Source organism: Mesoplodon densirostris, chromosome 11, assembly GCF_025265405.1.
Source record: "Mesoplodon densirostris isolate mMesDen1 chromosome 11, mMesDen1 primary haplotype, whole genome shotgun sequence".
NCBI lineage: Eukaryota > Metazoa > Chordata > Mammalia > Artiodactyla > Ziphiidae > Mesoplodon > Mesoplodon densirostris.
This window is the reverse complement of record NC_082671.1, coordinates 67,851,698-67,995,876: the sequence shown is the minus strand read 5'-3', so window position 1 is coordinate 67,995,876 and position 144,179 is coordinate 67,851,698. Positions and strand designations below refer to the sequence as shown.

Here is a 144,179-nt window from a genome sequence, read left to right as displayed (position 1 = left end):
CTCCTTGCCTCTTCCAGCTTCTAGAAGCTGCTCATGGCTATTTCCTCCATCTTCACAGCCAGCTGGGTAGTAGCTTCTTTTTTAGACTCTGCTTCCTTCTTCACATGGCATTCTAACCCTGACTTTTCCATCATCCCTCTTAGAAGGACCTTTGTTACTACATCAGGTCCACTCAGATAATCTGGGATGATCTCCCCATCTCAAGATTCTTAATCACATCTGTAAAATCCCTTTGTCATATAAATTAACATTCATAGATTCTTTAAATTGTGACAGACATGGGTATTTTGGGGAAGACATTATTCAACCTACCATAATTAGTATTAATTCTTCTTTGAATGTTTCATAGAATTCACCAGTGAAGCTATCTGGGACCAGACTTTTTTTGTGGGAAGTTTTTCATTATTAATTTGATGTCTTGTAATTCATGTTTTCAATTTCTTCTTGAGTCAGTTTTGATATTTGTGCTTTTCTAGAATTTTCCCATTTTATCTAAATTATCTAGTTTGTTGGAGTACAGTTGTTCATAGTATTCTTTGTTTTTTTCCTTTTTTCTTTGGCTTTGTGGAGGTATAATTGACAAATGAAATTGTATACATTAAAAATATACAACATGGGACTTCCCTGGTGGTCCAGTGGTTAAGACTCCGTGTTTCCAACACAGGGGGCATGGGTTCGATCCCTGGCTGGGGAACTAACCTCCCACATGCCTTGTGGTGAGGCAAAAAAATGGGGAAAAAAAAAGTATACAACATGATGATTTGACCTATGTACACTTTGTGAAATGATTACCACAATCAGGTTAATTAACACATCCATTACCTCAGTTACCTTTTTTGTATGTGTGTGTGGTGAGGATGCTTAAGATCTATTCTCTTAGCAAACTTCAAGTACACAGAACAGTATCATTAGGCAGTTACCGTTCTGTACATTAGATCCCCAGGGCTTATTCATCTTATAATTGAGGGCCTGTACCCTTTGATCAGCAGCTCCCCGTATGGTATCCTCTTATCATCTTTCCTCTTTCTGTAAGTTTAGTATTAATGTCCTCTCTTTTATTTCTGATTTTAGTCATTTTAATCTTCTCTCCTTTTTTCTTGGTCAGTCTAACTAAAAGTTTATCACTTTTGTTGATCTTTTCAAAGAACCAACTTTGGGTTCTGTTGATGTTCGCTATTGTTTTTCTGCTCTTTAGTTCATTTGTTTCTACTCTAGTCTTTATTATTTCCTTCCTTCTCCTAGCTTTGAGTTTTATTTGCTCTTTTTTTTCTAGTTCCTTAAGGCGGAAGTTTAAGTAATTGATTTGAGATCTTTCTTCTTTTTAAATATAGGAATTTACAGTTATAAATTTTGCCCTGAGCCCTGCTTTAGCTACATTATGTACATTTTGTTTCTTGACATTTAAGAGGCACTGTTGTGTAGGGGTTAAGGTCATAAGATCGGGACCCACTCCCGGGGTTGAAATTCAGCTTTGCAACTTATTAGCTGCTTGGCCTTAGGCAAATGCCTCATCTGTAAAATGATATGATAATAATAGTAAATACCTCATAGAATTGTTGTAAGGATTCTATATATATTAATATACTTAAAGGATGTAGGACAATGCCCAGAAAATAGAAAGCCCTTAATAAGTATAGCTAATATTATTTATTCAACAAATATTTATTGAATCCCCACTATGCAGCAGGCTCAGTTTTCGTCGGAATGGTAAACAAGACTAGGGCGCTACTTTCCTGGCATATATGTTCCAGTTGGGAGAGGCAAACAGTTAATTAATTAATTAATTAATTAATTAAGGAAAAGTGCTACATTGAGAAATAAAACAGGGTGATGTGCTAGAGATAGGCTGAGGGACTCCTTCAGATTGAAAGAGGTGGTTTAGGGAAAACCATGTCCAAATGAAATCTGTCAAGGACCTGCCAAGCTGAAGAACAGGCTTACGTAGAAGTCTCACAATAGGAACAAGAGTGGAAAGTTTGAAGGCTGGAGAGGGGATAGAGGAAGAGTGGTGTCAGAGGAAGTCAGTCTGGGACTTTTTTTGGCTTGCAGGATCTTAGTTCCCCTACCAGGGATCGAACCCCTGCCCTCTGCAGTGGAAGCGCGGAGTCTTAACCACTGGACCGTCAGGGAAGTCCCCTGACTTCATGAGATTCCAGAGTTCTGGCTGTTCCATAATTTTAAAAAATTTTTATTGAAGTATAGTTGATTTACAATGTTGTGTTTAATTTCTACTGTACAGCAAAGTGACTCAGTTATACATATATATATATATATATATATATTCTTTTCCATTATGGTTTATCACAGGATATTGAATATGGTTCCTGGTGCTATACAGTAGGATCTAAATGTTTGTCCATCCTATATATAATAGTTTGCATCTACTAATCCCAAACTCCCAGTCCTTCCCTCTGCCCACCTCCTTGGCAACCACAAGTCTGTTCTCTATGTCTGTAAGACTGTTTCTGTTTCATAGATATGCTCCTTCATGTCGTATTTTAGATTCCACATGTAAGTGATATCATATGGTATTTGTTTTTCTCTTTCTGACTTTGTTTAGTATGATAGTCTCTAGGTCCATCCATGTTGCTGCAACCATAACTTTAAAAATATTCTCTTATTGGGCCTCCCTGGTGGCGCAGTGGTTGAGAGTCCGCCTGCCGATGCAGGGGATACGGGTTCGTGCCCCGGTCTGGGAGGATCCCATATGCCGCGGAGCGGCTGGGCCCGTGAGCCATGGCCGCTGGGCCTGCGCATCCGGAGCCTGTGCTCCGCAACGGGGGAGGCCACAACAGTGAGAGGCCCGCATACCACAAAAAAAAAAAAAAAAAAAAAAAAAAAAAAAAAAAATTCTCTTATTGATGGTTGCTTCCCAGTTTGTTGCTATTACAACAATGGCGGCAGATCAGGTACATCTCTGTGCAGTCATGTGAGTCTCTCTTTAAGATAGATTCCTAGAGGTGAGGTTGCTGGGTTGCATTACTTTTTAATTGGAAACAATGTTATTAAAAAATAAATAAATGAGAGACCATACAATGAGGAATGGGACCCACTAGGGGCACCACAGACACATTCTAGAAGACTCTCATGTGCTGAGTAGTTAAGCCTTCAGGCAGCAAGGAGCTATTGAATAATAAATTAGAATTATCATTTATTGGGACTTCCCTGGTGGAGCAGTGGTTAAGAATCTGCTTGCCAATGCAGGGGACACAGGTTCGATCCCTGGTCCAGGAAGATCCCCCATGCCGCGGAGCAACTAAGCCCGTGCACCACAACTACTGAGCTTGCACTCTAGAGCCCGCGAGCCACAACTACTGAAGCTCACACACCTAGAACCCGTGCTCGGCAACAAGAGAAGCCACTGCAATGAGAAGCCCGCGCACTGCAACGAAGAGTAGCCTCCGCTGGCTGCAACTAGAGAAAGCCTGCATGCAGGAACAAAGACCCAAAACAGCCAAAAAAAAAAAAAGAATTATCATTTATTAAGAGCTTATCATGTGCCTGTCACTCTACTTCCTTACATGCAAATTCATATTTCATCCTTGTAAAAATACTCTGCTATAATACTATTGGTATCCATCATTTTACAGCCAAGTTAACTAAGACTAAGTTAAAGTAACTTGCCAAAGAAAGTTGCACAGCGCATAAGTGGGGTAGCCTGGATTTGAACCTAGGAATCTTGACTCTACTTCTAAGTTTAAGCACTATATCCAGTGGTCGAAGAGGTGGAAATGGATCAAATGCAGACCGAGAACAAGGTGTCTTCTTCTAGCCATGTGAGAATAGCTCTGAGAGTTTTGAAATCGCTGGTTAAAAAAAAAAAAGAATTGGTTATCCCTCATGATGCCTTGAATCTACACACGAATCCTATTAGTTGCCTTATAGCGAACATCCTCTCTCCTTTTTTCCTATTGGAATATCACTAAATGGGCACACAGTCACCCAGAATGAAAATAACATCTCTTACCCTCCTTGCACGAGATGTGATCATGTTTCTAAACTCTTGCTGATGGGATACAAGTAGAAGTGTTATATGGCAGCTTCTAGGAACAGAAAATAAAAGACTGTTGGTGTACCCTTTGCCTACTTCTCCATCTTTTGACAAACTTCTGCCTGGTCTGCAGATATAAACTTGGTGCCTGAGGCTGAAGGCCACGCAGCAGCAATGGAGGGTGACCCAGGGAGCTGGAAGCAGCTTAGCAGGTAATTTCGTGGAGTAGAGCTTCTATTCCTGCCCTGGGCTGCAGGCATCTGATATTTTCTATTCTATTCTACCTCATTAAAAAAAAGTTGGGGGCTTCCCAGGTGGCGCAGTGGTTGAGAGTCCGCCTGCCGATGCAGGGGACACAGGTTCGTGCCCCGGTCCGGGAAGATCCCACATGCCGCGGAGCGGCTAGGCCCGTGAGCCATGGCCGCTGAGCCTGCGCGTCCGGAGCCTGTGCTCCGCAATGGGAGAGGCCACAACGGTGAGAGGCCCGTGTACCGCCAAAAAAAAAAAAAAAAGTTGGCTGTGACCCACTTGATTTCACAACACACTAATGGGTCACAAGTGCCGGCCGCCCTTGAAAGGCAAGTTCCAAATGGGGCAGGAATACTGGAGAACTGGTAGGGAATATTTAGTCACCGTGTACATTGGGTGCTGTTTTCTGCTTTCAAGAGGCCTCAGAGAGCAGGGCACACACAAACAGAAGCACTCCAGTCTTCAGCAGAGATAGAAATGAATGTACTCTGCTGGCAGCCTCCAATCCAAATTGTCCAAGGGTTCCCTAACATGGAGACAATCGGGGCTGAAAGAAGCCCTCTGCTTTGGTATTTCAAACCTAGGCAATTATGAGGAGTGGCTTAGGAGCAGTAGTGAGAGATAAGGCTAACTTTCCCCCAGAGACCAGGAGCCTGAAGGCAAAAAATGGGATTAAGGAATTTGCCTTCCCACCCTGTTTTAGAAGCATTGAAAGCGGCTGCCATTAAGCTCAGCACAGAGGCTCATTTGTAGACCAAAGTCTCCCGGCCTAAAATTTTTATCTAGGTGAGGTCTTTGACTGCGGTCATTTGCACATGAAGCAAATAGTCTGGAAGGCTGCTAAGTGAAAGAATTAAACAGTAGTCCCCCCTTATCCGTGGGGGATAAGTTCCAAGACCCACAGTGGATGCCTGAAACCATGGAGAGTACTGAATACTATACATACTGTTTTTTCCAGCATCACTACTCTTGCTCTTTGGGGCCATTATTAAGTGAAATAAGAGTTACCTGAACACAAGCTCTGTGACACCACAGTAGTCGATCTGATCACCGAGAAGGCTACTAAACATCTAAGGTGCAGGAAGTATATGCAGTGCGGATGCACTGGACAAACGGGTGATTCATGTCCCTGCGGGACAAAGGTACACTGGGCAAGGTTTCATCACACTACTCAGAACGGTGTGCAATTTAAAACTTATGAATTGTTTGTTTCTGGAATTTTCCATTTAATATTTTCAGATGGCATTTGACCTTGGCTAACAGAAACCAGGGAAAGTGTAAGTGAAACTGAAACCGTGGATAAGGGGGGGCTACTGTATTACCCAAGTAACCACCAGTTTGGCCTGAAAACGTCTGTGACTACTCAACCCTGAAGCCATTCCCAGGCTACAAACCCGCACCAGCAGTGAAACAGGCACTGAAAACCGTGTGGCCCCAACAGGCATCTCCCCAACACTAACCTCTCCTGTGTCCTTGGGGGATAGTGGTCATTTCTCTCATTTTCAGAACAGTCATTTTTACTGTGGTTATCTTGTTCCTACTCCACTAGTACATATCTAAAGACAGTTTGTCTTTGAGTTTATAGGTTGCACCTCTATCTGGACCCAGTGGGTAGTTATAGACTTAGATTATAGACTTTGAGCTGGACACAGTGGGATTTGGGGAGTTTCTCTATTGGGGAGCAGGTGGATGTGTTTCATAAGTGGAGAGATGAATATATATAGGGTGACCATTTAATTTATCATCCAAACTAGGACACTTCTTTAAAAATTATTTTAAATATTATTTATTCATATGTTAATGAAATTATGTGTGCATGTTTATTTTAATAACATTATTTAGGTATCATTGACATATAAAAAACTGCACATATTTAAAGTGTACAGATTGAAAAGTTTTGACAGTATATACCTGTATATACCCATGAAACTGGCACCACAATCAAGATAATGAAGTTATCCATCACTTCTGCCAAAGCTTCCGTGTGTTCCTTGGTGATCCTCCTCTCCTATCCTTCCTTGTACCCCCCAACAGGCCACCACCAATCTACTTCTGTCACCATACAGTAGTGTGCACTTTCTAGAAAGTATGTAAATTCTATATAAATACAGCATAAATTATTTTATATGGCTTCTTTCACTCAACATAATTATTTTGAGATTCATCTATGTTATTGCAGGTATTGTGAGTGTATTCCTTTTTCTTACTGAATAGTATCCCATTGTATACATATACCAGAGTTTGTTTATCCATTAATCTCTTGATGTACATTTGGGTTGTTTCCAGTTTTTGGCTATTACAAAAAGCTGCTCTGAACTGTCAGTATTTGTATGGACATATATGCTTTCTTTTCTCTTGGGTAGATAACAAGGTTTTTTTCACTGTTAATGGGACTTCCCTGGTGGTGCAGTGGTTAAGAATCTGCCTGCTAATGCAGGAGACACGAGTTCGAGCCCTGATCTGGGAAGATCCCACATGCCGTGGAGCCACTAAGCCCGTGCGCCACAACTACTGAGCCTGTGCTCTAGAGCCTGTGAGCCACAACTACTGAGCCCGCATGCCACAACTACTGAAGCCCATGTGCCTAGAGCCCGTGCTTCACAACAGAAGCCACAACAATGAGAAGCCCGCACACCACAATAAAGAGTAGACCCCGCTCACCACAACTAGAGAAAGCCCGCAAGCAGCAACGAAGACCCAAAGCAGCCAAGAATAAATAAATAAATAAATTTAAGAAAAAAATTGTGGTAAAATATACATAACATAAAATGTATCACTTTAACAGTTTTTTTGTTTGTTTGTTTGTTTTGCGGTACGTGGGCCTCTCACTGTTGTGGCCTCTCCCGTTGCAGAGCACAGACTCCGGACGCGCAGGCTCAGCGGCCATGGCTCACGGGCCCAGCTGCTCCGCGGCATGTGGGATCTTCCTGGACCGGGGCACGAACCCATGTTCCCTGCATCGGCAGGCGGACTCTCAACCACTGTGCCCAGGGAAGCCCACTTTAACAGTTTTTAAGTGTTCAGTGGCATTAAATATATTCACATTGTTGTGCTACCATCACTCTATCAATTTCCAGAACTTTTTCATCATCCCAAATAGAAACTCCTGTACCTATTAAACAATAACTTCCATTTCTCCCACTCCCCAGCCCTTGTAACCACTTTCTGTCTTTATGAATTTGCCTGTTCTAGGTAACTCATATAAATGGAATCATATAGTCTTTGTCCTTTTGTGACTGGCTTGTTTCACTTAGCATAATGTTTTCAAGGTTCATCCATGTTGTAGCATATATCAGTATTTCATGCTTTTAATGGCTGAATAGTATTCCATTGTATGTATATTTCACATTTTGTTTATCCATCTAGCTGTTGATGGACACTTGGTTGTTTCTATCTTTTGACTATTATGGATAATGCTGCTATGGATATGGGTGTACAGGTATCTGTTTAAGTCCCTGCATTCAATTCTTTGGGGTATATACCTAGAGGTAGAATTGCTGGATCATATGGTAATTTTATATTTAACTTTTTGAGGAACCACCAAGCTTTTTCTTTTGACTTTTGAGTGAAGAGGAATTCTGTTAATAATTATGTGGGATAACAGTGTAAACTGTGACTCTCCCATGCAAACTGGGATGTATGGTCGTCTTTTGCATATATAGATGTACGGATGGAATGTGGCAGAGAAAATTGTTTTCTTGTATATGTTCTCTACTTGGTCTGTAAAATTTAGGTGTGCATGTGTCTACTCAGAATGAAATTCATATTTCCAGGGCTGCCTTGTGGCAAGGTGTAGTTGTGTAAAAGTCCTGGCCAATGGGATATGTAAAGGCAGCTGCAGTTTCTGGGAAGGGTCCTCATAGGGACCTCCTTCTCCCATTTCCTCCTTCTCCTGACTGGAATGGAAATGTTATGGCTGCTAGATCTCGGAACAGAGTTAACTTAGGAAAGGACGATGGACAGAGCAGAGCGGGTAGAAGGACCCTGGGTCAATGCTACCGGCTGGAATCACTAATGCCAACCATGGACCAACCACCTCTGGACTTTTACCAGAGGAAAAAATTAATTCTTGTTTTTTGTTTGTTTTGAGGTTTTCTGCTCCTAATTCTTACAGGGGCTCTCAGTAGCTAGTCACTGATTGTTTTAATGCTCGAAATATGATAGTTACATATTACTGATCTTGGAGTTACGTTTGTGGAAATCCAACCCATTGCCTTGTTTTCTTTGCTTTGCTCAATGCTAGGCTATTTCAAGCTCCCTCACCCATCACACCTCCTCCCTCCTTTTCTCCTCGGCCTTTTGCTCCCCCTTCACGGCAAGCAAAGCCTTCGGCCTGGACCCGCGCTTCCAGCAGCTTGCTGTCACTGGGGCTGGAGAAGCTGGCGGTGTCCCGAAAGCTGCGGGAGCGGAGGCTCCTCCGGGTTCCCTCACCTGCTCCGCCCGGGGCTCTAAATCTGAAGCTCCTCCTGCCAGCTCTTCGCCACGAGTCCTTGGTCTCTTCATGCCATCTCCTGTCACTGTTCACTCTTCGAAAACTCGGCATCTGGGCCCAGGGCAGGGGCAGGCAATGGAAGGCAAAGGGGCCAGAGATCCGTGCTCGTGGTTGACCGGGTGGTCCGGACGAAAGCCTCAGTTGTCATGAGGATCTCAGCACCTGGGCAATCTTAGTCGTTAACATCCCCTCCAGGGGATGTTACACACACCCACTCCCTCTGCCTTTCAGAAGCATTCAGCCTCCATCTGTCCACCCTGAATCTTTCTCCTTTCTCTCGGCCTCACCTTAATCATGCTGCTTTTCCTGCTGGGCTAGGGCCCACAATCACTCTCTTGAACTATTTATTATCTCTCTCCAGCCTCACTGACATCTCTGACTCCTTCTGTGCTCCCAACCCCCGCCCCCACCTCCTGGAAGGCAGGAGTCAGCAGACTTTCTGTCAAGGACAAGATAGCAAATATTTTAGGCTTTGCAGGCCTTTCTTCCCTTGTAGCAAGAAAGCAGCCATAGACAATAGGTAAACGAATGGGTGGGGCTGTGTTCCAATAAAACTGTATTTACAAAAACTGGCAGCTGTTGTTTGCCGACCCCTGCTCTAGGGCATTGTTCTGCCAGGCGTTCCTGACTCCCTTCTGGATTTTTAATTTCCTTCTCTATGCCAATTTCTTCTCCACATTCTACAAATATATTCAAGTATCTGCCTTTTTTTTTTTTATGCTGTGGGTTTTATTGTTAGTTTGTTTGTTTTTATTTTTATTTATTTATTTATTTATTTATTTTTGGCCACTCCTGGCGGCATGTGGGATCTTAGTTCCCTGACCAGGGATCAAACCCACGCCCACTGCAGTGGAAGCGGAGTCTTAACCACTGGACCGCCAGGGAAGCCCCAATTGTCTGCCTCTTAATGGGAAAATAGCTGAAAGGAGAGAGAGGATGAGTCAAAGGTGAGGGAACACAGAACAGTTTGGGGCTGAACTTAAAGGAGAGGGCAAGAGAATGAAAGTGATTTCAACGAACATACATCAAGAGTAAGTCCTTGGGGACTTCCCTGGTGGCGCAGTGGTAAAGAATCCGCCTGTCAATGCAGGGAACACCGGTTCAAGCCCTGGTCCAGGAAGATCCCACGTGCCGCGGAGCAACTAAGCCCGTGCACCACAACTACTGAGCCTGTGCTCTACAGCCTGTGAGCCACAACTACTGAGCCCATGTGCCACAACTAAGGAAGCCCTAGGGCCCGTGCTTCGCAACAAGAGAAGCTGCTGCAACTAGAGGAAGCCTGCGCACAGCAACAGAGACCCAACGCAGCCAAAAATAAAAAGATAAATAAATAAATAAATTTATTTATTTTTTTAAAAAAGAGCAAGTCCTTGTAATGATCATATCTAAAGCATTGAAATAATAAGAAACCAGCCCTTTTACTAATTGTAGTAGTTTCCGGGGCCACACCAAAGAGAACCTGATCACTTTGGATTAGGTTTGGCTGGCAGCAACTGGAAAATCCAAAATAACAATGACTTAAACAACATAAGAGTATTTCTTTCTCTAAATAAAAACTGAGAGACACACAGCACATGGAGGGAATGGTTCTCCACAATGACAGGGACCCTGGTTTCTTTTTCTATCCTTTTGCTGTGCCATTTACACCTTCCACTTCCAAGATCACCTCACAGTACAAGGTGGCTGCTTGAGTTCCAGCCACCATCTCTGTCTTCTATCCAGCAAGCAGAAGGAAAAGGTAAAGAGGTGAGCACATTCCCCCCGTGGTGGGCAGTCTCTATAATGACTCCCTGTTATCCCTGCCTCCCAGTATTCACATCTTTGTGTAACACTCTCTCCCTGAGCATGGACTGCATTTACTTATTCACTTCTAAGGAAGGTAATACAGGAGAAGTGGTAGAATATTACTTTCAAGATTAGTTCATGAAAAGATGGTGGTCTGTCTTGGGTGCTTTCTTTCTCTTTCTCTGGATGGCTCACCCTGGGGAAATCCAGCTGCCATGTTGTGAGGCTGTCTCATGCAGAGCCTAATTTGAGGGAATTTGGAAATGGATCTTTTTTTTTTTTTGGAAATGAAAGTTTTGAGGCCTGCCGATAGCCACATGAGTGAGCTCAGATGCAAATCCCTCTCCCCCACCTGACCCTGGTAGAGTCTTGGGATGACTGCAGCCCCAGCTGATACCTTAATTGCAGCCTCTGAGAGAGAACCACCCAGGTAATTTGCTACTGGATTCCTAACCTACAGAAACTTCAAGATACAAATGTTTTGGGCTTCCCTGGTGGCGCAGTGGTTAAGAATCCGCCTGCCAATGCAGGGGACATGGATTCGAGCCCTGGTCCAGAAAGATCCCACATGCTGCGGAGCAACTAAGCCCATGTGCCACAACTACTGAGCCCACGTGCTGCAACTACTGAAGCTTGCGTGCCTAGAGCCCATGCTCCGCAACAAAGAGAAGCCACCGCAATGAGAAGCATACGCACCCCAACGAAGAGTAGCCCCTGCTCGCCACAATTAGAGAAAGCCCACATGTAGCAACAAAGACCCAATGCAGCCAAATCATGATCAACTCATTGGTCTTTGGTGATTAATCTCCAGCCCCTTCCTTCTCCCCCGGAAGTGGGTGGGTGAAGATGGAGTTGAAAGTTCCAACTCTCTAATCCCATGGCTGGCTCCTCTGGTAAGGGGCTACCCAAGCTTGGTGGGCTTCTGGTAGCTCCTGAAGCTACCCAGGGGGCCCACCAAGAGTCCCTCATTAGCATAAACTCAGGTATGATTAAAAGGAGCTTATTATGAATAACAAAAGACACTTCTCTCCCCCCATCACTCAGGGTTTTAGGAATTCTGTGCCATGAACTGGAGACAAAAACCAAATATATATTTCTTATATCACAATATCACAGTCCCTTCTCCCTGTGTCCTCACATGGCCTTTTCTCTGTGTGCTCCAATCGCTGGTGTCTCTGTCTCTCCTTATTAGAAGGCTAGTCATATAGGATTAGAGCCCTACCCTAACGGCCTCATTTTAACTTAATCACCTCTTTAAAGAGCTTATCTCTAAATAAGCTACATTCTGAGATACTGGGCATTGGGAATTTACAAATTTGGGGGGAACACAATTGACCCCATAACATCATCTTGCTCCAGAAATCTTCACCTTCATTTATGCACGATTCATTCAACAAACATGTACTGGACATATGTAGAGATGGCACTGAAAGGCTGCCCAGGGTTGGAGAGTGGTATTAGGTGGCCAAGGTCTAAGTCTTGGGGAGCTGAGCATTTTTTTTTTTAATTTATTTTGGCCGCGCCACGTGGCTTGCAGGATCTTAGTTCCCCGACCAGGGATCGAACCTAGTCCCCCTGCATTGGGAGAGCGGAGTCTTACCTATGAACCATCAGGGAAGTCCCTCCACTCAGCATTTTAAAGGCAGAAGAGGAGGGCCCAGAAAATGAGATTGGGGAGGAGTGAAGGGCTCCCTTTCTGTCAAGTGGATCCTCCCTCACGCTCTCCTCTGGCTCTTCAGCCAGCCTCTTCCCTAAGCCCTTCCTCAATTTGAGCCCCGTTCCTGCCTCTTGGGACTCCCCATCCCTCCAGGCATGAGAGTAGCTCTTCTGGTGTCACATTACAGTTGGATGTCAGTGGAACCTTCTTCTGCTTGGGTGTCTACTACTTTCCAAGGGGATTAAGGGTAGTGGGGGAGTGCTCTGGACACTTAACAGGGATGTAAAATCTTAGGCATTCAGCTGAATCTCTGTATCAGCCATAGCTGTAGCTGTTTCGCTCCTCAGTTACCAAACGGCAAACTCACCTTCTCACCACAGAATTCATTTCTTCCAACTCCACCCTGTCTAGTCCAGTGAAAAACACATTTTCCTCTGATTGATATGATTTTGCCCTTTTCCCTGAGAAATGATAAAAATTCCTTGGCCTTTCTGTCCCCAAAATGCATTTGCTTTCCTCCTGGGGATTTTTTTCATAAAAATGACATATGATAATGCCTCCATCTGAGCTACCAGGGAAGGATAGCGTCATTCTGGACTACATCTCTGATTTCCCAGATTCCTCTTCTAATCTAGGGAGAGCTTTTTCCATTCTGCCATAGTATTTTATTTTATATAAATTTATTTATTTATTTTTATTTTTGGCTGTGTTGGGTCTTGGTTGCTGCGCGCAGGCTTTCTCTAGTTGCAGAGAGCGCGGGCTACTCTTCGTTGCGGTGCACAGGCTTCTCATTGCGGTGGCTTCTCTTGTTGTGGAGCATGAGCTCTAGGCGCGCAGGCTTCAGTAGTTGTGGCTCACAGGCTCTAGAGCTCAGGCTCAGTAGTTGTGGTGCACAGGCTTAGCTGCTCTGCAGCATGTGGGATCTTCCCGGACCAGGGCTTCAATTCATGTCCCCTGCATTGGCAGGCGGATTCTTAATCACTGCGCCACCAGGGAAGTCCTCTGCCATAGTACTGAAACCAGAGAAGGGGCAGACACCAGGCCTAAGGATGTGGATGAGTTGCGTTCTGATGCTTTATCTTTGCTCTGTGCGGTAGGAAGCAAGGCCATCATCTACTGAGAGTAAAAGAGGAAGGCAAAGGAGTACATAGTTTAGCAGAAAAAAAAAAAAGATTAGCAATAGTCTTGTGGAGACCTGGAGAGAGAGCTGACCAGAGATGCTTGGTAATATTCTCAGCATTGTTGAAGGCCCAGGGAGATGGGTGACCCTGAATTTTAAGCCAGACCAGTTTGCCCCTGCAGCATACAGCTGCCTAGATGCACCACTGTCTCCTATTCCTGGCTAATAGCACTATTGTCCCCTAACTGGAAACCTCAAGCCTTCAAGGAGCCAGCCATTCAACCACCAACCTTACAGATTCAACTGCCTAAATATTCCTTAAATCCATCCCCTCTACATTTTCTTTCCTCCTATAACAGCTTCCTCATTGGACTCTCTGCTTCTGTCCTTTCTCCACTTCGCCAGGCTATTACCGTAACTTTCAGATGCTTTCCAAATTCTCAAAAATTTGATTGTGTCACTCCCCTACTTAAAGCCCTCCACTGGTTCCCTGTCATCTGTGGGCTTCGTTCTAAGCACAGCAGAAGCCACTGGAGGGCTTGGAGCAGTGACTTGATTCAATTAACGTGTTGAAAAGATCACTCTGGCTTCTGCGTGGAAGAACTACTTTGACAGGGGCAAAAGTAGCAGCAGGAAGACCAGTGAATACGTCTTCTTATGCAGGTGAAATGGTGGCTTAGACCACATGCTGGCAGTGGGGAAAGAGGTAAGGGGAGAGATTTGAGATTTATTTTTAAAATAGAATTGATCACATTTGCCAATGGATTGGGTATAGATTGTATGGGAGAGGGGGGTGTTAGGAAAGACCCCTTACTTCCGGAGACTCCCCGAGTCCTTGGTGCCTGCAGCACTTTGCCCTTCCCTTTCCCAAGTCATGCCTCTCAGTCTTGTCACTTCTCCACCATCATTGCCAGCTCCTTAAAGGATGTGATTCTTCAAGGCCTATGACTCTCTTCCACTCCAGTTTTATCAGCTTTCTCTGGGAAAGCTCACTTACCCCTTAGCTCCTACTCTTAACTATATACTGACATTTTCCGAGTCTACATCTCCATTCTTGACCCATTGTTTATCATGTTCCATACCAGCCTTTTTGTCTGCAATAGGCACCTCAAATTGAACATGTCCAAAACAGAACCTATTCTTTGACCCTCAAGGATGCCCCACTTTCTGTACTCTTTTTTTTTTTTATTTTATAAATTTTATTTATTTATTTATTTATTTATTTTGGCTGCTTTTGTTCTTTGTTGCTGTGCACGGCTTTCTTTAGCGGCGAGCGGGGGCTACTCTTTGTTGCGGAGCGCAGGCTTCTCACTGCAATGGCTTCTCTTGTTGCGGAACATGGACTCTAGGCGCGCAGGCTTCAGTAGTTGTGGCTCACGGGCTCTAGAGCGCAGGCTCAGTAGCTGTGGTGCACGGGCTTAGTTGCTCCGCGGCATGTGGGATCTTCCCGGACCAGGGCTCGAACCCGTGTTCCCTGCATTGGCAGGTGGATTCTTAAGCACTCTGCCACCAGGGAAGCCCTGTACTCTTGATCTCAATGCTTTCACCATCTCTCCAAATATTTCTCACTCTCTACTAGTACATCATCATCTTCACCTTTCTCTCCATTAACCCCCATGTGCTGTGAGCCAACAAATTCCATGGTCTTCAAACATGTTTCTCACTCAGTCTTTTGATCCATTTCCAAAGTCACTGACTTATTTCAATTCCACATTATCTCTTGCTTGGATTATTCTTACCTCCATGAACCACTCATTCTCTAGCTTTTCCTTCTGGATTTCTGATGCTTAGAATTCATATTTCCCTGGGATTGCTCCACACATGGCTTGGTCAAAGTTCAGGTGGAATCACCAGGAACCAGTCTCTTATCTTCTTCCTGCCCTGCTTCCTCTGTGCTGACTGTATTCCTAGGCTCTATTCCATTCCTGTGGTGCTGCCATAACTCTGGCCTTTCTCATTCAAGTCAGCAAATTAAAGACCTAAAAATTGAGCCTCATTGGCTCTGATTGACCAGATTTGTGTCATGAACCCCATCTTGAACCGATTATTGTGTTCAAGAGTACAGAATGTTCTTATTGGCTTAAGACTAGGTCACATGCTCCACCCTTGGTAAGGGGCTGGAAGAAGTTTCACCCAAAGCATAACAGTTGAACGTGGGGGAGGAATGGTTCCCTTAAAGCAAAACCAGGGTACCATTATCACAAGAAGGCAGATTTGATGCTGAGCATCATCTACTACAAGTTCCTCTTCCTGTATCCCTTTTCTTACTGAGTGGTACCACCTTTGACTTAACCACCCGAGGTAATCCTTGGCACATCCCCCACATCCAATCAAATCCAACCAAATGACAAGATTCTAATCAATTTTTCCTTTCTGTCCTCAACGTCAGGTTGCTATCAACTGTCTCATATGTTCACAATCATTCATTCCCTCCAACGTATAACAAATTTCCCTGGCCTACTGACTTTGGATTTTGCCACTTGATATGCTTTGGCCAGTGGGATGTAAGTGTATGTGACCTTTGTCACAACTGAGCAGAGCTTTAAACGCAGTTGTGTGGCTTGACCAGGGGGCTTTTTCTCCAACCCTCTGCTATGAGAACAACATGTCTCAGAAGATGGCTGTTCCTTCATCCTGGGTTCCAGAAAGAAAAGATTTGTGCAGCTGCATCTAGCAGAGGGATAGCCAACCTGAAACCTTCATGTTACATGAGGGAAAAATAAGTATATGTTGCCATAAGCCATGAGATTTTAAAGTTGTTTGTTATGCAGCATATCTTAGAGAAAGCTGAGTAGTACATACACCTGAGTTCAAGTCCTTATCATTTCTATCTGGATCACTACCACCATTCCCCACTCCCACTGCAGCATCCTCCCAGCTATCTTTCTTGCTGGGCATCTGGCCTCCTCCTGCCCATTCCCCACATTGCAGCCACAGGGATCTTTCTAAAGGGCAAATCTGATCACATAAACTCCCTGCTCACCTCCAAAGTTTTACCACTATTTTCAGGATAAAATTCAATCTCCTTCTTTAAGCACATCCCAGCTTTTTAGGAGCTTATCCAGATCTCCAGCTTTATCTACTTCCTTTCCCCACACAGGCACCCATTGCCCCGGTCTCACTGAATCCCATGAAGTTACTGAATGAAGCATTTTAAGTTAGTGGTACCTTCACCCACCCTGCTGGCTCTGCCTGCAATGATCTGCCTGTTACTCATCTTGGGGTCTCTTACTTGTTCATCAAGAAGTAATGAACCCCTAGCCATGTCCTCTGCTTCTTCGTCTTCTTTTTTTTTTGCTTTTCGCCACGACGCACAGCTTGCGAGATCACAGTTCCCCAACCAGGGATTGAACCTGGCCATGAAAGTGCTGAATCCTAACCACTAGACCACCAAGGAAACCCCCAGCCATGTCTTCTATTATGGAACCCCCTGCCCAAGGTGGATTTAGATCTCCTCTCCCTCCTCTGTGCTCCCACAGCACCTTGTGCCCACCTACTCCTCTTGTAGCACGAGGTTCACTAATCTCACTCCTTCCTGGCCCCAAAGTCTCACGAGGTCAAGGACAAGGTCTGGTTTGTCTCTGTGTTCCCTGGGCTTGGTGATCCCTGGCACAAAGTGTGTAGTGATGCTTGGAAGATGATTAAATGATAACATGAACACATGTATTGGATTTTCTACTATGTATGTCTCCAAATCAGCCAATCTTCTACATTGCTACCAGAGTCATCTTCCTATAAACAAGATTTAATGATGTGACTTCCTTGCTAAAAAAAAACTGTACTGGCTCCTCTTTGCTCTTACTTAGTTGTCTCAGTCTACTTTCATCCACTCCTTTGACCTCAGGCACTATTTGTATCCTGATGATACCCAAATTTCCAGCCCAGAACTTTCTCCAGTTTTATATGTAAAACTGCCTATTGTACTTAACCTACTCAGGTAGGGTCTTGCAGGGACCTTAAACTAGAAGAATCAGATGTCCATTTTCTTCTGCAAACCTTCTTCTCTCAATAAATGGCGTCATCAACCACTCATTTGCCCAAACCTGACACCTGGGAGTCACCCTTAAGAGATGGGTCAAGAGCATGAACTTGGCAGCCAGATATATGGCTTCAAATGCTGATTCTGCTACATAGTACCTATGTGACTTCAAGCAAGTTCCTTAACCTCCTTTAAATCTGTACACTCTCATCGTGGCGGACCTACCTCTCCAGATCACTGAGATGGCTGAATGATGGAGTCACGCCAAGTGCTGGGCAGGTACTACCGCATGGTAAATACTTACCAAATATTAGCCTTTATTGTTATACTGATCCTCTCTCTCCTTTACCCTGTCATCCAACCACCAGGTCTGTAAATTCTATATTCTCAATATCTCTGGAATCTGTCCCATCCTTTCTACCCCACAGCCACCATCTTGATCCAGCCACCTGTCCTCTATTACCCGATGAGTGCAGAAGCTTCCTAACCAGTCTTCTGGACTCCACTCTTGTCCCCTTTCAATCCTTTCCCCATACTTCTACTGTGGCTTTTTCTGAAAACCAACTCTGCTCTTGTCAACTTCCTGCTGAGCCGAACTTCTTTCAGTTCCTCAAATGGACAGAGCTCTGCTCTCCCTCCATAAATGCTGTTTCCTCTGCTGGGGCCTGTGGGCTCTGTAAGCCACCTCCACAGGCTGGCTCCCTCTTCTTTCTGCTCCTCACGTAAACATCAGGCTGCCTGCTCACCTGCAAGGCTCTGTTAGGCATCCTTGCTTTGTGTCACTTTCCTCCAAAGTGCCTCAATGTCCCCTATTATAGCACTCATCACATATCACCCCAATGATGGTTTCAGTGACAGTCACCCATCACTAGACGAGGAGCTCCACAAGGCAAAGTCTTTGTTTTGTCACCACCATATCTCTAGGATTTAGCACAGAACTGGCCCATAATTGGAGCTCAATACATTTTAAAATTATTTAACTTACTTTTAGGTGATATGTGCACCTAGTAGAAAATCCAAAAGGTGCAAAGGGACATACAGTAAAAAAAAGTCTCTTTCTACCCTAATTCCCCAATCTCCCACTGTAACTATTTTCTTGAGGATCCTTTCAAGATATGCTTTGCAAATACAAGCATATGTGCATATATACTGTAGGTGCTGTAGTATATTATACACAGTATTCTACACCTGGCTATTTTCTTTCTTAACAATGTATCTTGAAAGATATTCCTTTTTAGCTTGTATAAATTTTTTAAAAATCTGCATGTTCCTTTGTAAAGATGCATCATAAATTATTGAAGCAGTCCTTAGCTGCTAGGTATTTAAGTTGTTTTCAATCTTTTGCTATTATAACAATGTTACCCTGAATAACCTTGAACGTGTCATTTCACATATAAGCGAATACAGACCTTCCTCGACCTTAAGATGGGGTTATGTCCCTATAACCCATCATAAGTTGAAAATATTATAAGTCAAAGATGCATTCAAGGGACTTCCCTGGTGGCGCAGTGGTTAAGAATCCACCTGTCAATTCAGGGGACACGGGTTCGAGCCCTGGTCCAGGAAGATCCCACATGCCATGCAGCAACTAAGCCCATGCGCTACAACTACTGAAGCCTGTGTGCCTAGAGCCCGTGCTCCACAACAAGAGAAGCTACGGCAATGAGAAGCCCGTGCACCGCAACAAAGAGTAGCCCCCGCTTGTCGCAACTAGAGAAAGCCCACGTGCAGCAATGAAGACCCAACACAGCCAAAAATAAATAATAATAATAATAATAAATAAATTTATTTTTATAAATGCATTCAATACACCTAAACCTACAACACATCAAGCTTAGCTGAGCCTACCTTAAACATGCTCGGAACACTTACATTAGCCTACAGTTGGGCAAAATCAGCTAACACAAAGCCTATTTGATAATAAAGTGTTGACTATCTCATGTCATTATATGAATACTGTACTGAAAGTGAAAAACAGAGTGGCTGTCTGGGTCCAGAATGTTTGTAGGTGTATCGGGTGTTTACCCTTGTGATCACGTGGCTGCCTGGGAGCCATAACTGCTGCCCTGCCCAGCATCCTGAGAGAGCAATTCTCCCAAATACCACTAACTCGGGAAAAGATCCAAATTCAAAATTTGAAGTATGGTTTCTACTGAATGAGTGTCACTTTCGCACCATCCTAAGGTTGAACCATCGTAAGTTGGGGAACGTCTGTATATCACAGGATAAATTCCTAGAAATGAAATGGCTGAGTCAAACCATACATGCATTTCATAGTATGTTAGATGTGCCACGCTGATATTGTAGAAGTTCACCAATTTACACACCCATCTGTAATGTACTACTATACATTCTTCACATGCCAGCCAACACAGTATTATCAAACTCCTTGATCTTTGATCTGATAACAAAAAGAACGCCATCATAGTTTTATCATCTCTTTTCATAATTGAAGGTGAACATCTTATATACTTAAGATCCATTTGCAAAGTTAAAGGACAACGACAAAGTGGGAAATTACAAATCATCAATCAGACAAAGACACACAAACCAACGGAAAATTGAACAAAAGCTTGAACTGGCACTTCATAAAAGACGAACTCCTAATGGGCATTAAGGGAAATACAAATTAAAATCACACCAAGACTGCACTGCATTCCCACCAGAGTAGCTAAAATTAAGAAGTCTGGCAATACCAAATGTCCTCAATGACATGGAGCAATAGGAACTCTCATACACTGCCGGCAGGAGTATAAACTGATAAACTGCTCAGAAAAACTGAAGATATGAATGCCCTATATCCCAGAAATTCCAGTCCTGGTATCTATACTCCTTGAGAAAGCCTTGCCCATGTATACCAGGAGTTATGTAAATGAAGTTCAGAGCAGAATTGCTCCCAATGGAACAAAAATGTAAAATCTTAAATGTCCATCCATAGTAGAATCGAAAAATAAATTGTAGTTTGTTAATAACAGTGGAAAACCATACAGCAACAGAATGACCAACTCACAACTTCATTCATCCTCATGGCCGGGGAACATAAAAATGCGAGCTAAATAAGTCACAAATGAAGAGCATGATTCTCCTTATATAAAGGTAAAAAATGGGTGGAGCTAAACTACTGTACAGTGTCTGAGGATGCAAACGTAGGAGGAAACACTATATTAAAAAGACTAGGAGGGGGACTTCCCTGGTGGTGCAATGGCTAAGAATCCACCTGCCAGTGCAGGGGACACAGGTTTGTTCCCCGGTCCGGGAGGATCCCACATGCCATGGAGCGACTAAGCCCATGCACCACAACTACTGAGCCTGTGCTCTAGAGCCCACGAGCCACAACTACTGAGCCTGCGTGCCACAACTGCTGAAGCCCAGGCGCCTAAAGCCTGCGCTCCACAGCAAGAGAAGCCACTGCAATGAGAAGCCTGTGCACAGCAAGGAAGAGTAGTCCCCACTAGCTGCAACTAGAGAAATCCCACAAGCAGCAACAAAGACCCAATGCAGCCAAAAAAAAAAAAAAAAAAAAAAAAAAAAAGACTAAGGGGACTTCCCTGGTAGCACAGTGGTTGAGAATCCGCCTGCCAATGCAGGGGACACAGGTTCGAGCCCTGGCCTGGGAAGATCCCACAGGCCGCGAAGCAACTAAGCCCATGCACCACAATTACTGAGCCTGCGCTCTAGAGCCCGCAAGCCACAACTACTGAGCCCGCATGCCACAACTACTGAAGTTCGTGCGCCTAGAGCCCGTGCTCTGCAACAAGAGAAGCCACCACAATGAGAAGCCCGCGCACTGCAATGAAAAGTAACCCCCGCTCACCGCAGCTACAAAATGCCCGCACGCAGCGACGAAGACCCAACGCAGACAAAAGTAAATAAATAAATAAAATAAATTTATAAAATAAAATAAAAAGACTAGGGAATGATAATGACTGAAGTCAGTGTAGTGGTTACGTCCTCAGAGAAGCAAGGGGTTTGTGATAGGAGAGGCCACCCAGCCAGGGGCAGAGCTGCTAAGATACTGGCTTTATTTTATTTCATTACCTGGATGACGGTTTTATAAGTGTTGGCTTTGCCTTTAAAATGTATGTGTATGTTTCATACACTCCTCTGTGGGTATGATGTATTTCACAATATAAAAATAAAAATAAAGGTTCAGAATAGCATATGTATAATATCATTTAACTAAAAGAAAATAGTTTAAAAAAGGCAAAGAGATATACATTTGTTTCCTCATATGTGCACTGATTAGCTCTGGGAGCATACGGAAGAAACTGGTAACAAAGATTGTCACTGGGGGACAAGAATAGGATGAAAAAGATGTCTTTTACAGTGCTAAACCATGTTAATATATTACCTACTTAAAAATACATTTGCATGGGGAATTCCCGGTGGCCCAGTGGTTAGGATCCTCGCTTTCACTGCCGAGGATTCAGGAACTAAAAGCCCACAAGCCACCCAGCGAGGTTTAAATAAATAAATAAATAAATACAAAAATACATACATACATATATACATTTGCATTAAAAAAAGTCCTGTTGGTATTTCCTTTCCTATATTGTTTTAGTTTTCTACTGCTACATTACAAGTTACACAAATTTAGTGGCTTAAAGCAATACATATATTTATTATCTCACAGTTTATGTGGGTCAGGAGTCCAGGCATAGCTTAGCTGGGTCCTTACTTCAGGGTCTCCCAGGGCTGCACAAAGTGTCGACTGGGCTGCATTTTCATTGGGAGGCTCAAATGAGGAAGAATCTATTTCCAAGCTCATTCAGATGGTTGCAGAATTCATTTCCTTGTAGCTGTATGACTGATGGCCCCGGCTTTGTGTTGGCTGATGGCCTCCTGCAGTTCCTCGAGACCACCCAGCATCCCTTGCCAGGTGGGCTTCCTCAACGTGGCTGCTCTTGATACAGTCATACGTAACACAGCATGATCTGGGAGTGTCATCCCGTTACCTTTGCCATATTCTACTGGTTAGAAGTGAGCCACAGCTTCTGCCCACACTTCAGGGGAGGGTATCACACAGAGGCATGGACACCAGGAGGTGGGAATTATTGGGAGTCACCTTAAGGTTTGTCAGCCACAACTGTTTATTGTTTGGGGAGGGTTATTTGCCCAATTTCTTTCTACTTTTTTTTCCTTTATCTTTTTGCAAGAGCCCTGTGGATAAGTTAACCCTTTGTTTGCCACATGAGGTGCCAATTCAAACAATTTTGATAAATTAATACATGACTTCACGAATCTCCTATTAGTTGCTCTACGCACTTTTAGCTACGGCAACAGTGACTTCATCAGGCCTTTACAGAGTCTGTTTCCCTTACCTAGAAAGCTGAGTTAGGTCAAAGCACAGAATTTAATTAATGTTCAAGGATGAGTGAGAATATTGATTTGGACTTGACTTGAAATTGCTCTGACTTTGATTTATGCCAAGATGAGCCAAAGAAGTAGTGCAAAGAATAAACCTGCAATGAGGCTGCAGGTAGGAGAACAAGGCAGGTATTTCACCTGAGTCTCATGGAGATGTACCTGAAGTCCTACAGAATGAGATATCTGTAGGTTGGCAGAGAGGGGGACACTGGGTTTGCTGCCTTGTCCGCCTCTAATGACCTCAACACCCCAAAACAATTTTTTTTTACAACTTTATTGGAGTATAATTGCTTCACAATGGTGTATTAGTTTCTGCTTTATAACAAAGTGAATCAGTTATACATATATATCTGTTCCCATATGTCACCAGGTGATACATTCAGCTCCCCAGTAAGCCACTTTACCAGTGGCCATTGTCCAGCTTCTAAGCTTTATGTTTGCTGTGCCAGCTCTGGGCACTCTCCTCTTACCTGTGCCTAGACTACAGAGCCAAAGAGGAGTTGCTCAATTATTTCACATAGGCCTCTCCATTTTTTTTTTTTTTTTTAACAAGGATAACCACTCTGAATCATTCAAGACTCAACTCCTCCTAGGCTGTCTCCTAGAGGGACATCACAACTTCCAGGCCAAGGTAGTCATACTATCAACTTTGTGAACCCCTGTGTTAGCCTTCACTACAGAGTATTGTAATTGATCTATTATATTCACATTTCTGTTTCTTTCACTCCATAGCAAGACTCTCCAGGGCAAGGACCGAGTTTGATTTCCCTAAAGACCTGTACATCCAGCTGTCCATGGGAGATCTCCATATGGGTTCCCACAAGCACATCGCCATGTCCAAAGCTGACCTCACCTGAAGCACCCCCTCTGAGTGTCTGTACAACATCCAAGCCTCTTTCATTGCATCTTGTATGTTAGATTGTAGTTTCCTGTTCACAAAACTCTCTCTCCCATTAGATAGTGAGCAACTGAGGGCAAAACCATGGGAATTTTATTTATTTTTCTATCCCTGGAGCCCAATACAGTGCCTCCCATATAGGAGTTATTCAATAAATGGTCACTGAACTGAACTGGATATCTGTATCTTCAGGGCCAGGGACCGTGCGGGAATCTTGAAAATGCTCAGGACACATTTGTTACATTAGATTCTGGGAAAGATGCTTCTCTCAGAGCCCTCTGCCCGCCCTCCTTCTCTAGCAGGCTTGGATTAACACTGAGAGCCAATAGTTTATCACATAGCAACAATAGTAAAAAATGAGCTACTGCCGAATAGAGCAGAACCTTGTCTGCCGCAGACAGCAGAGCAGAGCTATTCTGAGATCCTTTAGGTAGCGTCATAGTCTGATAAGCCCACATGTTTTGGTGATAATTACACTCAACTTAGGAGTACAAGGCATTGAAAACATCTTATTTGTATATCTGTCTCTTTTGCCATCCTTTGGAGCTCCCTTTTAGAATACAAAGTAGCAAATTTTAAGTCATCGTTTTTCTTATTTTGCAGTCAATCAAATTTTTATTTGCAATACTACTAACATATTTTAATATTCCACTGAATTACTGTACACATGTGCTAATTTATAGATCAAATGACCACAAAACCCAAACAAAAAATCAGGACTTAGGTCTCAGCCCAAACTTCCCAGCATGGCACACAGGGTCCTTTGTGGCCTGGCCAAGCCCACTTTTTTGGTATCCTCTCCTCCCTGGCTGTTCTCATTAGCATATGCTCCAGCCTTGGTGAGCAGCGTCAAGACACCAATGTGACAAGTGCTTTCACTAATGAATTAACCACCCTTGTTTGCCCTGAGAGAGCCTCTATCACTCTGTCCAGGAACTTTACCTCTATGAGTTTCTTTCCAACCAGATAGTGTGCCCAGAGGAGAGGATTAGTGTTTTTCCCATGTTGGAATTCACAGTATCCAGCAAAGTGCTGGGCACAGAGAAGATGCTCAGTAAAGGTTGTTTCAGGGTATAAGGGACGCAAGTTCCTCAGTTACCTTAGACTATGCTAGTCCACTTCAGTCTTAATGGTGGGACACTGTGCCTAATGACATGGACAATTACAAGTTCTGTGGCTGCTTTTGTGGCTTTGGCACTCTGTGTTCTGATTTTATATAAGAGATACTATGAGTGTAGGTTTATGTATAGAACTTTCTTCTTCCTTTATTCATTCATTCATTCATTCATTCAACAAACACTCATTGGCTATGAATTCTGTGGCAGTTCCTGTATGAGGTGCCAGAGATATGAGGAAGCTGCTTCCCACCCTAAGTGTTCAGTGCTAAGAGGCCTGTATGTGATGCTGGAAGACCTGAGCTCAAGCCTTCCCTTTGCCTCAGTTTGGGGTCTCGTGAAGGACATTTTACTTGCTTTAGAGCCTCAGTTTCCCAGATCATTAATGAATACAAACATTCTCCTTCTGTTGTAATTATAAACAGTCCAGGTCAAGACATTCAAGACTTCAGGAGAGTGGAAGATTGGCTGGCACCCTGATGGACAGAGAAAAAAGACCATCTCTTTTTCAGGGCCAGAAAATCCTTGTCGCTGCAGAAGAACAGATGAGGATGCGCAGGGAGACCCACCAACCCAGACCAGATTCACAAGGCAATGGTATCCATTAATTTGTTCAAGAAATTTGTGTTGAGTTCTAACTATGCATCAGGTCCTAAATTAGGAGCTGGGGAGAGAGAGATAGACAACATAGTCACCCTTCCTGCTGCCACAGGGAAAGGCCAACAGGGACTGTAAGTGTGTGAAATGGGGGACAGTTTAGAAGTGTAGGATGCTTGCCATGGGAGGGCATGGGAGGAGTCAGTAACCTGGACTCGGGGGGATGAGGGAGGACTTTCCAGGAAAAGGGATGTGTGAGCTGAGACCTGAAGGGTGATTGGGAATTAAGTGGGGAAAAGGGATGAGGGTGGTGAGTGTTTCAGACAGAAAGAATGTACGTGTGACTGTCCCAGGGACAGAGAAAGCATGGCACAACAGAATAGAAATAATTCCACTTGGCTCCGAGGAAGAAAGTTGAGAGGAATGAGACAGGTAGGCAAGGGCCATTTCTTGAACATGAAACTTTACCCTAACGGCAAAGAGGAACTATTGAAGGTTTTTGAAAAAAACACTTTTTGGTTCTGATTTCACACCACAAAATTCATAACGTAGAATGAAATCTCCCCAGATCACTGCTCTCACCCCGACACTGGTAACAGTTGGGTGCATATTCACTCTGTTTCTAACCCATTATTATTATTAATTACATTTGTAAAAATAGAGCCATTCTTTACTTGCTGTCCTATAATTTTCTTTGTCCTTAGCAATATATGGATATCTTTCTATGGTACTGCGTATCTACCTACTAGTTTTTAAATGACTGCATAATACCCCATCATTGTAAGGCTGTTTGTTTTTTACTGAGGTAAAAAATATATATATATACACATCTATATTTTAAAACAAAATGTATATATGAAACAAAATTGATCATTTTAACCATTAAAAAATTTTTAAATAAACGTTGGTAAAATACACATAAGAGGGGCTTCCCTGGTGGCGCAGTGGTTGAGAGTCCGCCTGCCAATGCAGGGGACACGGGTTCGTGCGCCGGTCCGGGAAGATCCCATATGCCGCGGAGCGGCTGGGCCCGTGAGCCATGGCCGCTGAGCCTGCGTGTCTGGAGCCTGTGCTCCGCAACAGGAGAGGCCACAACAGTGAGAAGCCCGTGCACCGCAAAAAAAAACAAAACAAACACAAAACATAAAAGCATTTACATAGTAACATTTACATTTACTATTGTAAGTTTTATGTGTACAGTTAGTGGCATTAAGTACATTCACACCATTGTGCAACCAACACCACCATCCAACTCCAGAAGTTTTTCATTTTCCCAAACTGAAACTCTATACCTTTTAAACTGGAACTCCCCACCCCTCCCAGCCCCTGGCAACCACCATTCTACTTTCTGTCTCTATGATTTTGACTCCTCCCAGTACTTTATATAAGCGGTATAATATCCATAGTCTTTTTGTTTTTTGGGTTTTTTTTTAACCATTCACGTAGAGGTGAGCTGTTGGTTTGTCTCCCCTTTTTTGGGTGGGGTAGGCGCTGTCACAAGGCTGTAGGGACATTCTCATCTCTGCATACTTGTAGAATACATCCTAGAGATACTGGGATTTTCAAAGTCTGTAAACATGTAGTATGAACCTAAATGTTTGTACCATGCTCTATGCCCACTAACACTGTATGAAAGCACCAGGTCTCCACATCCTTGCCAATATCGGCTATTAAAAAATTTTTTTTTAAGAACAGATCTATGGGCTTCCCTGGTGGCGCAGTGGTTGAGAGTCCGCCTGCCGATGCAGGGGACACGGGTTAGTGACCCAGTCCGGGAAGATCCCACATGCCGTGGAGCGGCTGGGCCCGCGAGCCATGGCCACTGAGCCTGTGCGTCCGGAGCCTGTGCTCCGCAACAGGAGAGGCCACAACAGTGAGAGGCCTGTGTACCGCCAAAAAAAAATGTGGAGACTTCCCTTGTGGTCCAGTGGTTAAGACTCTGTGCTCCCACCGCAGGGGTATAGGGTTCAATCCCTGGTCAGGGTAAGATCCCGCATGCCGTGCAGCGTGGCCACAAAAAAAGAAAAAAAAAAAGTGTTCTTGCAAATGTCGGCAACACTTTACAAGAGTATATAATATATAAATCAATAATTCCTTGTGAAGGATGTGCAGCCACTTTCACAATCCCGTCCACGTTCACATCTGCAGGAGCAACCCAAGTTCATGAACAACTTTTCTCTGATGACAGTGCTTTGGAAAAACTTTGCTGAGGCCACACCTATAAGAGGTTTTTTTTGTTTTGTTGTGTTTTAAAGATTCATTTATTTATTTATTTATTTTTTTTATCTTTGGCTGCATTGGGTCTTCATTGCTGCACGCAGGCTTTCTCTAGTTGTGGCGAGCGGGGGCTACTCTTCATTGTGATGCGTGTGCTTCTCATTGTAGTGGCTTCTCTTGTCGCGGAGCAGGGGCTCTAGGAGCGCGGGCTTCAGTAGTTGCGGCATGTGGGCTCAGTAGTTGTGGCTCGCGGGCTCTAGAGCGCAGGCTCAGTAGTTGTGGCGCACGGGCTTAGTTGCTCCGCGGCATGTGGGATCTTCCTGGATCAGGGCTCGCACCTGTGTCCCCCTGCGTTGGCAGGCAGATTCTTAACCACTGCACCACCAGGGAAGAGCAAGAGGTTGTTTTTTTTTAATTTTTGTGAATAGGCAATACTTGCACATGGTTCAACATCCTTGATTTGGAAGATAATTCAGGAAGTAGAACCCACAGGACTTGACTGGGTGTGAGGAAGAAGGAATAGGGAGGACTATGTGGATTCATGGATGGTCCCCAGATATCCAGCTGGACAAATAGAGGGACAGTGGGGACAAATAGAGGGACATAGGAATAAGAAACACAAAACAAAATGTATAGATCCTGGGGAAAGCGGGCAGGGATGAACTAAGGCTATCATGCCAGTGGGTCATATGGGTAGCATCTCGACCAGACGCAACTGATGGATTCACCCTGGGGTAATACCATTCTTCTCCTATTCTTGTGCCACTACCTAGGGGTCTCCTTTTGGCAATCAGGGTACCTGGGAAGCTGGATTAGTGATCAGCTGTTTTGAGGTGAACAGAGAATGTCTTAAAGGAGTTGGACGACCCTGTGAGACATTTCCTTCTGACTATGGAGAGGCCAGTGTGGTAGCCCAGGAGCAATCGCCAGGCTCTGGGCACTGCTAATCACTTTACATGCAGTGATCTCATTTTCATTCTCCTAGCAACTCTCTGAGTTAGGTAAGACCTTTTCCCTTTTAGAAGGAATGACCAGAAACAACTAAGGTGTATTGTGTACTTACTGTATGCCAGGCACTGTGTTAAGCATTATTCATGAATTATCCTGTTTAGTCTTCACAGCAGTAAAGTAGGTCTAATCAAGAAATCCATTTCCCAATGAGGAGCCAAGTCACACAGCTGCCAAGTGACAGAGCCGGAATTTAAACCCAGTCCTGGCTGACTTCTTACCTGCCAGGCTCTACTGTCTGGTGTGTCTCCCTTCCCCACTCTCTCCCACCACCCAGCCACCGCACGAACAGGCAATTGCTTCTTCAGGAACGCTCTCTTCACCTACATGTAGCACTCCACAATGGATTAAATTTTCATTTGATTAGGCTAGATATAATCCAAGCTGAAGATTCAATTCTGTGTTTTTGAAAACATCTGCAGTTTCACCTTGATTGCCTTTTGTGTTGATAACATTCCTCCAGCTACTCCCAATAGGACTGACTTCAGTGTCAGACTCAGGGTAAAGGCCCAGAGGAGCCAATCCCAGGCAGGAGTGCCACGCTTCAGAATTCCCCATTCACAGCAGGCAGAGCCTTCCCTTTGGGCAGGTCCATGGCCCCTGACTCCTCTCTGCAGAATTTTCTCATGAGATGTTCCTCAGATCTTCCTTGATAAGTTTCCTGTACCTAGTCCCACAGTATTTGGGGCTAGATGGGCCAGGGCTGTTTGAATGCTGTTTAGCCTCAAGCTGCATCCTCTGCAAAACTAGGCAAATCTTTTCCCAAAGGTCAGGAACTCTTCAAAAAATCGGATGAGCCACCTCCCGCGAGGAAATTACAGGCAAAATTTCCAGGTGTTGTCCACATTTCTTTCCTCTGTCCTCTTTACTGTGAATGTGGGTATAAACTATTAAAGATAATTGAATCATTCCTGAAGGCCAGTTCTGACCTTAGCCCAACATGGTGACTCCATCCTGTAACAACTTAAGGTAAGTTGGTACTGTCTTTTTCAATTTGCCTGGTTTTCCACTGCAGTTTGGGGTAAATTAGGCCTGAAATCGCAGGACAGAATTCACCCTTGCTGGCAACCTGAGTTGCTTCATTAAGATTTTCACTCCTAGGTTTTTATTTATTCTCCTATTCATTCATTTAAAAGGCAATAAACAGCATCAACAAAAACCAAAGTATACTGGACAATAAGCATACATCACCTAAGGACCATGAGATTTGAAATATTTTTAAAAGCTTTTAACTATCTCCATAGATACTGGTTTGGGGGTTTCCTTGGGGAGATCTTGCCACCAATTTACCCAAGGCCAAACACAGAGGAATCCTGTAACCTGTAGGAATGTGAAAGAATGCTGGCAAGGCCCTCCTCTGCAAAACTGTTATCACACACACCACATTTTATTTATATTCAAGCATTTTCCTTCATCGTTACATTTTTGCTTTTTTCCATCCTTACATTACCTTTAGAACAGTATGTTTTTGCTTTTTCCCCCTAATTACGTTATCTTTAAGGCACTGCCTAAACACGGTCTTTTTTTTAAGCTGGTTTGAGAGTGGGTTAAAAGAAACACCCTCAAATGTCATCAGGTCCTGGATGTGGTTCAGAAAAATAATTCAAGGCTCCTTTGGTGAGAGTGCTACCTGGTAGGGGTAATGTGGATACACGGTGGGTAAGAAATGAATTTAGATCTGGTGTTAAAACATCTTCCCACTGCTGTGATTTTTGTTTCCTGGTTATCAAAATAATATATGTTCATTGTCAAAAAACTGTAAAATTAAGAAAAAAAAGGAAAAAACTCGTAATTGGTGAGATTTTTGGATGTGAGCCCGTCCCTTTGGGAAAGCGATGGAGAGGAACGCACTGTCTCTGGCCTGGAATACCGGGCGGCGGGGTTCCCCCTGCCTGGTAAATTCAACGGGGTTCGGAAATCCGGCCGCCCAAGGGCCCGGGGCGCAGGGCCATCCCCATGGCGTTCCCATTCGGCCACCTGTGCGGCGACTTGGCGCCCTCCCCGAGTAGCTGCCAGCCCCGTCACCCCCAGTTCCCACCGATCTCCTACGCAGAGACCCAACCCAGACACAGTCCCCCGTAAGTGTCCACCGACTGAAAATAGATCCCAAGCCCGCCCCTGACCCCCCCCTTCAAATCCTCCCCTTTAAAGGGAGCCACCGGGTGACGCCGGGGGAGTTTGCGGAAGCGCCAACCGCGTAGGGGCCTTGGGTGGATCCCGTGATTGGAGCCGGTCCCGCCCCCGGGTCCTCTTCCCCCATTGTGTGAGCGGCTCGGGCCCAGGCCCCGCCCTCTGACACCTCCCTCCGGAGGCCCAACCCCTCCCCTTTTTTCACCCCCCCCACCCTTGGCTCATTTCCGGCCGCCGCTGCTACCGCTAGCCTGTAAGGAGGATTCGGCAGAGGGAAGAAACAACAGCCGCCATCTTGTTTGTGTGCTAGGCTCGGGGGGAGAGAGGGCGAGAGGGAGCGGGCGAGAGTGGGCAAGCGGGGTTCCGGACTGAGTGCGAACTGCGGGAGCGAGAGTTCGGAGGGGAGCCGGTCCGGAGAGAGGCAGCAGGGGCCGAGACAGTGGCAGGGGGCCCGGGGCGCACGGGTTGAGGCGACCCCCAGCCCCCTCCCGCCTGCACACACCCCCACCGCGGCCCGGGAACCGGGCCGGCGTCGACGCCTAGGGGGGACCATTACATAACCCCGCGCCCCGCGGCGCTTTCGCCCGCCGCCGAGGGCGGCCCCGAGCGGAGCCCCGGGGGGCGGGCGCTCCCGGCATCTGGCCGCCGGGGGTGGGGGCCGTAGCGGCGGCCGTATTTATTTATTTTCCGCGGGAGGGAGGGCGAAGGAGGAGAGCGCGGCGCGAGAGGAAGCCGCCTGCGCCGCCCGCCAGAGCGGGGCCTCCTCGGTGGCCTCGGCGTCGGCGCGGGCTGGCGGCGCTGCTCGGCCCGGCCCCCTCGGCCCTCTGCGCCGGCGAGCTCCGCGCCCGGCGTTCTCGCCGCGCCTCCGCCGCCCGCCGCGCGATGTGAGGCGGCGGCGCCAGCCTGGCTCTCGGCTCGGGCGAGCTCTCTGCGGCCATTAGGGGCCGGTGCGGCGGCGGCGCGGAGCGCGGCGGCAAGAGGAGGGTTCGGAGGGTGGGGGCTCAGGTCCGGGAGGGGGCACCGGGAGGAGGTGAGTGTCTCTCGTCGCCTCCTCCTCTCCCCCCTTTTCGCCCCCGCCTCCTTGTGGCGATGAGAAGGAGGAGGACAGCGCCGAGGAGGAAGAAGCTGATGGCGGCGGCGGAGCTCCGAGAGACCTCGGCTGGGCAGGGGCCGGCCGTGGCGGGCCGTGGACTGCGCCTCTAGAGCCGCGAGTTCTCGGGGATTCGCTGCAGCGGACGCGCTCGGCGCATTTGTGTGCCTGTGCCCTCCTCCGGGCCTGGGCTCAGGCCCGGCCCCTCGCACTTGCCCCTACCTTTTCTATCGAGCCCGCATCCCTCTTCAGCCACCGCGATCCGGCGAAGAGAAAAAGGAACTTCCCCCACCCACTTTGGGGGCCGGCGGAGCCCCCCAAGCCCACCCCAGGGATCCGGGCGGGGACCCAGGCCTGAAGAAGAGATTTCCCGGGGATTCTCGTTTTCCTCGCCCGTATCTCCGAAAGAATTAAAAATGGCCGAGAATGTGGTGGAACCGGGGCCGCCTTCAGCCAAGCGGCCTAAACTCTCATCTCCGGCCCTCTCGGCGTCCGCCAGCGATGGCACAGGTTAGTCTTGGGAACCCTGGCCTTCCACCTCCTCCTTAATTTTTTCTCCTCGCAGCTTTATTCGTCCATATTTTCTTTCTCTCTCTTCCTAGTTCTCTGCCTCTTGATTGATTTTAAAGGTGTTTGAATGAGCTGGTCGAAGGCGTCCAGTAGCCCAACCATTTTCTTTGCTTCCTAATATATTTATTGCAATACTGTGTCATATCGCTATGTGTTCTGGAATTAGAGCTATTGAGTGGTGCTGCAGAAATGGCCTTTATTGTTGTTACCATGCAGTTTAATTTTGGAAATGCTAGTGCATTTGAGTGTAAGGGCCTTTTTTGCAATTTTACTTTTTCTGTTGTTGATAAATGAAGAATCGTGAATCCTTTCTTCTTGATCGCACTTGTCCCGCTTCCTCTGCCTTCTACTCTTCAAGAATTTCTCTTTACATAAGAATTTCTGTTGAGGATGAGGGTATAAAAAAATCTTGGTTTTATTTATTTGTGTGTGTGAGATCCAGGATTTCAGGTTTGACGTGAAGTTAAACGTCAAACCCGAAATTTGGTATGAATTATTTTATCTGCCATTCCCAGCTTTTTTGCCCCCCCCCCATTTGCTTTAAAAATCAATATGGAGCGCTGTTCATTTTCCATCTCATTTCTTTGGTGCCAGACCAAAACGTCTGAAACTCTGGGGCTTTTAGGTTGGGAGAGAGCAGAGGCATTTTCTTTGCAGTTTGCAATTACTTTCTCTTTGGGGAGGGCTGGATGGGGGGCTAACTGATTTTATGGAGTTATGTACTTGGAAATCAAGATTAAAAGTTGCAAGAGTCCGAATCATGAACTGCAACCATGAACTGATAATACAGGAATTTAAAATGTGCAGTAGGTTTTGTATTTGTGTGTTTTGTCTTTTTTACACTTTAAACATATGTGGAGACCCAGATTTCAGTTTAAAAAAGCTCTTCAAATTTTTTACTTCACTCGTTTGTGGACTAGCCCTTTTGTCAAGAGAAATTCAGGGAGGCTTCTTTCCATCATTCCCTTCTTACAGTTAGTTTGATGCTATCCTGATGGCCACCGACCTTCTCTTTTGCTGTCTTAGTTGTTTGAGGTGCCAGGGTAATGAAGACGAAGAATGGCTGGCCATCTGACAGTCTACAAGATGTTCCCCCTTACTACGGAGCATCTCTTTAACTCCCTGAGAAAACAGGCTCAACGTCATTCCTCCATCTGCCAGTGAGAGTGCATAATGGAGTTAAATGTACCCTTTGAGTTTGTAGAGAACTTCTAAAGAAGCATGGTTCTAAGTAGGCTCGTTTCTGTGGGTGAAAAACGTAAGGATATGGCAAATGCTTTGGATTCTTTGCTTTTATAAGAAAGATGTATCTTGAGTTTAAGGTAACCTGCAAAGATTGAGGATTTTTGCAGAGTTTCTCTGCTTCAGGCTTGTAACGTTGGCAGTACATGAACTTTGATCTGTCCTCATTCCTTGAAGTTTCTGTAGTCTTCAGGGATTTTTTTTTTAAACCTGTGTTTTTTCCTCAGAATTCATACACATATGGAGTATTGTATTCCTTTGTACTTACTAAAATGTCACTCGGTAGGACTTTTAGATCACCTTTAGACACACTTTTCACCTGTAGATTTTTGTTTTGTTTCTTTAGTTTTTGTGTATTGTGGAGGTTTTTGCTCTTTAGTTCTTGTGTAATATGGTGATGGATTTTACATTTGAGTTAGCCAGTGACTGGGAATATTGTAGAGAAAACTTTTTCTTTGTATTGTTTTGATGACTCCTGATTTGAGCAGTTTAGTCTTAGAGTAATGCAAGGTCTGAAAGGGAGGCTGTGCTCTCTTGTTCAGATATCTCTGTTCAGGTGCACTGCTGCAGTCTCCATATTTGATCTGTGTATTTGGTAACTTTAACTAATTTTGGTAGTGTCTCACCTGACTAATGCACAGAAACTGTTTTGCTACTTGAAATATCTTTGAATAATTGTAACAGTACTAAATGTATCAAGTGGGTTTTTATAATAAAAAACCCTCAGCACTGAGATTAATTCAGTCTGAGTCCTAAGAGTTTATCTTTCTCTCAATTTTGTAGTGTAGGTTGATTTTTGTGCCCCCCCCCCCTTAAGATTCTACTCCAGGAATTCTTTGGTATCCAATTTTTAATCCTAACCAGTTTGGATTTTTTGATGGGGGAAGGGGAGAAATGAGTATTAAGAATATACTGTCCCCCTGTGAACTTCAAGTTGGGCACCATTACATTTTGATTTTTATTTGCATCTAGCACTGTGTAGTATAAGTTTGTAGTCAACTTTTAACAGACTCTTCACTTTTTAAAACATTACATTTTAAACTTGTAATTTCTACATTTTTACTTCTGAGTTACCGCATATTTTATAAATGTGAATGTAAATTATACCTTCGTACTTGATGATTAATTTCATTTAGAACTGTTCAAAATTATCCCAAAATTCTAGACTCCAGAAACTTTTTTTAAATGACTGAGGCTTGCAGTTTTAGTAGTGTTAAGTGTACCTGTCAAGAGTGTTTGCATGTGCCAGTTTTATAGGAAAGAAAATGAACCCAGTTGGGTTGACATACTAAACTAAAGTGTTACAAAACAAATTAGTGCTTAAATCCCAAAATTTGATTTTCTAAGGTTATCCACTGATGCAGAATAAAAATGACTTATTTAATTTTCAGAGATTCTTCTAAAAAATTTCTAGGTTGATTAAAATAATTTGAATTACATTTCAGTTTTACACGTTAGAATGGGGAGAAAGACTTAACTACTTTTGCATTTTTATGTTCCTGTTTCAATCTTTGCACTTGATCCATTGAAAATATTATTTAACTCGGCATGGTTAGATCAAAACTGTTTGAGGAATCAAATGCCTTTCTGTCCTACCACCTCCACTACCACCCCATCATAAAAGCCATTTGCAAAAATTTTTTGGTAAAATTATTGACCAGAACAGTTAATACATTGTCCTTCAGATATTTCTTGAACCTGTTTCTGATAATCACCTGAGTGATGGAATGATGAGGATGATATATTGCCTTCATTGCTCACAGGACATGTTTTGTCACTGCTTTGTAAACACTTGATGCTGTATGGGCTGAAAGAACAGACTCTGGAAAGAGATGTGACAGCATTAGGATCTGGCATATTTAGTAGGGTAAAAGATTCTTCTGGTCTTGGTATGGTTTTGTGGCCCTGCTGTGTACCCATGTGCCAAAATTGGCTTGGATTTTATGTTTTCATTTTGAAGGCACAGGGCAGATATATCTGCATTTTGACCACTAGATTAGTGTACACAATAGATTTTTTTATGACAAGAATTTTTTTTAACATCTTTATTGGAGTATAATTGCTTTACAATGTTGTGTTAGTTTCTGCTGTATAACAAAGTGAATCAGCTATATGTATACATATATCCCCCCATCTCCTCCCTCTTGTGTCTCCCTCCCTATCCGACCCCTGTAGGTGGTCACAAAGCACCAAGCTGATCTCCCTGTGCAATGCAGCTGCTTCCCACTAGCTATCTGTTTTACACTTTCAGAACCTTTTTTTTTTAGATTCCATGTATATGTGTTAGCATACAGTAGTTTTTCTCTTTCTGACTTACTTCACTCTGTATGACAGACTCTAGGTCCATCCACCTCACTACAAATAACTCAGTTTTGTTTCTTTTTATGGCTGAGTGATATTCCATGGGCAAGGATTTTTTAAATGTCAGTTTTACTTTCTCAGAACACCATTGTGTCTTAGTGGTTTGTCATGTAACTAGAATATTTTTTTTGGAGATCATTTATTTGTTAGCTCGTAAACCTGTGATACTGTGTTTTAATTTTATTTTTCGGGCATCAGCATTTACATGAGAGTTCTGCTTCTGAAGTTATTGAGTTACCGCTCTTTGGTCCAGCGAGGTATTGCCGATCTCTCTGTTAAATTGCAAAACATTTTACTAAGTGTCTTGAACTCTGGCAGTTGCTTACTTTCAAGGGTTTGTAAGTTCATTTATAGGGCTTCAAGAAAGCTATCTGTGGTGGATAGTGAGCTAAGGTGACTTTTGTTACGTTGTAAATCTTGTATGTGTTACAACAAGGGTTCCCTTTTTCAGCTGGAGTTCAAATTCTGTTACAGAGGTAAGAAATGTATTCGCATGTCCAGTGATTGGATGATGGGGAGGGAGGAAAAGTTTTCTGCCTTGGTTGCCTTTTGGCATTGTTTTCTCTGTTTTACTTTGCTTTCTACCTTTTCCTTAGTCTGTTCTATAAAGGGGGGGGGGATTAAAACGAGAAGTTGAAAATTAGTGCCTAGTGGTGTTTTTGTAAGGACATTAAGTGGTAAATAGGAAAGAAAAAAAGAGTAGGAAGAATGTTGCAGATGCAAGTGGGAGTGTAAAATGCTTCTTCCTGGTATACTTACAAAAACAATTCAAGAGTTATTCTGCCAATTCTTACACCCATCAATTAATGGAAAAATAAGACAACTTGTTTTGTGTGTTTTTGAAATTTTAGGGTTCCTCTTTAGAGAATTTCTGAAGTTGAATTTTTTTTAGTGTGGCAAGCATTAGAGAAATTAATGGGCAAGTTGAAACTTAAATTATGACACGTGTAAAATATTTAAAACATTGGCTTTTGCAGATGATTTTTTTTTCATGAAATGGATGGTAATTTTCTTCTGAAATTTTAATGGTAAAATATTTTATTGCTCTGGTCTCAAAAAATGTTTAAGAGAATAAACATTGAGGTTTTAAGCCTCTTCTGAACAATTTGGATATCATTTGTTTTTAGATGTAGATCTTTTTTAAGATTTTTTTGATGTGGACCATTTTTATTTTTTAATTTTATTTATTTGTTTTTGGCTGCGTTGGATCTCTGTTGTTGCGCACAGGCTTTCTCCTCTAGTTGCAGCGAGTCGGAGCTGCTCTTCATGGCGGTGCGTGGGCTTCACATTGCGGTGGCTTCTCTTGTCGCAGAGCACAGGCTCTAGGCGCGCAGGCTTCAGTAGTTGTGGCACACGGGCTCAGTAGTTGTGGTGCACAGGCTTAGGTGCTCTGCGGCATGTGGGATCTTCCCGGACCAGGAATCGAACTCGTGTCCCCTGCATTGGCAGGCAGATTCTTATCCACTGCACCACCAGGGAAGCCCGTGGACCATTTTTAAAGTCTTTATTGAATTTGTTACAGCATTGCTTTTGTTTTATGTTTTGGCTCTTTGGCCGCGAGGCATGTGGGATCCTAACTCCCTGACCAGGGATCAAACCCGCACCCCCTGCATTGGAAGGCGAAGCCTCAACCACTGGACCGCCAGGGAAGTCCCTAGATGTAGATCTTTTAAAATAAATCCTCCAAAAGGCAATTAGGAGTAATTTAGTTGAGAGAGTATAAAATTTAAACTACTGGAAAAAAGTGAGTGGTGAGAGAATTTGTTTTGGAGTCAGACTAGTAGAGTTAAAATCCCAGACCCGCCTTTATTACCTGTGAGCCTTGGGCCAGTTACTTAATCTCTCTGTCTCAGCTGCCTCACCTGTAGTACCCACCTTGTAGGATTGTGGTAAGGAATAGTAAATGAGAATTCTCTTTGTCAAATACTTAGGATAGTGCTTGCTGCAGCATAGTACGTTTTCATTAAGTGTTAACTGTTTTTAACTTTACTGCTAAATATATCCCAAAAAAGCAGTGCTAGATTTTTTTAATGGGTATACAGATAGATTGGGTAAAGAGAAAACCAAATGTGTGAAGTTGAGAGTGGTCTTAAAAGTAAGGCTTACAGAGCCTTACTTTTAAGGTGCAGAGTTAGCGTATACATCATCTACTCAAAGATTAAGTTTTTTGAGAGTATAAGAATATGGCAGCAGTGGTTAAAATAAAAGTATATATATTGTCACATAGGGAAGTCTTGTATATGTAAGTAATTGAAATGAGCATAAATATTTAAGGCATAATGAGAAATAAGAAAGCAGATTGTTCTTATTGGAAATGCTCAAGATAAGAATGGCTTTTTTCTAAAGAATCATGTGGTTGAGCATTATTTTTTATTTGTTTATCTGGGTCTTTTTTTTTTTTTTAATCATTATATTTATTTTTGGCCGCGTTGGGTCTTCGTTGCTGTGCGCAGGCTTTCTCTAGTTGTGGCGAGTGCTGGCTGCTCTTCGTTGCGGTATGCAGGCTTTTCATTGCAGTGGCTTCTCTCGTTGCAGAGCTCGGACTCCAGGCGCAGGCTTCAGTAGTTGTGGCATGCGGGCTCAGTAGTTGTGGGTTGCGGGCTCTAGAGTGCAGGCTCAGCCCAGGCTTAGTTGCTCCGCAGCATGTGGGATCTTCCCGGACCAGGGCTTGAACCCGTGTCCCCTGCATTGGCAGGTGAATTCTTAACCACTGTGCCACCAGCGAAGTGCATTATCTGGGTCTTAAAAGAAGACTTTCTTAAAGGAGGAGGAAGAAAAGTAGAAGGCGCAATGCAGAGCTTTTCAGTATCTTTTGACCACACCCAAGTAAGAACTACATTTTACATGGAGAACCAGAGACCCTGTCTCAGCAAGTGAGCAAACAATATTTATCCTACCTAGCCTTACTACTTATAATATACTCTGATATTTTCTGTTGCATTTCATGTTTTAAAAAGCGGTGGTTGTGACTCACTATATTGATTTCATGACCCACTATGGCTTGTGACTCACAGTTTGAAAAACACTAGTTTAAAAGAGTTGACAAGCTGCCAGTTGTCCTGTATTGGACCAACGTCCTGTATTGGACCAACGTTTTCTGTATGCCCAGCATTTCATCTCAAAACAGGGAATACTCTGGTGATCCAGAAAGACATGGGCCCTTCCTTCCTGGGGTTTGTAGATAAGGGGAAAGAACGACATTCAAGTCTGATGTGACCAGTGTTGTATATGTACAGTGTACAGTGTTGTATTTGCACAGTGTACAGTGGGAGAAACGGGTACCTAACCTGTAGCTACTGTTGCTCTAGTGGCTTTTTTTGAGGAAATCGGTGTCTGATCTTGGGATTTGAAGGATATAGCATTTCTAAGAGTGAGCCCAGGTTGAAAACAAGAGATGGTCTGTCATGGAATCTGTAAATTTCATCTGTCTGGGGGATAGCAAGAAATGTAACTGTAGAGGTGAGCAAGGGGCCAATCTTGCCGGATTTATTGGAGTTACTGCTTATTGGAGTTTAGATTTTTTTTAGGTCTTTTAAATGGATGGACAGAATGATTGACTAAAGAGAGGAATGGTTTGGAAAGGAACAGGGGAAAACAGGCAGGGAGACCAGTGAGATGACTGTTTCAGAATTCCAGCTGTGATGAGGGTGGCCTGGATTAGTACATGGAAAGAAGCGAAAAGGTTTGAGAGAACATGGGTGGCCAGGAGAACTTGGGGATTAATTAGTGTCAGGATATTGCCGTAGAGGAATCAAGGGTAATTCCCAAGTTTCAAGCTTGGGTAGCAGAATTGGTGAGGATGTCATTTATTCAATACTTAGAGAAGTGTTTGTGTATGGATATGGATGAGGGGAGGGGTTGTTATGAGTTAAATTTGCATACTTTGAAGTTGTGTGATTCTCCTGAATTGGGTAGTCACTACTTGCATTTGGAGCACCTTTCATTCGAGCCAAGAAACATTGACTACCCACCAAGTTTTAGGTATTTGGAATGTAAAGATGAATCAAGGTGCAGTTTCTGCTCTCAAAGCCTTTAGGATCTGGTGGAGTTGGTAGTACACATATCCACACAGTTTTCCCATGAGTTATACTTTGATAAGTTTTGTTTGTTTGTTTGTTTTGTTTTTTTGCGGTGCGCGGGCCTCTCACTGTTGTGGCCTCTCCCATTGCGGAGCACAGGCTCTGGACGAGCAGGCTCAGCGGCCATGGCTCACGGGCCCAGCCGCTCTGCGGCATGTGGGATCTTCCTGGACCGGGGCACAAACCTGTGTCCCCTGCATCGGCAGGCGGACTCTCAACCACTGCGCCACCTGGGAAGCCCTACTCTGATAAGTTTTAAATGTTTTAGATAAAGACAGAGGATAGGGATTATTTCTGACAGGATGGGTTTGGAGTATTGGGGGAAAACTTCATATAGAAAATGTATATTAAAATGGGGGTAGGAGAGCATGACCTAACTTTTCTTAGAAGTTGGGAATTACCTGGTGGTACAGTGGTTAGAACTTTAACTGCCGAGGGCCCAGGTTCAGTCCCTCCTTGGGAACTAAGATCCCGCAAGCCATGCGATGCGGCCAAAAAAAAAAAAAAAAGTAGGGAAATTTGGAGTGGTATTTCAGGTGGAACAAATACAAGTGGTTTTTATGTGACTGGAACAGACCATACGGTGGAATGTTTTCATGGGAGACAGATGGAAAAGGATGTTAGGGTCCTAATAGGGAAAGACAAATATGCTAAGGAATTTGACATTCATCTCACCATCTGGATAAAAATTTTATGAGAAGAATGACATGGTCAGGGAAAGAGTAATGCTAGTGACACTTCACAGGATCACTAGCAGGGAGGGAACCTAATGGCAGGAAGACCTAGGGTTTGTCATTTATCTCTTGAAATGCACTTATCATTTGTCTTTGAAGTTTTTGGTAAATTGTAGTTAACAAAGTGAATTGTTTATTTTCTTAAGATCCAAGTTTTGTTTACCAGTTGTCATGCATGTAGAAAATGTAGCAGATTTTTTTTTTAAAGTCACGCTCCCCTTTTTCTTTACAGATATACAATTTCTAGGAGACGACTTCTTTTTTTTTTAAGAATTGGTGCGATAGCTTCACCATCTAGAATCCCCTATAGGCATTCCCTTGGAACAAACCCCAATTAGGCAAACAAATCCAACCTTCACTAAAGCTTCTCTCAAAATGTTACTATACTCGGGCTTCTCTGGTGGCGCAGTGGTTAAGAGTCTGCTTGCCAATGCAGGGGACATGGGTTCGAGCCTGGCCCGGGAAGATCCCACATGCTGTGGAGCAACTAAGCCCGTGCACCACAACTACTGAGCCTGCTCTCTAGAGCCCACGAGTCACAACTGCTGAAGCCCACACACCTAGAGCCTGTGTTCCGCAACAAAAAGAAGCCACTGCAATGAGAAAGAAGTCTGCTCCCCGCAACGAAGAGTAGCACCCGCTGCCGCAACTAGAGAAAGCCTGCGTGCAGCAACGAAGACCCAACACGGCCAAAAATCAACCAATTAATTAATTTTTTAAAATGCATATTTTGAAAATTAACCTGTACTTTTGCCCTTTGGCTCTATTAGCTTTCACAGTTCACCAGCTGCCAACATGCATAGCTATGTGATCCTGTGAAACTTAATATTGATTATCATCTTCAATCAAATTTGTATATAACCCACTGGTTGTTACCAGTTGTTTTTTGGTTTTGGTTTTTTTTTTTTTTTGGCTGCGTTGGGTCTTCGTTGCTGCATGCAGGCTTTTCTCTAGTTGCGGCGAGTGGGGGCTACACTTCGTTGCAGTGCGCGGGCTTCTCATTGTGGTGGCTTCTCTTGTTGCGGAGCACGGGCTCTAGGTGCACGGGCTTCAGTAGCTGTGGCTCGTGGGCTCTAGAGTGCAGGCTCAGTAGTTGTGGCACATGGGCTTAGTTGCTCCGTGGCATGTGGGATCTTCCCGGACCAGGGCTCGAACCCGTATCCCGTGCATTGGCAGGTGGATTCTTAACCACTGTGCCACCAGGGAAGCCCTCGTTACATTTTCTTAGTGTCCTTCAAATTCAATATTGTAGTTTTAAGTGTTCATGCACCTTTCCTTCCTTGATAGGTGGGTTTTTTATGATTAGGTTAATTCTGCTTCGTCTACAGAGTATTAAATACCATTTCTTTTTTTTTTTTTTTTTTTTTTTTTTGCAATACGCGGGCCTCTCACTGTTGTGGCCTCTCCCATTGCGGAGCATAGGCTCCGGATGCGCAGGCTCAGCAGCCATGGCTCACGGGCCCAGCCGCCCCGTGGCATGTGGGATCTTCCCGCACCGGGGCACAAACCCGTGTCCCCTGCATCGGCAGGCAGACTCTCAACCACTGCGCCACCACGGAAGCCCCTAAATACCATTTCTGAAATAAAGTACTGGATGAAAGTTAGGATGGTTATTTTAACGTGATAAATTCATGAAATTTATAAAATCGCCTCATTTTAAAGGCCACGGTGTTTTATTTTTTTTTTTTTTTTTTTTTTTTTTTTCAAGTATAATTTTTTTTTTATTTTACAAATTTAATCAGTTATACATATACATATGTTCCCATATCCCCTCCCTTTTGCGTCTCCCTCCCACCCTCCCTATCCCATCCCTCCAGGCGGTCACAAAGAACCGAGCTGATCTCCCTGTGCTCTGCGGCTGCTTCCCACTAGCTATCTACCTTACGTTTGGTAGTGTATATATGTCCATGCCGCTCTTTCACTTTGTCACAGCTTACCCTTCCCCCTCCCCATATCCTCAAGTCCATGCTCTAGTAGGTCTGTGTCTTTATTCCTGTCTTACCCCTATGTTCTTCATGACATTTTTTTCTTAAATTCCATATATATGTGTCAGCATACAGTATTTGTCTTTCTCTTTCTGACTTACTTCACTCTGTATGACAGACTCTAGGTCCATCCACCTCATTACAAATAGCTCAATTTCATTTCTTTTTATGGCTGAGTAATATTCCATTGTATATATGTGCCACATCTTCTTTATCCATTCATCCGATGATGGACACTTAGGTTGTTTCCATCTCCGGGCTATTGTAAATAGGGCTGCTATGAACATTTTGGTACATGTCTCTTTTTGAATTATGGTTTTCTCAGGGTATATGCCCAGTAGTGGGATTGCTGGGTCATATGGTAGTTCTATTTGTAGTTTTTTAAGGAACCTCCATACCGTTCTCCATAGTGGCTGTACCAATTCACATTCCCACCAGCAGTGCAAAAGTGTTCCTTTTTTTCCACACCCTCTCCAGCATTTATTGTTTCTAGACTTTTTGATGATGGCCATTCTGACTGGTGTGAGATGATATCTCATTGTAGTTTTGATTTGCATTTCTCTAATGAGTAAAGATGTTGAGCATCCTTTCATGTGTTTGTTGGCTGTCTGTATATCTTCTGTGGAGAAATGTCTATTTAGGTCTTCTGCCCATTTTTGGATTGGGTTGTTTGTTTTTTTGCTATTGAGCTGCATGAGTTGTTTATAAATTTTGGAGATTAATCCTTTGTCAGTTGCTTCATTTGCAAATATTTTCTCCCATTCTGAGGGTTGTCTTTTCGTCTTGTTTATGGTTTCCTTTGCTGTGCAAAAGCTTTTAAGTTTCATTAGGTCCCATGTGTTTATTTTTGTCTTTATTTCCATTTCTCTAGGAGGTGGGTCAAAAAGGATCTTGCTGTGATTTATGTCATAGAGTGTCCCGCCTATGTTTTCCTCTAAGAGTTTGATAGTGTCTGGCCTTACATTTAGGTCTTTAATCCATTTTGAGCTAATTTTTGTGTATGGTGTTAGGGAGTGATCTAATCTCATACTTTTACATGTCCCTGTCCAGTTTTCCCAGCACCACTTATTGAAGAGACTGTCCTTTCTCCACTGTACATTCCTGCCTCCTTTATCAAAGACAAGGTGACCATATGTCCGTGGGTTTATCTCTGGGCTTTCTATCCTGTTCCATTGATCTATCTTTCTGTTTTTGTGCCAGTACCATACTGTCTTGATTACTGTAGCTTTGTAGTATAGTCTGAAGTCAGGGAGCCTGATTCCTCCAGCTCCATTTTTCGTTCTCAAGATTGCTTTGGCTATTCGGGGTCTTTTGTGTTTCCATACAAATTGTGAAATTTTTTGTTCTAGTTCTGTGAAAAATGCCATTGGTAGTTTGATAGGTATTGCATTGAATCTGTAGATTGCTTTGGGTAGTAGAGTCATTTTCACAATGTTGATTCTTCCAATCCAAGAACATGGTACATCTCTCAATCTATTTGTATCATCTTTAATTTCTTTCATCAGTGTCTTATAATTTTCTGCATACAGGTCTTTTGTCTCCTTAGGTAGGTTTATTCCTAGATATTTTATTCTTTTTGTTGCAATGGTAAATGGGAGTGTTTCCTTGATTTCACTTTCAGATTTTTCATCATTAGTATATAGGAATGCCAGAGATTTCTGTGCATTAATTTTGTATCCTGCAACTTTACCAAATTCATTGATTAGCTCTAGTAGTTTTCTGGTAGCATCTTTAGGATTCTCTATGTATAGTATCATGTCATCTGCAAACAGTGACAGCTTTACTTCTTCTTTTCCCATTTGGATTCCTTTTATTTCCTTTTCTTCTCTGATTGCTGTGGCTAAAACTTCCAAAACTATGTTGAATAAGAGTGGTGAGAGTGGGCAACCTTGTCTTGTTCCTGATCTTAGTGGAAATGGTTTCAGTTTTTCACCATTGAGGACGATGCTGGCTGTGGGTTTGTCATATATGGCCTTTATTATGTTGAGGAAAGTTCCCTCTATGCCTACTTTCTGCAGGGTTTTTATCATAAATGGGTGTTGAATTTTGTCAAAAGCTTTCTCTGCATCTATTGAGATGATCATATGGTTTTTCTCCTTCAGTTTGTTAATATGGTGTATCACATTGATTGATTTGCGTATATTGAAGAATCCTTGCATTCCTGGAATAAACCCCACTTGATCATGGTGTATGATCCTTTTAATGTGCTGTTGGATTCTGTTTGCTAGTATTTTGTTGAGGATTTTTGCATCTATGTTCATCAGTGATATTGGCCTGTAGTTTTCTTTCTTTGTGACATCCTTGTCTGGTTTTGGTATCAAGGTGATGGTGGCCTCGTAGAATGAGTTTGGGAGTGTTCCTCCCTCTGCTATATTTTGGAAGAGTTTCAGAAGGATAGGTGTTAGCTCTTCTCTAAATGCTTGATAGAATTCGCCTGTGAAGCCATCTGGTCCTGGGCTTTTGTTTGTTGGAAGATTTTTAATCACAGTTTCAATTTCAGTGCTTGTGATTGGTCTGTTCATATTTTCTATTTCTTCCTGATTCAGTCTTGGCAGGTTGTGCATTTCTAAGAATTTGTCCATTTCTTCCAGGTTGTCCATTTTATTGGCATAGAGTTGCTTGTAGTAATCTCTCATGATCTTTTGTATTTCTGCAGTGTCAGTTGTTACTTCTCCTTTTTCATTTCTAATTCTATTGATTTGAGTCTTCTCCCTTTTTTTCTTGATGAGTCTGGCTAATGGTTTATCAATTTTGTTTATCTTCTCAAAGAACCAGCTTTTAGTTTTATTGATCTTTGCTATCATTTCCTTCATTTCTTTTTCATTTATTTCTGATCTGATTTTTATGATTTCTTTCCTTCTGCTAACTTTGGGATGTTTTTGTTCTTCTTTCTCTAATTGCTTTAGGTGCAAGGTTAGGTTGTTTATTCGAGATATTTCCTGTTTCTTAAGGTGGGATTGTATTGCTATAAACTTCCCTCTTAGAACTGCTTTTGCTGCATCCCATAGGTTTTGGGTCGTCGTGTCTCCATTGTCATTTGTTTCTAGGTATTTTTTAATTTCCTCTTTGATTTCTTCAGTGATCACTTCGTTATTAAGTAGTGTATTGTTTAGCCTCCATGTGTTTGTATGTTTTACAGCTCTTTTCCTGTAATTGATATCTAGTCTCATAGCATTGTGGTCGGAAAAGATACTTGATACAATTTCAATTTTCTTAAATTTACCAAGGCTTGATTTGTGACCCAAGATATGATCTATCCTGGAGAATGTTCCATGAGCACTTGAGAAAAATGTGTATTCTGTTGTTTTTGGATGGAATGTCCTATAAATATCAATTAAGTCCATCTTGTTTAATGTATCATTTAAAGCTTGTGTTTCCTTATTTATTTTCATTTTGGATGACCTGTCCATTGGTGAAAGTGGGGTGTTAAAGTCCCCTACTATGATTGTGTTACTGTCGATTTCTCCTTTTATGGCTGTTAATATTTCCCTTATGTATTGAGGTGCTCCTATGTTTGGTGCATAAATATTTACAATTGTTATATCTTCTTCTTGGATTGATCCCTTGATCATTATGTAGTGTCCTTCTTTGTCTCTTCTAGTAGTCTTTATTTTAAAGTCTATTTTGTCTGATATGAGAATTGCTACTCCAGCTTTCTTTTGGTTTCCATTTGCATGGAATATCTTTTTCCATCCCCTTACTTTCAGTCTGTATGTGTCTCTAGGTCTGAAGTGGGTCTCTTGTAGACAGCATATATATGGGTCTTGTTTTTGTATCCATTCAGCCAGTCTGTGTCTTTTGGTGGGAGCATTTAGTCCATTTACATTTAAGGTAATTATTGATATGTATGTTCCTATTCCCATTTTCTTAATTGTTTTGGGTTCGTTATTGTAGTTCTTTTCCTTCTGTTGTGTTTCTTGCCTAGAGAAGTTCCTTTAGCATTTGTTGTAAAGCTGGTTTGGTGGTGCTGAACTCTCTCAGCTTTTGCTTGTCTGTAAAGGTTTTAATTTCTCCATCAAATCTGAATGAGATCCTTGCTGGGTAGAGTAATCTTGGTTGCAGGTTTTTCTCCTTCATCACTTTAAGTATGTCCTGCCACTCCCTTCTGGCTTGTAGAGTTTCTGCTGAGAGATCAGCTGTTATCCTGATGGGGATTCCCTTGTGTGTTATTTGTTGTTTTTGCCTTGCTGCTTTTAATATGATTTCTTTGTGTTTAATTTTTGACAGTTTGATTAATATGTGTCTTGGTGTATTTCTCCTTGGATTTATTCTGTATGGGACTCTCTGTGCCTCCTGGACTTGATTCACTATTTCCTTTCCCATATTAGGGAAGTTTTCAACTATAATCTCTTCAAATATTTTCTCAGTCCCTTTCTTTTTCTCTTCTTCTTCTGGAACCCCTATAATTCGAATGTTGGTGCGTTTAATGTTGTCCCAGAGGTCTCTGAGACTGTCCTCTGTTCTTTTCATTCTTTTTTCTTTATTTTGCTGTGCAGCAGTTATTTCCACTATTTTATCTTCCACCTCACTTATCCGTTCTTCTGCCTCAGTTATTCTGCTATTGATCCCATCTAGAGTATTTTTTATTTCATTTATTGTGTTTTTAATCGATGCTTGATTCGTCTTTAGTTCTTCTAGGTCCTTGTTAACTGTTTCTTGCATTTTGTCTATTCTATTTCCAAGATTTTGGATCATCTTTACCATCATTATTCTGAATTCTTTTTCAGATAGACTGCCTATTACCTCTTCATTTGTTAGGTCTGGTGGGTTTTTATCTTGCTCCTTCTCCTGCTGTGTGTTTTTCTGTCTTCTCATTTTGCTTATGTTACTGTGTTTGGGGTCTCCTTTTTGCAGGCTGCAGGTTTGTAGTTCCCGTTGTTTTTGGTGTCTGTCCCCAGTGGCTAAGGTTGGTTTAGTGGGTTGTGTAGGCTTCTTGGTGGAGGGGACTACTGCCTGTGTTCTGGTGGATGAGGCTGGATCTTGTCTTTCTGGTGGGCAGGTCCACGTCTGGTGGTGTGTTTTGGGGTGTTTGCGGACTTTTTATGATTTGAGGCAGCCTCTCTGCTAATGGGTGGCGTTGTGTTCCTGTCTTGCTAGTTGTTTGGCATAGGGTGTCCAGCACTGTAGCTTGCTGGTCGTTGAGTGAAGCTGGGTGCTGGTGTTGAGATGGAGATCTCTGGAAGATTTTCGCCGTTTGATATTATGTGGAGCTGGGAGGTCTCTTGTGGACCAGTGTCCTGAAGTTCGCTCTCCCACCTCAGAGGCACAGCACTGACTCCTGGCTACTCAATTTGGGATGATTTGTTGTCTATTCATGTATTCCACAGATGCAGGGTACATGGAGTTGATTGTGGAGCTTTAATCCGCTGCTTCTGAGGCTGCTGGGAGAGGTTTCCCTTTCTCTTCTTTGTTCTCACAGCTCCTGGGTCTCAGCTTTGGATTTGGCCCCGCCTCTGCGTGTAGGTCGCCGGAGGGCGTCTGTTCTTCGCTCAGACAGGACAGGGTTAAAGGAGCAGCCTCTTCGGGGACTCTGGCTCACTCAGGCCGGGCGGGAGGGAGGGGCACGGAGTGCGGGGCGAGCCTGCAGCGGCAGAGGTAGGCGTGACGTTGCACCAGCCCGAGGCGCGCCGTGCGTTCTCCCAGGGAAGCCGCCCCTGGATCCCGGGACCCCGGCAGTGGCGGGCTGCACAGGCTCCCGGAAGGGCGGTGTGGACAGTGACCTGCGCTCGCACACAGGCTTCTTGACGGCGGCAGCAGCAGCCCCAGCGTCCCACGCCCCTCTCTCGGCTCCGCGCTTTCAGCCGCGACTCACGCCCGTCTCTGGAGCTCCTTTACGCGGCGCTCTTAATCCCCTCTCCTCGCGCACCAGGAAACCAAGAGGGAAGAAAAAGTCTCCTGCCTCTTCGGCAGCTCCAGAGTTTTCCCGGACTCCCTCCCGGCTAGCTGTGGCACATTAGCCCCCTTCAGGCTGAGTTCTCGCCGCCAGCCCCAGTCCTCTCCCTGCGCTCTGACCGAAGCCCGAGCCTCAGCTCCAGCGCCGCCCTCCACGGCGGGGGAGCAGACAAGCCTCTCGGGCTGGTGAGTGCCGCTCGGCACCGCTCCTCTGTGCGGGAATCTCTCTGCTTTGCTCTACCCAGGTATGTGGGGAGTTTCTTGCCTTTTGGGAGGTCTGGGGTCTTCTGCCAGCGTTCAGTAGGTGTTCTGTAGGAGTTGTTCCACGTGTAGCTGTATTTCTGGTGTATCTGTGGGGAGGAAGGTGATCTCCGCGTCTTACTCTTCCGCCATCTTACCCGGAAGTCCCCCAAATCGGCCACGGTGTTTTAAAACGTCATACTTTGTTAAGCACCCAAAACAGCTGAGTTAATATAAGAGTAGAAGTGCCCTAAACCAATAAGGAGAGATCTTTGTGAGATTGATAGTTTTCATGTCTAGCCAAACTGTTTTCAGAATTATTAAAGTTCTGTAGATTTGACTTTCATCTCTAATCCTTATTTTTTTAAATCTCAGATCTCTGCCCACCTCATCACTCACCTGGCGCCCCCTCCTTTGAATTACTTCAATTGCTGTGGCTCAGCTTGAGTTGTTCACCTGTTCTCCTTTTCTCCACTCTTCACTTGTCTAGTTCCTACTCGTCCTCTGGTCTCAGCACTGGGATGAAAGAAAGGTTTTGAGATCTGGGATGTTCATTTTTAAAAAGCATTTTTAATGCCACAGAGAAAAGTAACTGAAAGGAGGAGAGTTGATGGATGAATTCTGTCTTTTAAGCGGATACTTGAGAATTGACTAGTTTTAGAATAATTCGTATGGGTATTTTGCTTAATGTACACCGTTTTAAAACCCAACTGAGTTTTTATTTGAATTCAGCTTACCTGAAGTACAAAAATAAGCCTGTTTATTCAGCAAATAGTGTTTGAGCCTTCTAAATGGGAAAAAAATTTGTAACTGAAAGAGGTACTGTTATGCAGTAGAATTAGATTTTTTTTTTTTTTTGCGGTACGCGGGCCTCTCACTGTTGTGGCCTCTCCCGTTGCGGAGCACAGCCTCCGGACGCGCAGACTCAGCGGCCATGGCTCACGGGCCCAGCCGCTCCGCGGCATGTGGGATCCTCCCGGACCAGGGCACGAACCCGTGTCCCCTGCATCGGCAGGCGGACTCTCAACCACTGCGCCACCAGGGAAGCCCTAGAATTAGATTTTGAGCCAAAATCATTTCAGTTTTGCATCCTAGTTTGTAACTTTTTAAAATCTTCTGTTTATACTCAGATAGTGCAGTATTTGGGATTATATTGTTAGTAATCCTAATTTTGAAGGTTATACTTCTTATATATTTCCTGGTGGGGAACATTTGTCTAATTTCTCATGTATCATGGAATTGTCTTGATCTTTTGATTTTTTTGGCAAGGCTAAGTGAGTTGAGTATTCATTTTATAATAGATGATATAGCTAAATCTGCTGTGAAGACCACAGAACTAAGAAGACACCAAGGGTGACCTACAGAATCAGTATGTAATAATGAAAGGATGTTTTGACTCAATACTAGTTTCCCACATGCTCAATCCAAATTCGTTTTTGTTTATATTATCACATTTCTGATACACAGTTCATTGGATAAACCTAATGTATTATGCTAAACTTTTCAAATCAGATTTAATTATGTCAGTCACATTTTGTGTCACCGTGTTTGGACTGAATGTACACTCAGATGAAGAAACTTTCTTTTTTTGGCCACTCAGCACTGCACGCAGGAGCTTAGTTTCCTGACCAGGGATCAAACCTGCACCCCCCTGCAGTAGGAGCAGAGTCTTAACCACTGGACCTCCAGGGAAGTCCCGAAGAAACATTTTACTCAAAGTCATTTTGTATTTGCGCATCTGGGAACCATATATGGGAATTTGTCAACAAACTATTTGGTAGAAGTAGCCTGCCGATGATGTTAATTAGTTGATATTTTAGAAAGTAAGCAGGAAATGTCTTACTGGAGATAGTGTGAGTTTGTTCATTTCAAGTTGTTTGTGATACTGTCTTGAAATGTTTGTCATAGGATAGTTTAAAGGTAATGGGATAAATTTCAGATTTGTAAATGTCTAATCAAAGAGAAAGGGGGGGTCAGCAAATCCAATATGTAAGAACTCACCTTAATATCTAGAAGAAGTACTCGCTGTCATTTACTTTCTACTTCCCAGTCCATTGCAGTATGGCTTTTGTTGTTACCTAGTTTACTAAATATCTCCTATTACCTATATTTAGTGAATTTTCTGTCGAGCATGGAACACCATTAACATTTCCTTCTTGGAAACTGATTTCCAGGATTCCTGGTGGATGGGCTGGGGAATGTTGAATTTTAGCATGCTTTGCGGGTTAAGATCATGTCCCTTAAATACTGGCATTTCCAGTGGCCCCCTTAATGTCTGACACTGACTTAAGCTCCACATTTCTCTCTCACATTGCCATGTATTCCTCTGATTGCCCATACGGATAACTGTACTCTTAGGTTATCCAAGCCAGAAACTTAGGAGTCATTCTTTTTTTCTCTCCTTAACTCCCTAACTATAGTCAGAGAGTCTTTTGATTGGCCTCTTTGATGCCCCTTTAGCAGCAGCCTCCTCACCAGTCTCTCTGACTCTAGACTTGTCTGTCCAATTTATTCTTCATCTTGTTTGTTTCAGTGGACTCTAATAAATGCAGATTTGTTCATATCATATTTCTGCTTAAAATTCTTTAGTAGATCAATTTTCTCTCTACAGTAAAAATCCCAAGCTATTATGTGTAGGACCCTCTAGGTTGCTTCTTTTATTTGTTGAACACGTAAATTTTATTCAACTGATCTGAACTAATCCCTATGAAGAGCAAGTTGAGATGGGGGCCTGAGAAGGTGATTTATTTGAACCTTTATTTTTTTCCTTTTCCTTGAACAAAAAGGAAGAACCTGAGGAGCTTAGTAAGAGGGGTGGATTGAGGCTGGTCAGTACTAAAACCCACTGTTCAGTAGGATTTGTTTAAATTATGGCATTTAAATTTCTAATTATTTTTCCCTTGCATATTCATACATATTGCTTTTAATTTGAGACTTGCATTTCTACTAGTTTTAGACCGTTGGGTTTTATTTGCTATTTATGACAAACTGGTTAAATACATAGTCTCTTGTTTTTAAGTAGCCTTTTCCCAATATGCTGCTCTTGAGCTTGCGGCCAGGTTTTTTTCTGGGAAGCCCCTTGCAGAAGGACCTAATGGGGAAAGATTGGAAATTTGATGGCTAAAATAAAATCCACATATTAGGTTTTTGAGCTTTAGTACTCTTAATCCTACCAGTATAGAATTGATTATTTACAGTTCGAGTAGTTTTTCTTAGTCTGGAAATACTTAAATTTTGTTTAAAAAATTGTTTTCTCAGTTTAAAAATGTTTAGAAAAGTTATAGTTCTCATAATGTTGAATAATCTAAAACAGCTGCTAAAAATGAAGTTTGTTTGCTTACTTACATAGAAAGAATATTCGACTGGGATCCAGGGACTTTATAATAGAGTCCATATTCAATAACAAAATAGTACAATCTTAGGGAAGCCAGCGATGCATCAGTTACTGCATCTATAATATGAGGGAATCAGTAATTTTCAAACTTGGGCCCTCCCTGGGAGGGGCAGTGTTCTCAGAGGCCTGAGGAAAATCCATCTTCATTCTCCCAATTCCTCCTCACCCAATAAGGTTCTGCTTTTTATTCTGTCTGTGTTTCCAAATAAACACTACTAGATGATCCTAAAGGATCCTTTGCTCTGTCCCACCTGGTGTGTATAACTTTTAAAAAGGGGGTTAATAAATTTAAACATTTTTATAGACGCATAATTTATATGCTTTAGAATCTATTAAAAATTTTTTTTTTTTTTTTTTTTTTTTTTGCGGTATGCGGGCCTCCCACCGCTGCGGCCTCCCCCGCTGCGGAGCACAGGCTCCGGACGCGCAGGCTCCGGACGCGCAGGCCCAGCGGCCACGGCTCACGGGCCCAGCCGCTCCGCGGCACATGGGATCCTCCCAGACCGGGGCACGAACCCGCATCCCCTGCATCGGCAGGCGGACCCTCAACCACTTGCGCCACCAGGGAGGCCCTAGAATCTATTAAAATATTTAAGACCCATCTCATTGGTTCTTAAAACAACTCCATGAAGGAGGTAGAATAAGTTTTACTGCCTTCTGATAGAAGAAGTAACATGAGCTCACAGTTGGAAAGTAACTGGTAAATGAAGTCAGCTTGTAGAATTGGGTTTAAATCCAGGTACTTGGACCCTTTGAGCTGTGCCAGGTTAGATACTGGTGATGGCTGATGGCATTTAGGAATCGTAAATGTCCAGAACTTTGAGGCACAATCAAAACAGCTTAGGAGTAATATTGACAGTCAGTGATATCAAATGAAATAAGGTCTACTTAATTATGGGTCAAAGTATATATGACTTTTTTACATAATCTTCCAAATTAATATAGTCATTGAAAATTACAAGTTTTAAGGAAAGGTTAAGAGAACTTTTATAAATTTGTGAACTGCCAATCAGATATAAATAATTATAGTATGCAATTGCAGAATTGCTGGAACTGTTTATTATCAAATTTACTCCTTGAGCATGTGCTAGGTGCTATGGGAAATGTAAATATCTGTTAAATGAGACCCTTATCTTTCAAGTACTTATGATTTGGTAAAGAAGTAAGATGCGCATAAATACTTAGCTATAACAAAAGATAAAAGATACAGAGTGCATAGTTGAGGTTGTAACAAAGTGAGCCATCTTAGGAAATAGTATTTGAATCTGTCTTTGAGTTGAAACCTGAGTGGATCTTTTGTAGTGGACACTACAATTAAGTCTGTTGAAAATACAGAATTGTCATTAAAAAACAACCCTATAACCTTTATTGTCGCGGTCTACCAATGCCAGCCTTTCTGTCTGCTTCATAATGGAGCCTCACTTTGTAATGAGATGTTAAATGTTTTGCATAGTAAACATGAAACAGCAACCAAATGCAGCAGATTTGGCTGTAGTACAGGTTATATTAAAGTTCTCAAGACTAGGGCCTGGAGTAAGACATTGGTATTACTGAAGTTGATTTCTCCTCAATGGACTCTATATATGTGGCTATTAACTACTTCTGAGGTTGTTAGAGGATTAACGAGAGTAATACAGTTATTGAGGAGCCACAGAGACGATGCCTGACACATTGAAAGTGCCTGATAAAACTTTGTTCTCATTGTTATGAGCTAGTCTTATCTACTAATAGAGTGATGATTCCACTAAATAATAAGAGGTAACATTTTCATAGTGCTTAATATATGCCAGGCACTGTTCCAATTACTTATATTAACTCATTGAATTCTCACAAATAACCTATGAAGTGGGTACTTTCCTGTAACACAGAGGTGGAAACTAGGTTCTTCCGTGTATACTTTAGAATCATCTTGTCTGGTTCTTTGAAAAACTGTTAGAATTTATTTATTGATTGATTGCCATGTTGGGCCTTCGTTGCTGCACGCGGGTTTTCTCTAGTTGAGGCAAGCGGGGGCAACTCTTAGTTGCTGTGCGCAGGCTTCTCATTGCAGTGGCTTCTCTTGTTGCAGAGCACGGGCTCTAGACATGCAGGCTCAGTAGTTGTGGCTCGCAGGCTCTAGAACGCAGGCTCAGTAGTTGTGGCGCACAGGCTTAGTTGCTCCGCAGCATGTGGGATCTTCCCGGACCAGGGATCGAACCCTTGTTGCCTGCATTGGCAGGGGGATGAATAACCACTGCACCACCAGGGAAGTCCAAACTGTTAGAATTTTGCTTGGCATTGCATTGAATCTAGATCCATATTGGGGAAGCATTGATGTCTTTATATAACACTGAGGATTTGTACCCAGACACTTGTGATTTTGTGATGTTATTTTATTTATTTAGGTGGTCTTTTTTTGGCTGCATTGGGTCTTCATTGCTGCACGCAGGTTTTCTCTAGTTGTGGTGAACAGGGGCTGCTCTTTGTTTTGGTACATGGGTTTGTCATTGCGGTGGTTTCTTTTGTTGCAGAGCATGGGCTCTAGGCACGTGGGCTTTGTTGCTCCGCAGCCTGTGGGATCTTCCTGGACCAGGGCTCGAACCCCTGTCCCCTGCATTGGCAGGTGGATTCTTAACCATTGCACCACCAGGGAAGTCCTGTTTAGGTGGTCTTTAGTTTCACAGTTTACACATATTTTCTAATAACGTTGTCAGATCTTTTTTCCCCTATTGTGTTTTTTAAAATTATTTCTAATCATTTTTTTGCTCATGTATAGAAGTGCAATTTAATTTGTCTGTATTTGTGTTGTTGGTATGTTCAATCACCTTGCTACCCTCTCACTATTTCTACTTCTTTGCCTTGGGTTTTCCATGTTGACAGTTATATCATTTGCATACAGTAAAGTTGTGTTTCTTCCTTTTCAATCTTGACTCATGAGTGTTTCTTATTTCTTTGGCTAGAGAATCCAGTCCACACTGAATAGAAGTGGTTGTTATGGGTATCTTTGTCTTGTTTTGATGCTAAAGAGGCTACTTTTAATGTTGGTCCATTATCCATATTTGCTGTCAGTTTTTAGGTTTTGGAAGAGACCTTTTTATCAGTTTAAGGAAGTTCCCACCAGGTTTTTTTTTTTTTTTTTTTTTTTTGCGGTACGCGGGCCTCTCACTGTTGTGGCCTCTCCCGACGTGCAGGCTCAGTGGCCATGGCTCACGGGCCCAGCCGCTCCGTGGCATGTGGGATCTTCCCGGACTGGGGCACGAACCCATGTCCCCTGCATCGGCAGGTGGACTCTCAACCACTGCGCCACCAGGGAAGCCCCATCAGTTTTTGTTTGTTTGTTTTAATTTTTATTTTATATTGGAGTATAGTTGATTTACACTGTTGTGTTAGTTTCAGGTGTACAGCAAAGTGATTCAGTTATACATATATCCTTCTTCTCATCAGTTTTTTTAGTAATTAATTTATTTTTGGCTGCATTGGGTCTTCGTTGCTGTGTGCGGGCTCTCTCTAGTTGTGGCGAGTGGGGGCTACTCTTCATTGCGGTGCACAGGCTTTTCATCACGGTGGCTTCTCTTGTTGTGGAGCACGGGCTCAGTAGTTGCGGCTCTCGGGCTCGAGAGCGCAGGCTCAGTAGTTGCAGCCACGGAGCAACTAAGCCTGTGGCTGCAACTACTGAAGCTCCCCTGTTCTAGGGACTGTGTGCCACAACTACTGAAGCCCACATGCCTAGAGCCTGTGCTCCACAGCAAGAAGAAGCCACCACAATGAGAAACCCGTGCACCACAAGGAAGAGTAGCCCCTAGTCACTCCAACTAGAGAAAGTCCATGTGCAGCAACGAAGACCCAATGCAGACAAAAAAAAAAAAAAATTGTGATTGGGTATTGACTTTTATCCAATGCTTTTATTATAGTCATTGAGATAGATCTAATGTTTTCTTTCTCCTTTGTTAACTACGGTGAATATGCAAACCCCCTTCTGGATTCCTCAGATGATCCCAACTCGATCATGATATTACATCTATAAAACACTGATCTTTTTTTTGTCTTTCTTTTTTTCTTTTTTAAAAAGGATTCTTGCTTCTGTGTTCATGACTTCCTTTTCTTTTACTGGCCATGTGTGGTTTTTAGAGTATTTCTATTTTCTAGAAGTGTTTGTATAAGGTTGAATTGTCTTTTCCTTGAAAGTTCAGTAGGACATGCCTGTAAAAATATTTAGATCTGGTCTTAATGGGAAAAATTAACCAATGAGTCTTTAATAGTAATAGGATTATTCAGGTTTTCTCTGTCTCCTTTTAAATTTTTTTAAATGGGATAATTCAATTTTGTAGAACAGTAGAAAGAACTCCCATGTGCCTATTACTTCAAGTTACTGATCATTTTGTCCACCCCCCACCCTTTTTTTTTTTTCTGCTGGAGTTTTTAAAAGCAAATCCCAGACTTGTCATTTCACTAGAAATACTTAAATATATGTCTCTTAGGACTTATTTTAACTATGCTATTGTCATACCCAACAAAATTAATAATTTCTTAATGTTACTCACTATTCAGTCTGTATTATCCTGATTCTCTTAAAATGTATTTCCAGTTAGTTTGAATCGGGATCCAAACGAGGTATGTTTGGTTGTTGAATGATAACAGCTTCTCTCATTCTCTCTTTTTTTTTTCCTTCCCCCTTTTATGCCATTGATTTGTTGGAGAAGCTAGGACACTTACCCTATATAATTTCTTTTTGATTGAGGTTTATTGAGTATTTTTTTTTTTTTTTTTTTTTTTGTGGTACGTGGGCCTCTCACTGTTGTGGCCTCTCCCGACGTGCAGGCTCAGCGGCCATGGCTCACGGGCCCAGCCGCTCCACGGCATGTGGGATCTTCCCGGACCGGGGCACAAACCCGTGTCCCCTGCATCGGCAGGCAGACTCTCAACTAGTGCGCCACCAGGGAAGCCCTATTGAGTATTTTATGAGGAATTTATTCATTTTTCTCTCTTCAGTTTTTTTGTGTGAAATTGATTAGTAGGACCACTTTCTCTTTTTATTGTCTTTTTTCCTTAACTTTCCCAGAAGTTTATCTTTTATTACTCTTTTTTTTTTTTTTTTTTTTTTTGCGGTATGCGGGCCTCTCACTGTTGTGGCCTCCCCCGTTGCGGAGCACAGGCTCCGGACGCGCTGGCTCAGCGGCCATGGCCCACGGGCCCAGCCGCTCCGCGGCATATGGGATCCTCCCAGACCGGGGCACGAACCCGTATCCCCTGCATCGGCAGGCGGACTCTCAACCACTTGCGCCACCAGGGAGGCCCTTATTACTCTTTTTAAGGAACCAAATTCTGATTTTGTTAATAATCTCTCAGTTCTATCTCCATTTTTCTATTTTGTTTAATTGCTTTTATATTTGATCACCTTTTTCTTACTGTTCTTTTTTTAACATAATAACTTGGATACTTGTTAATTTCAAGCTTTATTTTCTAACATAAACCTTTAAGTTTTGAAATGTAGTATTTTTATCATTTCTCAGTTTGTGATTTCTCCTTTATCACTTACGTATGTGTGTATTTTTATTTTTTATTTTTTATTAATTTTTAAAATATTATTTATTTGGTTGCAGCGGGTCTTAGTTGTGGCAGGCGGGCTTCTATAGTTGCAGCTCACCGGCTCCTTGGTTGTGGCATGTGGGCTCCTTAGTTGTGGCTCGTGAACTCTTAGTTGTGGCATGTATGTGGGATCTAGTTCCCTGACCAGGGATCGGACTTGGGCTGCCTGCGTTGGGAGCACAGAGTCTTAACCACTGTGCCACCAGGGAAGTCCCTGTGTATTTTTTATTTTTTTATTTTTTTATTTTTATTTTTTTTGGCTGTGCTGTACGGCTTGTGGAATTTTAGTTCCCTGACCAGGGATTGAACCCGGGCTCTCAGCAGTGAAAGCACAGAGGCCAACCCCTAACCACTGGACTGACAGGGAATACCCCATGTGTATTTTTTAAGTTTCTAAATAGGTAGAGATTATTTTTATTTTTTTCTAAATGTTTAACACTAAAAATATGCTGATGATGGAATGTTTCCTTGTATACTCCAGGGGGAAAGTAGAATGCAAAATTGCTTAAAAGTATATATGGGGACTTCCCTAGTGGCACAGTGGTTAAGAATCCACCTGCCCATGCAGGGGACACAGGTTCGAGCCCTGGCCTGGGAAGATCCCACACGCTGCGGAGCAACTAAGCCTGTGTGCCACAGCTATTGAGCCTGTGCTCTAGAGCCTGCGAACCACAACTACTGAGCCACATGCCACAACTACTGAAGCCTGCGTGCCTAGAGCCCGTGCTCAGTGATGAGAAGCCACCGCAATGAGAAGCCCATGCACCGCAACTAAGAGTAGCCCCCACTCGCCGCAACTAGAGAAAGCCCATGCACAGCAATGAAGACCCAACACAGCCAAAAATAAATAAATGTATTTATTTTTTTTTAAAAAAGTATATATGATTCCAATACTGTGTATTATGTAAATAGAAGGAAATAATGAAGGAAATATATCATTATATTGATATTAAGCAGTTGCCTTTTGAGTAGTGATGTCAGGTAAATTTTATTTGAAACCTTATTCATATTCCACAACTATTCATAAGACATTTTATTTTTATGATGGAAGGGCACATGGTTTTTCCAGAGGAAAGAGAATAGGTCTGTAAAAATCTGGACTCTAAATTATGTCCTGAGATCCTGGGATATAATTCAGTTCAACTAAAATATGACCAGTTGCTTATCTCTGTTGGGCATTAGGCAAGGAGTTGGTATGTAAGTGGTAAGACATGTTATTCCCGGAGTTACAGTCTGGGTGCATAGGTGGGGTGAGGGGTGGTGATGGGGAAGAGATGGCAGGAGAGGAGGAGAGAAAGATAGACACACATGTTAATTTCAGTGCCATGATAGAATGCAAAAGAACAGGAAGGACACATAGAGGAAGAATTGCACTTATGAACCAAGGGTAACTGGACCAACACGATCATTATTCAAGTGGTATCTTGTCTTTGATGGATGGGTTATTTTTAATAGGATTATCAGTTGTAGATTCAAGTATATTTAATTTTTAAATACCCAGAATTGCCCTTTTAATGTTAAAACTACTTGGAGAATTAAAACTCAAAACACCTCAATCTATATAATGAGTTAGTACTGTCAACAGGTCAACCAGGGACAGTTTTGCACTTCCAGGGAACATTTGGTGATATATGGAGACTTTTTTGATGTCACAAATGGGTTAGAGCTACTACTGGTATTACAAGGAGAGACCAGGGATTTGCTGAGCATCTTACAGTGCATAGGACAATCTCCCCCTCCCCCCAAAGAATTATCCAGCCTAGAATGTTTAATAGTGCCAAGGATGAGAAACCTAGGTTAATCCATACTTTTTGCATCCTCTTTCTCAGGGATGGGGCAGAGGTGGAATGGTAGTGGTTTGTTGGTTGTTGAAGAAACTAGAGGCGTGGTTTTGTATCCTGTTCAGCTAGATTTTGGTTAAGGAAAACTAATCTGTAGTCTGAAGTCAGGTCAAAGCAAATTCGTTCAGCTTTGTGGCAGGCACTGTGTGATGGGAATTTGGTTAAGAGTGGTAAGCAGCTCCTGTCTTCCTGGAACTTACACTGAATGTTTTACAAAGGGGAGATCTTTTTTATCAGTTGTCTTTTTATTATTATATTTTAAATCTTTTGTTCTGAATTTATTTTGTGTATAGATAAGTTATTTTAAGCTCTTCTAAGGAATTCTGGAATAGTATACACCTTTTTTTAAAATCTATTTATTTTTTATTGCTTTGGGTCTTCGTTGCTGTGCACGGGCTTTCTCTAGTTGCGTTGAGCAGGGGCTTCTCTCTGTTGCGGTGTGCAGGCTTCTCATTGTGGTGGCTTCTCTTGTTGCGGAGCATGGGCTCTAGGCACACGGGCTCAGTAGTTGTGGTTCGTGGGCTTAGTTGCTCTGCGCACATGTGGGATCTTCCCGGACCAGGGATTGAACCCGTTGGCAGGGGGATTCTTTTTTTTTTTTTTGGCGGTACGTGGGCTTGTCACTGTTGTGGCCTCTCCCGTTGCGGAACACAGGCTCTGGACGCACAGGCTTAGTGGCCATGGCTCACGGGCCCAGCCGCTCCGTGGCATGTGGGATCTTCCCGGACCGGGGCACGAACTCATGTCACCTGCATCGGCAGGCGGACTCTCAACCACTGCGCCACCAGGGAAGCCCGGCAGGGGGACTTCTTAACCACTGTGCCACCAGGGAAGTCTGGTATACAACTTAATTGTGTATCTTTTTCATGACTGTCAATACAAACTTTTGGCAACTCATGTAATGGGGTTGTACTAAGATGTATTCCTCTTTTCTCTGGTCTTGTTTTAGGTACAGTCTATAATTGTTCAGACTTGTTGGTATGACGATAATTTTTATATATTTTATATATATAACACTTTCTTTTAGTATAATATGAAAAACTAATACAAATAGATAGTATTCCATGGAGTGAGGTTTCGAAATGATATTTAATGCTTATCAAGAACAAAGTATAGAGAACTTCGTAATTTTGACTCTGTCATACTTTAACTTTTATCTTTCCTCTTTGTTTTTAGATTTTGGCTCTCTATTTGACTTGGAGCACGACTTACCAGATGAATTAATCAACTCTACAGAATTGGGACTAACCAATGGTGGTGATATTAGTCAGCTTCAGACGAGCCTTGGCATGGTACAAGATGCAGCCTCTAAACATAAACAACTGTCAGAATTGCTACGTTCTGGTAGTTCCCCTAACCTCAACATGGGGGTTAGTGGCCCAGGCCAAGGCATGGCCAGCCAGGCCCAACAGAACAGTCCTGGATTAGGTTTGATAAATAGCATGGTCAAAAGCCCAATGGCACAGGCAGGCTTGACTTCTCCCAACATGGGGATGGGCACTAGTGGACCAAATCAGGGTCCCACACCATCTGCAACAGGTATGATGAACAGTCCAGTAAATCAACCTGCCATGGGAATGAACACAGGGATGAATGCTGGCATGAATCCTGGAATGTTGACTGCAGGCAATGGACAAGGGATGATGCCTAATCAAGTCATGAACGGTTCAATTGGAGCGGGCCGGGGGCGACCTAATATGCAGTACCCAAACCCAGGCATGGGAAATGCTGGCAACTTAATGACTGAGCCACTGCAGCAAGGCTCTCCCCAGATGGGAGGACAAACAGGATTGAGAGGGCCCCAGCCTCTTAAGGTAAGTGCAGTTCTGGTTTCTGTGTACCATCAGTATGTTTTTCAGTGCTCCAGTGATGGAGGAGGAGGGCTTGAGGTCAGGTATTCATTTATTCTTTTTTTTTTTTTTTTGAGTTTTTATTAATTAATTAATTAATTTTTGCTGTGTTGCATCTTCGTTTCTGTGCGAGGGCCTTCTCTAGCTGTGGCAGGCGGGGGCCACTCTTCATCACGGTGCGCAGGCCTCTCACCATCGCGGCCTCCCTCGTTGCGGAGCACAGGCCCCAGACACGCAGACTCAGTAGTCGTGGCTCACGGGCCTAGTAGCTCCACGGCATGTGGGATCCTCCCAGACCAGGGCTCGAACCCGTGTCCCCTGCATTAGCAGGCAGATTCTCAATCACTGCGCCACCAGGGAAGCCCCTCATTTATTCTTTACTGTTCATGTTTAATCTTCTTACATCATGTATCACTTCCCACATATTATATGTCAGGGATCTACTGTGTTGTCACAAGCTTTATGAAGCTCTTATATTAAATGTAAGTAATACTTCTTTTTTTTTTTTTTACAAATGATTGCCAGCTAATTCCTGTTCCCTGTGGCACAAGTATTAGAATATTTTTCATTTCATTTCTAATTCATCTCATCTTAGCCTTCATAGCCTTCCTTAAAAAAAAACACACAGTTTTAAGATAGCCAGCATTATATTATCTTCAGGTAGACTTTATTTGTTCCCATTGCTTGGAATGTCCCTGTTTTTTAAGAGATGTGGTATTTTTTTTCTTAATGGTTGATGAAAATTAAGGTGCATTAGTTTACTGTAAAGCCTCAACCAACATTCCAGGTCTTCCAGTTATCCTGATTTTGGCTGTTATTTGAAAGGTTTAGAGGAAAACAGGTTTTGTGTTTCATAGAGGGGCCGTGCGGTGTGAATCGTTCTCTTGGCCTTCCCCATCCCTGGGCCTGTCCTGAGTGCTGTGTTGGCTCTCTTGCTCTATCTTCTGTTCCCTGACCAGGGATCGAACCCATGTCCCTTGCAGTGGAAGCGCGGAGTCCTAACCACTGGACTGCCAGGGAAGTCCGAAATGCTTTTCTTTTTTTTTTTTTTTTTTTTTTATGCGGTATGCGGGCCTCTCACTGTTGTGGCCTCCCCCGTTGCGGAGCACAGGCTCCGGACGCGCAGGCTCAGCGGCCATGGCTCACGGGCCCAGCCGCTCCGCGGCATATGGGATCCTCCCAGACCGGGGCACAAACCCGTATCCCCTGCATCGGCAGGCGGACTCTCAACCACTTGCGCCACCAGGGAGGCCCTGCTTTTCTTTTTTAACAAGCCTGTTTTCTTAGCCTTATTAAGTAGAGAATGCTAAATATATTTTTAAAAACCTTTTAAATGTGTACTCTGTATGTATAATTAAGATGTTATAAGCGTATGTTGGATGTTTACTCCTCCATATTTTTCCTACACATTTTATTCCTTTTTCTTAAAATGGTATCACACTATGGTTGCCAGTGCCTGGCATGTAGTTAGTAAATAGTTGTTGAATGAAAGAGATGGCTTCGCTTGGAAGGTGATACCAGAGGTGGGAGAGATTTTCACAAGGAGTCAGGAGCAAGCTTGCTCTGTAAGAGGATAATTTGAGCAGGCATTGGGACTTCTATATTCCTGAGAATAATGACGGTGAGAGTTCAAGGATGAAATGAAGACATACGGATGAATTGGGAGTGGGGGCACTGAGGTCACATGTAGATAAATGAAAGCCCTTAAATATTTTTTTTTTGCTACAGGATAAAGAATATTGACATCTTGACTTAGGAAAAAATTCTGTTTGGCATCACTATCTACTCTATAGGTTCTCCCTTTCTGGCACTTTTATGTTGCTGTTTTGATGTGGTTTACTTAGAACACTTGGAGTGAGAACCAGAAACAATAAGGTAGAATATTTATTAGGTACCTCTTCAAGATTTCTAGGAACCTGCCTGTGAAGAGTCCCTGCCCTCCTGATGTTTATATGGGGGGTGGGGGGGCAGGGATGACAGACATTAAACTTTCACTGATTGAACAAATATTTACTGAGTCCTAGCTTTGATGATGAAGATAAAGCAGTGAATAAACTCACTTCATGGAACTTACTTTCTTTTTATATATATATATATATATATATAAATTTATTTTATTTATTTTTGGCTGCGTTGGGTCTTTGTTGCTGCGTGTGGGCTTTCTCTAGTTGCAGCAAGCGGGGGCTACTCTTCGTTGCAGTGCGCGGGCTTCCCATTGCAGTGGCTTCTTTTGTTGTGGAGCACGGGCTCTAGGCACATGGGCTTCAGTAGTTGCGGCACGCAAGCTTCAGTAGTTGAGGCTCGTGGGCTCTAGAGCGCAGGCTCAGTAGTTGTGGCGCACGGGCTTAGTTGCTCCGCGGCATGTGGGATTTTCCCGGACCAGGGCTCGAACCCGTCCAGGCGGATTCTTAACCACTGCTCCACCAGGGAAGCCCGGAACTTACTTTCTAGTGTACACATAAGATATAAATTCATAGTATTCCAGGTAAGTGCTGTGAAGAAAAATGAAGGAAAGGCGCATTGGGAGAAGGCCTAGGTTGAGAGTGGGGCACTGTCATATTTCTAATCTAAATCACAAATTTCTGCATCAACATTGTTTCAGGGACTGGATATATAGCAGTAAATTAATCAGACAAAAATCCCTGTCCCTGTGGAGCTTATATTTTCATGGAAAGGGGCAATTCAAATATAAAAACTTAATTATTAAAATATTTCCTTGTTTTAAATGAGTCCCACCTATATTTTATATTTGAAAGTTGATGTAAATTGTTACTTTTGGAGCTCTTCTCTTAAAATTAACATCGCTTTGGCATGTGATATTAAAGAGTGTTTAACCTATAAAGTTTTAAAGTAAGAGCAATGATTGATTTGTTGTATCTTTGTCTTTCCTGTGTGTTCTTGGATAGGCAAGGAGTGAAGCAGGTAGGAAGAACCAGTTAAGAGGGTATTAAGTATAAGGCAGGGAGGAAGAATCCATGTTGAGAGAGAAAAAGACAGATCTTAATGCCATATCCTGATGGTTCTAAAGAGGAGGATCTTATTCCCAAATTTACAAGCTAGATGGGTGTGGTTTTAGGTGTACAGTATCAATTTGAAAAATAGTACCTGTGGGGTGATGACGCCCCCCTAAACTAAGGCAGTGGTGTAAGAGTAATAGGACTGAGTCTAGAAAACATTTAGGATTGGTTGTCGGTTCTGTTCTGAGAGATCCCTAGTCTTCCTTGTTTATCATTGTACATGCTGCCCTGCCCCTGCCATGGTTAACATAGTGCCTGGCGAGTGACTTGGATATAGATGTACTTATCAAATCTGATAGGCTGGAGGACATGTCAGGATGTAGTTTAATTTGTTATTATTTGGTGAATCACGGAGTCACATTTTCACATTTAGTATCAGTGTGCACTACTGTTGATGCCTGCAAGTCTTATTAAGGGGTTTTTGTCCCTATGTTAAATGTTCCTAAACTGTTAAATTTGTTGTATATTGGGCACTACTTTTTTATTTGTCAGTGTCTGGTACCATGGTGTGTCTTATGTGTTCCTGTGTTCCCTTTTAATGTATTGAACACTAAGAAACAACCTGTAGTGTCAGATTTATTTATTTATATTTTTGCGGTACGCGGGCCTCGCACTGCTGTGGCCTCTCCCGTTGCGGAGCACAGGCTCCGGACGTGCAGGCTCAGCAGCCATGGCTCACGGGCCCAGCTGCTCCGCAGCATGTGGGATCTTCCCGGACCGGGGCACGAACCCGTGTCCCCTTCATCGGCAGGTGGACTCTCAACCACTGCGCCACTAGGGAAGCCCCAGATTTATTTTTAAACAAAGATAAAATAGTTCCCTGCAGGTCCCTTGGTTTTAGTTGCCTAGAACTGTTTGTGGCTTCCTGGTCCTCTGCCTTTTCAGTTTAGGTGGAGATCTGTATCGCTGCTGTTCAGGTAGGTGGTAGTTAGTTGGACATCTGGATCACATTAGCTATAGAGAAGGGAACAAGATCAAATAACTAACTACAGTGTAGCAGAAATTAAGTACAGTATATTCCCTTCCTATTCTATTTCATGGGGGAGTAGTGGGGGGGTAAATAGAAAGGGTAGCAGTTGGTGGGGGGTTGCATTTCATTTTCTAACACTGGCAGCAGAACTCTGAGGGAGATAGGTAAACAAAAAGCCCGAGAGTCTTTGTTGGTCAGAGTGACCAGAAGTGTCAGGAATGAATAACTGCCAGCTGACCAGCAGTTAGTGCAATCTGTATATTTGAGACCATAGTCTGCTACAGAGTGAACTTGGAGTTTCTAGGTAATGCATTGTGATTGAGGGAACAAGCAACGTTAGGAATTGGTTGAAACTCGGTTAGTGTGGGTAGTCAAGGTGATATCTATGTGAACAAATGTGTGAAGGACCAGATTCTACTAGGATGTGTTTGATGAAGGCATTACGCTTATTAACAGAAGACATCAAGGCATCTTACAAATCCCAGCATTTTATCTATATAAATTATGGACTCTTAAATGGCTTTCATTTTATGTCTAATAACTCCTCCAGGTGTAGGCGAGCATACTATTGGAACTATATTAGTATAAATATTAGTACTTTAAAAGCAATATGTAGCCGCAGCACTCCCAGCCACATTGGAAACTACCAAAAGAAACCTGAACTTTGCATTTAAGCCTGTTTTTGTATTTGATTGTCTGGCCAGATTCACGTAGGAAATTCCGGTTATTGGAGACTGAATAAATTTTTTACTCTGGATGCTTCCCATTCATGCTGCCTCATTTTTTTATGCTTTCACCCACACTGTGCCACTTCCCTCAGTCTCATTCCCTATCGTCATCCCTGCCTCTTTGCGAATTTAATATTTTATTTCCTTTACAGGTTAGCATTCAGGAGTAAAAAATAGGAAAGGAGGGTGTGCCACTCACTGCCTAGTTACAGGGAAAGGGAAAAGCTTAAGCAAATGCTGGCGATTCAAGAAGCATGATGCTCTCAGGTTTGCAAGTTAATGGGTATAGGAGATAGGATACCTTGGAGAAGTAGTCAGTTCTCATGAAGATCATGAAAGGTCTGGTATACCATGGTTTTCCCCCCTTATGAGTAGAAAAAAGTGAGGACAGAAGGCAAGAAAACCTGTTAGTCACAGTCTACAAAAGCTGTGATGAAGAGCTTTGTATTAAGACAGTGACAGTGGGCATGGATACATGGGAATGATGGGGATTGGGTGGCTAGAGGCAGAATTTGAAGGACCCTTTGGTAGAATTGGATCTGTCTGAGAAGGATATAGAAATCTAGTATGACTCCTTTTAATTGGACAGTAGCTGTAGTGTCATTAGTTTTCATTCTGAGTGCTTGCTAGTAGGTGATGATTGACTTACAGTGGGGTCTTATGTGGAAGGATAGAATTGTAAGTTGCATCATTGTTATCAGTAAAACATTTGGTTTTTGAATAATTAACGTTCTGTTCTTTAAGTTAATCATTATACAGATGATGGTTCCACATGGACTTACATAAACACAGGAAAAAAGTTACTTTTTTTTCTTTTTTTTTCTTTTGGCCATACCGCACAGCATGTGGGATCTTAGTTCCACGACCAAGGATCGAACCTGTGCCCTCCTTGCATTGGGAAGGTGGAGTCCTAATCACTGGACTGCCAGGGAATTCCCGAAACTTACTTTTTAAAGTATATAAGGATTGCAAATACACTCAGATTACTTTAAGAGCCAAGGAGGCAATTTAATAAAGCAGCTGGGTGTAAGACAGCAAGAAATGGTGCAGACTTTGAAGTTTGCATGCTATATCTAAAGGATTCAGATTGAAAAAGTTTTAAAATCACTGTTCTACCATGTCCCTAAGTAAAAAAGTACATATCCCCCTAAACTACCAATCTTCTACCTTTTATATAAAGAAAATGCTGGAATAAGCATTTTGATATATCAAGTTCTCTAATATATTTAAGGATTAGATGGTTTATTGAGTTGAATTGAATTTATTAAGTTATAGTTTGCACATTAAATGAAAGTTATTTAGTGCATTAAAAGTGGAGATGAATGGCAGAGCCTGCTTATTAGATATAGCTAAATGAAGACGCTTATACATTTTTCTAAAACGTTTATCATATTTACAGCAAACAGCTCTAAATTTACTGTACCTCAGGCCCCTAGATTATAGTCTGTTTATGTATACAGAGAGTTTCTTTTAAAATTGTCTTTGTAAATTAGGAAGTGGAAAAGGAAAGGAAATAGTAATGTCCTATTAGTGTGGGGAATAAGATTTAATTTCTCTTCTGTTTCTTGTTCTTAGATGGGAATGATGAACAACCCTAATCCTTACGGTTCACCATACACTCAGAATTCTGGACAACAGATTGGAGCCAGTGGCCTTGGTCTACAGATTCCGACAAAGTCTGTACTACCAAATAGCTTATCTCCATTTGCAATGGACAAAAAGGCAGTTCCTGGTGGAGGAATGCCCAACATGGTGGGTAGTAATCTGTTTACAAATTTGTCTTCCATCTGACACTTTAACAGAAGAATTGTGTTAAACCTTTTATGTCTTCTATTATACTATACACACTAGGATGTAATGGATGGCCCCTGTGATCGAGGAAGCTTGTGCCTTCCTTCCATTTCACCTGGTGTTTTTTTACTTGCAGTATTGACCAGTAAGGATGCTGTCCAAATAGGAGCAAGTGGGGCTGCTACAATGAAAGTTTTGGGGTCCTGCCATATGCAGCTTCTCCTTGTGAGCAATTCTTTCTGTAGGATACAAAAGTGGAACCTTTTTCCTCTTGGGAAGGACTCTCTGAAAAAGGATTCCAACTCTCAATCACCACATCTACTGATTTGTATCTGATACTATAACACAGAAGTAACTTCCCTTTCAAAGTTACAAATTGTTTTTTGTTTTGTTTTGTTTTTTGTTTTGGGGGGGGTTTTTTTGTGGTACGCGGGCCTCTCACTGTTGTGGCCTCTCCCGTTGCGGAGCACAGGCTCCGGATGCGCAGGCTCAGCGGCCATGGCTCACGGGCCCAGCCACTCCGCGGCATGTGGGATCTTCCCGGACCGGGGCACGAACCCGTGTCCCCTGCATCGACAGGCGGACTCAACCACTGCGCCACCAGGGAAGCCCACAAATTGTTTTTAACAGTGATTTTTGTTACGGTAAAATCTCTAAAGCTTCTAACATTGCTATTTTTCTAAAGTAAAACTATCTCTGTTTGTAAATGTGTCAAGTAGTCCGTGTCCATCTTTGGAAAAAAAATGTCCTATAAGAATTTTATTTCCTTTTCAGATGTTTTAGGTTTTTTGCTTTGTGTCCCATAGTCATTGAATGTCTATATTTCAGATACTCCGCTAAGTACTGGAGACAAAGATGAATAAAACATGGCATTTCTGCCTCCAGAAATGTTTACTTTTTTCTTAGGAAAAACCAAATTTCTTCCAGGGTTTACAGAAACTAATTTTTCACCCACCTGAAAGGCCCCTGCCAGCTCTCCCAAGAAGCTCTTCACTATTCTTCAAAACCTAACTTGAACATGCTCTTCACAACAGATCCCTTCCTTTCCCCGCCGCGCACTGGAGTTTACCATGTTCTTCTCTTTCTGTTTTCAGAAGAGTTGCTTCAGAGCAACCAAATTCAAATAATACATTAAAAAAAATTTTTATTGGAGTATAGTTGTTTTACAATTGTCCTTCTCTTTCTTTTGCTCTCTGTATATTATACATATTTTGATTATATTGCTTGCTAATATAGCAATTTGTTTTCTTGTTAAATTGAGCTTCTTGTTGGTAGAAGTCATCATTTATCGTAGAATCCCCTGTGTCAAAAAATTGGGTCTGGTACATGGTAGACTATCCTTAAAGGTTTTCACCGAAAATCTCCAAGTCTGTATTTATTAAGGAGGTAGCAAACTGTGACACCTAACATCAAATGCATTTTTATTGTTTTATCCCTTAGGGCCAGCAGCAGACCCCGCAGGTCCAGCAGCCAGGCCTGGTGACTCCGGTGGCCCAAGGGATGGGTTCTGGAGCACACACAGCTGATCCAGAGAAGCGCAAGCTCATCCAGCAGCAGCTTGTTCTCCTTTTGCACGCTCACAAGTGCCAGCGGCGAGAGCAGGCCAATGGGGAAGTGAGGCAGTGCAACCTTCCCCACTGTCGTACAATGAAGAACGTCCTTAACCACATGACACACTGCCAGTCAGGCAAGTCCTGCCAAGGTGAGTGGGCTCAAAGGGTTTTTGTGCTCAGCAATTAATTTTTTTTTTTTACAGTTAGAGCTGATCACATTTTCTCTCTTCTATTTTGAGACTCCTTACTGATAATGCCTTACTCTGTATTTAGTTATGATAAAATTCAGTATCATTTTGTGAATGAGTATCTAGAGATGTGGTAGGAGAGGAAGTTTTAGATTCTTCCCTTTTGGGGTGATACTTACTGACATTTATTTGCCCCAGCATAGCTTTATATATTATTGAGGATTTGCTAACTATCATGTAGGTCAATACTAAAAGAATGTTACCCAACTTAATACAATTTGTATATTTATAGTCATTAGAAATCTGTGTTGTTTTTTTTTTTAATTTTTACTGGAGTATAGTTGATTTACAATGTTGTGTTAGTTTCTGCTGTACAGCAAAGTGAATCAGTTAAACATATACATATATCCACTCTTCTTTAGATTCTTTTCCCATATAGAGAGTATTGAGTAGAGTTCCCTGTGCTATACACTAGGTCCTTATTAGTTATCTATTTTATATATAGTAGTGTGTATATGTCGATCCCAATCTCCCAGTTTATCCCCCCCTCCCTTTCCCCCGTGGGAACCATAAGTTTGTTTTTTACACCTGTGACTCTATTTCTGATTTGTAAGTAAGTTACTTTTGTACCATTTTTTTAAAAGAGAAATCTGTTTTTATAGTTTTTTTTTAAATTTATTTATTTTTGGCTGCATCGGGTCTTTGTTGCTGCACAGGGGCTTTCTCTAGTTGTGGTAGGTGGGGGCTACTCTTTGTTGTGGTGCGCGGGTTTCTCTTTGCGGTGGCTTCTCTTGTTGTGGGGCATGGGCTCTAGGTGCGTGGGCTTCAGTAGTTGTGGCACATGGGCTTAGTTGCTCTGCAGCATGTGGGATCTTCCTGGACCAGGGATCGAACCCATGACCCCTGTATGGCAGGCAGATTGTTAACCACTGCACCACCAGGGAAGTCCCCAGGTTTTTATAATGTAAAGTAGATTGCACAGCTTTGTGGTGAAAAATAGGGGCTCTGGAAGCCAGACCACTTGAGTTTGAATCCCACTTTGGGTGCTCTGTGACTTTGTACACACCAGTTTTTGCCTGTTTTCTCAACTATAAAATGGGAGGATTAATAACTACCCTATAGAGGTGTTATGAAGATGCAATGAGTTCATAGCATTTGTAGCACTCATTATGTGATCGGTAAGTTAGCTAACAGTAATGTAAAAATATAACCTGCATTTGAAAAAAGAATCATTTTTCTTCTTTTTAGTGGCACACTGTGCATCTTCTCGACAAATCATTTCACACTGGAAGAATTGTACAAGGCATGATTGTCCTGTGTGTCTACCGCTTAAAAATGCTGGAGATAAGAGAAATCAACAGTGTAAGTGACTAAATCTTTTGAAGCTTTTATATCAAAAGTATTCTTAGACTCACCAGCGCAGCTTGATGAGATGTCGAGTACCTCTTGATTGTGTGAAGTTCTGTGAATGCCTAGTGCTGTCATACTAGATTATTTCCACTTACCACTAACTTCATATTAATAAGCTTAGAATGGAAGTACTTATTACCTAAAATAAGATCCAGAAAGATCATTGCTTTGACATTGGGCAAGTTACTCTTTTATACCTGTGATCTAAATATTTAGATAATTTGAAATTAATGTAAAAAGAAAGAAGAAAGTTTGAGATTATTTTTAGAAGCCTGGGGTGATGAGCTTTTCTTAGAGGAAAGACAAGTCAAAAGTAGAAAGTGCAGCCACCACACCTCCTTTAGAAACAAAACATTTAGCATTTAGGATTGAAAGATAAATTTGGAACTGTATATATAGCATGTTTTTAAAAAGTAATTAAATTCCATAAATTAATGAAGAAATCATAAATAGCCCAGTAGAGAATTGGGATTAGGAAATAGTTCACTAGAGGGAGGAAATACCAAAAAGTTCCCTATTAAATTAAGGAATGAAATAAAGTACCATTTCTCTCCTGTCACATTGATGGAAATGATGCTACCTGGTGTTGGCTTTTGTGTGGCTCTGAGGCATTTCATACACTCCGATGGGAATATTGATACAGCCTGTGGGAAGGCTTTTGGGTATTTTGGATCAAAAGCTTTTCATGCCAGTGATCCCCTTTGACCCGTCAGTTCTGCATCTAGAAATTTTTTCAAGGAAATAATGGGAAACAAGATGTGTGTATTTCATAATCACATAACAATAATTTTGTGTTTAAAATTCACTCAGACATCGTAGTGTTTTCTTTCTCACCATCTTTAATGTTGTAATACTGTTTCTTTTGTTTTCTCTAGCAATTCTGACCGGAGCACCAGTTGGACTTGGAAATACTAGTTCTCTAGGGGTGGGCCAACAGTCTACTCCCAGCCTAAGCACTGTTAGTCAGATTGATCCCAGCTCTATAGAAAGGGCTTATGCAGCCCTTGGACTACCCTATCAAGTAAATCAGATGCCAACGCAGCCCCAGGTGCAAGCAAAGAACCAGCAGAACCAGCAGTCTGGACAGTCTCCCCAGGGGATGCGGCCCATGAGCAACATGAGTAAGTCTGTGTCCTCCTCGTGACAGATGTGATACCGGTTGTGTGTGTAAATACCATGTAATATGCAAGGTTAACTTCTTAGTTTATTTTAGTCTCTGTGTGTGTGTCTGTCTGTCTCTTTAATTGTCTCTTTTTCTCCCTGTCTCCCTCTCTTACTTTTTTTGTTACATGATTAATTTTTTGAAGTAACTTTTAAAAGATTATAGTGTAGAAATCCCCTTGTAATCCACATACCAGAGGCAACTGCTATTGGTTTATATCCTTCTTAATCCTGTTATGCATATATTAGTTTATATTTCTAGAAGTGGGATCCCATGTGTTATAACAGACTATTTCTTTACACAATGTGGACGTCTTTCCGTTTCCATGTCTAATGTATCCTTTTTAATACTTATATAGTATTTTGTTGCATAGAACAGTGTGTTACAGGTGGACATTTAAGTTTCCAAATTTTTTGATACTTTAAATGGCACAAAGAAACTGTTTTGGCTCGAAGTATTCTTTTGGTAGTATTCTTTTGATTTGAAATGTTTGATTATTGTTAATATAGATTTCTACATATCTGGCAGCAGTAGTCGTTTGCCTTTGAAATAGTTTATCAAATACACTTGTTCTCCTAACCTCTTCCTATGATAAAACTGAGAGGGAAGGGGAAGTGTGAGCAGTGTTCTAATATCCTAATTTGGGGGTAGTTTTTATTCTGTAATTGTATGCTAAAATAAAGGAGATTTGCCTTATGACTATCCCTTTACTGTCAGGCAGTTGAGCATCTAAGCAATTTTGTATAAATAGTTAAATACCCAGCACAGGTAAGCCCATAACTTTTAATTATTTGCCTCTTACTCTAAAATTGTTCTTGATGATGAAGTTCTTCTGTAATTAGACAGCTGTCTAATTTGGAATAATCTACCATGCTTTTTCCTTTGAAACCCATTTTCATCCCTCTGTTAATAAGTGCAGTAGGCTTTAGTTTCTGCACACTGTTTGATTCTAAATGAGAAAATTGGGCACACCACTTTTGTAAGAATGTAAATCTTACTGATTTTTATTTTTAACTTAAGGAAATGTACACTATTTCATAACAAGCAATGCTAACTTGTTAAACAGTTATTGAGAAAGGAGTTTTGAAAACTGGACTAGAAACTGGAATGAAGAGCATTCCTGCCTTTTCAGGCTTGTTTTCAAGCTCTTGTTTATTAAAAGAGAGATCTGAGGACTTCATTCCCCCCCTTCTCCATTGCCCACCCGCCCGCCCGCCCTCTCTCTCCCTCCCTCTCCCTCCCTCCCTCTCCCTCCCTCCCTCTCCCTCCCTCTATCTCCCTCCCTCTCTCCCTCCCTCTCTCCCTCTCCCCCTCCCCCCCTCCCCTCTGACTATGATTGCTTTTTTCCCCTCTCTTTCCAAGTTATGTAGAGTGCGTCTTCGTTGAGCTTTAGGATCTTGACCCAGTGCAGTTGTCTACCCCTGACCTAGATTTTCATTTTTGTAATTGGTTGTTTCCCATTACTTTTTCAAGTTTCTGTGTATAATTACCAGTTTAATTCTTGTCATCTTCTCTTGTATCATCTGTGTATTTGTATGTACATTTATATGTACCCACAAAATTATTTGAAAGTTAACTATCTTCTTGGATTTCTTTTTCCCCCTTTCTCAGTGTCTTTTTAAAAAAAATTTTAGGATTAAGATTAATCAGGTTTTTCCATTTATTTCTTGTTATTGAGTTAACGGTGCCTTTTTGGTAATAACCATCATTGTGAGCCAGTACTTTTAGAATACCTCAGATATTTCTTTGTTGTGTTAGAGCCCATCTTGAAAACTGGTGTAAAACAAACGTAAAATGTCATCATGGTTTCTTTTCTTCAGGCACAAGCCAGATAGTCAAAGGCCTTCTTTGAAGTAATTTTTCCTTTAATACCATAGTCCTGTAATGCAGGGACATTCTCAGAGTTATAAATTTTAGGTACCTGTGATTGACAAGGGCATTTGAATAAAAACAGCATTCACTTAGATGTGCTGTGTGCTGAAAAAAACATACTAAAGGGGGCATGACCCCTACTTTTGAAACATCTCTAGTTTGGATGGGCAGATAAGTGACTAAATAGACAAAATAGCAAGATCTCTACTATGTGTATCAGGTTATAGAGATTCTGTAACACGGAGGGGAAGAGGGAATCCACTCGAGAACTCCAAATTAGAGCTTTTTACTGTAAGCCTTCCATGACCATATTTGACCACATTCTTAATCTTCTGGTTTCTATTGAATTCACTTATTCTGTAAAGATTTTGTTAGGGCTTAGAAAAAATATGTATTCTCCTAGGGCTTAGGATTCCCCCTAGGGCTTTAAAAAAAAAAATATATATATATATATATACATATATATATATATATATATACACACACTCACTGAATATTAGGTGCCTTGAATTCTTTTTTTGTTCACTTTCTTTCTGACTTATTCTCTGTCAGTGCCAGTAGTGTCTTTCTTCCTACATTTTTGTATTCTCAAGTGAATGCTTACTCTTAGGGTTTTGAATGCGAACCTGTGTAAGGGTATCCTTCTCAAGTTATGATGGAGCCATTACTTGGAGTAATGGACCCGGATACTTCAGAGGGAATGTTTGGCTGTGTTTTCATGCGCCATCAGAAGGCAGTAAGATAAGCAAATTGATACATAGTATAATCACTTTTTCTTTTACCTTCATATTGTTGTGACCAGTAAAACAAATCTGTGTTAAGGGTACGTAATTTTTCTAAAAATGAGTATTCACACGTGGAGTGTTCATAGTGACAAGTAGACCACTACCAGCAACTACGTTTTAGAGCCTGCCTTGTTGATGTCAGAAGCAGAGTTCTGCCTAAGCATTTGGGAAGCATGATGGAAGAAGGCAACAGGATTTTTATTAGACATTGTCTAGAAATCTAGTCAATTATTTTCATTTTAGGGAAGTTTTTGTTTTCCTTTTTTTAAAAAATACTTGGAGGGTATATTAATAAAATTGTATATCAAAAAATTTTTTAACCACACGAAAATCTGGTTTAGTGTAAATATTGTTTGTTCTTTTGTTTTTAAAGAAATAATATTCATTAAAATCATTAATCGAAAAAGTTAATATATGTACATAGAGCTATTCAAGCCAATTTGAAAGAGTAGTCAATTAAAAATGCTTAACCCAAATACTGTTTTTCATTCCCCTCCCTAGGGGTCATCATACATGTCCTTACATAGATTGTGCTTATGAAAGCACCTGCATATATTAATTCAGTTCCCTAAACATTTTTGGTTCTAGTTTTTTAGCTCCTTTTAACATCATTACTCTTATGTCTGTCCATACATATATGAGTATAACTGTAAGACAGAATATCAAGTGGAAATCCTAAGTCAATGAATATATGCATGAATTTTTTCATTTGTTTAGCAGTTACCAAATAGCTCTCCCAAGAGTGTGGGTCAGTTTACACATCTATGAATTTTTATTGAAAATGCTTCTTTTCCCAAACCTTTCTCAACACTTGGTATTCTCAGACTTTATAAAAAAGTTTTCACAGGAATTCCCTGGCTGTCCAGTGGTTAGGACTCCACGCTTCCACTGCAGGGGTCACAGTTTCAATCCCTGGTTGGGGAACTAAGATCCCATAAGCCACTAAGATCCCTCAAGCCGCACGGCCAAAAGAAAAAAAAAAGTTTTCACATTTTCGTACATGAAAAACATATTACTTTAAATGCAGTTGAGCATATTTGCATACTTTTAAAGCTGTTGTATTTCTTTTTTATGTAAATTGCCTATTCCTTTCCTCTTGGATTCTTCATCTTTTTCTCACAGGGTTGTAAAGGTACTTTGTGTATTAGCCTTTATATATGTGTTGCTAATTATATCGTAAATGATTATTTATTATATACAATGCTAGCATTTTTTCCCCCTGATTTGTCTTCTGTCTCTTGACTTTGTCTATGGTAATTATTTTACTTATTACTCAAATTTTTAAACGTCCTTAAGACTTCTGTTTTGGGTCTTACTTTGAAAGGATAAAAATTTCTGTGATATTTTCTTCTAGTACTTTCATAGCTTTTCCTTTCTCTTCATCCATTTTTATCATTTTTATTGTTGTTGTTGGTATTTAAAATACTCTGTCTTGCTTTTTGTTTTGACCTAGGTGCTAGTCCTATGGGAGTAAATGGAGGTGTAGGGGTTCAAACGTCGAATCTTCTTTCTGACTCGATGTTGCATTCAGCCATAAATTCTCAAAAGTAAGTTTTATCTTGGGTTGTGCCCTTTGTCGGATTTCAGACACTTGTTAGAATTCCTTGAGTTTTTTTAGTTTGCTTGATTTGAAGATATCCTTGATGAATGAAGACAAATAATATGTTTGAGTTTATTCTTTAGGCTTTCTATAACCTCTTTAGAAATTGTATCAATTATTTGGGGTAACTGACACCTTCCCAAATACAGTAGAAATTTCCAAATGCAGCTGCTTAAAAAACGAGTTTGCTCTATCCCAGTGTTAACAGTTAATCCATTGCCCAGCGGATTCCCTGGGATAAGCTGTGTCAAAGTGACAGCTTAGTCTTATAACACAAGACTTAGTCTTTTAAACACGACATCATCTACTCCTCTACACAAAGAAATGTTGTGGGTTTAAGTCTTTTCCCTCACACAAGTACAAATACATACACACCATTTCCCCCAGACTTCTTTGTGTGTAAATAGACTTGTCGTAGTGTATTGGTCCTATTGCAGTCATCACTGTCAGCTCTACTTAAATGAGATCCTTTCTCCTCCCCTTCTTCACTAAAACTATTTAACTCCTTTTAAAAGCCCAATGATGAGTGAAAATGCCAGTGTGGCCTCCCTGGGTCCTATGCCAACAGCAGCTCAACCATCCAGTACTGGAATTCGGAAACAATGGCATGAAGATATTACTCAGGATCTTCGAAATCATCTTGTTCACAAACTGTAAGATTGTCGGCTTGTCTTATTCATAAGGAGTTACCAGGTCAACATGCTACCAATCTGTCAGGCACTTAAACACAAGAGAAATATTACTGATTTTTCTATAGCCTGGCTGCTGCTGCTGCTGCTGCTACTTCTATGGCTTTCCTGCTTCCTATTCTCTGCTTCTCAACTTTTTCACCATCATTTGTTAGGAGTCTTTCAGCCTTTAATGGTGTGTGAATGATTCTGCCTAGCGACAATAATCAATATATATTAGTTAAAAATTATTCATTTAGGGCTTCCCTGGTGGCGCAGTGGTTGAGAGTCCGCCTGCCAATGCAGGGGACATGGGTTCGTGCCCTGGTCCAGGAGGATCCCACATGCCACGGAGCGGCTGGGCCCGTGAGCCATGGCCGCTGAGCCTGCGCATCCGGAGCCTGTGCTCCGCAATGGGAGAGGCCACAACAGTGAGAGGCCCACGTACTGCAAAAAAAAAAAAAAAAAAAAATTCATTTGATACTGTCTTTACAAAACTCATATTTTAAAAGAAAAACTAGATCTTAGATCATTAGAATGGTAGAGGCGACACTGTCTTCCATTGTTATCCTTGGTAAAGCTTTTATTATCTTGACAAATTGAATCTGTTTGGGTGGTCTCTTGGTGGTCTTCTGGTCCTCCAAATGTGCACATTGCAGTAGTTTGTGAAATACCCTTGCACTGTTTGGTGTGAAGTTTATGTATGCCAGGCACACTGCCTCACAAGCACTGTCTTGTTGGATAGGAGAAAACTCTGAGATTTTAATACTGAATTAATAAGGAATAACCAAAACAAACTTATCTTGTGATCACAATAGATTATTTGGGAATGATCATCTGACTTGATGTTAAATGTTTATTATGTGCTTGCAAATTTTTTTACTAATTCGGGTTTTCCATTTATTTCTTCTCCACTTGGTTATTTCAGGTACAGTACACAACTGAACATGAGATGTCCAGATGATAAAATTAGTAACTGACATCACATTTTGTCAACCTTCAGGAAAGTTAGTGCCAAGCGTTTTGCAGGGAATTGCTAGAGAGCAAAAGACATTGAATTTAGCAGAATTATTATGCATTTTTGTTCCCTTCACTTTAAGTTTTTGATCATTTAAGATTTTGTAGAGATTATTAGGTTTTATTTTACCAAGCTGAATAAAGAGAGTAGAAGGATCTTAAGGCTGTTGTTACTTGGTACTTTGGCAAAGGTCAGGTTTTCTCACTTCCTTTATGCAAATAGCCCAGTATAATTTTTTTGCTCTACGTTAGAGTGACTGGGACCAGAGAGTATTTTTATGGAGTCATTTCTTAATTCTGATCAGGAAAACCCTTTCATTACCACAGAGAGACACTTCCATTTTGGTCAGTAATTTATATTTGAAGACATCTCATACCTCATTTCAAAATTTTACCTAAAGTGTTCGTGTATAAAAATGAGAAAATACTAATCAGGAAGACATTTAAAATACTGTATACTTATATGGTGAGGAAAAAAATGCTGACATGATATAATAGTGGAAGGATTTTCTATTCCTAGTGTTCAAGCCATATTTCCTACTCCGGATCCTGCTGCTTTAAAAGACAGACGGATGGAAAACCTGGTCGCATATGCCCGGAAAGTGGAAGGGGACATGTATGAATCTGCGAACAATCGAGTGAGCATCTGTTTTTTCTACTCAAGGCAAAAGTGGACCTCTTCTGGCTGTTTAGTTTATTCCTCTTAGTTGCACGTACACGGAATACTATACTTTAGAGGACACCCTTTAGCCATCCTGTCTTATTCTCACTGTGGAGTCACGATAACAAAGCAGTTTTCTTAAAGTGTACGTCAAGAATCTTACATTTTTCCTCTTAATAATACAGTGCACTCATGTGGCACTTTATCTGGGTTGTCCTTCTGTCAGCTAAAAAGTGGTTGAGCTGTTACCAGCTCTGTGCTATTTTCACTAGAATATGGTGAATCAGCTGCTTAGTATTTTCATCTCAAATAGTATTTCTGTATCAGTTGAACTTTCCTCCCTAAATTGGCACTTTTTCAAAATGTAGCATATTCTTCCCACATGCTGTAAATTGTAAACCTACTTTGAGAAGTCATGCTTTACTATGTAGGATCATTATGTAGCAGCTATTCATATGATCATTCCAAACATGAGCTCATATTTGGAATGTTGTAGGAAAGTAGATTAGATTTATTCTTCTCCGTTTTCATTTCTGCCTACCTTTTTAAATGAAGCTAATGTCTGTTCTTAGTTCATTTTTTGTTACCTGATGGTAGTCCCTCTTTTTTCCTCATCTCTGTTTTCAAAATTCAAAAAGGCGGAATACTACCACCTGCTAGCTGAGAAGATCTATAAGATCCAGAAAGAACTGGAAGAAAAACGAAGGACTAGACTACAAAAACAGAACATGCTGCCAAGTGCTGCAAGCATGGTGCCAGTTTCCATGAACCCAGGGCCTAACATGGGGCAGCCACAACCAGGAATGACTTCTAGTAAGTGCTTTTTATTATATTTATTTTGGGGAGAAACTGAAATAAAACGGTTCCTAACCAAATTCACTAATTTGCATTAGCTTGTGTAACTATTCTAGAGTTTTCAAATGACTTTTTTGCCTTTTCAAAGAAAATAATTCATTCTCTAGTAAAAACAGTAAGCTGAACAGTATATTGAAGATTTCTGGACATGACTTGACAATATGGCATCATTTTTAGTGCCAAAGATATTCTTCTGTCATAGTGACACCTAGGAAGTGATAATCCACAGGTTTTCACTGATTTGCGTATGGCAGGCAGCCAGCCAATAGATGTAGACTGAGCAGGTTCAAATGCCTTACTGGCTTTTATACATCCTAAACAATATCATGTTACTTAGGTTGTCACACTTTCTTCTTGACCCAATATGTTCCAAATCTAAGAACTGTTTATTTTTTAGAAGCATCATTTGAAATTCATCTTGACAGTTTCAGCCTTCTTGACCTAATGAATTAACTGGATAGCCAAGATGTTCATGCATTCCATTATTCATTTATTGACTCATTACTAGGTTCCAAGCAGTGAAATATGATGTGGGTACACAACGGTGAGGAAAAATACAGGCTATTTAAATGATGTGTGAAAGGCTATGATAGGGAAAACCTGTGTTTCTTGAGTCAGGGAAAGCTGGCTACTTATAGATAGTGCCAAATGAGCCAGCAGGTACCAACTCTTAGAGCATTAGTGGATTATAAGTGGACTGAGAAATTCACCCCCCACAGGCCTTGAAGTAGTCAAATGGAGAACTTCTGGCAGCTTCATTTGTTAACTGCAGTGTTGTGCTAGATATATTTTCTCACTGAGCCATGATATGAAAAGAATTGAGAACAGCATTTCTGGCAGAGGGAACAGCATACGCACAGGCCCCACTAGTAAGGGAAAATGCAGGTATTTTTTGAGTAGGTAGGAGAACAGTTGTTCAGAAACAAAGTCAAGACTAGAGTTGTGGACACTGCCTCAGTGCTAATGGTTTGAACTAGGGCAGTAACTAAGATACAGAGACAAGTAGACAAATTTGAGATACTTGGGTGTGGTAGAATTTACTTGAATTCTTCAGAAATTTGAGCCAAGTTAAAAGTTTATCAGATGTTAAACTGTAGTCTTATGTTAAAATAAAAACAGGATGGTACTGGTGCAGTAGGGTAGGGACAAATATTAGTGGAACTGAGTAGCCCTAAGTATATGTTCATAGACTGAGATTCCTGTCTTACCCCATACACAGGAATTAATTGTAGAAGAATCCAAATTTTTTAAACTTTAAACCAAAAAATCAAAAGTACTACAGAGAATATTGAAGAAAATATAAAATGAAATGAGAAAGGTCTCTAAAGTAAATACTACCTGGAACCTTTTTTTTTAAAAATAAATTTATTTAATTATTTTATTTTATTTTATTTATTGTTTCTGGCTGCATTGGGTCTTTGTTGCTGCTTCTTTGCTTTTCTCTAGTTGCAGCGAGTGGGGGCCACTCCTCATTGCAGTGTGCAGGCTTCTCATTGTGGTGACTTCTCTTGTTGTGGAGCACAGGCTGTATGCACATGGGCTTCAGTAGTTGCGGCACACGGGCTCAGTAGTTGTGGCTCGAGGGCGCTAGAGCACAGGCTCAGTAGTTGTGGCGCACGGGCTCAGTTGCTCCGCGGCATGTGGGATCTTCCCGGGCCAGGGCTCGAACCCGTGTCCCCTGCATTGGCAGGCGGATTCCCAACCACCATGCCACCAGGGAAGCCCTACCTGGAAGCTTTAAAGAAAGAAGAAAAAAACGGAAGATACCATAAACATAATAAGTGAGGAAACCAAGGAAACTATTTTCATATTAAAGGTGCTAGTGTCCTTAATATACATTTAGAGTATATACATATGTATGTTTTCATCATTCTTAGTTATTTCTATTTTTGTATTTGTTTTAAGAGGTGCGTGATGAGATATAGTGCAATGTAATATGTGTATTATTTAAAGTCAGTGTTCACAGTGGGCTTGTATGCATAAAAACACATCATTGGGGTACACAGTCAAACTTGGTCACTGGACAGAATCTATGGCTATTGTCTATAGAGGTATTCTTTATACCAATGAAATAACCAGGCTTGATCAAATAACAGCATATTAAATGCTGTATTAGTCTTTTTAAATATGAGCATTAATATTATTGTCCTGTCAGTGCTGAAAGCACCCTGGTTCATAAAGAAATGTACTAAAACCATTTGGAGGCATTTTCTTCAGGTTCCTGTCTAGTTCATAGCTTTATTTTTTTGATATTCAGACTGAATTCTGTAAGTTACACTTTATTTTTTAAAGGGGAATGGCTGCCTGAAAGATGCATTTCTAACCATTTCTGTATTCCATTCTAGATGGCCCCCTACCTGATCCATCTATGATCCGTGGCAATGTGCCAAACCAGATGATGCCTCGGATAACTCCACAGCCTGGTAAGTTATGAAAGAAATCGGTGTACTTAACCATGGCTTTTTTTTTTAACAGAGTTCGTAGTGTATCACAAGATTACACCTGCCACAGGCCAGCAACAGGTACCATAATTACCTGCCTGAGAAATCAGAAAGCCTTTTATTAGAGTAGGAGCCCAGGGAGGAAGGAAGGGTGAAGAGCAGATTGGCTGACAGGTCAAGGGTCAAAAGACATTAAATGATCAAGCATCCATTTAAAAACAACTAGCCAAGATGAAATTTATTCCAGATTGTAAAATTTGGTTCAGAGACCATACATTAATTAACAGTGCCCTTCTGTGGCTGCTGTGAATGAAATAGAGATTCACAGTTGGAAGCAGGTGCCTTTATTTGTCCTGATACATAGACATAGAATCATAAATAAGAACTCTTTTATTCTCCAATTACATGAAGGTGTTCAGATCTAATATTTTACACTAATTCACAGGTTTGAATCAATTTGGCCAGATGAGTATGCCCCAACCCCCTATTGGACCCCGGCAAACCTCTCCTCTTCAGCACCATGGACAGTTAACTCAACCTGGAACTCTCAACCCGGTAAGTTTGACCTCTGGGTAATCTTTGGCCTTTACTTGACATTTTTAAAATCCTTTTTCTTTGAGAGAACAAATTCTCACACTTGCTTAAACAGCTAACTATACCTAATTAATTCTTAACGTTGATTTTTTTCTACAATTCTGTTGTATTTTCCCTTAATATAGACGATTAAATAATTAAAACTAAACCATATACCACAATTAGGCAGAGAATACTAAAGTTCTTAATTGTCACCTACCCCTTTTACCTGTATGCATTGTTTTTAGAAATTTATCCTACAGAAATAATTCCTGAGATACTAAAAGGATATAATTTGAAGGGCTTCCCTGGTGGCGCAGTGGTTGAGGGTCCGCCTGCTGATGCAGGGGACACGGGTTCGTGCCCCAGTCTGGGAAGATCCCACATGCTGCGGAGCGACTGGGCCCGTGAGCCATGGCTGCTGAGCCTGCACGTCCGGAGCCTGTGCTCCGCAACGGGAGAGGCCACAACAGTGAGAGGCCCGCGTACTGCAAAAAAAAAGAAAAAAAAAAAGGATATAATTGAAGAAAATTCATATTAAGGATGCTACGTTATGTACTGTGTTATAGGAAAAGGCCATAGCCTGAATGTGCTATAAGGGATTCATTATGTTTAAATTATGGTACATCTGTAAATTGCAATGCTTCATAAGCAATAATTTCAGAACTTACATGATGGCGTGAAAGGTGTTTACAGCTTTAAGTGGGAAAAGCAGGTGTCTAAAGTATATTTATTATAGGATCCTATATCGTTAAGGACTTTCTTGATTATAATTTATATAAAATAAACACTAAAAGAAAGATTTCCTTCCAAATACTGTTTATACATAGTCACAGAACTAGAAAGCTTATAAGAGCAGCCAGTCGCTGCTGCCTGGAGTCTCAGTGTTGAGTAGTCGGCATACTTTGACACAGTCATCTCTCTTCCGTAATGCCTCTCTTCCCCAAACACAGAACCTACCCAGGCAGGAAACTATCAAGAGTGATGGAGGGGCAGTTGCCTGATTTTAGAGAGTGGAGAAGATGGCCTCTGAGCACCTCACTGCTCCTTATGCAAATTCTAGACCTGTCATCCAGCTTTCCATATTGGCCCCAACCCTTACCCTGCTTCTCAGTTAGTTAGTGCTATCAATTGTTAAGCCTTTTTGGAGTTGTCTAGCACCAGTCTGCTGTGTTTAATGAGGGGTCTTATTCATCATTTTAACCTATGAAACAAATACCTTTCTTAGACTATGAAGTTCTTGGCCTTTGGTACCCATAATTACTCATTATGGAGTCTTATAGTTTGTGCTTTAAATACCACCTACGTAAGCAAAGACCTCATGAAATTGTGATTTGCTCTCCTCACTTATAAAACAAATGGAGTGTATAGGCAGTTACCTCTGTGCCTCGTTCTAGATGCATTTGTGTAATTTCTTTACGGTGGGCTTAGGTAAACTGTGAGGCTGTTCTCCATTATCTTGGCATGAGCGTCAGTCAGCTGTTGTAGCACAGCTTTCTTCCTTTCCTACCCCACCCTCCCCATAGCAGGGCCAGAGCAATTGGTAATTCCAACTATAGTAGAATAACTGAAAAAAAGCAATTTGGTGCTCTGTGTTTTTTTGTTTTTGTTTTTGTATGTGTGTACAGCCTATGGGCTATGGGCCTCGCATGCAGCAGCCTTCCAGCCAGAGCCAGTTCCTTCCTCAGACTCAGTTCTCAACACAGGGAATGAATGTAACAAATATGCCTTTGGCTCCGTCTGGCAGTCAAGCACCAGTGTCTCAAGTATGTCCCACAAATGGTTTTTTTGTTTTGTTTTGTTTAAACTTGTTTCCATGATTCCTGAAACTTCTCTTAATTTGGGTTTTTACAGAGAAGGGTGACAGCAAATAATGGGTGGAAATAGATGATTAAGCTTTTAATAAGAACAGTTATGGACATGGTATTCTGAACATGAAAGGATTACTCTTTGACACAGAAGTGGTATTGATTGCTAATAAGTAAGAAAGATTAGATTTTAAATAAAATAGTTTTAACCATTTTTTAAAATAGTGAACTCTTTTCCTCTGGCTGAAGAGAGCATAGGACGGCCAGAAAACACTGCATGCTCACCTGCCCCATGCCTCTGCAGTGGCTGAGGCCATTCTGCTGATTTTAAGTCTACTTAATTAAATACTGTATTGGTTGGATTTTCAGTTCTGTTCTGAATTGCGTCTTATGTTTTTCATTTTAATAGGCACAAATGTCCAGTTCTTCCTGCCCTGTGAACTCTCCTATAATGCCTCCTGGGTCTCAAGGGAGCCACATTCACTGTCCCCCTCTCCCTCAACCATCTCTGCATCAGAACTCACCCTCACCTGTACCTAGTCGTACCCCAACCCCTCACCACACTCCCCCAAGCATAGGGGCTCAGCAGCCACCAGCAACAGCAATTCCAGCCCCTGTTCCTACACCTCCAGCCATGCCACCTGGGCCACAGTCCCAGGCTCTACATCCTCCTCCAAGACAGACGCCTACACCGCCACCAACGCAACTTCCTCCCCAAGTGCAGCCTTCACTTCCTGCTGCTCCTTCAGTTGACCAGGCGCAGCAGCAGCCTCTGTCCCAGCAGAGTACAGCAGCCTCTGTGCCCACCCCGACGGCGCCACTGCTGCCTCCGCAGCCGGCAACTCCAGTAAGCAGAGATGGGGCTTAAGCAGGATCATGTCAGCTGTGCTGTAGTTTTACACTGCTTCTGTGCTGTTTCTTTATTCTTTTCTTCCTTTTTATTTTTTTGGCCACACTACACGGTTTGTGGGATCTTAGTTCCCCGACCAGGGATCCAGGCCCGGGCCCACGGCAGTGAAAGTGCCGAGTCCTAATCACTGGACTGCCAGGGAATTCCCTGTGCTGTTTCTCTTCTGTGTTGTTTCTTCTCTTATTGTTGTCTCCCCAATTAGACTAGAATCTGTTTATAGTTACAGACGTTCTTTCTCTTTTTTCTTGCTGTCGTACCTAACATAGGAGGAGCTCAAAAGATTTTGTTTAGATCGTATGTTGACCATGGTCATGTTGTATTCCGAGGCTCGAAGGCATGTAAGGAGAGGTGACAAAGGGAGAGCATCAACAGTACATTTAATATCCCACGTGAATTTTACAAATATTTAAAAACCTTTTCATACATTCTGAACTGATGTACTCAAGAGCAAATGAACAAAATCATCGATTTATGAGTGTCTGTGGTACTAGCCAAAGTTAGAAAATTCATCATGTAAGAGATTGGAAAACTATGGGCCTGAAACAAACCGGTAGCTTCTTTGTGAAAGGCTTGTTATCTATATAGTAGAGATCCAAATGCACATCTAATACTTGCATCCTTACTGATAGAACTCTGTGTGTCACAATCTAAAACTTTCTCCTTGATCACTGATACTGATATTTCAGTTCTCTGTCATACTGGCAAACTGAGGATCCCCATGAGTTATAGCTACTTCATAAAACGTTGCTTATCCATGACTGGTTCATCTTAGCTTCTGATGATATGTAAGGAAAGGCAGGATGCAGAAAGGAAACTTAATTCTATGTAGGATAGTTTCTGAAAATACTAATTTCTCATTATGAGATATCTTATTGGAAGACTTAGGGAAAAAACAGAGATTGCTAGTTATCCCATTAGAGTGTGATGATTCAAAACAGCTGCTTATTGTGGGAGTTCATTATATTCTCTCTACTTTTCTGTACATTTGAAACCTTTTTTAATGAGGAGTTTAAAAGAAAAGATGGCTAGTCATCCTTGTTTTCTTTCCATTTTTCTATAAACATGAACTCCTCTGAGGTAGTCATTTCTGAAACCCCCCTCCCAGGCACACTGCCACAGAATGAGTTACTGAAGAAACAGTTGCCTACTCTTTTATCTACAACCAACCAACCTATATTTGCAAGTCCTCAGTCTCCTATTCTTGAGTGTAATTTACTTCAAGGGGGCGAAATAGGTCGAGTAAATGAAAGCACCATCAGTGGGTGTAATGACAGTAGCCTAAAGATAGGTAGTTAATCATGCCATCTTGTTGTGTATAATAGGCAAACTTTTTGTTTTTCCCCTCTTTCTACCCAGCTTTCCCAGCCAGCTGTAAGCATCGAAGGTCAGGTATCAAACCCTCCATCTACTAGTAGCACAGAAGTGAATTCACAGGCCATTCCTGAGAAGCAGCCTTCACAGGAAGTGAAAATGGAGGCTAAAATGGAAGTGGATGCACCAGAACCAGCAGATACTCAACCAGAGGATATTCCAGAGGTGAGAGTAGGGCAGTTACTGCTGTTTTTTGGTTAGGACCTCTGTCTAGGAACTCAAACATGTTACAGGAAAGTATTCTATAATTAGGTCTCATTTTATTGATTTCCATATGAAAAAGGGTCTTCAGCTACATCCACAGGGGAGAGTAAATAAGATAATGATGTTATTCCTTCTCAGTTACATGTCTTTAGAAAACCAAAAGTTCCTACCTTGCCTTTTAGACTAAAGCAGAAGACTGTAAAGCAGAACCTACAGAAACAGAAGAGAGAGGCGCTGAATTAAAAACTGAAACAAAAGAGGAGGAAGACCAGCCAAGTACTTCAGCAGCCCAGTCATCTCCAGCCCCAGGACAGTCAAAAAAGAAGAGTGAGTCTCTTAGGCTCTGTGTTTGTGGAGGCAGAGAAAAAACCAAAGACCTTAGTAGAGTGAGATTGGGTTTCTTGGGCCTTGGAATTGAATTTTAATGTGATTTCATTAAGCTTGGAGCCCTTGGCCTGGTCTCTTCATTACTGCTAATGTTGGAGAAGAAATTTTCTTTCCTTTAGGTATATGTGCTTCCTACAGTCACTGGGTGGGTAACAGTTTCTCAAAATTATCTTTGTTTGAGGACAGAAATTATTAAATAATATTCTTGACTAAAATACAGGAAATAATAGCAATAATAATATTTTTTGTTAACCTGCTGTGCACCAGGCACTGTGCCACAACCTACCGTGTCTCATCTAAGAACTTCACAGCCCCTCTGTGAGGTTACTGATCCCTGTTTTACAGGCAGGAAAACTGAGGCTCAGCAAGGTCAAGTAATACTTTCCAGCTCACTCAGCCCAGGCAGGCTGATTCAGAGTCTCTGCTCTGAACCATGCTACTGGATATGAATGAGTCAAGCCAAGCAAGCAGCAATGCTTAGCAGAGAGTGTTAAACAATTCCCACAGAAATTAGTTTATTAACTAGTTTAGGACTAGAACTTCTCGTGGCTGTAGTGACCCCTTCAGTGGCACAGGTGGCAGGACTTACGTCAAAGAGGAATCTGCTGGCCCCTGAAGATGATGTGTACAAAAGTGCTCCATGAATACGATATACTTTAAAATGATGGGTTTAAAAAATTATTTTCATTTAAAAATAAGGTTGTTGGGACTTCCCTGGCAGTCCTGTGGTTAAGACTCCACGCTTCCACTGCAGGGGCATGGGTTTGATCCCCCACGGGTCGGGGAAGTAAGATCCTGCATGTGCATGGCATGGCCAGTGAATGAATAAATAAATGTTTGTTATATATGGAGATGTTATTTTGATCTAGGCTGCAACAAACCCAATCTTAATATTAGGAATCTGCTTTTAAAACAGCTAATCTCACAAATTTGCTGAAAGCACAACAAAGTATGAGACAAAGAAGATTCTCCCGTCTATTTGTCTGATTTTTTTCATGTCAGCCCCCACCATGTGGTGAAAAAATACTCAAGGTACTGACAGATATACCCCCTTGAAGATAAAATTAATTTGTAAATAGAAGAAATAATAAGGCCTCCTGCTCAGAGTGATTCAAAGCTCAAACTGGACCCTTAATGGCCAGCTTCTTAAATGGTAGTTTAAATTAATTCCATTTGGGACATGCCAGCAAATCTTTCCTGACTTTTGGGAGACATACTGAGAACACATTTGAGCATAATTTGATCAACTGAGTCCATCATTCTGGCAATAACAATTTACTTCTTTCTTTAAACTGAAACCTAACATTTGCCATTAAAATAGTAAATACATCTTCTGCTGAAGCTCTAAAACATCAAGCATTTCAGTGAGGGACTCTTGGCCTTCAGTGGCTCTGATTCCTTTGGCAATAAGACAATACCAGGTCTAATTTCTGACTTGTTACATGCTGATACCAGGAAGGAAGGCTTCTTCTGTTCTTGCTTCACAGCATCCCCCGCCTGTCGTATCTTTTGGAACATTCTGACAAGTCTTTTCATAAATTTTTGGAAGGCTTAGCATTCTGTTTCTACTTGGTCAAATACTTTTTTTTTTTTTTTTTTTTGTTGCGGTGAGCAGGCCTCCCACTGTTGTGGCCTCTCCTGTTGTGGAGCACAGGCTCTGGACGCGCAGGCTCAGCGGCCATGGCTCACAGGCCCAGCCGCTCCGCGGCATGTGGGATCCTCCTGGACCGGGGCACGAACTCTTGTCCCCTGCATCAGCAGGCAGACTCTCAACCACTGCGCCACCAGGGAAGCCCAAGACTATCTTAACTGGGTTTCTGACTGAGAAATTATCTGAGCCATGAAGGGTATTTAAAGGTTACTAGACAAGGTATATTTTTTTGTTGGTTTTTTGGTTTTTTGTTTTTGCGGTACGCGGGCCTCTCACTGTTGTGGCCTCTCCCGTTGCGGAGCACAGGCTCCGGACGCGCAGGCTCAGCGGCCATGGCTCACAGGCCTAGCCGCTCCGCGGCATGTGGGATCTTCCCAGCCTGGGGCACGAACCCGTGTCCCCTGCATCGGCAGACAGACTCTCAACCACTGCGCCACCAGGGAAGCCCGACAAGGTGTTTTAAAGGATCTGTCTGAACCAGGAAATAGAAACACCCTTAGTGATATTTCATGGGGACAATGTAGGGAATTTTGTGTTTTCTGAGTCTTGAGATATATTTTATAGTTTCGACTTGAACTTTTTTTCCTCTTTTGCTTAATTGGTAACTAATTTCAAATATACTCTTCTTAAGTTTTCAAACCTGAAGAGTTACGACAGGCACTGATGCCGACATTGGAGGCACTTTACCGACAGGATCCAGAATCCCTTCCCTTTCGTCAACCTGTGGACCCCCAGCTTCTAGGAATCCCTGTAAGTATGTGGTGGTACTTCTGTTTTCTTTTAAAATTCATTAACAGCTTTATTCGGATACAGTTCACATATTATACAAATCACCCATTTAAAGTGCACAGTTTAATGGTTTTTGTGTATTAACAGAATTGTGCAGTTATCACCACAGTCAGTTTTGGATGATTTTCATCACCCCAAAAAAGAAACCCATTTCCATAAGCAGTCACTCCCCATTTCCACCTACAGCCCCTACTACCAACCAACTGCTGGTCTGCCTTCTGCCTCTGTGGATTTGTCTCTTCTGGACATTTCATCAAAGAGAGTCTTACAGTATGTGGTTCTTTGTGACTGGGTTCTTTCACTTAGCATAATGTTTTCAAAGTTTGTCCATATTGTAGCACAAATCAATACTTCATTTCTTCTTACGGCCCAGCAGTATTTCATCATATGGATGTGCATACATTCTCTTTACCCATTTATTAGTTGATAGACATGTGGGTTGTTTATACTTTTTGTCTGTTGAGGATAGCACACCTGTGAATGTTTACATACAAATTTGTGTATCTTTTTATTTCTCTTGGGTATATATCTAAGAGTGAGATTGCTGGATCATATGGTTTATTTATTTTTATCACTTGAGTAGCAGTAGTTCATGATAGAAAAGATAGATCCAAATTAGCTTCATCTCCTTTTAAAGTTGCCTTTATACACCAGGCTGCTGGGAGGTTTCATTTGAGTATTTTAAGTTGTATTGGATAAGTCATTGGAGTGCTTTGAGGGGCAAAAATCTTTTAGAATCTTTTTTTTTTTCCCCTATATTTTTCTGTGGCCTTAGATGGATCACCAATATTTTCTGGGCTTAGTTTCATCTGTAGGCCGCATCTAGTACTAAAATGTGAAGGGTCTTTGATTTCTTGGTCTTTTAAGTTGATCACACAAGTACTATGGTAAAGTATCTGGAGTCGCTCCTGTAGACGATCAGCTTGCTCCTGCAAAGTCTAGAGTAGTTGTTATTCTCTGTGCCCCTGGCTGCTTCATATCTCTGTAGACTAATGATTTAAAGAAGTGATGAGCATCGATCATTTCTTTGGAAATACAGACACATCAAAGACTCAACATTATCCAGAAAATTTATAATGATTATAGCAAGATATGCTATGGACCTTGAATATAGTGAGACTTTTGGATAATGTTGTTTGGTGTCATTTATCCTTCTAGGATTACTTTGATATTGTGAAGAGCCCCATGGATCTTTCTACTATCAAAAGGAAGTTAGACACTGGACAGTATCAGGAGCCCTGGCAGTATGTGGATGACATTTGGCTTATGTTCAACAATGCTTGGTTATATAATCGGAAAACATCACGGGTGTACAAATACTGCTCCAAGCTGTCTGAGGTCTTTGAACAAGAAATTGACCCAGTCATGCAAAGCCTTGGATACTGCTGTGGCAGAAAGGTAAGAAATGTTGGCACAGATAAGACCTGCATGGAAAACTTGCCAGTTAGAATCCTGAGTCATCAGATTGGAAGTTCATCTTGGGTAGGGACTTGGTCCTATTTACCTGTGGTGCACGGGGTGTGGCATGTACGAGTTTTCCTGTTCATGGCAATTCGCATTGAGCTCCTCTTGTCCTCTTCAGTTCTTTGGTAATTGGTGGAAGGATATGACTGTTTAGCTTACCTCAGAGTGGTGTAATAAAACAGTAGCAAACTAGATTAGTTTTAGTTCAGTGAACTGTCTTGGAAACTGAAATAACCCATTATAAGAGACATAATGAGAAGTAAGGCTTCACTAACTTCTGTTTCTGATTTACTTGCCAGTGTAAATATTTTAGCTTGCCCTTCAAACCGCATTTAACAAATGGCTTCTTTTGCAGTTGGAGTTCTCTCCACAGACCCTCTGTTGCTACGGCAAACAGTTATGCACCATCCCTCGTGATGCCACGTACTACAGTTACCAGAACAGGTAAGCTCGACCTGTGTGGACCATGGTCAGAGTGTCCGCGTGTCCAGGGCATGCATGCGGATGGACCAGCACACATACAGTCATGGTTCATGTGTAACTTGCTTGAAAACAACTGTACAGCACAAGTTCTGGTCTTTGCATTCTGCCTTTGTTTGCAGAATTAAACTATTTTCTAGTAGAAAGTAGCTTTGTATCAGTTGTCTGGGCCCTTATTTTTATAAGGCAGGAACCCAAGGCATTAAGAAGTTAAGCAACTTTATGAGTTGGTGGCATACCTGAGATAATGTCCCAGGCCCCATATTTTTTTCCCCACTGTCCTTTCATAGCTCACCACAGCCTCAGGCAAAAACAAAAAAATTTCAAACCAATTGGTCTACTTCCCTGTGAAATTGCTGCCATCTATTGCCATTCCCAAAATCACCCAGAAAACTTTAACCAAAAGTTTGTTAGCCAGCTGTATCTTTTAGGAAATGTTTCCTTTTTGTGTGTAGCTGATACCTAAGTTTTTCTTGGAGTATGTAAAAACAAAGGATCCCAGTGTATTTGCTTTGCCTCTGCTGGGCACATTAAAAAGAGCTCTGTACCAGACTGTTCCTTAGAAAGATTTGCATATGACCATGGACGGTAGGCTTCTAATAAATTAGACACTTCTGCCTTATTTTCTCCTGCTCAAATAAGGGCTGTAATCATACAAATTGGATTCGCTAATCTATCTTAATCATGATTTGTCTCTTATTTTGTGTAATCAGCCAACAGTATAGCTGGCATGGGGTGTAAATAAAAAAGCAAGGCTGGACAGTCAGTACTTTGATGACCCAAACCCATGGTGGTCGTTTTTTGCTGAACTTGTGTGCTACAGATGTATTTCTAGCTTTGGAAAAGTCACTTAAACTTTTTGTTTTATTTACAAAAAGTTAGGTGCACTCCCCTAATGCTTTGTAGTCATAAGAATCTATAGTGTTTTACTCCTTAAAACCTAGGAAAAGTGGGGCTCAAGTTGTTCAAAAAAGCAAGTGACAGCTGGCATGCTATAATCTCATACTATAATCTTGGCATTTATGTACCTTTTTCAGATTTTAAGCACCAGTCTACAGCGCCCAGGAATATATAATCATGTATCTGCATACACCGCTGCCTTTTCCCTCTTAAACTATGTCAGTTGGTGGCTACAATCAGTATTTAACTGCTTGTGCAGACTTTTTATTGTACTTATGTGGCTTCCTTGGGATCAAAAGGAAATTTGGGGTGTTTTTTCAGACCACAGTTGTTTCTAGATGATTATTTCCTGGTACTGTATCCTTAGTGGATTTTTTTCTTTGGAAGTGGGGAGGTTTTTTTCTTTGCTCTGTTTAGGTAATAGAGTAGTAGTTATTCTCTCCACAGTATATTTATCCTACTTTCGATTATTTGCATCAAGTAGCATAAATTACTAAAATGAAAGGGTGTAGGTCCGTGTGAGACTTGTTTGTTTTATTTGCTGTAATCATTTGCTACTTGTGATCCCATTGAGATATTTAATGCTAATCTGTGCTTTGCCTTGGCTTTCTGCTTTGTGTTGTCTTGTCTTGCTTTTATGTTTTTTGTTGTCCTGCAATCCCTCATTTCTTCGTTTGTTTTGTGTTTTTTTTTTTTCCTCCCTCATGCTTGTCGTTGTCTGCACTTGGCTTTGATTGCAAAAAACAAAAACCAAAAACAAAACCCAAACTGTGGTGCCCATAAATCTGCATCATTGAATGTCCTTGTCGCCGTTGATGACCTGCTCTCTGCTCCCGTCCCCCTCTTGGCCTGCTGTGATTGGTGGCTTCGTTGCTTGGCTTGGGCTGTGTTGTGTGAACGGAACAGTTCACCCCAGTATGGCCTTCTTGCCGACAGGTATCATTTCTGTGAGAAGTGTTTCAATGAAATCCAAGGGGAGAGCGTTTCTTTGGGGGATGACCCTTCCCAGCCTCAAACGTAAGTAACTATATTATTTTGGAAAGTACTCTCTTATTAGTTTGTTGTCAGGTGATTATACTTAGGCTTCTAAGTGGTCTTGGGTTATGCTGTCCAGTATCGTATAGCCACAGGTAGCTATTTAAATTCAAATTAATTCAAAGTAAATAAAATTTAAAATTCCCAATTTCAGTTACTCAGTAGACAATCTGTGGCTGGTGGCTGCCATATTGGTCAGCACAGATAGAGAACATTTCCATCATAGCAGTAAGTTGTGTCGGTACTGATCTAGGGAATACATCAATATTGGATGGTCATTTTAGATATATTTCTTCTATAGGGAAATAATCAGCTTCTCCTAAAAAGTGAAAGGCTGTAGTGCAAGGGAACTTCATTGTTAACTGTTTTGAGTTTGAGAGGAATTGAACAAATATAACCACCTTACAGCCTTCTCATAAAGGTTAACGATACCAAAGTCATTATAATCGTCAGTGTCATTTAACATCATTAGGGGTTTAGGAGTTTGTGAGAGTGATTTATTAGAAAGAGATTTGGTTGGACTTTCACAGTCTCGCATGCTCTTGTGCTTTGGGAAATGCCAAGAAGAATGTTCAAACGTAGCCTAAACTGCCTCATAGTACTTCTCATCTCTAAGATTTAGGGTTTTTTTTTTACACTCAAATTTGGACTGTTTTAGGAAGAAAGAACTATTTGGTGTCCTTTTAATATTCTTCAGCTTCTTCTCTTCCGGTTTAACCTATAATAAACAGTCAATTCAGAACATTTCCCCAAAAAGTATGGAATTGTTATGTTACTAGTAAAAACAGGCCTTCTGAGAAAAACTGGTTAGTGTTTTCAAATTGTGCTTTTTCTTCAGTCACCATTGGCATATAATACAGTGGGGTCTGGTACTGGTCTGGGGGTAGATACTGGGTCGCCTTGAACCTTAAGAGATTTTTCTGACCTTGGCTAAACCAGGGAAGTCAGGTCTGATGCAGCAAAGGGAGGCAGCCTTACCATGGGTACTACTGAGTGGCACATGTTCTGTACCTTAGGACAGCACCACTCTGACTGTGAAGAGTGTAGAAACCCCTCTTGCAGTTCCTCAGGTCAGCAGTGAGCCTGGGAGTGTGCGATACTAACAAGTTCCCAGGTCCTTCTAGACTGCTTGTCTTTAGAACACACTTTGGGTAGCAAGACCTTAGGCCAGGTAGCGATGAATCTCTAGCCTGTAACTAGTAGAAAACAGTTTACATGGGGAAATGTCCTCATTCCTCATTTTTGTGAGGTAGAGTCACAGTAGTCAAAGTTGGGCCCCCTGGAGTTTGTTCTAGGTAGAGAATAAGCCTGTTAGCTCCTGTATTTGTGAGGCTATGAGCAGTGTGGTAAGGCTAGATTTCAGGGTAGGAGGCCGTGGGGACATTTTTAAATGAATAACCTTTTTTGGCTAACTCTAACCTGAAATATGTATTCTTAATAGTGAAATTTTTTATTAATATACAAAGTTTGGCTAGACTGTCCTGAAAATTTAGTATTTTCTATAAATAGTGGTTTAGCTCCCTCTATACCCAGTATCTTTCATACGTAGCTCAGTCTAGGAACATTAAACTATTAGAAGGTGTAAATACCTAACACTAAGAGTAGTAGGCAAGATTTTAAAAGGAAAAGAAGAACAAATTCATGTTTTTAGTTCCTACTGGGTTCTCCTCTTCCTGTAAATGGGAACAGATTTACTATAAAGTCCTTTCCAAAAACATAGGCATGTAAATGTGCATTTTGTGGGAGCCAAGAATGTTCTGTTGTATCCTTGGTATATTCTTAGATTTAAATAATCCACTTACAGGGTGGGGTTTTTGTCCTTTGGTTATTAGAACAGTAGTCAGACTGCTAATCTTTCTGTGTTGCTTGTTCTCATTGTGTCCCTCTTCTTTCCTTAGTACAATAAATAAAGAACAATTTTCGAAGAGAAAAAATGACACTCTGGATCCTGAACTGTAAGTAGTTCGCCTTGAGTAGTCAGCACACTTTGATTTTCCTTCTTCCTTTCATTCTCTTGGTTTGCACAGCCAGTGAGATAGATGATTCTATATTCTTGGACTAAATCTATAACATACATCTAACAGAGATGGTAGAAGTGCTAAAATTTACATATGGTTAGTATTCATTTACATTTCACTAAATCTACCTAATATTTTGGTGTTTTATAGGCTTGAGTGACGCACACAGCTACTTCTGCTCAGTGCCATTATTCCAGCCCTGTTGTCCTCTGTATTTTCAGACCAGTTCATAATCCCCTCCTTTATAGTGAGGCCTTTCAGAGGTATTCAGAGGTACAGAGATGTACTGGTATTCTAGGCGTTCCTGGAATGGACATGATGGTGTCAGACTCACTAGGAAGTTTAAGCAGCAGTCATCTTGATCTTTCACTTTTTATTCCATAGTCACAGTTCATATTTAATGACTAAACTGCTTTTGAGATTTGCTCTACCTGTTACACTAAAGAGCTTTTAAAAACTATTCTTCAATTCTTTGGACGTGATTTTGGCTATCTTTTGAATTGTCAGAAATTGGGAAATATTGGAAGTTTTGATTTGGTTAAATTTTTGGATTTAATCTTGACGTTTTGACTTTTCCTTTCCAGGTTTGTTGAATGTACGGAGTGTGGAAGAAAGATGCATCAGATCTGTGTCCTTCATCATGAGATCATCTGGCCATCTGGGTGAGACATCAGTATTTTCCCTAGACTTTTTCTTTGTTGTGAATTTTAGGAAGTTTGTCTTCTCTGCAATGATTATATTTTATCTTCAAAGTTACTGTCTCTTGGAATTATTCTTTTTTTTTGTTAGTTTATTTATTTTTGGCTGCGTCGGGTATTAGTAGCAGTGCACGGGCTCTTTGCTGTGGCCTGCAGGCTTCTCTCTAGTTGCGGCACGGGCTTAGTAGTTGCAGTGAACAAGCTCTCTAGTTGTGGCGCACGGGCTTAGTTGCCCCGCAGCACGTGGGATCTTAGTTCCCCAACCAGGGATCAAGCCCATGTCCCCTGTGTTGGAAAGCAGATTCTTATTTATTTATTTATTTATGGCTGTGTTGGGCCTTCGTTGCTGCAAGCAGGCTTTCTCTAGTTGCGGTGAGCAGGGGCTACTCTGGGTTGCAGTGCGTAGGGTTCTTGTTGCGGTGGCTTCTCTTGTTGCAGAGCACGGGCTCTAGGTGTGCGGGCTCAGTAGCTGTGGCACGTGGGCTTAGTTGCTCCACGGCATGTGGGATCTTCCTGGACCAGGGCTCAAACTCGTGTCCCCTGCATTGGCAGGCGGATTCTTAACCACTGCGCCACCAGGGAAGTCCCTAGAATTATTCTGGTTTGGGAAAAGATCATTAAAATCCAGTTTTAAAATATTAAATAACCTAGAATCCAAAAATATAGATATTTCTCTTATTTGCATTGTTTTAATCCATATACAAATACTTTATTCTGTTTCAAATTCTTTGGTGGTCATTGTGCATCAAAAGTAAATACAAGGCTTCCCTGGTGGTGCAGTGGTCGAGAGTCCGCCTGCCGATGCAGGGGACACGGGTTTGTGCCCTGGTCCGGGAAGATCCCACATGCCACGGAGCAGCTAGGCCCGTGAGCCACGGACGCTGAGCCTGCGCGTCCGGGGCCTGTGCTCCGCAACGGGAGAGGCCACAACAGTGAGAGGCCCGTGTACTGCAAAAGAATAATAATAATAATAATTTTAAAAGTAAATACAGCGCTTCCCTGGTGGCGCAGTGGTTGAAAGTCCGCCTGCCGATGCAGCGGGGACGGGTTCATGCCCCGGTCCGGGAAGATCCCACATGCTGCGGAGCAGCTGGGCCCGTGAGCAATGGCCGCTGAGCCTGCACGTCCGGAGCCTGTGCTCCTCAGTGGGAGAGGCCACAACAGTGAGAGGCCCGTGTACCACAAAAAAAAGTAAATACAAAAGATTTATCAATAGAGGGTAACAGGGAGTCTGTCGTACCTGGAAAACAGCAAGGAGATGTTAGACACAATTAAACCTGCTAGATTTTGAACATTACTTACATGGCAGTAGAAAAACTAGACGGTATGGATAATGCAGGTTGCCAAGGAGCCACTTCTGTTTCTGCCTCTGAGAGAACATAGCACTGAACGGCATACTGAATGGTGACTGTGGTTAGGGTTTTTTTGTTTGTTTGTTTTTGGGGGGGTTTTTTTGGCTGCATTGGGTCTTCGTTTCTGTGCGCAGGCTTTCTCTAGTTGCGGCGAGCGGGAGCTTCTCTTTTTGCGGAGCACAGACTCTAGGTACGCGGGCTTCAGTACTTGTGGCACGTGGGCTCAGTTGTGGCTTGCGGACTCTAGAGCGCAGGCTCAGTAGTCATGTCGCACGGGCTTAGTTGCTCTGAGGCACATGGGATCTTCCCAGACCAGGGATCGAAGCTGTGTCCCCTGCATTGGCAGACAGATTCTTAACCACTGTGCCACCAGGGAAGTCCCCCAAAAGATTTTAAATCAAGTCCTAACCAGGGGACTTCCCTGGTGGCACAGTGGTTAAGAATTCGCCCGCCAGTGCAGGGGACACGGGTTCAAGCCCTGGTCCTGAAAGATCCCACATGCAGTGGAGCAACTAAGCCCGTGCACCACAACTACTGAGCCCACACGCCACAACTACTGAAGACCACGTGCCTAGAGCCCATGCTCCGCAACAAGAGAAGCCACCGCAATGAGAAGCCCGTGCACCACAACAAAGAGCAGCCCCCGCTCGCCACAACTAGAGAAAGCCCACACACAGCAACGAAGACCCAACGCAGCCATAAATAAATAAATAAAAGAAACAAACAGGCAGACAAGCAAGCAAACATAAAATATTTCGGGGAGTTGGATAATAGTTAACTAGGTGTTGTCCAGTGAAAGGCAAAGTTGCATGAAAATGACTAGATACAGACTTCAATGAACTAGGTATTCTTGGGCCTCATGTTCTGTTTCTGAATATTCTCCACATATTTATCCAGGGTGCACATCGTCAATGCCTCTCATGGGCAGTGAGTGGATTTTTGTCCATTGTGACACTTACGTGTTTACTGCTATGGGCTACCTCTCTTTCTCCAGGAATGGGGCTGATCCCAGCTCTGTTCCAAGGGAAGGCTTGGGGGAGTATCTGTGTATTAAGTGACTCATTAGAATGGATATCTACTCTCTGCTCTTTCCCTGGACTGTTGTTGTTGTGGTTTTAAGAGCTTTATTTTCTAGGTTGCTTTCCCTCCAGTGACATTTTTTTTTAATATTCATTCGTTCATTCATTCCTTTATTTGGCTACGCCGGGTCTTAGTTGTGGCACGTGGGATCTTTGTAGCGGCATGCAAGAACTTTGGCTGCGGGATCTTTAGTTTCAGCATGTGGGATCTAATTCCCTGACTAGGGATCGAACATGGGCCCCCTGCATTGGGATCGTGGAGTCTCAGCCACTGGACCACCAGGAAAGTCCCCTGGACTGACTGTTGATGCTAGTTTGGAGGTCACAGGAAAGAAGAGGCTAATTAACAAATTTCCAGAAAAAAACACTAAGGAAAAGCGCAGTAGCTGATGTTTATATGGCTTGTCTTTAGATAGGCCTTTTTAGTGCTTTCCTTAATTACAGAGTGGGTAAGGATAATTAAGGGAGTTTCAGTGATCCTTGCAACTGAAGATCAGCCAGCCAGTTGATGCGTACTTATGTGGTTTCCAGTTTTTCTAAGAAATTCTACTTATGCACACATCCTTATGTAATTGCAAGAACAAAGAGAATGTACATTTAAAATCTATTAGTGCTGGACTTCCCTGGCAGTCCAGTGGTTAAGACTCTGGGCTTCCAATGCAGGGGGCACAGGTTCAATCCCTGGTCAGGGAACTAAGATCCCACAGCACAGTCAAAAAATACTTTTTAAAAAAAATATTAGTGCTGCTTTCAAAACGTACTTATTTACATTCCCACCGGTAGCATATAGACTTTTGCCAATGTGATTGGCCATAACACAAATTTTCTGCTTTAATCTGTGATTCTTCAACATCTTTGCACATGTATGCCAATTTATATGCCCTTCACATTTCTTCGTGTCTTTTGTCTATTTCTCAGTTAGGTTTTGTTTTGTTTCTTTTTTTTTTTTGGCTGTGTTGGGTCTTCGTTGCTGCGCGCGGGCTTTCTCTAGTTCTGGCAAGTTGGGGGACTACTCTGCGGTGCGCAGGCTTCTCATTGCGGTGGCTTCTCTTGTTGCAGAGCACAGGCTCTAGGCGCACGGGCTTCAGTAGTTGTGGCGCACGGGCTTAGTTGCTCCGTGGCATGTGGAATCTTCCGGACCAGGGCTCGAACCTGTGTCCCCTGCATTGGCAGGCAGATTCTTAACCACTGCGCCACCAGGGAGGCCCTCAATTAGGTTTTTTATCCTTTTTCTCTTAATGTTTTCTAAAAGCTCTGTGTATATTGGTTATATTAACTCTTTGTTGTGTATTTAGAAATATTGCTCCCAGGTTGTCTTTTAAATTTGAACCTTACACATACATAAGATAGATTCTATAGCATACGTTACTTCAAGTGTTTCTCTAAGTTGTTTAAGCAAAGTCTTGGTTTACATTTTAGATTTGTCTGTGATGGCTGTTTAAAGAAGACTGCACGAACTAGAAAAGAAAATAAGTTTTCTGCTAAAAGTAAGTTTCATGCTTACAGGTAAAATTTGGCAAAGCTTCACTGAAGCATAGTTAAAAATAAACATCCAGAATGAATTATTGTGTTTCAGCATTATTTGAAATTTAAAAAAATTTCTTTAGTTAATTTATTTTTTGGCTGCGTTGGGTCTTCGCTTCTGAGTGGGGGCCATTCTTCATTGTGGTGCGCCGGCTTCTCATTGCAGAGGCTTCTCCCGTTTGCGGAGCACGGGCTCCAGGCGCGCGGGCTTCAGTAGTTGCGGTTCGCGGGCTCTAGAGCGCAGGCTTAGCAGTTGTGGTGCACGAGCTTAGTTGCTCCGCGTCATGGGGGATCTTCCCAACCAGGGATCGAACCCGTGTCCCCTGCATTGGCAGGCAGATTCCTATCCACTGCGCCACCAGGGAAGCCCCTATTTGAAATATTTAACCAAAGTGAAAACCAAATAATTTTTCCATGATGTACTTAACGTCGAACTGTAATGTACTTTTTGGTGTGAAAATCATTAGACCTAGTTATTTATAAGAAGGAGGATATGTGTTTTTCTTGTTACTACACGTATCCTGATGGAGGCCAGATGTGGAAATACTTTCCCAGAATTGCCATCTGATGAATGATTCCCTCAGTTTTGTGTATACCCTTAGTCGGGACTGCATTTAGACCTGTCTGATCTTTTCTGTTGGGTGGGGATGGCAGTCAGTTTTAGTTTTGTAGAATGATGCCTTTGCAGTTTTTTGCTGATCTACAGGTTGCTTTTAATCCTCTGTAAAGCCTATCAAAGCACCCAACAGCTGTTAAATATTACTGCAATTGAGGCAAAGTGCATATGAGTGTTTGTTCTGTTTTTTGACTCTTCTGAAAAGGAAAATTTTTCAAAATAAAAAGTTGGGGAAAATAACATTTAAAAAGTATTAACTACCCTGCTTGCTTTAACTGCACATATACTGAAATCAGAATGATATAGAGATGATTAGCATGGCGCTCTGTAAGGATGATAGACTCATGAAGTGTTCCACATTAAATTTTCTTTTTAAGTATTGACTGGATTGCTAACTTAACAAAATCTATCAAGTAATCTTGTTAGTATTGAAAAAGCAGAAATGAGATTTGGTATTGAAACTTAAGACTGATAGTAATAAATTTGCACCTTAGATACTACTGAACTTTTAACTTTTAAATTCTTAGGGTTGCCATCTACCAGGCTTGGCACCTTTCTGGAGAATCGTGTGAATGACTTTCTGAGGCGACAAAATCACCCTGAGTCAGGAGAGGTCACTGTTAGAGTAGTTCATGCTTCTGACAAAACTGTGGAAGTCAAACCAGGCATGAAAGCAAGGTACCTAATAATTTCCCCTTTTCTTCTCTGTGGATCCACAGTTGCTCATACACAGTTACTGTTGATGAATCTAATCTGAATGAAATGTTGTGGTCTTTCCCTCCAACATGAATTGTATAGGTTTGTAGACAGTGGAGAGATGGCAGAATCCTTTCCATATCGAACCAAAGCCCTCTTTGCCTTTGAGGAGATTGATGGTGTTGACTTGTGTTTCTTTGGCATGCACGTTCAAGAGTATGGTTCTGACTGCCCCCCGCCCAACCAGAGGTAAGACTTTACTGTGGCTACTTTCTGATTTGCATGGGAGTTTGAAGTTATAGTAAGGTAAACAAGCATAATGGACAAGAAAATATTTGATGTGCTTGTTTTGGAAATGCAAGTTTTCAAGTGTGTAGTATTGAAGTGAAACAAAACGAAAACAAAACTAGAAAATACTGCTCTTGTGTGGTCATAGTAATAGGGAAAGGGATGTGAACAGCAGCCTAAAACACAAAATAGGAAACAAACTGACGACTTTTCAGAAAATGTAATTAAGTCTAGGTTGTTTCAAGTACCTTGCTGAGATGTACGTGAAAGAATGTCATACAAATGACATAGAATATGGTTTAGAATTCTCCATTTCCAAAATAGTATAAAGGCCAGAATAAGAGTGTTGCCAGAATATGTTTGGATTGCTCAATACTGACTGATTATACTGTGTCTCAGGCCTGCTAGGTGCTGAGACTGTAATAGAGCCACAGGCCCACAAAACCCCCCGATGGGTTCACAATCTAGTCATTTACCTAAATAACTGTAATATTGTGTGATAAGCATTAAAAATGACAAGGTCAGCAAAGGGCGCAGAAAAGAGAGAAGGTGTTTTTAGCCACATCAGTAGGAACTCGTTCCGTGACTTGACCTGGCTTCTTTCTCCTCGTTTGGTATAGGAGAGTATACATATCATACCTGGATAGTGTTCATTTCTTCCGTCCTAAATGCTTGAGGACTGCAGTCTATCATGAAATTCTAATTGGGTATTTGGAATACGTCAAGAAATTAGGGTAAGCATAAAAACAAATGCTAGTTTTAAAAACAACTTGTTTAATTAGTTTTAAACTAATCACCACTATGATATTATGGTGAGATATATAATATATGCAAATATGTAACTTTTGGTCTTTTTTCCTCAACTTTGGCTTTCATCTAATGGAACTATAATTTGGAAACCCTTGGTTAATTTTGCCAGTGGGAAAGAAATGGATATTTTGACCGTAGTTGCACCCATCCCAGATTGTTTTATTTTGTTCAGTTAAGCTATTAGGTACAGTTTGATTTGAAGGGCCAGAACCTTAACCTGCACTTGGTCCTTTTGCACCTTTTGAAACCAGAGTATCAAAACCAAAATCACACTAAGGTCTGGAGATTAAAAAAATTCATCAGACTGGTTCCTTACCTTCAAGGTATATATGTACTTGAGAATATTTAGCACCTCACCACCACCTCACCTTGCAGGTTATTCCTTTTAACAGTTTGCATTTCATTCAGCCCTCCTGCTGACATGGATTTATTTTCCTTTGCATTGTAGCTTTTGTTTGGTCTTTAAATGCAAATTTGGGATTTTTTTGATCCAGGGTTATGCCTAGTTCTGGCCTGAAAGACTTTTTTTCTTTTTTTTTTTTTTTTTGGCTGCGTTGGGTCTTCGTTGCTGCAGCCGGGGGCTACTCTTGCGTTGCGGTGTGCAGGCTTCTCATTACGGTGGCTTCTCTTTGCTACGTGCAGGCTCAGTAGTTCTGGCTCATGGGCTTAGTGGCTCCACGGCATGTGGGATCTTTTAGGACCAGGGATCGAACCCGCATCCCCTGCATTTGCAGGTGGATTCTTAACCACTGTGCCACCAGGGAAGTCCCTGGCCTAAGACTTTTGGTCTGATGTGGATTGCACACTTCGTATTATCTTGGGGAAATCATTGGTTTCTGTACTGACTCCACTTTGTAGTTTAAAGTATAACATTCTTTCTAGAATGGGTGATCTTTCTCTTGAATGTTCCTTCTCTTTGTGTTGTTAGATATACAACAGGGCATATTTGGGCATGCCCTCCAAGTGAGGGAGACGACTACATCTTCCATTGCCACCCCCCCGACCAGAAGATACCCAAGCCCAAGCGACTGCAGGAGTGGTACAAAAAGATGCTCGACAAGGCTGTATCCGAGCGAATTGTCCATGACTACAAGGTCAGGAGTGGGGGGATGATAGAACTGTGGCTTGACTAATCCTGCTGCTCTGTATTCTGCTCTTTTTACTATCTTAACAAAAATCTTCTGTTTGTTCTCCCTCTTCCATGTAATTTGTAAAATTAAGTTAATTTGATAGCGGGTGTTTTCTTTCCTGAATTACTAAGATGAGTGGATCTGGCAAAATATTTAATAGCCATTTGTGATTGTAGGGTATCTCATGCTAAGAAACTTGAACTACTAAATATCTTACCTGTTTTTACTCATGGGGAGGAAAACATGAAATGGGTGTTTTCCTAAGCAGCCCAGCAAATCATTCTTTAACCATGTGGTTTCCAGTAATTGTAATCGGGGTTGTTTGGAACATATTTCTCAGTAGGAACTGCTGATACTTCAAGGGTGTGTGCAAGGCGGGCGTGCCTCCCGTCGCACTGCGTTCTGTCTCAAGAGTGGTAGAAGCCACGGTGTGAATGATGCTGCCTTTGCTATTGTTCCTGACAGGATAGTTTGCCACTTGGTTATGTAAAGGCGGATAAGTTCCCTTGTCCTCGTGGGTAGAGGAAAGAGGAACCAGAAATACTGATTTCAGACCAGACCTTTCACTGTTTGTGACACTAAATGTCTCCTCGGACATCAGACTTGGGTATAAAATCTCTGCCATCTTCCAGAAGACACATCTGATTCTTCATGTTTCTTGCATCCGTCAGCTATGACTGCCTCTGTATAATAAACGTGTTTTTTTTTAATATATAAATTCTTATTTGTACACGGATATTTTCACAGGATATTTTTAAACAAGCTACTGAAGATCGATTAACAAGTGCGAAGGAATTGCCTTACTTTGAAGGTGATTTCTGGCCCAATGTACTGGAAGAGAGCATTAAGGAACTGGAACAGGAGGAGGAAGAGAGAAAGCGAGAGGAGAACACCAGCAACGAAAGCACAGATGTGAGGGCTTTGCATTTCCCTTTCCAGCCTCTGCCTATTCTCATGTATAACCCAGAAGTGAGCTTAAGTTTTTAACATGGTCTTAAAGCTCTCAGCTCTTCAAGTTGGGCAAGAAATATTGGCGTAGATAAGTTACTATGGTTCTACTTGAGTGGTTTTAAGCCTTTTTTAGCATCAGACCTCTTTCTTTTAATATATAAATTGATTGATTGATTGGCTGATTTTGGGTCTTCGTTGCTGTGTGCGGGCTTTCTCTAGTTGCGGCGAGCTGGGGCTACTCTTTGTTACCGTGCATGGGCTTCTCATTGTGGTGGCTTCTCTTTGTTGCAGAGCACAGGCTCTAGGCATGCGGGCTGCAGTAGTTGTGGCTCACAGGCTCTAGAGCACAGACTCAGTAGTTGTGGCGCACAGACTTAGTTGCTCCGTGGCATGTGCAGTCCTCCTGGACCAGGGCTCGAACCCGTGTCCCCTGCACTGGCAGGCGGATTCTCAACCACTGAGCCACCAGGGAAGTCCCAGACCTAATTTTTAAAAAATATTTATTTATTTATTTGGCTCCGCAGAGTCTTAGTTACAGCATGCGGGACCTACTTCCCTGACCAGGGATCAAACCCGGGCCCCCTGCATTGGGAGCGCGGAGTCTTAGCCATTGGACCACAGGGAAGTACCAGACCTCATTTTTAAATGGAATCTTGGATTTCTAGTAATGGAAGACTGAGAAAATTACCCATCTAGAGCATGGGGTTGGTAAACTTTCTCTGCAAAGGTCTAGATTATGAATATTTTGGGCCTTACAGGTCATATATTGTCTCCAGCACATTCTTTTTTTCTTTAAACAACACTTCATAGATAATAAAAACCATCATTCTTAGCCATACAAAAACAGGCCTGGGCCAGAGTTTGCCAGTCCCCAAACAGAACCTCTGTTGTAGATGGATCATCTGAGGAGCTTTTCCTTGTCGTTTATTTCTCCATAGTTTATCTAGATTGCCCTTGCTTAGTCTGAACTATTAAAGTCACCCTTAAATAGTCTAATAAGAACCCTTTACAGCCTGCAGTTTAAACTCCTTGATTGAATGTTTTTCAAGGTTTTTTTTTTGAATAGTAGGCCCATAAAATTCTAGAAAGTGAGTGGAAGGAAGTGTAGCCAAGGCCTTTGGCTCCCTACTCGTGGGCACACTTCACTAGACCACACTGCCACTCACTCCTTGTTCTTGTCCTCAAATCTGGAATAGCCTGGGTCCACCTGAGGTGTCTCCTTGGTCTGCAGGGTTCTTCTGGCCAAAAAGCTAAGGCTGCCATTGTCTTAATGAAGAGACATTACTGGAGACATTCTTCACTGGAAGAAAATAAGTGCAAAAACGTTAGTAAACTTTAGTTTACTGTAAATAACAGCCTTAAAAAAAGAGGATGAATGAAGAGAGCAGATGGTGGAAGGTGGAAGGTTATGATCTCTAGTTTCAAAAATGGAGTCTTTTTACCATTATTTTTTCTTAAATCTCTTAACAAATAGTTAACATTTTCTCATCCTCTTGTGCTAAACTGCAGGTGACAAAGGGAGACAGCAAAAATGCTAAAAAGAAGAATAATAAGAAAACTAGCAAAAACAAGAGCAGCCTGAGTAGGGGCAGTAAGAAAAAGCCAGGCCTGCCCAGTGTATCCAATGACCTCTCGCAAAAGCTGTACGCCACCATGGAGAAGCATAAAGAGGTAAGATACAGCCACCAGAAGTGGACAAAAACAGGGCAGGATTTCTCAGAAACTGCCCACCATGGTTGGTATTTATGATGTGAGCACCAGACCATTTGAAATTCAGAAGGAAGAAAATCATTTGAGGGGAAAAAAGGCAAAAAGAGGATGGCTAGAGTGGGTGGTGAGAATAGGAAATGGTAAGCCGTCTTTGATTTGTAGCTGTTATAAAGCTAGATGGTGTTGGGAAAGTATAAGCATAGTTTGTCTGACCCTGTTTTTTGTAATCTTTTTATGTTTGTATTTCTCTCCGTTGTTCAGGAGATTGGCTTGTTGGGTACCTTTATTGTTTTGTTTTAGACCAAGCTCCTTAGAACTCCATTTGGCCATTCCAGTTTGTCTGTAATGGAACTTTGGCAAAATGAATGAATATTTGCCTTCCTGAAAGGGAACTGGGAAGTGTAGAGAATTGAAGAAAAGTTAAACTTTCATATATGCACCTGTAACACCTTCTCAGCAAAGTTAAAACTTTGAATTATTTCATTATTTGAATTGCTTATTTATTGTTGTAGGTAGCTTGGGAGTAAAACTGGGTGTGTTGGACTTTTTCCCCCCAACGTCATCATTGCTAAGATGAGGAGTCTTGAAGGGTAATTCATGTCAGTTTGTTTTTTGATTTTTTTTTTTTAACATCTGTTTGGCTCTGTGTTCAGACATCATAGTCAAGTTCTTATAGGAAGAGGCCATTATGTGGAGAGGGAACTTGAAGGCTTGGTTCAAGGTGTGGATGCCTCACTTAGATAATGATTGTCAGCTGTTTAGAGCAGTATATAGTGACACAGAATTCTGTCGTAACAGCAGTTGGGGAAAGCCCTTAGAGTATGTTGCAATAGGTGTGACTTAAGTTGTGGATACATCATCTGAAGAAGATGTGGGTAGTAGTCACCTGTTAGGAGTTAGAATCTAAGGTCGTCAATTTAGGTTAAATTCAAGTATTGTCTTAGCTCTAGGGTGACATACAGTGGAATCAGTCATAATGGTTTGTTATTGGATGGTTGGCCATAGTGAAGATTTCCTGGGGAGTCACCAGATGGTTTTATCTGCCCTTCTTTTGAATGGGTTGCTGCAGACATTCGCTACTTGTTAGATCAAGTACTTTCCTGTGTGTGATCACATTTTCAAAATGCTCTTCCTTACTTTATGAGTGCTTTCTTTGAGCCACAATATCAAACCCAGTATTACAAGGTCAGACACACAACATAGTCCTCCCTTGATGTTTTTAACTTTTGGCATCTGTTTGGGTTTTTTTGTTTGTTTTTTGTTTTTCCGGTACGCGGGCCTCTCACCACTGTGGCCTCTCCCGCTGCGGAGCACAGGCTCCGGACGCACAGGCTCAGCGGCCATGGCTCACGGGCCCAGCCGCTCCGCGGCATGTGGGATCCTCCCAGACCGGGACACAAACCCGTGTCCCCTGCATCGGCAGGCGGACTTCCAACCACCGCGCCACCAGGGAAGCCCTGGCATCTGTTTTTATATGTCTTTAGTCAGTGTGTGCACTCTTGTCCTATGTTTTCTTTTGTTTTTTTCAAGTTTTTGTTTTTGGCCACACTGTGTGGCATGCAGGGTCTTAATAGCTCGCCAACCAGGGATCGAACCCATGCCCCCTGCAGTGGAAGCATGGAGTCTTAAGCAGTGGACCGCCAGGGAAGTCCCTGTGTTCTTTTTCTAGACTCTTGTTTTATGCCAGCATTGCTGCCCAAGTATATAACAGATGTTACTGCCAGTTTGCACAGATTTTCAGCCTCTGAAAAACTGGTAGAATATAGTGGGCAATACAGCAGTTACTCACAAGGTCTTGATCTCTTGAAGTTTCCATTTTACATTTTTTTATTACATATATAATCCCAGCTTCCTCTTGCAGCTTTTACACCAGTGGTTATGGGAATTAATGGTGGTTGTGTGTCTTTAAACTTCAATGAACAAACTTCAACATGTGCTGTTTCTGTAGCAAGGACGAAGGAGGTTTTGCTTTTTAATTTTCCCACCCCTACCAACTTTTTTTTTCCTCCAAACTTACAGGAAAGTTATATAGAAGATGCCCTCCCATAGCCTTCACTTAGATTCACCAACTGTTAACATTCTGCTACATTTTCTTTTTTATCTTTATTGCAGCAAGTCCCTTCTAGGAAGGAGGACGTTTTCTGCGTGAGCACGCTGTGGCTTCACGCTCAGGAACCTCGCCTGCTGCCGCCGTCTCGGGACTGCTTCTCTTGCTCCTTGCCGAGTCGCCATGTTTCGGTTCCTAGCCTTACTTTCTTAACATGACATGGAAGACTCCAGGCCAATTGTTTTATAGAATGTCCCTCAATTTGATTTTTCTGTTTCCTTATGATTAGAGTCAGGTTAAACCATGGATTGCATCTTAAAGTAGACCACTTTGAGGCAAAATGTCCACTGTACGGTGCTGTACCCGACCAGTCTTTCTTTTGAAGAAATTATTGAATGAGGTAGAAAACATAAGATGTAGATTCTTTAGGCCCATCGTAGACAGTCCCAGAGAAGAGCACAGAGGTAGTGAAGCAGGAGAAAGAGGGCCATGTCGTGTAACCTTGCGAGGTGGTCATAAAACTAAGCCAGGCGTCCCGGCCCCCCAGGTGCACAGCCTGGCCCACCCGTCCACGGCATCTGGTCCAGTGCCCCGTGGTGCTCTACTGCCAGAGTCAGGATGAGACTGTCTGTTTTGCAGGTCTTCTTCGTGATCCGTCTCATCGCCGGCCCCGCCGCCAACTCCCTGCCTCCCATCGTTGATCCCGACCCCCTCATCCCCTGCGACCTGATGGACGGGCGGGATGCCTTTCTCACCCTCGCAAGGGACAAGCACCTGGAGTTCTCCTCACTCCGAAGAGCCCAGTGGTCCACCATGTGCATGCTGGTGGAGCTGCACACCCAGAGCCAGGACCGCTTCGTCTACACCTGCAACGAGTGCAAACACCACGTGGAGACGCGCTGGCACTGCACCGTGTGCGAGGTAGGCCCCTGGCGGGGGGTGGGGGGGCGGGGGGTGCTTCCTAGGCTCCGGGGCCACTGGTGAGTAACAGGACAGGGTGGGTGGGGTCTGGTCTCAAATCTGAGTGGTTGGTTAGAGACTTTCTCTAAAACGGGGCTTTTTATTTAGCCCAAGCAGAGTATGTAAATACTTCTGAATGACTTTAATCCTGGAGAGTTGACCTGCACCTGTGTCTTCCCCCAGGATTATGATTTGTGTATCACCTGCTATAACACTAAAAACCATGACCACAAAATGGAGAAACTCGGTCTCGGGTTAGATGACGAGAGCAACAGCCAGCAGGCCACGGCCACCCAGAGCCCGGGAGACTCCCGCCGCCTGAGCATCCAGCGGTGCATCCAGTCTCTGGTCCACGCCTGCCAGTGCCGAAATGCCAACTGCTCCCTGCCCTCCTGCCAGAAGATGAAGCGGGTTGTGCAGCACACCAAGGGCTGCAAGCGGAAGACCAACGGAGGGTGCCCCATCTGCAAGCAGCTCATCGCCCTCTGCTGCTACCACGCCAAGCACTGCCAGGAGAACAAGTGCCCTGTGCCCTTCTGCCTCAACATCAAGCAGAAGCTCCGGCAGCAGCAGCTACAGCACCGGCTCCAGCAAGCCCAGATGCTCCGCAGGAGGATGGCCAGCATGCAGCGGGCTGGCGTGGTGGGGCAGCAGCAGGGCCTGCCCTCCCCGACGCCTGCGACCCCGACCACGCCCACCGGCCAGCAGCCGACCACCCCACAGACGCCCCAGCCCCCCTCCCAGCCCCAGCCCACCCCTCCCACCAGCATGCCGCCCTACTTGCCCAGGACTCAGGCTCCCGGCCCGGTGTCCCAGGGCAAGGCGGCCGGCCAGGTCACCCCCCCGACCCCTCCGCAGACTGCTCAGCCACCCCTTCCAGGACCCCCGCCTGCAGCGGTGGAAATGGCGATGCAGATTCAGAGGGCAGCCGAGACGCAGCGCCAGATGGCCCATGTGCAAATTTTTCAAAGGCCGATCCAGCACCAGATGCCCCAAATGACTCCGATGGCCCCCATGGGTATGAACGCACCCCCCATGGCCAGAGGTCCCGGCGGGCATTTGGAGCCAGGGGTGGGGCCCACAGGGATGCAGCAGCCACCACCGTGGGCCCAAGGAGGATTGCCTCAGCCCCAGCACCTGCAGCCCGGGATGCCCAGGCCAGCCATGATGTCAGTGTCACAGCACGGTCAGCCCCTGAACATGGCTCCCCAACCGGGGTTGGGCCAGGTAGGTGTGAGCCCTCTCAAACCGGGCACTGTGTCTCAACAAGCCTTACAAAGCCTCCTGCGGACTCTCAGGTCTCCCAGCTCCCCCCTGCAGCAGCAACAGGTGCTTAGTATCCTTCACGCCAACCCCCAGCTGTTGGCTGCGTTCATCAAGCAGCGGGCTGCCAAGTACGCCAACTCCAATCCGCAGCCCCTCCCCGGGCAGCCCGGCGTGCCCCAGGGCCAGCCAGGGCTGCAGCCCCCCGCCATGCCGGGCCAACAGGGGGTCCACTCCAGCCCCGCCATGCCGAACTTGAATCCCATGCAGGCAGGCGTCCAGAGGGCTGGCCTGCCCCAGCAGCAAGCACCGCAGCAGCAGCTCCCGCCGCCCATGGGGGGGATGAGCCCCCAGGCTCAGCAGATGAGCATGAATCACAGCACCATGCCGGCGCAGTTCCGAGACATTCTCAGGCGGCAGCAGATGATGCAGCAGCAGCAGCAGCAGCAGCAGCAGCAGGGAGCGGGGCCAGGAGTCGGACCTGGGCTGGCCAGCCACAGCCAGTTCCAACCGCCCCAGGGCCTGGGCTACCCTGCCCCCCAGCCGCCGCCCCCACCGCCGCCCCGGATGCAGCAGCACATGCAGCACCTGCAGCAAGGGAGCGGGGGCCAGCTGGGCCAGCTCCCCCAGGCCCTGGGGGCAGAGGCAGGAGCCGGTCTGCAGGCCTATCAGCAGCGACTCCTTCAGCAACAGATGGGGTCACCCGCTCAGCCCAACCCCATGAGCCCCCAGCAGCATATGCTCCCGAGTCAGGCTCAGTCCCCGCACCTTCCAGGCCAGCAGATCCCATCTCTCTCCAATCAAGTGCGGTCTCCCCAGCCTGTTCCTTCTCCGCGGCCACAGTCCCAGCCCCCCCACTCCAGCCCTTCCCCACGGATGCAGCCTCAGCCTTCTCCACACCACGTTTCCCCACAGACCAGCTCTCCACATCCCGGACTGGTCGCTGCCCAGGGCAACCCCATGGAACAAGGGCATTTTGCCAGCCCGGACCAGAATTCGATGCTCTCTCAGCTGACTAGCAATCCAGGCATGGCAAACCTCCATGGTGCCAGCGCCACGGACCTGGGACTCAGCACCGACAACTCAGACTTGAATTCAAACCTCTCACAGAGTACACTAGACATACACTAGAGACACCTTGTATTTTGGGAGCAAAAAAATTATTTTCTCTTGAGACTTTTTGTACTGAAAACAATTTTTTTGAATCTTTCTTAGCCTAAAAGACAATTTTCCTTGGAACACACAAGAACTGCGTGGTAGCTGTTTGTGGTTTAAAGCAAACATGCGAAATGAACCTGAGGGGTGATGATTGATAGAACACAAAGAATCTATTTTTGTTATGGCTGGTCCCCACCAGCCTGGTTTTTTTTTCCCTTGTGTGTTTGGTTCAAGTGTGCACTGGGAGGAGGCTGAGGTCTGTGAAGCCAACCACATGCTCCCGCCTTGCACCTCCAATAGGTTTTATTATTTTTTTTAAATTAATGAAAATATGTAATATTAATAGTTATTATTTACTGGTGCAGATGGTTGACATTCTTCCCTATTTTCCTCACTTTATGGAAGAGTTAAAAAAGAACATTTCTAAAACCAGAGGACAAAAGGGGTTAATGTTACTTTAAAATTACATTCTATATATATATATAAATATATATAAATATATATTAAAATACCAACTTTTTTCTCTGGGTGCAAAGATGTTCATTCTTTTAAAAATGTTTAAAAAAAAAAAAAAGGAAAAAAAAGTCCCCTCAAGTCAACTTTTGTGCTCCAGAAAATTTTCTATTCCGTAAGTCTGATCGTAAAAACTTCAAGTATTAAAGTAATTTGTACATGTAGAGAGAAAAATGACTTTTTCAAAATATACAGGGGCAGCTGCCAAATTGATGTATTATATATTGTGGTTCTGTTTCTTGAAAGAATTTTTTTCGTTATTTTTACATCTAACAAAGGAAAAAATTTAAAAGAGGGTAAGAAACGATTCCAGTGGGATGATTTTAACATGCAAAATGTCCCTGGGGTTTCTTCTTTGCTTGCTTTCTTCCTCCTTACCCTGTCCACCCCCAAAACACACACACACACACACACACACACACACTTTCTGTAAAACTTGAAAATAGAAAGCAAAAACCCTCAACTTGTAAATCATGAGATTAAAGTTGATTACTTATAAATATGAACTTTGGATCACTGTATAGACTGTTAAATTTGATTTCTTATTACCTATTGTTAAATAAACTGTGTGAGACAGACACCTGACTTTGTTTCACTTCTTGCATCTTTATCTTAGAATGCCTCAGTTTAAATGCCTGATGTGTAGGATTCAGGTTGGTGAGGGGGAGTGCAAGCACTAGCTTACAGCCCTCCCTAACTATTACGTGAAGTGATTTTGTGATAAAATAGATGTAAAAAAACAGATTTTGGTAAATTTGTCCAAAGTTCAGGGGAAAACATAAATACCAGCTAAATGTTCATTTTATCCATTTGAATTAATACTAATTAGCCTTTATCAGCTTGATACAGGGCCGCCTTCTGTGGTCCCCTGGGGATAACCTCATGGTCTTCCAATCACCCTCATCTTACAGGGATAAGAATGAGCACCGAAGAGGGGTCATATCTGCCTAAGTCACAATAACTCCTTGAAAAAGCACTTGAAGCTGGGCTGATGATACATCCCTATTCTCTGTTACACTTTGTTTTTGCTACCTGCCAGTCAGGAAATCGGGAATGAGGCTGTAGGAAAGGAAACTGTGTGGAAATAAACCTAGGAGGCTGAGAGAGATGACAACAGGGAGTCATCTGATACTGTGCTAGACACTGAAGAATGGAGAGGTTACCAGTCCTCCCTCTAACTGAACATTACATCGCCTTTGAACAAGCTTGAAAACTCAGAAGAATACTGTGAGTGAGCTCCTTCGGCATCATTTGGCAGGTCTTCCTTGTTACTGTCACAGAGCTTTTACACTGACTATGTTCGATCATCTGCTGAGGGCTAAAGAAAGAAGATTCTCTTCAAGTACCGTAATTCAAACTCCCGTTTGTCCTTTCCACTATTTTACATTGTCTCAGGAAAAATAACCAGTATCTCCATGTGAGGTGAACCCGCACACTCAGCATTAATCGTCGCCCACCCCAGAAAATGTTAACAGGTGTCCACTTGCCTCAGGTCTGTGGTCCAGCAGATATACATGCAGCACGTATGTCCTGTGCCAGGCCAGACAACACGCGTGGACAGGGTGCAGCCCTTCCGTCAGGCTAGCTAGCTCGAGATCTAGAAGAAAAGACAGAATGATGCCTAAGATAAAAAAGAAAAGTGTTCAGTGGTATACGCAGGGGACACAGGCAGCAGGGGTAAAAGCTTCTGGATGGTGGGAATCGGGAAGGTTTCCGGGAAGGGTAGCATGAAACTGGACCTTGTGGGGGAGATGAATGGGAAGAGGTGGAGAGGGGTGAGGAGGGACCCTGCCCAGAGGAGTGAAGAATCAGATCCTAGTGGGAAAACCAGCTTCAGGTCCACTTGACTGAGACCAGAGAGAAGATGCTGAGTGCCTGTTACAGAAAGGGCCCCATAATGGTCCCCACAACTAGGGGCCCAGGGTTGATCTGAGCCCTCAAAAGGGAAATATTTAGAATTCTAACTCATTTCCAAGCAGTAAATTCCCAGCGTTCATAGTCCTAGGCTCTTTGGCTAAAGACAGCTGGACTGAAGTGTGAACGTTTTCACCCCAGTGTGGCAAGGAGGAAGTGGGGGCAGAAATAATTAAATGGGGAGGGGACACAGGCTGTCCTCGCCAGGCCAAAGGCAGTGCTGAGGAGGGGGAAGATGTGAATTAATCCACAGTCAGGAATACAGGAAGGTGATTTCAATGTTTGTTTACGTGTACTTGAAAATTATCACAATGAAAAGTTCAGAAGTGCTACAAGGAGCCCCAAGTTTCCAGTTGGGCTGTTTCTGAGACATCAGTCTAGGAAATGAGCCTAGTGGGGGCCAAGAAGCAGCCAGGTGCTTTTTCATTTACTTAGCTCACTGAATCCTCAAAAACAGCTCCAAAGACTGACAAATGAGAATGGCAGCTCAGATGTGTACTCAAGGTCACACAGCCAGAGAAAGCCAAAGGTCTGCTGGATTCCAAAGCCTGCCTTCCCCGCATCCTTGCTCTCTCTCACTGTAGAGAAGCCCTTGTGACACAGGGCCCTATTCCAAGCAAATTCAAAATACAGACTAAAAACTGAAAGGGGGAAAAACAGGAATCATAAAGGTAAGTTCCAGCCTCCTTTTCCAACCAAAGAACCTAATCTCTAGGCAGATGGTTTCCCGAAATGTTATGTTCATGATGAAGTCACCCTGTTTAAAGAGCACACAGGCCAGCATCAAAAAGAATAAAATGTTTAGGAATAAATTTAACAAAAGAAGTGCAAGACTTGTACACTGAAAACTATAGAACATAATTGAAAGAAATTAAAGACCTAAATAAATAAAAAGACATCCTTGTTCACAGATCAGAAGACTGGGAAGGGACTACCCTGGTGGCGCAGTGGTTAAGAATCCGCCTGCCAATGCAGGGGACACCGGTTCGATCCCTGGTTGCTCTGTGGCAAGATCCCACATGCCACAGAGCAACCAAGCCCGTGCGCCACAACTACTGAACCTGCGTGCCAGAACTACTGAAGCCCACGCGCCTACAGCCCATGCTCCACAACAAAAGAAGCCACCGCAATGAGAAGCCTGCGCACCGCAACGAAGAGTAGCCCCCACTGGCCACAACTAGAGAAAGCCCGTGTGCAGCAACGAAGACCCAACACAGCCAAAAATAAATAAGTTTATTTTTTAAAAAAAGAAGATTGGGAAGACCTAACACTGTTAAGAAAGTACAGGCAAGCTTTGTTTTTTTTGTTGTTTTTGGCTGCACCATGTGACACGTGGGATCTTAGTTCCCTGACCAGCGATCGGACTTGAGTCCCTGGCATTGGAAGCACGGAGTCTTAACCACTGGACTGCCAGGGAAGTCCCCTGCCTTGTTTTATTTTGCTTCACTTTATTGCACTTTGCAGATATTGGCGGTTTGGGGTTTTTTTTTTGCCACACTGACACGGGGTCTTAGTGTGGCATGTGGGATCAAACCTGGGCCCGCTGCATTGGAAGCACTGAGTCTGAACCACTGGACAACCAGGGAAGTCCCTGAAGGTTTGTGGCAACCATGCATCAAGCAAGTCTACCAGCACCATTTTTCCAACAGCATTTGCTTACTTAATTTCTGTGTGTCACATATTGGTAATTCTCCCAATATTTCAAACTTTTTCAGTATTATTATTTTTTTCTATGGTGATCTGTGATCAGTGATCTTTTTTTTTTTTTTTTTTTTTGCGGTATGCGGGCCTCTCACTGCTGTGGCCCCTCCCGTTGCGGAGCGCAGGCTCCGGACGCGCAGGCCCAGCGGCCATGGCTCACGGGCCCAGCCGCTCCGCGGCATATGGGATCCTCCCAGACCGGGGCACGAACCCGTATCCCCTGCATCGGCAGGCGGACTCTCAACCACTGCGCCACCAGGGAGACCCAGATCAGTGATCTTTGATGTTACTATTGTAACTGTCTTGGGAAACCATGAACTGCGCCCATCTAAGATGGCAAACTTAATCAATAAATGTATGTGATCTGACTGCTCCACGGACTGGCCGTTCCCCCGTCTCTCTCCCTCTCCTCAGGCCTCCCTATTCCTTGAGACACAACAATATTGAAATCAGGCCAATTAATAACCCTACGATGGCCTCTAAGTGTTCAAGTGAAAGGAAGAGTCGCACATCTCTCACTTTAAATCAAAAGCTAGAAATGATTAAGCTTAGTGAGGAAGACATGCCGAAAACTAAGATTAGGCTGAAAGCTGGCCTCTTGCACCAAACAGACAAGTTGTGAATGCAAAGGAAAAATACTTGAAGGAAATTAAAAAGTGCTACTCCAAGGACTTCCCTGGTGGTCCAGTGGATAAGACTCTGCACTCCCAATGCAGGGGGCCCGGATTCAATCCCCAGTCAGGTAGCTAGATCCCACATGCATGCCGCAACTAAGACCTGATGCAGCCAAATAAATAAATTAAAAAAAAAATTTTTTTAAGTCCTACTCCAATGAACACACAAATGATAAGAAAGCGAAACAGCCTTATTACTGGTGTGAAAAAAAAAGTTTTAGTGATCTGGAAAGAAGATCAAACCAGCCACAACATTCCCTCAAGCCAAAGTTTAATCCAGAGCAAGATCCTAACGCTCTTTAATTCTAGGAAGGATGAGAGAGGTGTGAAAGCGGCAGAAGAAAAGTCCGAAGCTGGCAGAGGTTGGTTCATGAGGTTTAATGAAAAGAAGCCACCTCCATGGCATAAAAGTACAAGGTGAAACACCAAGTGCTGATGTAGAAGCTGCAGCAAGTTGTCCAGAAGACCTAGCTAAGACGATTAATGAAAATGGCTACACCAAACACTTTCAATGCAGATAAAACAGTCTTATATTGGATGAAGACACCACTAGGATTTTCATAACTAAAGAGGAGAAGTCAGTGCAATGCCTGACTTCACATCTTCAAAGGTCAAGCTGACTCCCTTGTCAGGGAATAACACAGCTGACGACTTGAAGTTGAAGCCAATGCTCATTTACCATTCTGGATATTCTAGGGCCCTTAAGAATTAGGCTAAATCTACTCTGCCTGTGCTCTATAAACGGAAAAACAAAGCCTAGATGATAGCACGTCTGTATACAACATAGTTTACTGAATATTTTAAGCCCACAATTGAGACATACTGCTCAGAAAAACGATCCCTTTCAAAATAGTACTGCTCATTGACAATGCACCTGGTCACCCAGGAGCTCTGATGGAGATGTAATGACATTAATGTCCTCATGCCTGCTAACACCCATTATGCAGCCTGTGGATCACGAAGTAATTTCTACTTTCAAGTCTGATTTTTAGGAACCACACTTCATAAGGTTGTAGCTTCCATAGACAGTGATTCCTCTGATGGATCCAGGCAAGGTAAACTGAAAACCTTCTGGAAAGGATTCACCACTCTAGCTGCCAATAAGATTCATGGCAAAAGGTCAAAATATCAACATTAACAGTTTGGAAGAAACTGATTCCAACCTTCGTGGATGACTTTGAGGGTTCAAGACTTAAGTGGAGGGCTTCCCTGGTGGCGCAGTGGTTGAGAGTCTGCCTGCCGATGATGCAGGGGACACGGGTTCATGCCCCGGTCTGGGAAGATCCCACATGCCGCAGAGCGGCTGGGCCTGTGAGCCATGGCAGCTGAGCCTGCGCGTCCAGAGCCTGTGCTCCGCAACGGGAGAGGCCACAACAGTGAGAGGCCCACGTACAGGAAAAAAAAAAAAAAAAACGAAACAAGGCAAACAACTCAATTTTTCAAAATGAGTAAAAGATCTGGACCTTTCACCAAAAAAGACATACAAATGGCAAATAAGCATAGGAAAAGAGATTCAACATCACTAGACATTAAGAAATGCAAATTAAAACCACAATGAGATCATCACTACACACCCATTAGAACGGAGCGGAAAAAACGGCAATACTAAGTGCTGGTGACAATATGGAACAATTGGAACTTTCACACATTAGTGTGACAAAATGTACAACCACTACAAAAAACAGTTCGTCAAGTTTCTTATAAGGTTAAACATACACTTACCTTATGACTCAGCAATCCTACTTCTAGATACTTACCCTAGAGAGAGGAAAACTTATGTTCACACAAAAACCTGTATGAGAATGTCTGCAGTAGCAGCATTATTCATAATCACCAAAAACTGGAAATTGGAATTAGTGTACTTTTTTCTCTCTCAAATATTTTTTAAATGTGGTAAAATATGCATAACATAAATTAAACATCTTAACCATTTTTATGTGTTATCATTCAGTAGTGTTAGATACATTCACACGGTTGTGCACCCAACGTCCAGAACACACTTCATCTCGCAAATCTGAAACTTTTAGGGTTTTCATTTTTGGGTTTTTTTGCCACAGCACACAGCATGTGGAATCTTAGATCCCCGACCAGGGATTGAACCCGAGCCCCCTGCATTGGAAGGGCAGAGTCCTAACCACTGGACCACCAGGGAAGTCCCCTGAAACTTTTAGTTTTTCCAAAGACTGCCATACTGTTTTCCACAGTGGCTGTTCCCCCATTTCACATTCCTAGTAGCAGCGCAAGAGTTCGAATTTCTCCATACTCTCGCCAACACTTGTTATTTTCCTTTTCACTATTTTTATTTTGCACTATAAAAGACACCACCAACCAGTAACATACTGCTTTTCTTCACATTCAAAACACTTGTTATTTCCTCTTGCGGTTCTGATTTGCATTTCCCCTAAGGATGGTGTTCAGCACTCTTTCATGTGCTTGTGGCCATTTGTGTATCTTCTTTGGAGAAATATCTATTCAAGTCTTTTGCCCATTTTTTTTTAACTTTTTAAATTTTTTTTTTATTTTTTGGCCGCACCACGCGGCTTGCTAGGGATCTTAGTACCCCGACCAGGGATCATAACCGTGCCCCTTGCAGTGGAAGTATGGAGTCTTAACTACTGGACCGCCAGGGAAGTAAGTCCCTCCTTTGCCCATTTTTTAATCAGGCTAATTGGAGGGTTTTTGTTGAGTTATAGGAGTTCTTTACATATTCTGAAATAGTAATCGCTTATCAGATACATGATTTGAAAATATTTTCTCCTATTCCATAGGTTGCCTTTTCACCCCATTGATTGTGTCCTTTGATGAAAAGAAGTTTTTAATTTTGATGTAGTCCAATTAATGGATTTTTACTTTTGTTGCCTGTGCTTTGGTGTTATATCCAAGAAATCATTGCTGAATCAATGTCATGAAGTTTTCTCCTGTTTTCTTCTAAGAGTTTTATAGTTTTAGTTGTTAGGTCTTTATAATTATATAATTTAGATCACTTAGGTATTTATAGTTACATCTCTGAGGTCTCTTAGTTCTTTAGTCCATTTTGAGTTAAATTTTGTATATGATGTAAAGGTAAGCGTCCAACTTCATTTTTTTTTTTGTATGTAGAGATCCAGTTTTCCCAGCACTATTTGTTTTTTCTTTTCATTTTATTTATTTAAATTAATTTTTATTGGAGTATAGTTAATTTACAATGCTGTGTTCCAGCACTCTTTGTTGAAAAACCTTCTTTCCCCATAAAACGGTCTTAGCTGAAACTCAGTTCAACTTAGTTGAAACTCATGTGATCATATTCAATACATGCATGGGTTTATTTCTGGGCTCTAGTCTGCCCTCTATTCTATTGGGGAGTGTCTAATGAGGATGGAGTTTCAGTTTGGGAAGATGAAAAAGTTCTGGAGATAGATGGTGGTGATGGTTGCACAACAATATGAAGGTACTTAATGGCACAGAACTATATACTTTAAAATGGTAAATCTGGGGCTTCCCTGGTGGTGCAGTGGTTAAGAATCCACCTGCCAATGCAGGGGACATGGGTTCAAGTCCTGGACCGGGAAGATCCTACATGCCGCAGAGCAACCAAGCCCGTGCGCCACAGCTACTGAGCCTGCGCTCTTGAGCCCGCAAGCCACAACTACTGAACCCACGTGCCACAACTACTGAAGCCTGCACGCCTAGAGCCCGTGCTCCACAACAAAGAGAAGTCACTGCAATGAGAAGCCCGTACACCGCAAGGAAGAGTAGCCCCCGCTCGCCGCAACTAGAGAAAGCCCACGCACAGCAATGAAGACCCAATGCAGCCAAAAAATTAATTAATTAATTTTAAAAAATAAATAAAATAAAATAAAATGGTAATTTTTTTAAATGGTAAATTTTATGTATATTTTTACCACAATTTTCAAAAAGTTTTAATGAAGCACATTTTCAGAAAAGCAAAAGCCGGGATAATTTGTAGCCAACAGACCCTTACTCCAAGAAATGCTACAGAAAATTCTTCAGGCTGGAGGGAGAGATAACAATTCAGATCCACAAAAAGGAAAGAAGCACATTGAAAATGGCAAATATGTGGGTAAATAAAAATACTACTGTTCTTTCTTTTCTTAAATTAAAAAAAAAAATCAATTGCCGGGCTTCCCTGGTGGCGCAGTGGTTCAGAATGCCAATGCAGGGGACACGGGTTCCAGCCCTGGTCCGGGAAGATCCCACATGCCTCGGAGCAACAAAGCCCGTGTGCCACAACTACTGAGACTGCGCTCTAAAGCCCGTGAGCCACAACTACTGAGCCCGCATGCCACAACTACTGAAGCCCGCGCGCCTAGAGCCTGTGCTCTGCGCTCAACAAGAGAAGCCACTGCAATGAGAAGCCCGCGCAACACAACGAAGAGCAGCCCCCACTCACCGCAACCAGAGAAAGCCCCATGCACAGCAATGAAGACCCAATGCAGCCAAAATAAATTAATTAATTAAAAAAAAAAGTTTTTAAAAAATCAATTGCTTTTTTTTTTTTTTTTTTTTTTTTGTGGTACGCGGGTCTCTCACTGTTGTGGCCTCTCCCGTTGTGGAGCACAGGCTCCGGATGCGCAGGCCCAGTGGCCATGGCTCACGGGCCCAGCCGCTCCACAGCATGTGGGATCCTCCCGGACCGGGGCACAAACCCGTGTCCCCTGCATCGGCAGGCGGACTCTCAACCACTGCGCCACCAGGGAAGCCCCTCAATTGCCTTTTTAAAGTAAAAATAGCAGTGGATCACAAAGTTTATATCATTTATAGAAGTAAAATAAATGACAACAGTACAAAGGACAATAAAGGTGTAAATACAACGATACTGTTGTAAAGGTTTCATTAAACGTGAATCAGCCGTGATAAATTAAGGATGGATACTGTAATCCCTAAAGTAACCACTTAAGAAATGATCAAAGAACTGGCTAAAAAGCCAATAGAAGAAAAAGAATGAATTACTCAAAAATAACTAACCCAAACAATCCAGGAACGGAGAAATAAAAGAACAAAAAACAGAGGGGGCAAAAAGAAAACAAATATCAAGATGGCAGACTGGAATCCAATCATATGAGTAATTACATTAAAGGTAAATGGAATAAGCATCCAATAAAACTGATGAATCTCTTGATTCATTAAAGAGAGAAAACATAAATCACCAACAACAGTAATGAAAGACAGGACATCTCTACAAAACCTACAGAACAATAAGATAAAATTAGGAATAACCTTATGCCAATATGTTTAACAACTTAAATGTAATGGATAAATTTCTTGAAAAATATAATTTACCAAAACATACAAAAACATAAAATATATGAATAGTTCAAGATGTATAATAAAGAAATTGAATTCATAATTAACAACCTTCCCACTAGAAAACTTCAGGCCCAGATGCTTCACTGGTGATTACACCAAATTTTTTTTTAAGAAGTTGAATATTTTATTATTAAACTGTTTCTTATTTTCCTGCAAGGCTGTTGTTTCACTGTATAAAAATAGCACCAGCAAACACAGTATATTGCAAAATTAAGATACTAATGTTCCTCACCGGACACTATACAACTAACAAACTTTTCTCCACTGTCGTTTATTTCCAGTGGCAAGTTCATTGAGTATTTTGACCCAAACCCAGGGATGGCTGTAAGCAAGTTACAGTATTATGTAAGGCTAAGATAACAATGTTATCCTTGAATTACATAATTTTTGTAACTAGTTTTACCACAGATAACTTCAGGAATTCTGAATATTATAACTGGAGACTAGCCTAAAAATCACAGGGTGTTGTGAAAAAGATGCATAGTGTTTATGTGAAATCACTAGGAAGTTAAGGGGTATTTTTTTCAGGCAACATTGTTGCAAGCAGTTTCTTTTGCTAAAAGTTGCTTTTTAAAAATCTATCCACCACTAATTTAAGACAACTATGCTAGATTAAGTTGTTTCAAACTAGTTTACTTAGGGGTTCCATTTTTACTCAATAGATTTTATGTATTTCTCATATGCTTCTTCACTCATTAGTTCATCTAGTTCTGAAGGGTTACTGAGGGTCATCTTTTTTTTTTTTTTTTTTTTTGCGGTACGCGGGCCTCTCACTGTTGTGGCATCTCCTGTTGCGGAGCACAGGCTCCGGACGCGCAGGCTCAGCGGCTGTGGCTCACGGGCCCAGCCACTCCGCGGCATGTGGGATCCTCCCGCACCGGGGCACGAACCCGTGTCCCTTGCATCGGCAGGCGGACTCTCAACCACTGCGCCACCAGGGAAGCCCCTGAGTGTCATCTTGATCAGCCAACCATCTTCATAACAAGATTTGTTGACAATTCCTGGATTTTCTGCTAGAGCTTCATTAATTTCATTTACTTCTCCTGATAGAGGAGAATAGAGTTCACTAGCAGCTTTCCCACTTTCCAAAGCACCAAATTCCTCGTTTGTTCAATTTTGTCCCAACTTCAGGCAGACTACGGTAAACATCTCCCAAAGCTTCCTGTGCAAAATTGCTGATTCCCACTGTTCCAACACCGTTTTCTGTTGTTACCCATTCACGTTTGTCTGTGAATTTACGACCCGACAGCAGAGCGGGGCCGGTGCGCAGCGCCCGGACGGCGCCCACCCGCAGTCCCCAGGGGCGCGGCGGCAGGGGGTGTTGGGGGCAGAGATGGCGCGCAGGCTGCAGACCGCGGCCCGCACTCTCCGCGCCACTCGCAGCGCCATGTTCGCAGGGGTGCAGAGTGTCTCCGCGCAGCACATAGAGCCACACCAAATATTTAAAGAAGATAAAACACCAATCTTACATAAACTCCTTCAAAAGTAGAAAAGAACGGGGCTTCCTTGGTGGTGCAGTGGTTGAGAGTCCGCCTGCCAATGCTAAGGGACACGGGTTCGTGCCCCGGTCTGGGAAGATCCCACATGCGCAGAGCGGCTGGGCCCGTGAGCCATGGCCGCTGAGCCTGCGCGTCCGGAGCCTGTGCTCCGCAACGGGAGAGGCCACAACAGTGAGAGGCCCGCGTACTGCAAAAAAAAAAGTAGAAGAGAAGGGAACACTTCCCAACTTGTTTTATGAGGCCAGCATAACTGATACCAAAAACTGACATTATATAAAAAGAAAATTGCAGATAATGTCATTCATGAACATAGACAAAAAATTAGCAAATTAAAATATATTACTACTGAGTTGTAAAACAAAGTATTAGCAAATTGAATCCAGCAATATATAAAAATGATAATCATATCCATATGGAGTTTATACCAGTTATACAAAGTTGGTTCAACTTTGCAAACTTAGGATAGGCAAAAATGTCTTAAAACACAGAAAGCACTAATCATAAAAGAAAAACTTGATAAGCTGGACTTCATCAAAATTAAAATTTTATACCCTTCAAAAAAAAAAGAAAAGGTAAATCTTAGATTGGGAAAAAATATTCACAACACATATATATGACAAAGGACTTATACTCAGATTACACTTTTAAAAATTCCTACAACTCAGTAATAAAAAAAAAAAAGACAACAACCCAACTTATAAAAATGGGCAAAAGACTTGGACACTTCACAAATGAAGGTATACAAATGCCCAATAAGCACATTAAAAGATACTCAACATTGTTAGTAATTCTGGAAATGCAAATTAAAACCACTATGAGATTCCACTACACACCCAGCAGAATAGCCAACATTAAAATGACTGACAAGGGAATTCCCTAGCAGTCCAGTGGTTAGGACTCTGTATTTTCACTACTGAGTGTAGGGGTTCAGGCCCTGGACAGGGAACTAAGATCCCACAAACTGCACGGGTGCAGCCAAAAAAAATTTTTTTTAATAAATTTATTTATTTATTTATGCCTGTGTTGGGTCTTTGTTGCTGCGCATAGGCTTTCTCTAGTTGCGGCGAGCAGCAGCTACTCTTCGTTGCGGTGCATGGGCTTCTCATTGTGGTGGCTTCTCTTGTTGCAGAGCACAGGCTCTAGGCGCAGGGGCTTCAGTAGATGCAGCACGCGAGCTCAGTAGTTGTAGTTCACAGGCTCTAGAGCTCAGGCTCATTAGTTGTGGCGCACAGGCTTAGTTGCTCCACAGCATGTGGGATCTTCCCGGACCAGGGCTTGAACCCATGTCTTCTGCATTGGCAGGTGGATTCTTAACCTCAGTGCCACCAGGGAAGTCCCCCCCAATTTTTTTTTTAATTTTTTAATAAAAATAAAAGGACTGAGAAGATCAAGTACTGTCAAGGACATGGAGCAACAGGAACGCTCACGCACGGCTGGTGGGAATGTAAAATGCTATGAACACTTTGGCAGTTTCTTTCTTTCTAAAAGACACTTACCACACCACTCAGGATCCCCACTTCTAGATATTTACCCAAGAGACAGAAAAACCTATGTCCACACGAAGACCTTCGTGTGAATGTTGGGGTTTTTTGGTTTGTTTTTTCATTTCTTGGCTGCGCTGCACGTTTGTGGGATCTTAGTTCTCTGACCAGGGATTGAACCCAGGCCCTTGGCAGTGAAAGCGCCAAGTCCTAACTACTGGACTGCCAGGGGATTCCCTTTTATTATTTTTTTAAATTTATTTTTTAGTTTTAGACCTTCATGTGAATGTTGATAGCTTTATTCATAATAGCCAAACCATGGAAACAGACCAACAAATGGTGAGTATATAACCAATCTGAGATCCATCCATTCAGTGCATCACTACTCAGCAATCAAAAGGAACAAACTATGATAAATATGACATGGTTGAATCTCAAAAGCGTTATGTTGAGTGAAAGAAGCCCGGGTTCAATCCTTTGTTGGGGAACTGAGATCTCGCAAGCCATGCGGTGTGGCCAAAATTTAAAACAAACAAACAAACAAAAAACCATTACAGTAACATACAGAGTATTTTCACTGCCCTAAAAATCCTCTGTGCTCTGTCTACTCATCCCTCGCTCCCCGCAACCCCTGGCAACCACTGACCCTTTTATTGTCTCCATAGTTTTGCCTTTTCCAGAATGTCACATAGGTGGAATCACACAGTATGCAGACTTTTCAGACTGGTTTCTTTCACTAGGTAAAATGCATTTAAGATTCCTCCATGTTGGGCTTCCCTGGTGGTGCAGTGGTTGAGAGTCCGCCTGCCGATGCAGGGGACGTGGGTTCGTGCCCCCGTCCGGGAGGATCCCATGTGCCACGGAGCGGCTGGGCCCGTGGGCCATGGCTGCTGGGCCTGCGCGTCTGGAGCCTGTGCTCCGCAATGGGAGAGGCCACAACAGGGAGAGGCCTGCGTACCGCAAAAAAAAAAAAAAAAAAAAAAAAAAAAGATTCCTCCATGGCTTGATAACTCATTTTATTTTTAGCACTGAATACTACTCCATTGTCTGGATGGACCACAGTTTGTTTATTCATTCACCTACTGAAGGAATCTTGGTTGCTTCTAAGTTTAGGCAATTATGAATAAAGCTGCTATAAACATCGTATGCAGGTTTTTGTGTGAACATAGGTTTTCAACTCCTTTGTATAAATACCAAGGAGTGAAATTGCTGGATCACATGGTGAGATTATGCTTAGTTTTATGAGAAACCACCAATCTGTCTTCCAAAGTGGCTGTACCATTTTGCATTCCCATCAGCAAAGTTCCTGTTGCTCTACAGCCTTGTCAGCATTTGGTGTTGTCAGCGTTCCAGATTTTGGCCATTCCAATAGGTGTGCAGTGGTAACTCATTGTTTTAATTTGCATTTTCCTGGTGACACAAGCTGTGGAACATCTTTTCATATGCTTATTTGCTATCTGTATATGTTCTTTGGAGAGATGTCTGTTAAGATCTTTGGCCCATTTTATAATCAGGTTATTTCCTTATTATTACATTTTAAGAGTCCTTTGTATAATTTGGATAACAGTCCTTTATCAAATATGTCTTCTGCAAATATTTTCTCCCAGCCTGTGGCTTATCTTTTCATTCTCCTGACAGCGCAGAAGTTTTTAATTTTAAGGAAGCCCAGCTTACCAGTTATGTCTTTCAAGGATCATGCTTTTGGTGTTATATCTTGGAAGTCATTGCCAAACCCAAGATCATCTAGATTTTCTCCTATGTTATCTTCTAGGAGTTTTTGTTTGTTTGTTTTTATTTACTTTTGGCTGCGTAGGGTCTTAGTTGTGGCACGCGGGATCTTTTGTTGCAGTGCACAGGCTCTTCATTGCGGCGCATGGGCTCCTCTCTAGTTGTGGCACATGGGCTTCTCTCTAGCTGTGGTGTGCAGACTTAGTTGCCCCGTGGCATGCAGGATCTTAGTTCCCTGACCAGGGATAGAACCCTGCATTGGAAGGAGGATTCTTAACCACTGGACCACCAGGGAAGTCCCTTACAAGAGCTTTATAGTTTTCTGTTTTACATTTAGGTCTATGATCCACTTTGAGCTAATCTTTCCAAACTGTGCTTGGTCTAGATTTTTTTTTTTTTGCATGTGATGTCCAGATGTTCCAGTATCATTTGTTGAAAAGACTACCTTTGCTCCATTGTATTGCCTTTGCTCCTTGGGCCAAGTATCATTCAACTATTTTTATATGGGTCACTTTCTGGGCTCTCCATTCTGTTTCATTCATCTGTCTATTCTTTAACCAATACTACGCTGTCTCAATTTACTGTAGCTTTATAGGAAGTCTTGAAGTTGGGTAGTGTCAGTCCTCCAACTTTGTTCTTTAATTTTTTTGTTTGTTTGTTTTTGTTTTTGTTTTTGCGGTACGCGGGTCTCTCACTGTTGTGGCCTCTCCCATTGCGGAGCACAGGCTCCGGACGCGCAGGCTCAGCGGCCATGGCTCACGGGCCCAGCCGCTCTACGGCATGTGGGATCTTCCCGGACCGGGGCATGAACCCTTCTCCCCTGCATCGACAGGCGGACTCTCAACCACTGTGCCACCAGGGAAGCCCTGTTCTTTAATTTTGAGTTGGCGAATTCTGGATCTTTTGCCTCTCCCTACAAACTTTAGACTGAGTTTGTCAATAGCCACAAAATAACTTAGTGGGATTTTGATTGGGATTGAATTGAATCTATAGATCACGTTGGGAAGAACTGATATTATGACGTGATATCGTGAGTCTTCCTATCCATAAACAGGGAATAACTATTTAATCCTTCTTTGGTATCTTTCATCAGAGTTTTGTAGTTTTCCTCATGTAGGTCTTGTATGATATAAAATTTTAATACGCACACTGATGTATTCAGTATGGAGTTTGTCCATGTAATTGCCATCTGCCTTTGAGGTCAGGGCCACGTCTGCTTAAGTAGCAAATGGTGTGACAACATTTGTAGGTATGGACATCAGAAATGCTGATGAAGGGGAGGAGAATCTGATAGATTCCATTAGAATTTGGATTCTAATCCCAGCTCAACCACTAACTTGCTGTATGACCTCTGGCAAGAGATTTCCCCTTCTGGGCCTTAATGAAGGGGTTAGGCTAAACCAGTGGATCCTGGGCTCAACTCCCAAATGTTTTTTCAGTAGGTTTGGGGAGCACCTGGAGAAGTCTGCATAATTAAAAACTTAACGCTGGTGTTTTTGATCTCCGAGATCCACTGACTTATTTGGAGTAAAGGTTCCCAAATTTCTGCCACTCATGTGCCTTTAGTTATTCAATAATTGTTTCATGATGCCCCTAGGTCTAAAGAAATACCTAATAGTTCTGTCATTAAGTAGTTAAGCCCAAACAAACTCAGTATTTTTTTTTTAATAAATTTATTTATTTATTTATTTTTGGCTGTGTTGGGTCTTCGTTGCTGCGCACAAGCTTTCTTTAGTTGCACTGACCGGGAGCTACTCTTCATTGCGGTGCACGGGCTTCTCATTGTCGTGGATTCTCGTTGCGGAGCATGGGCTCTAGGCGCGCAGGCTTCAGTAGTTGTGGAACGTGGGCTCAGTAGCTGTGGCGCATGGGCTTAGTTGCTCTGCGGCATATGGGATCTTTCTGGACCAGGGCTCGAACCAGTGTCCCTTGCATTGGCAGGCGGATTCTTAACCACTGTGCCACCAGGGAAGCCCCAAACTCAGTAAGTATTTATGTCCTAACAATTTAGTGCCTTTTGGGTGCCACACACTGTCTCAAACCTCGGAATCAGACTGGATACCCCACTCTCTTTTCCTCTTCCACATTGATTTACACACAGTACTTGCTTTTCACAACCTCCAAAACCTCGGCTTGGCAAAGATATGACATTATCAGAAGGAATGCAGTGTGAGCCAACGCTGAAACTGCCTCAAGCTAGCAGTCTGTGCAGCATCAGGTGGCACTGTGTTATAGGCTGAATGGTGTCCCCTCTTCAAATTCATTCATGTTGAAGTCCTAACCCCCAGGACCTCCGACTATGACTATATTTGGAGATAGGGCTATTAAGGAGGTAATTAAGGTAAAATGAGGTCATATGGGTGGGCCCTAATTCAATATGACTGGTGCCCTTATAAAAGGAGATTAGAACACGGATATGCCCACACAAAAGAAAGACCACGTGAGGTACAGCAAGAAGACAGCCATCTGCAAGCCAAAGAGAGAGGCTTTGGAAGAAATGAAACTTGCTGACACCTTGATCTTGGACTTCTAGCCTCCAGGACTGTGTTGTTGAAGCCATCCAGTCTGTGGTAATTTGTTAGGGGAGCCCGGCAAACCAACACACTAGGTTTCCTCTAAGATTTTAAAATATCCCTCAGCACCCCTGAGAGGTCCCTGCCATGCCTCAGAGCACCTCAACACACAATTGCAGAACCACACACAGAGGGTCTTAAATATTCCCCACTCAAATCAGTAATTGCTAGGGTATAAGTCAGCTAGCAAAATTTCACTCAGCATATATAAACATTCCTGCCCTAATCACACACCTGGCTCTTTGCTTCAGCAGACATCCATCACTTGGTAGAAGAGTCACCCTAGGCCAGTGATTTAGGAGGTCTTTGGAGTAGTTTGGGAGAAAGCCAGTCGTGAACCGGACTGGGATGGTAGCAGTGGGAATGCAGAAAAGTAGACATATCGGGATATGTTTTGTGGTGAGAAGTAGTTCAGTCAGACCTTGTAGATGGATCTGTGAGTGGGAGAGAGCAGAATCAAGGATAATTCCTAGGTTTTTGTTTATAATTAATTATATTTCTATTGTGACTACAATCTTTCATTCCACAATTTTTAGTGAGAGCCTGCTAAATGCCATACTATGTCCAAGGTGTTGGGATACAGAAGTGGGAAAGACAATGTCCATGCTTTCACTTGATTAGGAGTGTGGATGCTAAAGCTAGACTGCCTGGGTTCAAATTCCAGCTCTGTCACTTAGTAGCTGTGTGACTTTGGGCAAGTTACTTACCCCACGTAAGACTCAGTTTCCTTATCTGCACAATGGGGATAATAAAGGTATCCACCTCCTAAAACTGCTATAAGGATTTAAAAAGTTAATATATTACAGCACTTATAACAGTGCCTAACAAGAGTAAACAGTCTATAAGTTTTAGCTATTACAACTCAGGGAACTTTTATCCTAGTGGAAGGAGACAGAAAATAAACAAACACTGAATATTATATTGTGATAAGTTCAATGAAGAAAATCAAAAAGAGGGATGTGATAGAGAGCTTCATGAACTACTTTACCCTGGGGGCTCAGGAAAGGCCTTTCTGAGGAGATAACATTTAAACTGAGACCTAGGGGAATTCCCTGGTGATCCAGTGGTTAGGACTGTGCACTCTCACTGCCAGGGGCCCAGGTTCAATCCCTAGTCAGAGAACTAAGATCCCACAAGCCGTAAAGTGTGGCCATAATTAATTAATTAATTAATTAATTAAAATAAAAAATAAACAAGCCAGTAGTGAAAATAAATTTGCTTTAAGAAATAGGGCTTCCCTGGTGGCGCAGTGGTTGAGAGTCCGCCTGCCGATGCAGGGAACACGGGTTCGTGCCCCGCTCCGGGAAGATCCCACATGCCGCGGAGCGGCTAGGCCCGTGAGCCATGGTTGCGGAGCCTGTGCTCCGCAACGGGAGAGGCCACAACAGTGAGAGGCCCGCGTACCGAGAAAAAAAAAAAATAAAGAAATAAAATAAACTAAGGGGCTTCCCTGGTGGCGCAGTGGTTGAGAGTCCGCCTGCCGATGCAGGGGACGCGGGTTCGTGCCCCGATCCCGGAAGATCCCACATGCCACGGAGCGGCTGGGCCCGCGAGCCATGGCCGCGGAGCCTGTGTGTCCGGAGCCTGTGCTCCGCAACGGGAGAGGCCACAGCAGTGAGAGGCCCGCGTACAGCAAAAAAAATAAAAAATAAAAAAGAATAAAAAAAAATAAAAAAAATAAACTAAGACCTAAATGGTAAGAAGGAGCCAGGCATGAGAATATCCAGGAAAAGAACATTCTAGAAAGAAACAACAAAAGCAAATTCCCTAAGGAACAAATCTGGCATGTTTCAGCAACAGAAAGAAGGTCAGTAGGGCTGGAATTCAGTGAGAGAGGGAGAGAATGATGCAGAATGAAGCTGGCAAGGCAGGCAGTTGACAGATCATGTAGGCCCTTATAGGTCAGCAGGGTAAGGATTCAGATTTTATTTCAGAGTAATGAGAGGGACTTCTCTTGTCATCCAGTGGTTAAGACACCACGCTCCCAATGCAGGGGGCCCTGGTTCCATCCCAGGTCAGGGAACTAAGTCCCACGGGCATACCGCAACTAAGAGTTTGCATGCTGCAACCAAGACGTCTGCATGCCACAACAAAGATCCCGCATGCCGCAACTAAGACCCAGCACAGCCAAAATACATAAATAAATAAATATTAAGAAAAAAAAAAGACTGATGAGGAGCAAGGGAGTGATTAAATGAGGAAGGCGGCATGGTTTGACTTACTTTTTTTTTTTTTTTTTTTTTTTTTTGTGGTACGCGGGCCTCTCACTGCTGTGGCCTCTCCCATTGTGGAGCACAGGCTCTAGGCGCGCAGGCTCAGCAGCCATGGCTCACAGGCCCAGCGGCCATGGCTCACGGGCCCAGCCACTCTGCGGCATGTGGGGTGTTCCCAGACCGGGGCACAAACCCATGTCCCCTGCATCGGCAGGCGGACTCTCAACCATTGCGCCACCAGGGAAGCCCTTGACTTACTTTTTAAAGAGATCTGTCTGGCAGTTGTATGAATAGGTTTTAGGGACAAGAGTCTACTATAGAACTTCAGGCAAGGGGAGGGACAGAGGTAAGAGGACAGATCTGGGATGTGTCTTAGATATAGAATCAACTAGACTTGTACTTCATACAAAGGTCCTGCTGTACAAAGCTCAGGACAGTCTGCCTCATACTAGTCACAGGCGTTGACATTTGCAGCTTAGATTCAGATTTGCAGCCTTAGGGCTTTAGATTCTGACAGTCGTGGATTTGAATTCTGGCTCCACCACTCAGCCACTGTGTGACCTTATACAAGCCACCTTCACAGCTTTCTCCCCTGTAAAAGGTAGATGGACAACAACACTTGGCTTAGGCGTAGCTGTGGAAGTTAAATGAGAGAACCCAGTCAGAGCACTTCGCACAGAATCTGACCACACAGGAAGAGCTCAGTGAATGTCAGCGGTTATCACTGCGCTCAGTTACTGGACATCTCCACACTCATTCCAATGAACCAACTGCACCTGTTCTTTTCCTGGCCTCCCTGCCTCCAGCTGCACCTGCTCCAATCCATCCTCACTCTGCTGTAGGAATTTACCTCGGACATAAACCAGTCATGTCACTCCCCTTTCAGAATCACTGCAACGGCTCCCCTGCCTACAGACAAAACCCCAAAGTCTTAGAACAACACCCAAAGGCCCTGCGCACTCGGCACCCTGCCTGCCTCCCCACCAGCCCCTTCCCACATCCTAGCCTACAGCCATGCTATATTATTTCAGTTCCCCAAATAAACCACTGTTCCAACTTATCATGCTTTTGTCTATGCCGAAGTATTCTTACCCCCACGTACCTGTTAAACAATAACTCATCTGTCGAGGCACAGCTTAAGTATCACTCATCCTGACCCCTCCCTTCCCATCCACGGAGAACTGCTCTCTCCTCTCTATTATCAACTGTAAATTGCACATAATTCCAATACTTCACTGATCGATCTATAATCTTCACCTGTGAAGTCGCAGAGGGCAGCCACCGAGAGCACCTCTGAAACCCCTGCACAGCACCATTCAGGAAACATCTAATGAATGGAGAACAACGCAGAAGGAGGAGACTTTTATGAATACACTTCTCCAGGGGAGTATGTTTAGTTCCTAGTTAGTGGTCTTCTTAGGGAGGCTTCACCCTGAGATGGTTAGGAAAAAGGGCTCTGGAATCGGAAAGAAATGTGTTGGAACACACACAGTGAGGGTGCTCCACTGCATCCTCACTGTGCGACCCTGAATACATTACTTAACCTAAGACTCATCTTAGGTCTTCATCTGTGTCTTCATCTGTAAAATGGAATGATAATAACCTCATAGGGTTGCTGCAAAGAGCAAAAGAGACATATGTAATGAGCTCAGTCAAGTGCCTGGCATCCATCGAGCACTCAGTGCAGAGTGGCTTTTAAAAAGTGCAAAAAATATAGCAGACCGCTAATAGTGATTATGGGGTGTGGGGGGACAGATTGTGAGGGGGGCTAAATTTCCATTTTATGTATTTTTATGTATTGTTTGAAAATCAGAAAAATAAAGATACAGCAAAATTAATAATAAAAATTTAAAACAGGGGGATTTCCCTGGTGATCCAGTGGTTAAGACTCCAACGCTTCCACTGCAGGGGGCTCAGGTTCAATCCCTGGTCGGGGAACTAAGATCCCGCATGCCACGCTGGCATAGGAGAAGAATTTTTTAAATTTTAAAAATTAGGGACTGCCCTGGTGGCACAGTGGTTGAGAATCCACCTGCCAATGCAGGGGACACGGGTTCGATCCCTGGGCCGGGAAGATCTCACATGCCTCGGAGCAACTAAGCTCGTGCGTCACAACTACTAAGCCTGTGCTCTAGAGCCCGCGAGCCACAACTACTGAGCCCGCATGCCAGAGCTACTGAAGCCTACGCGCCTAGAGCTTCTTGTGCTCTGCAACAAGAGAAGCCACCGCAATGAGAAGCCCACTCACCACAACGAAGAGTAGCCCCCGCTCGCCGCAGCTAGAGAAAGCCTGCGCACAGCAACGAAGACCCAACTCAGCCATAAATAAATAAATTTTTTAAAAAAACAAACAGATCCAAGCCTTTTACTCCATATCCATTGTTTTTTCCATGCTCCCAAACCCTGGAGAGACGGGTCATGTTTAAGAATAGGTATGGCCTAACACAACATTGAAAATCAACTATACTCCAATAAAAAAATAAATAAATAAAATAAAACATGGGCAAAAAAAAAAACGGCACCGCCAAAATCAGTAAGTCTGTCTGAAGTGCTTAGCAATAAAGCAAAGGTGGTAAAAAAAAAAAAAAAAGAAGAAGAAGAAGTATGGCCTTGGTCAGCAGGGGGCTGGCACTGGGAGAAGAAAATGGTTTCTTAGGAATCCTTTGCCCTAGACTGTCCATTCTAAACTACAAAGTAAGGAGACAGGTATCCGGGGCAGTAGCTCTGTTCAGTGATGAACACTATATAGATAACAAGAGTTTCTTCCAAGCCAGCAGGCACAGACTTACATACTTTCAGTGGCCAGATGCCAGCACAGATGCATGCATGTTGTAAACAGTGGGGACTGGCAAGCTGGAGAGGACAAATGCCGTCTAAAGGAAACTAAACTAGCAGCCCCAGCCAAGTGCTGCCCACCATGTAGGCACCAGTGTCCCCACATATTCTAAGTTTTTAAAAAAGAAAAGCTGGAAATCCAGATTATTTTTTGTAAAATTTAAATATTACTTCAAAAAATTTTATAACCACAGTACCAGCCAAACAAAACACTTTTGCAGGCTGAATTCAGCACATACGTTCCAGTTTGCACCACACTTTTCTATAGGATTTCTTAGGAAATTGAGGCTGGGGCAAACCATGGAAATGGGTACCTCCACCAAGGTCAGAGTCCTTCACCTTTGCCTGTGTGTGTACAAATGACTTAAGCCTGTCTGTCCCCATGTCTTTCCCAGTCAACAATAAAGCTGAGAGTCTTTTTTTTTTTAACAAAGTATCTAAAACTTCACTCAACATGCTTCAGGGTAAAGAGAAAAAAGTAATTTCTACTTATTCTTCACAACCCAGCTCAGGTGATACCTTCCCCAGGAATCTGTCCCCTGATCCCTTAGCCCACCACGCCCTGTAGGACTAGCTAACATTCCCTGAGCACTTACTGTACCAGGTCCTGCCTGAAGATCTTTACCAGTAAAAACCCATCTAATCCTCTCAACATACCTGTGAAGCAGGTACTACTCCACACCTATTTTACATAAGATTAAGTAAACTGCCAGAGCCACTCCGTTTAGACAGAGCAGGGTCAGGACTTGGATGGGGAACTCCCTGAGGACTAGTGTCTCATCTTAATCATTTTTGAATCCAGAGGGATAAGTACTTTGGCACTAAATGTTCACGAATGAACAGACAGATGGATCACTCCCCATCTGTATATGTGGATACGGTAGACTCTAAAGGGTGATCTTGACAACACAGGTATTTCTTCAGTAATCTTTCTATGCGTCACACCTGTTGGGCTCTAGACATGAACAGATCATGGTTAGAGGGCTCAGTTTGGTGAGGGTACCAGGTGTGTAAATTTTTAATTTAAAATAATAGCAGTGTCACTTGGTTTGGCTTGCAAAAATCAGGGAAAGCTTCCTGGCAGAGGAAATGCTCAAGCTGAGTCTTGAAGGAAGAGAGTAAAGTGTTTCCCAGGCAGATAAGGACAGAAAGGAGAGGCCAGCTGAGGGGCAGCATGTGCAAAGGCCTCGAGATGACCAAATCTTTATCCAAAGACCTGCAATCAGCCCTGAATGGCTCACATGCAAGGAACATGGTGGGCACATTGGGAGAGGCTGGAGGGTGGACATCTTCCAAGCATTCAGGGCCTTGACTGGGTAAGAGATGGGGAACAAAAAAGGGGTTTTGTTTTTTTAACAGTTTTATTGAAGTATGATTTGCATGCTATAAAAATTCATCTCTTTTATGTGTACAATTCAAAGATTTTTAGTAAATTTAAAGAGCTGTATAACATCCCCACAATCCAGTTTTAGATCTCAATTACCCCAAAAGACCCCTCCTGTCTGTTTGCAGTCAATGCCTGTTCCCACTTCCACCCCAGGCAACCACTGATCTACTTCTTGGCTATACAAATGTCCAATAAATAACAAGGTCCTACTGTATAGCACAGGGAACTATACTTAATATCTTGTAATAATCTATAATGGAAAAGAATCTAAAAAAGAATAGATATACATGTGTATAACTGAATCACTGCTGTACACCTGAAACTAACACAACATTGTAAATCAATTATATTTCAATAAAAAAATTTTTTTAAAGTCTGGGATGAATGAAAACAAAACAACAACAACAAAATGTGCCTTTCCACTAAAGTCAGAAAAAAAAATGACCTGATCAGATTTTCATTTTTAAAACAACCTCTGAGTTGTGGAGGTTGGTTCGAGGGGGGTTAAGACTGAAGGCTGGGACTTCCCTGGTGGCGCAGGGGTTAAGAATCCGCCTGCCAATGCAGGGGACACGGGTTCAAGCCCTGGGCCAGGAAGATCCCACATGCCGCGGAGCAACTAAGCCCATGGCATGTACCACAACTACTGAGCCTGCGCTCTAGAGCCTGCAAGCCACAACTACTGAAGCCCACGCACCTAGAGCCCGTGCTCCGCAACAAGAGAAGCCACCGCAATGAGAAGCCGGCGCACCACAACGAGGAGTAGCCCCTGCTCGCCGCAACTAGAGAAAGCCTGCGCCCAGCAACGAAGACCCAACGCAGCCAAAAATTAAAAAAAAAAAAGACTGAAGGCTGCCTCTGTCACTATTTCCTTCAGTGCTCAGATTTAAGCACCTGAAGGCAAAGGCCTTTTAACAAACTACCAATCACCTTTCTTACTGGACATGCTGGAATCTCCACCAGATGTTTTTTCATAAGTAACACCTAGTTGGTCCAAGTGTCAGATCAGTGGTTAGTCCCACTAATCAATACTGAGTGCACTTATCACAGGAAACCTGTGACATTTTCAGATTTAATTGTTGTCGGTGGAAGAATGTGCTCTTGCAATTCACTTTGTTTTGCACCACACCCCTTTCGAGGTGTCAGGATTGTATTAAAGGAATTACTGCTGTTGGTGTCTCCAGAGCACCACATTATATTTAGAAAGAGGGGCTACAACATCACCATGGATTTATAAATGCTTATCTCCTGCCCTGTAGGAGTGGTTGGGCTTTTTTTTTTTTTTTTCAGGCTTCCTAGTTGATTTTAAGGTGATCAGCTGAAATGAGCAAAAAGCATGGTGGGCTGTCATAAGGATTAAATAAAATACTCAAAGGCACCTGGCAAAAGTAGCTTTTCATTAAATATTCACAGGCTCTGAACCTGGATCGATCAACAATGGGAAAAGTGTGGTTTAGTGAAAAGTTTTTTCAGCACCAAGAGGGCTGGTTTACTTAACTTTCCTAAGCTTCACTCTCATTTCTCAAAGGATAAAAAAAACCCTCCTGCCTTTTAAGTTTGTTGTGAGGAAAAACAAGGTTACATGATAGGTGATAAGACCTAGCCCAGAAAACACCTGACACACATCACACACAGTAGAAAACACCTGGCCCCTCTTCCCTTTCACAGGCCAATGGGGACTGAACAAAAATTGCATCTCTCAGGGTACCTGTCAGTGTCTGTGGTGACGGACTGCCATCTGCCTAGACCTCACTGCATGTATTAGTAAATACACCCCTCAAAAATGGGCATTTGATAAGCACCTGCCAATTAACTGTACACCTAGAAATGGTATCACCAAATTAACTGCCATTATTCTACAAATAAACAATTTCGGTTCCTTTAACTGAGATTTCAAAATCCCTACTTACATTTCTCATGTTCCTTCCCGTAATTTGCTAGAAGGTGAACCTGTCAATAGGAAGGACAAAAATTATTATTTATCACCAATGCCCTCAAAATAATTGGTGCTCAGAAAACCCAAAACATTCAGTTGGAATTTTCACAATTCAGGCAACCCCCTATCCGACTACTTCCCAGTTTTGACTTCGCCTAAAGGACTCCTCATAGTTGGTCCAGCCCAAACCAGGAACCATTTAAAAAATAATGAGTTAAAACTGCTGTGGCCTGGTGATCTGGGTTGCTGGGACACAGTTGTTGGGAGTTGGGAAGGGGCAAGCAGATCCAGCAACAGTATTGTTTTAAACTAACAGCTAGGAGCTCAGATGAGGTCACAGGATGTTTCAGTTTCAGAGCTTTATGCTCATCCAAGGCAGTTATCCTACAAGTCTTTGATTTATTCAACATTAATGCTCTGCCCCTGCTCCTTGATCTTATAAACTTTTACAAAGGAGGCTAATAAAAACACTTCCTTGGTGGGTTAATTGTGAGGCGTTACCTATGACAACGTATTTGAAAGTGCTTTACACTTTGCAAAGCACTACTCACATATTAGTTCTTAGTCTTCCTAAGTCCAGCCATTTTCACGTCGGAGGAAAGTATGGCCCTCAAAGATCAAACGTCTTCCCAAGGTCTTACAGCGAACTGGGGCAGAGCTCGCTCAGTTATCTCCACCCATCAAACCTTCTCAATCTTCAAAGCCTGGTTCAAGAACGCGTTTTCCTCAGCCTAGCGCAGCCGGCAAGAGCCAAACGACCCAGGTTCGCATCCCAGCTCTGCCTCTTTCACAATCCTAGGACACACGTGCGCCCTGTGTGCCAAGACTGCCACCGCGGGAAGGAAAGGGTGGTGACGGCGCCTGGTCAGCCTGGATGCTTAATAATGGCAGTTAGCCTCTGTCAGCCCAGTTATCACTCCCTTTCCTGTTTTCTCCCCGCGCTGGGGTTGCAATCAAGGCCGGGATACTTTGAGGACTCGCTGCGCGCCAGGCACTGTGCTCATTGCTCTGGCCGAGCGCAGCACCTCTCCTCAGCCCAAGACAAAGGGGGGAGGGGGGGGAGTCGCGCCGCCCCCTCCCCCCACGCTGGGCGCAGCCCCAGGGCGGACATCCCAGCTCTGCGGCCCCCAACTCAGTAGTTCTCCCGTCGACCCCAGCTCCCCCACCCTACACGGCGGTCACTGACGCCCCCAGACTGGACCCCGCTGTCCAGCAGTCCCAGCGAGCCCGCGCCGCTGCTCCCCGCTCCGGCCGGGCTTGCACGGGTACGGGATGCAGGATTCCAGCCGACGGACGGGGGGGCGGGGGTGATGGAGGCGGGGGCCGCGCGCCGGGCGAGTGGGCGTGCCCCGGGGCGGGGCGGGGTGGCCAGCGGTTGGCGCTGGGAACCGGCGAGCGCCGTCCGGCCACGTGACCCACTGGCCCGCCCTGCCCCTCCGGGGATGGAGGCGGGGCAGTTTTTGCGATCCCCTTTCACCTAGGCGGCATCCCCACCCCCTACCACGGGGGGAGCACCCGGGTCAGGAGCTAGCCGTTATCATACCATTTCGCAGATGAAGCGAAAAACTAAGGCCTTCCCAGAGTCACAGGTGGCTGACCGGGTGTCAAAGCGGTTAGCACCATGGCCCCCCTTGTCGGGGCCGGAAAGCGTTGGTCTCCTTTCCTTTGGATTATGTTGGAATGGAAGCTCCAAGAGGGCAGGAATTGTGCCGTCCTCCCGTTCGCTGTTGTGTCCAGAGCACAGTAGGCACGCAGTAAATCATTTGAACAAATAACTCTTACTCTGGGGGCTTCCCTGGTGCCAGTGCAGGGGACTCGGGTTTGAGCCCTGGTCAGGGAAGAGCCCACATGCCCGGAGCAACTAAGCCTGTGTGTCACAACTACTGAGCCTGTGCTCTAGAGCCCACGTGCCACAACTACTGAAGCCCACGCGCCTAGAGCCCGTGCTCGGTAACAAGACAAGCCACTGCAACGAGAAGCCCGCGCACCTCAACGAAGAGTAGCCCCCGCTCGCTGCAACTAGAGAAAGCCCACGAGCAGCAACGAAGACCCAACGCAACCAAAAATAAATTAATAAATTATTTTTTAAAAAGGAAGAAAAGATAAAAAATTTTTCTCTATTAAAAAAAGATAAATAGGGCTTCCCTGGTGGCGCAGTGGTTGAGAGTCCACCTGCCGATGCAGGGGACACGGGTTTGTGCCCCGGTTCGGGAGGATCCCGCATGCCGTGGAGCGGCTGGGCCCGTGAGCCGTGGCCGCTGAGCCTGTGCGTCCAGAGCCTGTGCTCCGCAACAGGAGAGGCCACAACAGTGAGAGGCCCGCGTACCGCAAAAAAAAAAAAAGAAAAGAAAAGAAAAGAAAAAGAAAAAATTGCACGATTTACATCTCCAGGTCAGTGTTCTCTGGTGAGCTCCAGTTGCCTTCTTGCCCTCTTGGAGGCATGCCAGACCAAGCAGAATTCTTAATTCCCTCTATTCAGCCACCCAAACTCCCTTATTCCTTGTATAGTTTTTAACCACTGCAGAACATGGTCCCACCATCTACCCATCTGACAGGTTTGCCCAGGGTCATTCTGGATTCCTCCTCTTCCAAACCTACTCCATACAATTAATTACTGCCTCCAACATATTTCTCAAATTCTTCTACTTTTCTGCATGCCTTCTTAGTCTGCCTTGGCCCAAGCCACCATCGTCCTTCCCCTGGATCAGTCCAGGAGCCTTCTAACTGGTCTCCCTGCTGCTTCTCTTTTTTTTTTTTTTTCGGTACGCGGGCCTCTCACTGTTGTGGCCTCTCCCGTTGTGGAGCACAGGCTCCGGACGCGCAGGCTCAGCGGCCATGGCTCACGGGCCCAGTCGCTCCGCGGCATGTGGGATCTTCCTGGACCGGGACACGAACCCGCATCCCCTGCATCGGCAGGTGGACTCTCAACCACTGCGCCACCAGGGAAGCCCCTTGCTGCTTCTCTTGACCCACCTCCAATCCATTCTCCACACAGCACCCAGAGAGTGAGCTCTTAAAACATAATCTGAACCATTTACTCCCCTCCTTAAAACCTTTAAAGTTTTCCCATTATATTCTCCTGCCAACTGGAGCTGTTCACCTCCCTCTCTAAATTCTGTGTCTGTGCCTGGAATGACCTTTCCCCAGCAACTCTCTTCTCCTAACTGGCTCCTTCTCATCCTGCAAGTAAGGCCTTCTCCCCACACCCCCTCTGCAGGTGCTCCCTTTCTGATTCTCCATCACAGTGCCCTGCTAATTTCCTTCTCAGTTGTAACTAGATGTTTGTTCAGTTTCCACTATGTCCCTACAGGAGGCAGTAAACTCCATGAGGACAGAGCTGTTCACCTGTGTCTCCTCAGGGTCCAGTGTGGTCCCAGGCACAGAGTAGGCACTAAATAAGTATATGATGAATAAGTTGATTTGTTTGCCAGGAGCAGATTCTCTGTCTGTGAGATTCATGGCTGTGCATTTATAAAATTAATAAAAGTTTAAGCAACTCACAAAAGTTATTCTTCTTGGTAGGTTTACTCTTCTAGTTGCTGCCACCTAGCATCTAATAGGATGATAATAACTACCATTTACTCTTCCCAGTATGTGGCAGGCACTGCATATTTATTATTTCTAATTCTTACAAGAACCCAATGAGGTGGTCTTACTCCTATTTTATAAATTAAAACTCCGGGGTGTATATCCGAAAAAAATGAAAACACTAATTCAAGAAGGTACATACACCCCAACGTTCATCACAGCATTATTTACAATAGCCAAGAAATGGAAGCAACCTAAGTATCCAGCAACAGATAAATGGATAAAGAAGATGGGGTATATGTATACAATGGAATATGACTCAGGCATAAAAAAGAATGAAATTTTGCCATTTGCAATAATATGGATGGACTTGGAGGGTATTATGCTAAGTGAAATAAGTCAGACAGAGAAAAACAAATACTGTATGATATCACTTATCTATGGAATCTAAAAAATAAACTAGTGAATACAACAAAAAAGAAAGAGACTCGGAGGACTTCACTGGTGGTGCAGTGGTTAAGAATCCGCCTGCCAATGCAGGGGACACGGGTTCGAGCCCTGGTCCAGGAGGATACCACATGCCGCGGAGCAACTAAGCCCATGTGCCACAACTACTGAGCCTGTGCTCTAGAACCCGCGAGCCACAACTACTGAGCCTGTGTGCCACAACTACTGAAGCCCACGCTCTAGGGCCTGTGCTTTGCAACAAGAGAAGACACCACAATGAGAAGCACACACACCGCAAAGAAGAGAAGCCCCCACTCGCCACAACTAGAGGAAGCCCGCATGCAGCAACGAAGACCCAACACAGCCAAAACTAAATAAATAAATTTATTAAAAAAAAAAAAAGAAAGAGACTCAGATATAGAGAACAAACTAGTGGTTACAAGTGGGGAGAGGAAAGGGGGGAGGGGCAAACTACTATGTACAGATAAATAAGCTACAAGGATATATTGTATAATATAGGAAATATAGCCAATATTTTGTAATAACTATAAATGGAATATAACCTTTGAAAATTGTGAATTACTATGTCATACATCTGAAAATTATATAATATTGTACATCAACTATACCTCAATTTGAAAAAATCTTTGATGAAGAAACAGGGAGAAAAAAGCAGCAGCCTGTTGTAATCCTTGAAGTCTCATTAACTAGCTCTTTAGTCTTTGAGCACTTAGTGTATGCTAGGCTCTGTTCTTGGCTCTGGAAATACAGCAGAGAACAAGACAGACTTAAGTCCCAGCCCTCATGAGGCTTACATTCCAGTGGCAGGAGATAGGCAATAAACAAGTAAACTAATGAATGAGAACATTTCAGACAGAAACAAGTGCTACAAAGGACTGTAAAATGGGGGAAGAGATACAGAGTGAGGGGAGGGAACAACTACTTTAAATAAGGTCCCAGACGAGGTGACTTTGAGCTGAAATCTAAAAAGATGAAGATCCATCCATGAGAAGAGCCATGGAGAGAATATTGCATACAAGTGGAACAGCAAATGTAAAGGCCCTGAGGCCAACTCAAGCTTGGCAGTCAAAAACAGAAAGAAGAGGTGAGTGGATGGATACAGCGAAAGGTAGAGAGGATGGTACAAGAGGAGGTTGAAAAGAAAGCTGGGGCCAGGTTATTGTTGATTGTTTGGATTTCATTCAAAGTGCAAGGGGAAGCTATTAGGGGTTTTAAGCAAGAAATTGAACATGATCTGGTTTGTGATTTTAAAAGATCACCTGCCTGGATTAAAGAAGATGAAGATTCAAACTAAGAAACTAGTTGGAGGGCTGCTGCAGTGGACTAGTGGCTTGTATTAGGGTGGTAGAGGTGGAGAAATACAGGATACATTTTGGAGGTAGAAGAACCAACAGGGACTTCCCTGGTGATCCAGTGGTTAAGATTCCACACTCCCAATTCAGGGGGCCCGGGTTCTATCCCTGGTCAGGGAATTAGATCCCACATGCCACAACTAAAGATCCACATGCCATAATGAAGATCCAGCGTGCTGCAACTAAGACCTGGTGCACCCAAATAAATAAATATTTTTTAAAAAGAACCAACAGGGGCTTCCCTGGTGGCGCAGTGGTTGAGAGTCCGCCTGCCGATGCCGGGGACACGGGTTCGTGCCCCGATCTGGGAAGATCCCACATGCCGCGGAGCGGTTAAGCCCGTGAGCCATGGCCGCTGAGCCTGTGCGTCCGGAGCCTGTGCTCCGCAATGGGAAGAGGCCACAACAGTGAGAGGCCCGCGTACCGCAAAAAAAAAAAAAAAAGAACCAACAGTTTTTGTGGATAGCACAGATATGGGGTTGGAGGTAGAAAGGGTTGAAGAAAAGAAAGAAATCAGGAAAGACTTTCACATATATCTGGTGGACCTCAAATTTAGAAACACATTTAACATATGTTGAGCCCCACTTATTACAGTTAGATTCTCAGTTAATTAGAGTACAGCATAGCATAGGGAAAGAATTTGGACTAAATCTTAAAGTCCAATCCTGTGTGATGTTAGAAAGTGTCTAAACCCAAAGAGCCACTGTTTCCCATCGTCCTCTTTTTTTCCCCCCTTTTTGGCCGCACTGTAGAATGTGGAACTTCCCGTACCAGGGATCGAACCCGTACCCCTGCAGTGGAAGCACAGAGTCTTAGCCACTGGCCACCAGGGAAGTCCAACCTCATCTTTAAAAGGGTGATTGATTGTCCCTGATTTGAGATGTTTGTAAAGCTCTACGACAGCACCTAGAACTCCGAGCGTGTAAGGAGGTTGTGGGAAATCCAAGAGGAAAGAGGCAGAGAGCCACGTATCTTTTTTTTCAGGAGATGGTGATGTAAGAGGGAGTTTTGCAGGATTTTGAGCATGCGGGA

The 144,179-nt window shown here is 43.0% G+C and overlaps 1 protein-coding gene, 1 long non-coding RNA gene, 1 other non-coding gene and 1 pseudogene across 3 annotated transcripts; 2 read left to right on the top strand and 2 right to left on the bottom strand.

Moving 5' to 3' along the window:
• Positions 1 to 31,438: 31,438 nt before the first annotated feature.
• EP300 (E1A binding protein p300) lies at positions 31,439 to 113,129 on the top strand. Its single transcript, XM_060111781.1, has 31 exons — positions 31,439 to 32,205; positions 60,775 to 61,412; positions 67,739 to 67,915; positions 69,395 to 69,656; positions 70,944 to 71,057; positions 71,981 to 72,226; positions 76,378 to 76,471; positions 77,040 to 77,177; positions 78,730 to 78,847; positions 79,509 to 79,683; positions 82,071 to 82,148; positions 82,612 to 82,721; positions 84,368 to 84,505; positions 84,957 to 85,394; positions 86,814 to 86,993; positions 87,215 to 87,359; positions 89,702 to 89,820; positions 91,018 to 91,257; positions 91,679 to 91,767; positions 93,640 to 93,720; positions 95,637 to 95,693; positions 96,341 to 96,418; positions 100,305 to 100,372; positions 101,553 to 101,703; positions 101,824 to 101,970; positions 102,630 to 102,743; positions 103,748 to 103,913; positions 104,697 to 104,861; positions 106,410 to 106,571; positions 109,297 to 109,578; positions 109,801 to 113,129. The coding sequence occupies exons 1-31, from the start codon at positions 32,112 to 32,114 to the stop codon at positions 112,009 to 112,011; spliced, it is 7,275 nt and encodes a 2,424-aa protein (XP_059967764.1). The 5' UTR covers positions 31,439 to 32,111; the 3' UTR covers positions 112,012 to 113,129.
• On the top strand, positions 101,292 to 101,394 carry LOC132499621 (U6 spliceosomal RNA). The gene has a single exon (XR_009533862.1). It is a non-coding gene; the product is annotated as a U6 spliceosomal RNA (small nuclear RNA).
• A 937-nt stretch (positions 113,130 to 114,066) lies between the features above and the next one.
• LOC132499240 (uncharacterized) lies at positions 114,067 to 138,935 on the bottom strand. Its single transcript, XR_009533830.1, has 3 exons — positions 138,351 to 138,935; positions 137,774 to 137,813; positions 114,067 to 114,148 (listed from the first exon to the last, which is right to left on the bottom strand). It is a non-coding gene; the product is annotated as an uncharacterized LOC132499240 (long non-coding RNA).
• LOC132499355 (glycine cleavage system H protein, mitochondrial-like) lies at positions 122,799 to 123,536 on the bottom strand (annotated as a pseudogene).
• Positions 138,936 to 144,179: the final 5,244 nt, after the last annotated feature.

Coding starts and splice junctions, on each gene's coding strand:
- EP300 (XM_060111781.1), top strand. CDS start 32,112: ATGGCCGAGAATGTGGTGGAACCGGGGCCGCCTTCAGCCAAGCGGCCT. Junction 89,821..91,017: donor CCCAGCTTCTAGGAATCCCT/GTAAGTATGTGG, acceptor TTATCCTTCTAG/GATTACTTTGATATTGTGAA. Junction 104,862..106,409: donor CCAGCAACGAAAGCACAGAT/GTGAGGGCTTTG, acceptor GCTAAACTGCAG/GTGACAAAGGGAGACAGCAA.